The sequence below is a fragment of the Ostrinia furnacalis genome, unplaced genomic scaffold (genome assembly GCF_004193835.3).
Source record: "Ostrinia furnacalis isolate ACB-3 unplaced genomic scaffold, ASM419383v2 OfSCF4782, whole genome shotgun sequence".
NCBI classification, from domain to species: Eukaryota; Metazoa; Arthropoda; class Insecta; order Lepidoptera; family Crambidae; genus Ostrinia; species Ostrinia furnacalis.
This window is the reverse complement of record NW_021135021.1, coordinates 98555-217335: the sequence shown is the minus strand read 5'-3', so window position 1 is coordinate 217335 and position 118781 is coordinate 98555. Positions and strand designations below refer to the sequence as shown.

Here is a 118781-nt window from a genome sequence, read left to right as displayed (position 1 = left end):
TTAAGTCACTCTGTATGTCCGTCATAAAAGAATATAACGGCTATAAAGCATCTTTGCAACAATTGTTAATGTGCCCATAAAACTTTATTACAGCGACTGATTTCGGACGCTCCGCTTTCGTTTCAAATATGTTATCAGGGCTGAGGATGACCTTTGATCCTAAAAATATTATCCTGCTCTTTCTTATGGTTCCTTAAGAAAGAACAGACAACCTTAGATGTTGAATAGGCCAGTTCCCTAAAAAAATTTTTTTATAAAATATTGAACACGTATATTTTTAATTGTCAGTCAAACAAATAATTACAAAGTTATAGTGCGTTGAAGTTTTGCGCGACGTCACAAAGTGCTGCACTTTTACGCACTCACTGACGTCACGGGCCTTTTCTTTAGAACTTTGGTACGCTTTATCTCTTTACATTTTCATTAGTTTTAAAAAGTGAAAAAATACGTGTCGAGTATTTTTTCTAAGCTAACTGACGGACTAATTAAAACTCTTGCTTTTTTATCCAGGAAACATCGGTATCCTTCCGTTTGGCCAAATTACTTTTCGCCAAATTTCACTTCGCAAACAACTTATCGCCAAAGTTTCATTTCCCAAATAAACTTTTAGCAACTGTACTTTTCGCAAATAATTCATTTGTTCAAATTNCGAGGCGGACTGAATTTGAACGATTCGTGCGCGGCGATTTATAGTAGTTTTCAAATACTCATAGAAAAAAAACTACAATGAATTATTTTAAATTTCAAAGTAAATATTTTAGATAAGATATTCTTCTATTATATTAAGTTATTTTTGTGTTGAATAAAGGAAGAATATTGGTGAAAAAATCACTTTGATTTTTGGGTATTTCACGTTCTTTTAATTTGTGATTTCTTATTGTAAAATGCTTAAATCTTAAAATTTTCTCAGATAACTATTTGCCCAAGGATCTATGCTATAGGATATAATTGTTTGTTAAATCGTTTTCACAGTATTTTTTATAAAAATTTCAGCTTGTAAACTGACGCTAAAGTGGAAATTTACAAAACCTGTGTGGACTTATCTTGATAGAATTCTTAAATGCTAAACAAATAGCAATATTTTCTCAATTAACTATTTAGACGACGAAATTGCCTAACTATTTATGCCTATAACATATTTGTAGTATTACTGGTTAATGATTGTAACGAGTTGAAAAAGTACTGTTTTTGCGCCAAACGGCGTAAACGCTCTTAAAGACAAAAAAGATATTTTGGACTATTATGTCTGTAGGTACTCTGTGGTTTGGGTGCATAATGTAATTTCCTTTGCCTTAAAAAAAGTAAATGTCAAGATGACTGTTGCACCAAAAATGAAATTGAAATTGATTGAAAATTGATTTTGGTAGATGTTGTGTTGAGTTATGTGTAGTTTTATGCAATTTAACGATAAGAACGACAATGGTAAAAGGTAATGGGGGCAAATTTTTTCCCTCAAGGAAAAAGATGAATTGGTTAATCTTACTTGCCCACAAGGATACTGTACGAGCAAGTCAGCATCGACCGCGACCTACAACATGCTAACCGACTGGCCCATGAACCCTGAACGAACGTGCACCGTAGGCACTCTACACCGACGGCACATTGGACTGGACACATTGAATTGTGTACATTAAGTAAATCTTGTTATATAGCAATAGCATAACAGTAATAAACCAGATATCAACCGTCCGCGTTGTGTTTCATTTCCCCCACTGAGGCCAAGAAAGCCTTAGTGCAGTCTTCCTTCCTATCAAACCTTTCTTTAAATCTAATTAAAAGGTATTGTTAGGGCTCTAGGGACTACAAACGAAGCCAGAAATGATTATAGCTTGGTTATGAGTAACCAATACCTACTACCTATACCGCATGTAATCTTGTCTCATTCTATAATATATGGCCGCCTGAATAAACTTGAGTGAAAAAGTGTTTCCACTGTCTCAATTGCATCAAGGTTAGGTTAGGTTAGAACAGTGACCCTTAATGCGCGAAGGCGAGCGAAGCGTGCCGCGGCAGCGGCCGCCGAGCGCTAGAATCATCTCTATTGTTAATGAATCGTTTGGAAATTTCGATAAAAAGAATGAAATATGAAAATTTATTTAGAAAAAAAAATATATTAACTACCCACTAAACAAAATAATAACCACAAGCTAATTTGTATTCTATTCTATGCACCAATCAAATTGTTTTGTAAATAGTTTATCGTGAAATATTTTTGCCAAATGAAACATTTGGCAAAACATACTTTGCCAAACAATAATTTGCTAAACAATAATATGCCAAAAATGACATTTGCGAATTAAAAGTTTGCAATAAGTTGTTTTGCCAAATGAGAATTTGCCAAATGAAAATTTGCGAAATGTTGTTTGCGATGTGATAATTTGGGAAACGTTTTTTGGCCAAACATTAGTAATCCGGAAACATCCCTATTGTACCGGAATCAACTCTATCGAATTTGTTAGGCTTTACAAAAGAGGTATAACGGGTTACTCTTCTGCCAAAAGCTTTCTTGACTGTTAACGATCACTGTTATTCGACCATTAATTTTGGCAAAACGATGTGATAGCTTTATATCGATTTTATTACTTTAGATTAGATATATTAGTCTATAAATGCTTACTAATAACTTGGTTAGTAATCTACTATATAAAAATAAGTCGGGTTTTCCTCCCTGACGCTATAACTCCAGAACGCACGAACCGATTTCCACGGTTTTGCATTCGTTGGAAAGGTCTCGGGCTCCGTGAGGTTTATAGCAAAGAAAATTCGGGAAAAGGGGGTAAAACGGGATCCACGCGTACGAAGTCGCGGGCGGCCGCTAGTCATTTATAGTCTTCAGTAGGTAAACCTATTAATTTTTTCCCTAGTTCAGTAGACCGATTCATTTGATTGACTTTAAAGCGATGTAGAGATTCGTATCTTTTACAGTTTTTGTGATAAGTATCATTTTCTTTAAAAAAAAATCTTTAAAACACGTTAGTCGTCACGCACACCATGCTTCAGCGGGCCGAATCCACAAAAAGTAATATATCGGTGTTAGTTTTTGCTTTTGTCCGCTGTAACCGATACATGTAGTTTTACCCGTTGTATTCAGCTTTTTTCTCCATATACGGTCATAAGAATGTAATTAAGTATCGTTTTCTCTGCCAGTGATAAAACAATGATTAAATCGTACTTGATTTACAGTATCATAGCATTTATCAATTAATGAAAGTATGAAAGAATCGTAGTGACAGACAGTACATTACTTATGCTGGTGGTAAGTGCCATGTTGATTTTAGTTAAATCGTTGCATTTCTCATTTTCTTATGCTTTGTATTTGTAGTTTCAGAAAGTATTTAACGGCTGGGTTGCACCATCTTAATTTAATTTTAACAAACTTCAAAAATCCGTTAAACTTCCATGCAAAACGCACCGGTTATTATTATAGTTACCGTTAAAGTTAGGGGGTGCAACTCAGCCAAGTTATCTAATATTTTGATCAACTTTGAGCCAAATGATTTGATTCAGATGTTTAATTTGAAAATGATAAGAATAAACCAACAAATCTGTGTGTTTTTATGGTTAGTATAAATGAGTATTAAAATAATAAGCTTAGCTATACATGCAGTATTAAAAAATTCTAAAAAATATTTTGCTGCAAAACATTTGAATTTTACAAAGTAACTTCGAGAAAAATGTTAAAATAAATTCATAACTTGGCACCCCTACAAGTTGCAGACTAGTTTACGGCTGCGGCGTTGCTTGCATAATAACGTCGCTCCTATTCGGATACGTTTCATGGATTGCTACTTGTATAATGTTATTGTTTTCGTAATTAAAAGCTACAGTTGAAAATTAATATACATGTAGTATGAAAGCCAGCATAGTAACTTGAACACTCTGGCAGCTTTATGTACCTTTAGGTGACGTGTTTCGAATTGTACTTTCGCATTTATAAATGTAATTATACTTATTTAAGGATTTTGGCATTTAAGGTGCTTGTCCCGAGATAAGATTTTAAGACTTGAATAAATCGACTGCCTCAGGTGGGAATTTAAACCATACCCGAGTGACTGCACAGAGCTTAAAATCCACTTGATTATTTAGATAGACTTACCAATGTATTTTTTTTTGTGTCGGGAAATGCTTTGCGCGTACCCTCTGGCTGATGGGGACAGTCAGTCAGTGGTTATGTGGGACTCTCCCCGCCGGAAGAGCGAGGGCTACCCACTAAAACCCGACGGTGTCCTCCGGGGCCATTGATACGAAGCCGCTCTTGGGCGAGCCCCTCCGGCTTCGAGGGAAACAGGGTTCCCCTCGGGTCATCCGCTAAAAACTTACCAATGTCTGAGCCAGGGTGGTGCAGCTGTAAAACTTATTAAGTAATTGAATAAACCCTGTGGTACTTTTAAGGTGTCATGAAAAAAATCTCAAAACCATTTCATTTCAATCCATTAAACGCATCATCTATTTCGTAGAGTTCCCAATAAATTCTACCGTTCGCTTAATATGCATCGGGCCACACCACAATACCCGCAGACTAATCAGAAGCCGCTGTAAATGTCCCATTAGTGTGGCATTACCCCAAGCAGGGCATACAGGGCGTAAATCAAGCATTGACCCAGTTGGCCCGGGACCAACAGGGCACGCGCGTGCAAAAATTAACAAGTCCTACGTTAAACTTTAACGGTATGATGCTTTGATCTAGGATTGTGTTTTTAATATTAAGGTCTTTTAAAAGTTTAATTATACATATGTAGTAAAAAACGTTTTTCCCAACTAGTCAAAAAATCCCATTAAATTGCACCAGACTTTGTTTTCATGACTTCCCAACAGTTGACACATTAAAGTACCGTAAATAATAAGGACATATAAAGAAATTTCGTTAAGACCAAGTGTAAAAAAAACATTTTCGCCAACATCACAAGTCTTTTCTCTATGGAAATTTGTTTCGTCTGGTCATCTTGTGATCTTCTTTCTTTCCCCATTAAAATTGAATCTTTGTTAGCCCCATAGCCTATATGCTTTTATTTGTTTAAGCTTCGTGGAACTTGAAATATTGGGCATATCCGCGACCTATTTGGCCGGCGACCAACGGATCGCAAAAACGCGCCAAAAATGAACATGTCCGACGAAAAAAAGCCAAACTTTTTTGTGATACTCAAAAGATGAAGGTTACAGTAGTACTAGATAACTAATCTCGATATGCTAGCACTGTTCTTCTTTGATACACAACAACACTGAGGTCTGTCTGCTGTACGGGTATTACAAGACAACAACGCTCTAAACTCGATGCAATTTAAAGTCTTATAATCTGTCCTGTGATTGATCTTAATATTGTAATTCAACCAAGGAGAAGGTTTAAGATATGAGCCTATAAGACACTCAACGAAACAATAAGTTTCTGAATCAAAACTAGCTGTAGGGTTAAAAATATGAGCCTACTCTCCCCATTTGAACTGTGGCAATAACGAAAGCAATGTTCATTTTTTTTTATTGATGGCCAGATATGAAACGATGCAGTAGTGAAACTGCGCGGTTATCGGCAGCTACAAATTGCTGAAACACTGAAGTTAAAATATTAAGCACTAGCGGTCGCCCACGACTTCGTACGCGTGGATCCCGTTTTACCCCCTTAGGGTGGAGTTTCGTAAAATCCTTTCTTAGCGGATGCCTACGTCATAACATCTACCTGCATGCCAAATTTCAGCCCGATCCGTCCAGTGGTTTAAGCTGTGCGTTGAATGCGTTGATAGATCACTATGTCAGTCAGGCAGTCAGTCAGTCAGTCACCTTTGTGAGTTATACTGGATCCAGCAAAACTGGATCGCTGTGGGAACGAGCCCTTATTGTTGAAATTAGTGTGCCTTTTGTTCTTAGAATGATAAATTGGGTAGATCGAATTATGGATTTCCGCAAAGTAACGCCTGATACTATTAATTATGATAAATTGAGGTACCTAGTCTTAGAATAAATGATGCCTGGATAAACAACATTTTAGGTCCCGAACTTTCTGGAATTCCTGGGAACCATCCAACTAGTTCAAATGTCATTATACGGTATCGTATACTTACTTAACTCATTCCGAACTCTGAACGACAATTTTAGTTAGTTTTTCCACGTAAACCAACTGAAAGTTACTTCCAATTTAGGAATACGGGAAATAGCCTAGATCAGGGGTGGCGAACCTTTACGTATAACGTGCCACTTTCTAAGAAAATGATTGATGCTTAAAAAATACCTAATGCTATGAGGGGTAGGACGGGCCTCCCACTAGGTGGACGGACGATCTGGTGAAGGTCGCGGGAAGAGCCTGGATGCGGGCAGCGCAACACCGGTCGTTATGGAAATCCTTGCGGGAGACCTTTGTCCAGCAGTGGACGTCATTTGGCTGAAACGAACGAACGAACGATGAGGGGTATCGTACAAGAGACGGTAATGTCGGGTGACATGACCTTACTTCACAGAGGTGCTACTCTAGTGATTAAAAATTATGATAGTCTTCCAACCCATTCAACGATCACCAGTTAACGACATTGTCTTAGCCATTGCGCCAACTGATGAGGACAAATACGATAGCCCTCATTCAAAACACTTTATATACTAAGTATTTTGTTTCGTAATGAATTTTGTGATTGGTCGCGTGCCATTGATGGCACGCGTTCCTTTGGTTGACCATCCCTGGCCTAGATGTCGTTGTAGCGTCGTTGAAAATGTTGTAGTAGGGCGATTTTGTGCTTAGTCCAAATTGCCCGGCGTTTGCCTGATGGCCGCCGATTTGGTAAATAATCGCTGTTTGTTTTTGTTACGGTGGTATTTGAGTGGAAAATTGATATCGTTCTGGATTACTCGTAGTTTATATTTATTTTTAACTTTAGCAGCGCAAAGTTTACTATTCACTTTTATAACTACGTAGTAGTAGATTATACTCGGAATCAAACCATTCGTGTGATAATAAGATTTTCAATACATTAGGTATCTTCCTTATCAAATTTAATATAGTCCATGTAACAAAATCAATAAAGATGTACTTAAGTTCAAATTGGAATCTCATGTGGTAATTTATTTATTTATTTATAGTCTGTATTGAAAAAGACATTTTTATAATGACTATAAAGATACAAAGTTGATAAACATTGTAGAAATCCTTTTTACAAACTCGAAGACAGTTGGCTTTGCAGAGAATTAATGACATCTTGCAGCGGAGTTCCTTTAAGAACTAAACTAATGCACTAGTGACTGTGGCATAAGATAGGAACGTTCAGAAAATCCATGTGCTAGTGGTTACTACAATGGTACTGACAGAATTTGACGAGACTACATTTTTATAGGGAACAAATAATAAAGTTTCATCAAAATCTGCTCAGATTAAAAATCCGTCAGTAGGATAATGTCTGCACCTGATCTTTTATAGTTAGTAAAAATTTTTTTCCAATGCTATTGGCATATAGTGTAGATAAATATTTTTTCATACATATGTATTTTGTGTATCATTAAGTTAAACACTGTGGTATATTATGTTGTACCTAATATTCACTTTTTTGCAACTGAAATATACACTACAATCTTACTTATACTAAGAAGACTAAGAGCTCGTGAACGCCAGACCTACGTCATTATAAAAAAGCTGAAAGTTTGTCAGCGTATGCTCCCATTATAGGATAGAATGTTGGTGAATCATGAAGTTTGGGTCATCGTGGCTTTGGCAGCTATGCGTGGTGTGGCGTTCACTAGCTCTTAGTCTATTAGTACTGCATCTACTTTGTGCGGTTGTCCCACTGTATTTGCTTCCATTATGGTATCCAGCAGTCTAGACTTAGATCTGTATCGCTGAAATAAGCTAAAAGGAGAGCTTATCCTGCCATTCATTGGTACATCCAGCTTGTTAGCTCAGGGAGGATACGGTTGTTCCGAACTTGCTCCGTTAGATATAAAAATTTTATTTTGTGGGTGTTTAGAGAAACTTTGTATTGCTTTAGTTAACAGACTCATGCCCGTATTCACAAACACTACTATGAGGTCTCATAGTGCTCGTGGATGCACAGGGTGACACACGAACCAATCACAGAGCTCTATTTCAACGCTGTGCGTTCGATTTCTCGCATCGTTTGTGAATACGGGCGTCAAAGAAAGATACCTAGAAATTCGAATTTAGTCTAAATATTTGATAACGTTCGCAACCAACATAAAATTAAATATGTTTTTTAACACAGCGAGGAAGCTTTTCCCTGCATCTCACTACTTACCCACTTGGGTTCCATTCATCATCATTTCAGCCATAGGACGTCCACTGCTGAACATAGGCCTCCCCTAATGCTTTCCACGTTGATCGATCGATTGGTAGCGGCCTGCGTCCAGCGCTTCCCTGCTACCTTTACGATTTCGTCGGTCCACCTTGTAGATGGATTCTATTCCCAAATTCCCAATAGAGGCAGTTGATTTCCTTAAGTTGAAATTCACGCTTGAAATAAAATATTTTTAGTGCTAAAATCCTTTTCTTTACTTCGCTGTTGACTAGAGTTGTCTGTGGTGCTCAACGTCATCAATCATCGTTAAAGAGTCTTTAGGACCTAGAAAGGTCGCCTGGACACATCCCAACTACATTATTTAGTTCTCTTTGGAGCCGTAATCAAAATGGCGACTGTTTTACAAAATGGCGTTTTATAAAGACATTGAACCCTCATTCTTCATTATTAAAAAGCTTTGAGTATTTTTTAAAAGTATTTTTTTAATAGTACCTTTAATACCCCTCGTTTTAATCAAAATGGCGACTGTTTTACAAAATGGCGTAGTTTATAGTCATTCAAACCTTAATTTTTCATTATTAAAAAGCTTTGAGTATTTTTTAAAAGTTTTTTTTTAATAGTCCCTCGTTTTAAGCTATGCTGGTGTTACGAGTAGATTCACCACAATAGTCGAGCGTTGCGGGGTTTGAACTAGCGTTTCTCGAATCTCGAGTCACCCAGTCCGACACCTTCACCGTTCGGCTATCGTGGTTATTAAGTTGCCTCAAAATTATGCATGCTAAAAAAATATTTTATGTATAGCTTTGTAACAATTGTATTTATTCTTCTTCTTCTTTTCGTGTCGACAACAAACCTACACAGTGTCAGCTCGAAACTCCGCCACAAGAGTGGCGTTGTCAGTAGCACTCATCAAATCCTACTGAGTGCAGTTGCTTGGGCACTCAGGGCACGACATCAGGTGCTTCATCGACTGGGGAACAAAACCGCACCTGCACTTAATTGTATTTATTGTAATTTAACCTTTCTAATAAAGCAAATTCCATCAAAGGCAAATCAGTGTAAAAGCGTATTATTGTGTATTTAAAAATGTAATGTAACATGAATCAGAATTATTCCATTACCTTTAAAAGGGTATTTTTGAGGAATACCTTTCAATACACGTGCCATTTCCCACTGGGTCGGCGGACGCGATCGTTTCATACGCTTTGACAGTCGTATTTAATACAGACAAGATTTTTATGAATTTTGTATGAATAATTCTTTTAATCAACGGACGTTCTATGGGATATGGGAAGAATCGTCTCATATCATGCTTCTATGGTGGTTAATGAACTACGTGACTTCAGTAGTTAATTTTCTTTTTAACTTAGTGTTTGGACATTTTTTTCTTAACTGGTCTAGGCTATATTTAACAGCTCTTTGCTTATGCTATCTCATACTAAAATACCAGTGCAAATTAAGCACGTTATTTAAAAAAATACGTATTATCAACTCTATTGCAATCAGCATAGGCATCTGACACACACCTGGGCATATTCAACGTAGTACGTAAAATAGCTAGTACGGAACTAGTACGGCACCTGCTCCGTATCACATGGATTAGATGAGATGCATTGCTTGTGTCACGCGTCCTGTGGGACCTGGCTACATTGTACCAAAACTAGGAAGACAATGTTTTGAGGCAGATTGTAGGGTCAAGTTATCTTGAAAACTTGTTATGCAGTGAATTATAATGTTAGCCCAACAGAAATGTTAACAAAATTAAATAGGAAATGCATACCAGAAAGCTAGGTAGATACCATGTCATAAAAAATATGGTATTTGCCGATACATAGGTCAGACCTATGCTTTCTGATAGCTAAAGCTTTCTTTTCTGACCTTAGCTTTATGTTGCAAAAGAGCTTTAAAGATACCAGAATATTTTGCATCATATACCCCCTAGAGTAGATATTGCCACTTATTTCAAGTGCAGGTGAAAAGTTACGTAACAGTCACAAAATATTTCAATATTGTCGCAAAATTGTCTCTAAAGCCATAGGTCCATAGGTGAACAGTATATTGTCTTCTGGGATTCGGGATAATATTGCACTAGATAATGTACACTGTCGATAGTGCTCTGAAATACATAGTGTACAAACATAATATCGGTAGTAGGTACAGTCAGCATCAAATAGTTCTTGACACCCAAAGTGGCCAAAAAGTTGATAACACTACCTTATTCCAACTATAAAAAAGAACTTTTTGCCTACTTTGGGTGTTAAGAACTACCTATTTGACGCTAACTGTACCTACTTAAGGTGAGGTGTGAGGTTTCTAGCATAGAGAAGCTGGAGGTTAGGGCTATTAAATGAATTGTCACAGTAACTAATACGACTTCAAATCAAGATAAACACTGTAGCATCTTATGTTAATTATAATAAGTGCAGTTTTGATAGTTTATGCTTTTTAAAACTAAGTACGTCCATTACTTTGGTCTTCTGCCGAGTGACCTCCTTCTACCTAGTTTATACCATAATGAGATCCCTACTGTATGTAATTTCTTGAGTAACGTGTTATTAGTATTCCTAGCTTTGGTATTTCATACATACTTGTGTAGAGGTGTTGAATTGTATGGATGTAGAGCGCTTAAAAGTAAATTATTTTCTACGAATAGGCTTTTAAAGCACTCATGCCTACGCTACGACAGTCAAACTACTCGTAGCTGAGCTTCAGACGCGATTAACTTTCGCCTAACATAAAAAACTCCGGGCCCTTAAAAGTAGGTAAAGATAATATCAGATTTGTGTACAAGAAAAATATTTAAGCAGAATTTCTTCCACTCAAGAGCCTCTGTCGATAGTCCGCTCGCCACCGGTGTAACATTCTAGACACGCGCGGCGTGCAGCGCCTACCAACAGCCTCCGCAGTTTTAAAACAAGCCCAAATTCAGCAATCGCTTTTTATCTAGCGTATTTATGGGTGGACTTTTCGATGTAAAAAGATTGTCGATTTTATGATGATGTCGATACTTGCTAGGAAAACATCATAACTCATTTTGGGCACAAATGTCGATTTTATAATCACGTCGACACTACAAGGACAAACTCAGTTTTGGGCACTTTTCAGGAGAGCGTGACAAAGTTTTTCAAAATTCTCACTAAATCATTATAAATCCTAAAGCTAATCTGTCCTGAAAAAATAAGTTAAGTCCTATGATTAAAATTAAAGTAACTATTCGACAGTTACTTTGGCAATGGTTGAAACTTGCCTATGCATGTTTCAGTCAGTTGTTTGTTTGCTATTAATGTTATTAAACACTGCACTATTATGAGCACTACTCTTTATAATAATCGTCCATCCGTTCGAATGTCTGTCGTAACCAATACTGATCACTTACTCTACTGAGAAAAAAAACCATCAAATAACTAAAGCTCCGGCGCCCTCTACAAATCGTCCGCCGTCAGAGTTATATTTTCTCCTGAAAAAGAAAACACCTAGGGCATACTTTAGAAAGAAATGTAGAGCTTTTACAGTAATAATACATACAGGAGAGAGAGCTAGTGATCCCTTCTGACTTCGTTCGTATTCTAATACAGAATTAAAATGTGTACGTTTATGTGAGGTGTCTTTGGGACGTCTTGGTGGGATAATAAAAAATCATGAGATACCTTTTAGGCAAAAACATCAAAAAATAAATAAAATACCAGTTTCAGCAATACTTATACCGTGCCAGACTTCAGGTACTTATAGTTTTCTTTTTTGAATTGTGCAGACTATTTTTTATTATGAGTTCTAATTTGGACTAACTTGCTTTAACCGTAACTATAACAATAACCGATGTTATCTGTATGGAGTTTGACAGATTTTTGACGTTTGTTAAAGATAAAGTAAGATGTTGTAGCTTAGTCTAGATCGAACCAACGCCACCTGGAGTAATAGGCGGATTTTCAATCACAAAAGAACAGTAACACAAATATATTTGTTGCAAGACCTACATCAATAATACGATATATCATCGGACCGACACCTATACCCAACAAATCGTCTTCCATCTGAAATACACTCCACACCAGACTAAATAAAATTTGCCAAAATCACTCTTATTACAACCCCATAAGATGCTACAGCATGATGTGCCACTGTTGGTACATTTCGTTCCGGAGTAAATGTATTGCCTGCGAAGCGAAGGTACCTAGGGCATGCTTACGCAAGAAATATTAGTGCTATAAGCCGGCGAATATTCGTTGTAAATCGATCTTTGAAAGCTCACCGAGGTTCCATTATTTCAGGATGAAATTGAACTTTATTAACAACAGCTAAGTGCAAGCTGAGGGCGCCATATCCTCACACACACACACAGTACACACACACACTTAATTTTTTAATTAACTTGCATAAAAAAATCTGTTTTAAGTACATAACCGTTTCTAGTTCACTATTATCCTTAGCGCATTTACCATATGACAAGCAAATAAATAAACAGTAACGCTCCTATAGAACTCTTTACACAATTGGCAAAAAAATTAGAAATAAAATAGTTTACCAATTCTACTAAATAAAGGCAGTAAATTTCGCCATCACCGGACTTGGCCACAATATATTTTCTCAAGTACTTGCATGTATACGTATTTATGTGCGCCGAACTTACAGCAACAGATAAATTATTTGCGTAGTTTTCCGCATTGCCACAATAGGTATTGTTTAATGCCTTTACATTGGCCGATATTTTTTCGGTCACGATAACTTTAACATCCTTAAAAAACTGATAACTACGAGAAAAGATACGCATACCCAGCTCTCATTTCAAAAATTGTGAGAAATAATTATTCGTAACATCTAAAAACCGATAACTACAGTTTCAAAAGTCACCTTGGCATCTGTGNGATGGCCGCAGGAACATCACTATACATGGACTCCCAGCAATAAAGTACGGTAATGCCTCGTACAGATTTTATCGGCAAAAATTATGGAACTTGATAGGTTTTAGACCATGCCACGCACTAAAACGTCCGGAAGTTGTAATAGTATTATAGAATAAACGTTAAAAGACTTATTTATTTAATTTTTCAATGCTTAAGTGTCCATTAGAATGAAAGGGTGCTTAATGTATTAAAAAAAATAGAAAATAATTATGATGGGTTAATGTTTTTGGGCGGTTTTTTAGGCGGTTTCTGACAATGTCCTTTCAAGCGTCTAACTTAAGCAATTTAGATTTTTCATACAAAAGGATTTTCCCGCTAATTCCCGTTCCCGTGGGAATTCCAAAGTATACTATAACCTGCCCAGGAGTATGAAGAAAAATTGTACCATGTTTCGTTAAAATCCGTCGAGTAGTTTTTATTTCTATAAGGAACATACAGACAGAGACAAAAATTTTACTGATTGCATTTTTGGCATCAGTATCGATCACATCACCCCCTGATAGTTATTTTGAAAATATATTTCATGTACAGAATTGACCTCTCTACAGATTTATTATAAGTATAGATAATTAAATTATTAATTGCTTACTGTAGTTGAATCAACTCTACTAATTAATTAACAGACTAATAGACATGTTCAATAGATGGAGGTAATATTTACTAGCATTATTATAATGTGAGCCTGTAATGAAGAGGAAGGAATTTGCCTTGAAGCCATAACATGTTGGTGTTAAATAGGAAAAGATACCTACACAGATGTGTTTATTGTGATGTAGCATTGTTAGGTACAATCAACCCTATTTTCGAAAATTCTTACTTTAGTGCAAGTTAAAGATTTTGATTTTACAGAACATTGACATTTTTTTTTAATTATTCCCCCTCTCGTGAGTTGATATTTTTTTCAAGAGTAAAGTTCTCTCCTCCCCATCCGTCAGACCGCGTGGGGAATGTAGGCCAAATCCTCAATTTGCCTCTGGTAAGTTAGGCGGTTATCACACTGCGCCGCGCTCCGCCGCGGTACGCGGGACGACAGATTTAATCATTGTATGCAAGTACCTCAGTTTGTATAGAAAACACGCGCGGCACTACACACTGACAACGCGTCTGCGCGCGGGATTTTTTTATACGAAATCACGCGCTCCGCGGCGGAGCGCGGCCTTGACAACCTTGATGACCGCCTTAGAGGGGGTCGTGCTCCTGCAGTGGAAACAAAATAACCTGATGATGATCCTCTCACAAAAACAATATCGACTCAAAACTGGTATCTACGAATCATCAGGCAAACTTTCAAACCACTGTACAGGGGCTTATAGCATTCCCCGATAATAAACGGTGAAATTATTCACTAACTATTCTCACGAGCGCAAAGGTTGATTTTAATAATTCGCTACATGAAGTGTCGCCAATTTGCGTCGAAAATTATCAGATATATCGGGAATTGATCCACTTCAAACATTGACCGTGTTTGCTCACTGGACCACAGAATATGAGGTAAAATTACCAATAGTTGTTCGTCCGTGTTTTTACAAAACGAGATTTACTCAGATCTATACCATGAATGGTTTCATCACGAGATGTTTAGGGTTTTAGCGTTTATTTGATTTCATATTGTAACCCTTTTATAAAACGTTTTTATTTAGCTTGCCTTATTGTTTTTTTTTTCTATTGTTGATGAATGAATGAACTAAAATACTATAGCGTTGAAGATTACTGGAAAATGGCCTGTTAATCTACTGTATTCGATTATACTACGTCTAGCCGAGCTTTATTATTCACGTGGCGTAAAGTGATCGCCTGTCGCCGAGGATAGCTTTTTCACGCTTATATCCACTCGCGAATTTATTGCCATCGTTATAATTCAATATTGATAAGGTTTTATTTTACAAAAGAATGTGTATCGTTAAGGTAACTAGTAAACAAATAAGGTGATAGCTTTTAGGCTTATTTTGCACGATATTTATTTTTTATTGATCAAGTCCTAGATAAAAATTACTAAACTTGAAAATAATGAATTAAACATCACCATCTCCTCATTAAATCAAAAAGTTCCAAAGATGTAGTTCTCTCATTGTTCGAGCTTTCACTAGAAAGGCCAATTTTCTAAACAACCTTCACAAAGAGCCATAATGGCTGCAATAAGAAAGCTTATTTTTGTCCAGAAGCTGGAGTAAAGCATTAAACAAGTACAAGTATCTTAATTACACCTTCTAAGTAACATTGCCCCAGTCCACTGGTTCTCAAAGTGTTCTTAACTATGTTACTAAAGCAATTACTAAGACGTACCTACAAGTAAGTTCTTTGTTCTTGATTAAAATATAATTACATTCATTCATTCATTGTCAGCTTAACGTATTTAGTTTGACAATGTAAAGTAGGAATGGCAGTGTTGGGTGAGGAGTGATAATACTTCTATGTTTTTTCCCATCGATCTTTAAGAGTATAAATAATTAGTGATCTGGTTTACATTTTAGTGGCAGATTTTTTTTCATGATACTGGTATAGATGAACTACATCCCACCAAACACAATGACAGTGGGGCGCCACCATCGTTCAACTTTAAAGTTTCTAACGTGTCAAAAATCGGGACCAGCGATCCGGATCCCTCTGTCAATATCACGGGTGGGACAATTCGTTGTAGTTCATCTTTATCAGGGGTGTGCGCGGAACAGAACAAAAACATACCAATTATAATTAAGAAAAAAAATCGCTCTAAAGAACAAGTTTAAGAAAAACAAACGAGTATTAATAAACTACGTTATGACCCAAAAGGTTTGGGAAACACATTTGCGGTCCTCTCTTATTACAAGGCCCGGTGGTCGTTCGGCGTCTTCAGCACTAAGCCTTCATATCCCTGCGTCCCGGTTACTCCACAAACTGTTCCCAACACGTGTTGGTTGGATTTAAAACGCCTGTCAGTGAAACTGGGAAAGCTAAGACGGGACTCGGCTAAAAGCTTTAGGATTAGTACTTACAATTGTTAGACCTACGACTCGAGATTAGAAACGAAACAAGTTTGTAAATTGCGTATATTACCTACCATGAGTATTTTCATCCGTATTAATATTATAAATTGCGAAAGCAGCTCTGTCTATTACTTATTCAAGATTAAGCCGGCTGGATCGGTTTAACTATAGTTAGTGTAATATTGATATACCTAGTTCATAAGACTATACGAAGGACAGAAAGTCTTTATTCCGAAAATCAGGTCTTCATAGGTCAAGTGTCTCAAGATTTTGTGATTAGGAAGTGAATGAATAATAAGTGATCTTCATCTATACTAATAATAAATAGGTATTTGTGTTATATTTGAAAATCTACTCACTTCTCTTCAATAGGCGTAGTAACCGAGCAGGCCAGGATCACAGCTCGGTCCTCGGGTGCAGCCTTCAGCTCCCTGTAGAAGACATGGTGCCAGACCCTCTCCATGTTGTCCCAGTGGACTATCCTGCCGTTCACGACTGGTCGGCTCAGTTCTAGGTCTTCTATCTTTGCTACTGCTTCATCGCCTGAAAGTATTTATTTAATTCATTGAGCTATCACAGTTTCCCTGCATGATCGAATCAGAAATGAGAAGATCCGCAGGAGAACCAAAGTGACCGGCATAGCCCGCAGAATCGCTAAAATCAAATGGTAGTGGGCGCGGCACATAGCTCGCAGAGCTGTTGGCTACTGGGGCAGAAAATTTAAAATTTTGTGATTTATTTATTAAAGACGCAAAACAGATTACAATTAAGATTTCACAAATTTGAATGATCAAACGAACTTACCAAGTGAAGTTCGATCTAAATTATCCTGTTTTCGCCGAAGAGATTTATTTTACCATGTAGTACCCCTGTACGACAACCCAATCCGCACACAATATTCAGCGTAGTAGTATTAAAAAACAAAAGAGCGGGCAACCCCACCCCTACCACGCTGTGGGCTCGGTGTCCGAGCGGTCTCATTATATTTAGAGAAGAGATGACATTGACGTTTACCTCCAGGGAAGAAGATATAGAAATCTTCGGGTTGGGAGGGACCTTAAATCTCTTCGGCGAAAACAGGATAATTTAGATCGAACTTCACTTGGTAAGTTCGTTTGATCATTCAAGTACAGTCGCGGAATGAAAAGGTTCGTCACCTTAGTGTCGGTTTTCGCTTGCACTAGGTACTGTAAGAGTCAAACCTGCCAACATAACCGTGCAAGAAACATTGCTGCTAACATTTAAATAAATATGACGTTTGCTAACGAATAAGGTTTTGCTTGTTTATTTTTCTATCCCATCAGTGCAATGTTACAAAATGTAGTTTTTTTTATTTAATAGATAATGGCAGGTTGAACCAACAAGAAGGTTTTAGTTTATCAATCATAATAATCTTCTTGACAAGTTAAATCGTCAAACAACTTTGATCTGAATAATTTTGAACTTTACTGACGAACAGTTACTTAAAGATTATTTTCGTTTTAGGAATTCGTTGAAGGAATCAATTTGAAAACTGACGAATCTTTTCATTCCGTGACTGTACTTACCTGTGGGTAGTTACTAGTTACAGATGGAGGGTTCTTGTAAATATTAATGTTAGTAGTAATTACGCTTCTAGTTGGTAGTGTACACTGCTACAAAATAACTTTGCTTTTTTTGCATTAATTGTTGGTAAGACAACGAAGACCTACGAACCCAGTAGTACACGCATCTAGGAAACTTTAATAGCACAGTATTATGTAGTCGGTAGAGTCCATAATATTTTTGAACATGCTTCATTTTATTAATTTTTACGACAAAAGTTCCAACTTCCAATAATATTATCACTAAACCACGAACTTTTGCCGTGTACCTACTTAACTCTCCAAAGCGTTTAATCTGCGTCACTGCCTAGTTACTTTGGTACTTAGGCCCAGTTTCCACTAAAACTAAGCGGAGAGGTGTAGAAATAACTCTCCGCTTTGTTGGAAATCGGGCCTTACGCCACAAACTAGCCGCGTGACTACCAACTGTCTTGCTAATCTTGCTATCCAGACTTCTGGTACCACTATACTTTACGTCTGACACTGCTTGAAACCTACAGACCACATAATGTGGTCTGTGTTGAAACCATACCAGCCTTATGCCACAAACTGGCCGTGTGACTCCCAATTGGCACGTCTAAGGGCCTTGCCACACTGGCGGATTGCAAGCGGTTTCAAAGCGGAGCGGCGACGCGGCGAAGACGCCGCGGATGCACAACGTTTCCGCCACGCAGCGTCGCCGCTACGTTTTGAAAACGTTTGCAATCTGCCAGTGTGGCAGCTCTCTAACACTGCTTGATCTACCTACGTCTGACACTGCTTGGTTACGAAGAAAGGCGCCGTCTGCGAGGCGGGTGACGCCAGCGAGGAGCAGTCCAGCGAGTCGGACGCCAGCGAGCAGAGCTCGTGCAGCGCGCGCAGCGACGAGGACGCGCCGCGACGCGTCGTGCCGCATCAGCGACCGCATAGCCACCCCACGAACAAGTAAGATACTTCTTCTTCTTATGTAGGTACTTTTTCCTAATTCATTTGTGCTGACCAGTCCCCCTCTCGGGGTAAGATAAATAGTTCAAAAGTAGGTAGGGAGACCGAGATATTTTGAAACAAAAGGTGAGTTGAAAACACCGCCGAATCTTCAGAACTTAAAACCGTTACCGAGCTGGCAACGTCACAGTACCGGTCGCCAGTTCACGTTTGTGATTCAAGGCACCTTTAAGTTTACCTTGCTTTACGTGAACTTGTATTGTAGGTTGAACAACAGATTGGCCATGATGGTGTCACGTTCAGCTCATCCGGCAGAATTATTTTTTTCGATATCGTCGATACTAATTTACATTCGCACGACTATCCTTAAAACTCCTAAGACCCCATGTGTCCCCAGAAGAGTCCGCGTGGTGGGCCGCGTGTGGGTGTCGTCAATACCTACTAATTTACATTCGCACGACTGTCCCTAAAACTCCTAAGACCCCATGTGTCCCCAGAAGAGTCCGCGTGTGGGTGTCGTCAATACCTACTAATTTACATTCGCACGACTATCCTTAAAACTCCTAAGACCCCATGTGTCCCCAGAAGAGTGCGCGTGGTGGGCCGCGTGTGGGTGGCGTCGCTGTCGGCGCGCAGCAACCAGGACCAGCAGCGTCGGTTCGAGGAGCGCGCGGCGCGGCAGATGCGAGCAGCACTCGCTCGCCGCGCAGCGCTTACACCCAGCAAGGCTAAAGCACCGGCAGGTGTGTGTGGTTGTAGCTTTAACAGCAGTAGACGCCGACAGACGCTATTATCAGTCAGCAGACAGTTTTGATATCGTCAGTCGACATTTGCACTCTTGTCAGCGGAGAGGACAGTTGCGCTCTCCTTAGTTGACAGTTGCACTATCACAGATATAGATATTATATCTGTGTGCACTATCGTCAGCTGACAGGTGTACTATCATCAGCTGTCAGTTGCGCTATTGTCAGTCGTCAGTTGCACTCTTGTTAGAGGATGGTTGGCCTCTCGTCAGCTGACGGTTGCTTTATCGTCAGCCGAAAGTTGCACTATAGATGACCCACGCTGAACTGTCCCACCAAACTCAATGACAGGGGGGCGCTACCATCTTTCAACTATATGGTTTCCAACATAGCAAAAATCGGAACCAGCGATCCGGTATTGACGGTGGCGCCCCACTGTCAATGTCATGGATAGGACAGTTCAGTATTTTGGAACTATAATGTCAGCAGACAGTTGCACTATAGTCAGTCGACAGTTGCGCTATAGTCAGCTGACAGTTGTGCTAAAGTCAACTGACAGTTGCTCTATCGTCAGCTGACAGTTGCTCTATCGTCAGCTGACAGTTGCATTCTCGTCAGCGGACAGTTGCGCTCTCGTCAACGTTTGGTTGCGCTCTCTTCAACGTTTGGTTGCACTATCGTCGTCTGTGCTCACGACAATCAGCAGACAGTTTCATTTTTGTTCTCATGTTTTGATGATTATTCAGGTGGCGTATACGCGAAATTGGAGGCAGAATGGCGCGAGCGCCACGGCCAACGACCTCGCAACGCGGTATCCGCGCGGCCGCGCCAACCGGCTAACAAATACAAATGAAAACTTCACCTACCCTACAATTAGTCAAAACTTTCGCAAGTATGCTCACTTTTTACCTACCCGCAAGAATAGTAAGGCTCACAATGCAAGGTACTATTTGTACAAATGTATGCAAGTTGTTTTGTATATTATCGTTGTTTTTTTGTAAATTAAATGTAGTGTGTAATGTTCATGATTGTTTTATTTATAGCCTGACCAGGAACATAAAAACCCTGGCATAGAGGCGCTTCAATTGCATTTGATAGTGCAACACTGAGTACAGTCCTACATGTGTTAAATTAATAGGCTAAATTTATGTATCAGGATTCAGGATTACGGGCTAATTTGATATTTTCATAAATTAACGAAAAATATTATTAAAGGTAACCTGGTTTAAATAAATTAAATGAAACCATCAATCGAGCTAGTAGGATTTATTTTATTATTCATCAATAATCAAATTCAGAACTTGAATATTCAACTGCAATGTCTGCTCATGAACGCTTCAAACTCGATACTTCTTTCCCAATTCCATAAAATTCAAAACTTAGAAAGTGACAAAAAACATTAAAATAAGTAGTTGAAACAGACTACAGCTAATTTTCATAGTGGACTGTACTATACGATAAACATGTCAGTCAATTTGACAACCTTTGTCGGAAACATTATTCAATGAAAATATTGTCCGAACCCTTAGTATTTCTCTTCGACAAATACATTAACACTTCGTGAACCACTTTTCTTTCACGACTATAAAAATATTTTAGCAATTTAATTCACAAAATCAATTGCAAACATTTAAAATAAAGTTTGTTTACACTTTGACAACAATAGACTGACATGCAAGGTGACATGTCAATGACGTTTTCAGTTACTGTTGCCATTAAAAGAAATTAGTACCATTAGTTTTCCGCAACATGGCGAGGGTTTTTATGTTCCTGGTCAGGCTTTATAACCATGGAAAAACTGTTGCTGCTAATTAGCGCCACCTCGCGGGAACAATAATTGCGCTCACCAATCAGCGCCACTAGCGAGTAAGTGATCTTATTCTACGGTGGCGCCATCTGGTGCTCCATTTGGGCGCTCATCAGATGGCGCCACTGTCTTATTACTAGCGAGTGACAGGAACTTTCTCTACAGAGGCGCCAACTGGCGAAGCATTCGATAGTCCTCATCATAAAGTTATGCAGTCTGGATTATCTATCAGGCGCCAACTGTTCGCATGTTCGTTCGTTCGTTTCAGCCAAATGACGTCCACTGCTGGACAAAGGCCTCCAAAGTTTTCCACAATGCACGGTCCTGCGCTGCCCGCATCCAGGCTCTTCCCGCGACCTTTACGAGATCGTCGATCCACCTAGTAGGGGTAGTAGTAGGGGTGCGAAGAACGCATTGTATGTCCTCACAATGTAAAGCCAAATTTGGATTATCTAAAGACAAATAAAAGGCGCTTGGTAGTTTATAGGTTATTTATTGTTCTTAGCCTAGAAGCGCAGTCTGTGCGGGTACTGGCTGGAGCGCAGCCCGAAGGCGGCGCGTAGGTAGCCACGCAACACCTTCTTGTCGGCGCGCGCGCCCACCGCCTTGATCACCGCCTCGTCCACCAGCTTCTGGTCGGTCTTGCGCTGCTCTGATGGAACGTATTTCTGGAATGGATGATAGTTGATTAGTTTAGTTACAGAAAAAGGAGATCTTTTTTGACTGTCGTGAGCTTTTTTTTAGGACTCAGTTGAGATGTGGGACATCAGTGTATTGTTCTCGCAGGCGTTTTGACGTAACAAAAACATCGCAAAACTCGGTATTTTCGAAAAAATAGCAATACCTTTGCTTCTGTCTGCAACGAGTGTACACACCAATATGACATTATCGTTGGGACAGCATTGATAATAATCTTCAAAATTGATGCTGGGGCCTAACTAAACATCTATTCCTACCACTGGCTGATTATGCAGTTGTAACATAGCAGAGCCATGTAGATCAGTACTAATACGACTCCTTTAGATGCTGAAGAAAAGGTTCTCAAGAATAGTCATTCTGGCTCCAGGAACAGCATTTTTTTTTGCTGTAAGCCTTATTACTCCGCGTGTTAGTGGTTCTCCAAGTAATTTATTTCTTTAGTAGCACATCTTATTACACATTATTAGTAGGACCACTGCAAATTTTATCTAGGGTTCTATCAGGGAGGATTAAGCAGTAGGACCGCGGACAATGACAATGACATTTTACGAACTCTACTAATATTATAAATGCGAAAGTTTAGATATCTATTTTGATGGACGTTTGTTACTCATTCATGCAAAAACTACTGAACGGATTTTGATGAAACTATGTATTATTCTTTATAACCCAGAATAACATAATTATAGGCTATAATTTATAACGATCTGTGACAAACTAATTTTCACGCGGGTGAAGCTGCGGTCAAAAGTTAGTAGGTCACACAAATACTAGACTAGTTGTAATGTGACATGCAACAAACAATTCGAATTTGAACAAGCATATCAAAATAGGTAACACACCTCTTTCTTGGTGGCGAAGATGTCTTCTCCCTGCTTCCGCTTGACGCTGCGCTTGGTGCTCCGCTTGTTCTTCTTGAAGTAGGCGTCGTCGAGGTGCGCCGGCAGCCGGAAGGCGCCGAGGTCCAGCTTGGTGGACGTGCCGATGACGTAGCGCTGGGGAATGCGCCTGAGCGGGCACGAGTTGAACTAAGGAGGAGATAAAAGAGTAAAAGACCGTTTAATAACATTGAAATTAATGATTTGGCATATCGATCACTGTTAGCCACATTTGTGAGAAAGCTTAGGCGATTAACACACGCGGGACGACAGATTTAATCATTGTATACAAGTACCTTTGTTTTTATAGAAAACACACAACACACTGACAACGCGTCTGCGCGCGGGATTCTTTGTAGCCACGCGGACCGCGGCGGAGTGTGATAATCGTCTTAACGTACGGAGGAGCAGGCCCAGATCTGAGTCTCGTCCGGAGCAGCATTGTACTGCGTATTAGGTCCCTACGATATGTAACCCCGTGCTACGCAACGGAGCGCGATGCAGTGTGATAATTGTCTCGTGTCTCGTTAACGATATTTGAAACCTTTCAACCTCTTCCCGTCGCGAAAGAGCTCATTATAATATGCTCCCGTCACCCCCCAGTCTTGGCTTTACAAGCCACTGTATAGATACAATCACCATGATTAACTAAAATAAATAAAAATTCATTTATTTCCAAAAAATAACTGGTGGTGGTAGTGAAGGTTTTTTCTCGAATCTCACAGTTGTCTCCCCACTTATAGCAAATGACGAAGCATAGGTGTTTTAATGACTTAGTTCAAATAACCTACCTTGTTTTTGCAGAGTAGTCAGTCATAAATATTTATGGCATGGTACATGATGTAGGTATGTAACGTGTTCTTCTCTACGCGACGTTTAGGAGAGAGGGTTAGTTTCTCACACACCACGAAGAGTCCCATGACGAGCAGATACCCGTATGTCCAGTTTAGCAGCAGTTAGATTTCTAATTTTGTGTATATCTAGACTCTTACCGCGAAGGGCCCGGTAACGAGCAGCAGGCCACTGGGCAGGGCTCCGAGCAGCACGACGCGCTTGCCGGCGTGGCGGCCGGCCAGCAGCACGCAGACTGTCCCAGTAGGTCACTAGGGGCCACAAAGCAGGCACTCACCGCGAAGGGCCCGGTGACGAGCAGCAGGCCACTGGGCAGGGCTCCGAGCAGCACGACGCGCTTGCCGGCGTGGCGGCCGGCCAGCAGCACGCAGACTGTCCCGGGAGTCAGGTTGGGCCGGATGTGGCGCGCGTGCTTGCGGAAAGTCTTGTGGTGCGGCCTGGTGCGGATCCTGGAGATTTGAAGGGTTAAGTTATTGAGTCAGTAGTAGGAAGATCACGCACAATGGCCCGATCAAGACTAAGTGCAACTCGATTGCTCTGAAACTAACTAAAAGTCACTAGATTGTTGATGTTGAGTTATCATTCTCCAGCCTGGTGCGGATTCTGAAGAAGCAGAGTTGACGAGTTATTAATCTAGCTTTGCCTTAATACTTGATTCCCTAAGCAATCCACACCTTGTGTATTTTCCAGAATTCATCCCCTAAAATAATCCAGTTTTACATAAGATAGGGCATAGGGCACAGGCAATACTTGCAGGATATACTCATACATGTCTAGTAGAAAATAGATGTAAATGATCAAAGGATCAATATTTTCAGGCACAACTTCTTGAAATAAACCTAATATATTTAGAAGAAAAATAAAATATGCATAAAGGACCATGGCCAATGATATAAATCCAACCAGGATCATTTACATAAAATTGCTGATTGCTGAACATAAATCTTCATAGTTTTAAGTACAGCTTGACCTCTGGTTTTTCATAATCATGAGTTCCCATACCATGTGCTGTGGCTAAATAACTACCATACCATTCATAAAACAGATTGCTTGCCTATAAGAACTAGTACATATTTATTGTTTGAAAACTACCAAAGTTTACATCAATCAGCACTTGACAAATTTAGGATACCACAAGCAGGAAACTTTAATGCTACTGATTTTGTTCATTAACTATTTTGTTACTCACTTGTCCTGTGTGGGGTAGAAAGACCTCCTGCGGCCCAGGAGCACTGTGCGTGTCCCTCCGTTCTTCTCTCCGCCAATCTGCTTCACCGCAACGGTGGGCTTCTTGGGTTTCTCAGCCTTGGGGTTCTTCTTGCCGACGAACTTGTACTTGGCCTGAAATTAAACAATATTGGTGTTTATTGAAAAGTACTTGTACTTGGCCTGAAATTAAACAATATTGGTGTTTATTGAAAAGTATTGGTGATTCATTCATAAGACACATCACTAATAAAAGGTTGTGTATGTTGACTACTTAGTTTAATTAAAAAACCATTTTCACACTTTACAGTCACTTAAAATTAAGCATAGTTTGTAGTAATTGGACATGGTAAAGGTCCTTTCTAAGTCACCAATGCCACAAACAATTTATCAATAAGATTTATTCATCTGATTTGTTCTGAGATAAGATTTCTGGAATAAATTTCAGCCATAGGACATCCTCTGCTGAACATAGGCCTTCCCCAATGATTTCCTTAATGACTGGTTGGGAATATTTTTGACCAATATAAAAGCAAACAAAACTACACTTTCTAGATATAGTTTCAACAGGCATGCATTATACACTTACTTACTTACATAATATTAGAAGTATGCATCTCAGATTTGACCTTAATTTCCATTTACATTCCAAGGAATGAATGGTATAGTAAAAACTTCAGAATGTAAGGATTAATGCAAACTATTCCTAAACTATCACTTCAGTAAATTGAATGAACTTGGAATTAGTTAGTCTCCTTCCTAAAATGTCAACTCTTTAATGAAGTTGTTATCAGTGGCAGTAGTAACCACCACCTCAAAAATTTAGAGGTTGTTTATCCATGAGGTAAAACTTTCAAACAAAACAATGCAGAATCAAACTGAACTTGACCTCAATAGACACTTTATTTAGTGAATTAATCGAAGAAATAGGACGTGTATGGTAATGCATGATGACTTACCTTCTTGTGGAACATCTTCGACTTGGAGAAGCGAACTACTCCATTGCCCAGGTCATAATTCCTAGGCCTGCTCACTTTAGCCTTCTTGACTCCGCCCGCGGGCGCCGCAGCGGGCTTGGCCGCCGCCTTCGGCTGTGGTGGAGCCATAGTTTATCTGCGCAAACCAAACACAACCATCAACACGAATCACTTGCCACCTGACTTCGAGGTTAGGTTAGAATATGACAGATGCTCTTTTGGAGATTTTAGTAGAGGCCCGGTTTTATTATGCACTGGAATGATTTAACACTAGTAACTAGCCAGTGGCACGTGTACTATTTAGTTAGAAACACAGTATTCACAAGAATCACAATCACTGAACCAAACGTCAAACTTTTAAAACTTATATTTTCCGGGTGGTACATCGGAAATATAAAACGAAATATCTTTTGGGGAAAATGGAGCACCGGATCCTTACAATAATTTACACAAATCCTTTTATTTCAAGCGTATTACATTGGATTTATTTTGAATAAAAACAACATCAACTCACACTCTAACCGGGATCAAGAAAAAAGAATTTTTCATAGAGTTGACAAGTTGTCTATGGTTAAATAGTGTTGCCTTGCTGAATCTTGAGCTCAATGCTGAGCTCAATCCGTAGTTCCGTACATGTCACATCAATAATAAATCATTGATTGGTCATGGAAAAACTGCAGCAACTTTCATTATTTTGAGAATGAGATACAAAATATACGAAAAATTATTGTTTTTAGATTTTTTAAAAATATTTTATTGATAATATAGTTTTGTCTATGGTACTTGAAATTTCGTAATTGAGAACGAGATCAAAACCGTATGTCATCTGCCAGTAAACTGTCAATGTCAGTGCCAAAAAAAATCAGTGCTGAAAAATGGCTTCTCTGAGGAGCCCGTCTTCGCCGTCCGACGGTTATAAAAGGTTTAGTGACGAATTTACATCTACCAGCGTCAACAATTACGGCTCAAACGTGACAAGTAAACGAGAAGCTATGATTATTCTATGCACTGTAGCAGCCAAGTATATGTACGCTTTTGTTGTATTAACAATACATTTCGTAATTCATTTAACATTTTGTTTTAATTTATCACCTGTCTTACATTAACTCATGATCAATGCTCTTATAAATCGATATAGATGTCTTCTAATGCCTTAATTGTGCAAATGACGCATAGCGTGAGTCATAGGTAGGGATTTGCTAACCTACCCATAATAATAAACAAAACAGTTATGCTGAACGACCCCGATTTTCTCCGCGGCTCAACACCGTAATGTTAAAGGCTTTTGTAGTGAACTCTTACCTTTGCATGAGCTAGATCGGCATGCTTACGATAGTTGCACACTAATAGTAATTTAAGGCATTATTAATTGCTGTAAATGAAGCTTCAATTTGACTATTCCAAACTGTACTTTATACCAGTGTTGAAACAATTGCCGTGACCATTATTGCGATTTAAATGTAGTGCAATTGTTTAGAAACCGCTTTTGATGTTATTTTTCCTCTTTTCCAGTGTATGAGTACCTAATTTATTTTCTTTCAATATCAGTGATTACAATGGGTGTAGAATGTTCCATGTTCATGACTTAATTACTTAGCTTTCCTGTGTTTTATGGTAGTAAATATATGTCATAGGACACCAAGAGCTTTAATAAAAAGGATTTTAATTTTTTGCTTTCAAAAAAATGAAGAGCCTTTAAAATAATAAATAAAATAGCTTCTCTGTGACCAAGTCATAACAACTTTTAACTTCAAGAATCTTTAATAATCTTTATTTACATACCTACCTACTTACAGAAATTAAAATTATTAGAAATCCATCTTAGCATATACACCTGCAAGTTAAGTAGGTACCTACTCAACAATAAAAAGATGAGTAATTTCACACATTTTTCTTTAGGCTTTTCAAGTAGGTATCCATGCAGTAATGTCATACAGAAGATAATGATGTCATAGCTCTAAATTAAACTTATTTGCTAATTGAGGGTTCCTCCCTTATAATATTTTTTTGACTACACTAAAATATTGGATCAGTAGGTAATACTTATCTTAGACAATGTTATAAGGAAAAAGATATGCTCAGACTAAATAAAATCGCAAGAACTGTACTAATTTACATATCCTTCTGTAAATCTTGTATGTTAATTAGATGCAGTCCTTACACAAAGAAAATTCAAATAGGTAAAGTTAGTCACTATCTTTCTTCATAAACACGCCTGAGAGAGCATGTCTGTACCTACAGTATCTATTTACTTCCTTATCATTTATCAATAAGCATGACAGGTCTTATCAGGCAGGGTTTGTCAACAATTTTATTGTGTTTATTAANTTTATTAGATGAATCTAAACTTTATTAGAAAAAATTAAAGTTCCTAATAATACTTATTTTAATATTTTTTTAAAGTAGGTCAGTTGCAGACGTTGCAGTAGCATTCATTTAAATAATGATGTCCCTCGATTTTTTTTATGTTATGTTATCAAACACGGAATTTGTAAACCACAAATAGAAAGCTGAAGCGACGCATCAATGCCTTATTTTGTAAGCGGAAATACCTATATTATTTACGAAATCATGACAAAAGTAAATTGTGAAAGGTCAAAATGACCTTGTTATAGATGTCGCAGTGGTGGGCGGATGAATCGCCTTATACGCAACGTTTCAGGTTCGGTTCATGGTCAGTCAGCTACTAAGACAATTTAGGAAAGTAATTTTATGGGATCCTGATTCCAAAACAATCTGTTGTCTGGGCTGGTCATAAAGATGTTCGAAACGCAACGAAAGCAACCGCTAAATTGGCGGATTTATGCTATTTGGCATTGTCTACCAATGCACAGTTGTTCATTTCGCAACATCAAGACCATGACGATCATTGTGCATAATTAATTACACTGTTCTTAAATGTTGCGGACATCTGAATGGTCCCAATCTATTATCATCTCCATTGATTCATGAAATCTAAAGTTAGTCATGTTTGAGTGAAGTAAAGAATATGTTTGTATTTTCTGTTACTTTCAAATAACCTTTGGGAGTGATTAAAATTGTGTAAAATGTCAAAAATCGTGTATATGTCGGACAAGGTGTTTTACTCGCTAAAAGAACAATGGTACAAGGTGAAATCATGTGAGTTGAATCAGATCATAACTTCCGGCAGGATTTGTGAATGATAGGCGTGGTAATTGGTATAACTCTACCTAACTAGAGCTCATAGTAATGGATAGTAGTTACTACCAGTTCTGGGAGGTAGGAAATCGGTTGGTACCACTTTAAATATCAGTCCAGTCTGTCCAGTACAAGGTCTCAGCTTAAGGATCAGATATAAGAGGGATAGAACGTGGGACCTCGTTTATCGCGAAACGTTAACCACCACGCCTACCTCGTATGGCTCATGCATGCGACTCATCATTCACCATTTTGAGAACCGCTTAACTTTGAAACCTCAAGGTCAAGACAGAAAGTTGATATAATACAAATAAAAGTATCTAATAAGTAAGTAGCAAAAATCTGTACGAAGCTAGGATTGTGTAATTTTATTGGCAACAATAAAATTACGACATTACGAGTACCTACTTATTCATGCGTGGACCGTAAAATATTGAGCATAAAGTTGAAAATTGGTTTTGGGCTTAACGAATAGGTACACGGCATGTTGCGCTGTCTAAAAAATCTATCGACGTACAAAAAATCTTTATGGGTATGAATATAAAGTTTGAAATTGAACCGAAAGTTCAGTGATGATTATGTGCAATGAATTGCACGGCGTACAAGGTCAGGCTGGTCTGGTTAGATTATCTTAATTAGTGCAGTCCTTACGATTAACCGTAGATGTACTACAAACATTATCTCTAGATATGAATGAATAGCTATAAACGAACCGTGAATCATAATAAATTAATTATTCTATCATAATAAGGTAAGGTAAGGTATAGTAAGTAGTTAGGTAAGTACTAATTCGTAACTTTTTCGGCAGGTATGATTTTAAAAATAATCAGAAGTAAATTGTTGAGATTGAAATCAACGGCTTACGGAAACAGAATACTTAATGCGTAGTATGAATTATATTAATTGGACATTTTAATTACATTGAAGTTCGTTTATAGAACGTTCTTCTAACATTTAAGGCGATAGGTGAGGCAAAACTGCAAAATAGACCTCTCTTTGAATCCCTACTCCTCCTAAATGGATGATCCAAACAAGAAAAAAAAATATGTGTGAGATGTATAATATCTTAAACTAAAAAATTGTTGTTCGTTTTNTTCCGATATTTCACCATACTCCATGTACGTTACGGAAACTAACTGACCATATTTTTAATTTTTGTAGGACCTGCAATCTATCTAAAGTTAGAGAAAATATTTGTTTTAACAATGAACAAGAGTTTACCCATCTAGCTGATAGAGTTTACTCTATTTGCATACAAAATTGCAAACAGGTAAATATTAATATCAGTTATGGACCCGTTCAACCCTTTACGATCTAATGAAGGACTGTACAAAGTAGTAAGTAGGTACATTTTAGAACTTTTTGTAATCGTAAGATGCGCGATGGACTGACACGAAGCTGTAAATGAATTAAATGAACAAAAAAGATTTTCTAATCATCTTACTATGACTTCGCAAGATACCTACGTTTAGATCTTAGATCGTACAACTAAATCAATTTACGAAGCAAACTTGTCTGAACCATTTATACGGGTTGCCTGACCTACTTACTTACTTATTCAACGTTACATGTCTCGATAATCAATCTCTATTTTCGAATTGCCTTTTAGATCGTTCTGACGTAAGGTTGTAATTTGGTGACGTCATGAAGGCACGGGTTGTGAGCCAGGGATGATATGGACGTAACCGAAACCGATTCAAAAGTTTCGGATAAAGCGGAATCTAAAACTTCATACTTGTCTGGCATCCCCTGGCACTATCTGATATCCCCGCGTGTTTTACCTTTATCATGGGTACCATCATAGTTCATAAAGTGGCTATGTGGCAAATTATTGTCCGAAACTTTCCGATAATCCGCAATGAATCCGTAACCGAAACCGGTATATTATCCTATCTAATATCCGTAACCGTATCCATAACCGAAACTATCCATAACATCTCTGGTGTGAATTGTCTTGCCATTTCACTGAGGGGTGGTAGTGATGTAACACGACTAGGGGTAACTATTACCTAATCTGTGGGCACGTAACAGTGTAAACTGTTTAGTAAGTGTATGGCATCTCGTAAACCTTTTATAAAGGGGTGACATTGTTGCTCTAAGTGGAAATCGTCTTAGTAAAGTGCTAGGACTAGGTACTTACATTTTCTTAATTATTTGACATTAATATTATTGAATCCTGTAATTTTTGCACGTCTGCGAGCAGACTAAACACATGATCCTATTTAATATTGTCACCCTGTATTACTGTGTTTTTGGCAAATAAACGTTTTGAATTTGAATTTGAATTTACAGTAGGCCTAAGATGCACGCCGCGATAAGCGGTTATCACGCCATTTTATCGATTTTTCCCATACATTTTGGCGTCGATAAAGTTATCACGTCGCGCATCTTAGGCCTGCTGGGCTTATTACCTTATCATTTCGTCGTACAACAAGTTACAGTACTGTTAAAGATCAGAAGATTGAATAAAGTTAGTAAGTTAGTCTGAGGGAAAGTAATTTTGTTAATGAACTTGTAACTAAATTAATCAAAAGAAATTAGGAGGATAGTTTAATCTTCTTAGCCCTAGCCTGAAACGCTAGAAATAATTGTCCTATTTTCCTTGTTATTGTAGGAGAAGTACAATGATTCAATTACGCCCGTATTAACAAACATTACTAAGAGGTCTCACAGTGCGCGTGGACGAACAGGGTGACACATGAACCAATCACAGAGCTCTATATTCAACGCTGTGCGTTCGATTTGCTGCTTCACATAAGCAAGCATCTAAATACATTTAGATACATTACTTAGTTTAGTCACAGAATAACACGGACGCTCAGTTATGGATCGGAAAAGTCAGTTCTCAAGGCATTTGACCTGAAAACTATCATTCATAACATAGATACAAAAGTACCCATGTTACTTTGATGCTAAAATCATCATCCCCTTCTAATCCAGCTACCAAGCCAGAGTCAAAATTTTTGTCTGTTTGTAAAAGTCGGCCAAATACTTACTAGATTAGTGTACAAATCCCTTTTGACCTACTTTTCGCTGTAAATGGGTTATCTGAGACACATTACATCACACATTTATGGCCGCGACTGCCCCATGGCGTAGTGACGGTGGGTCGCCTTGAAAGCCGCGGGTTCGATTCTTTGTTGAGTCAGTTTGGTCTACAGCTGAGAGTAATAGCAATGCTGCGTTAGGCGAGTTCCATGTAACAACATTTACGTAGTTTATTAACCTACTAGCTGACCCGGCGAACTTTGTTCCGCCTTAATGGAAATAAANTACTTCTTTCCCAATTCCATAAAATTCAACACTTAGAAAGTGAAAAAAAATTTAAAATGTGTTTTTAAATGGTAGTTGAAACAAACCACAGCTAATTTTCATAGTGGACTGTACTATACGATAAACATGTCAGTCAATTTGACAACCTTTGTCGGAAACATTATTCAATGAAAATATTGTCCGAACCCTTAGTGTTTCTCTTCGACAAATACTTGAACACATTGTGAACCACTTTTCTTTCACGACTATAAAAAAGATTTTAGCAATTTAATTCACAAAATCAATTGCGCACATTAAAATAAAGTTTGTTTACACTTTGACAGCAATAGACTGACATGCAAGGTGACATGTCAATGAAGTTTTCAGTTACTGTTGCCATTAAAAGAAATTAGTACCATTAGTTTTCCGCAACATGGCGAGGGTTTTTATGTTCCTGGTCGGGCTATAGTGGCGTTATCTCGACTCACAGTATTCGTATTCGTACTTGACATGTAACTCATATAAAAATGTCGCTCAATCCGTGTTTATCTATTTTAGTTGAAATGGAACGCAAAAATCTAAAATCTTATTTTTCTCTCGATTTCACCAAAAAATAATAACGGTGATCAAAAATATTTTATTCAACGTTGACCGATATTTGACCAATATTTTGAATACCTGCACTNTACGATTTTTAAAACCCTGGAGTTTGCAATTAAATAGATTTTAATATGACTGGAACAGTGGAAATATTCCATTCCCGATACTTTTAGTGCAGCCCTCGTAGAAGAGAGACGAAACATGGATCTGCAGTCGTCTGAAGATGCTACTCAGTATCGGCGTCTTAACAGATAGATCTCTAAGTCTTTTGACTCGCGACCTACGAATATACCTACTCGTAATACAGACGATTGAGCATAACAAGGGCTCTAAGGTGTTCGTAAGAGATCAGTCTGTCTGTTGGCCAAAGCCAACTGACCAAGCTGAAGACCGAGAATAGCGTCGGGGCCTGAGATATTGAAAGAGGTTGAGAAGTTCTACGGACAATTATACACGACTGTGTTCACACCTGTTACAAATCTAGCCGAAGACCCAAGAGCTAGAATGACCCGACACAATACCTAAGATATCCCGAACGCCAGTCTACACGAGCTTGGAATAGCTCTGGAACAGCTGATAAACAACAAGGCCCCGGGTGATGATAGAATTACGGCTCAGCTTTTGAACGGCAAAGCAGGTGTAATGTCGATGCCAAAGGCTCTTTGGAAGCTGTTATATTCCGTCATCCTCGAGGGAATAACTCCTACGGCACGGCACAGAAGTGTGGTGATACTCTTCTTTAAAAAACGGTGATAAAAAAGGTTTGAAGGGTTATAGTAATAAGGATAATAAGGAAGGGTAATAAGGCTTCAACAAGGGTTGAAGAATTATAGACCCATCTAACTTCTGAACCATGTCTACAAGCTGTTTTCGAGTAATTATGAAACGTCTAGCTCGCCGACTCGACGCCTTCCAGCCTCCTGATCAAGTTGGTTTCCAGCCTGGCTGACAGGCTTTAGTGTCTTAGATCACATACATACGCTGCGGCAGATTATACAGAAGACCGAGGAGTATAATCAGCTACTTTGCCTGGCGTTTGTGGATTATGAGAAAGCCTTCGATTGGATTGAAACCTGGGCAGTTTTTTACGCCGTTTATGTCCTGCTTCTTGTAATTGTGCACATAAAAATTCATCACCTGAACTCGGAATACTTCAAGAATCAATTCCTTCTCCATCAATAGTGGATTTCACTTGTATAGCTTCCTAAAAGAATTAAAATACAGTTTGAAACACCGCCTAAGTATGAAAAAAAAAAATTGTAAACACCGCTTAAGTAAATGAAGATATTTTCTATTATGATTTCCTTATATATTAATACGCGTAAATCATTAAAAAATACATTATTATATAGCTTACCTCTTAATCTTCTATTAAAACTTCTTTCATAGACCTTTTCGCGATAAAACTCACTTAAAAATATAAAAATTACGGAGCGCGAAGGAACTTTACGAGAAATGTATGGCAGACTAACGACTTGAGCGGTGTTGCGAGGCAAACCGACTTGCGCGGTGTCACTAAAATTCAAATTACAGCTTCTTATTGGCTGAAATCTATAACATGTGACCAATGGTTAGACGCGCGATGAGCAGATCTATCCAATGGCATTAAAATGTCAAAACCGCCAAAAATCGACTTAAGCGGTGTTGTTAGCTAAGGGACGATATACACCTGCAAGTTAAGTAGGTACCTACTCAACAATAAAAAGATGAGTAATTTAACACATTTGTCTTTAGGCTTTTCAAGTAGGTATCCATGCAGTAATACAGAAGATAATGATGTCATAGCTCTAAATTAAACTTATTTGCTAATGAGGATCAGTACTGTTGTAGAAAATTCAATAAAACTAGTATCTACGTTAATCTTTAAGACATAAGAAAGATATATCTTTTTGAATTATCCAAATCGGACCATTACTTACGAAGATATTAAGTAATAAACATAGGCCGTTTTTGCCGCTAAAAGTCAACGTACGCAGGACCGCGTGACGTCATTATATCCGAATCGAGCGCAGCCGGCGTACTATTGGGATGGAAAATATTTTTTTCCAGCTAAACTATCCGTTTTAGAAAAAAACTTTTAATAACATTTATTCATCAGATTNTTTCTATTGTGTTTTAAGGAATATTTTAATTGCAATTAACTTTGTAATCAAAGGTCATTAGCAAATTCTGTTACTTAGCTAGCTTAGCTTGGAGAGTAGGTACAGGCCTTCGCATTTTTAAGGATTTCTACCTAGTTCGTATTTGTTTATAAAATGGCAGCATGAATTATTTTCTGTTACTGTAGAATATGTGATCATCGCTCCAGAAAATCTAAAGCAGAGCTACCTACCTATAATATTATGGACTAGCGGCCGCCCGCCACTTCGTACGCGTGGATCCCGTTTTACCCCCTTCATCTATCTTACTACGCGGTTTAGATTTTTTCATACAAATGTTTTTCCCCGCTAACTCCTGTTCCCGTGGAAATTTTGCAATTTCCTGTTGTAACTAAGCTTTAAGTTTACTAAGGTACCTGCATGGCAAATTTCAAGCGTCTAACTTAAGCGGTTTAGATTTTTCATACAAAAGGATTTTCCCGCTAATTCCCGTTTCCGTGGGAATTCCTAAGTATACTATAACCTGCCCAGGAGTATGAAGAATAATTGTACCAAGTTTCGTTAAAATCCGTCGAGTAGTTTTTGTTTCTATAAGGAACATGGGTATTTCGCCAAAAATGGTCAATTTTTCCTAAGGATGATGGGCACAAATGTATGGAANCTTGTGTTGGAAAATAACTGAAAAAGAAGTGAAAAAAGTAATGTATTTTTCTAATTCAATCCATTCTTACTCCTATAAAATGTATGAAACTTGTGTCTGCTTTCTTCTTCAACTAATAGATAATTTTATTGGCTATCTCATGATATAAAATATTTGCCTATTAATGTTAAGCTACCCACGCTTTCATTTGTTTTTTAAAGAAGAGGTGTAAACTAAAAATTAAAAACTTAAATCGATGTAATTTTTCGAGAAATGGGTCAGGCCCCAAATTTGAAGTATTTTTATCGATAAAATTGTCCCTAGATTTTGCCCTTAAAGTTTGATCACTACAAGCCCGGACACACTGTATATGTATAATAGATTAACTTTAGTCCGTGGCTTCGCCCGCTTCCCGTTTTTCGCGTGAATATTATATTTTATTTGTGATAGATATGACATAGATACTTTTTTTTTGTGGTACAAAAATAAGAAAAGAAAAAAATACACAATAATTGGAACAATTTAGGCTGTCTTAATCGCTATGAAGCAATTTCTTCCAGACAAATTAGGACAGGCTAGATAGTAGTAGGTAAATAAAAAATGCTTTATGTTCAATGTTGCCTTATCATTAATCAATATTGTGTCACAGTTAAATTAGCATCCACGGGGATGGTAGCGAATGCAATCCAAATGTTTACGTAGTGATAAGGTAGGCAGAACTTACGCGGCACATCAAGCTCCAATGCACATGTCTTATGTTGTTGTAATAGAGGCGACTTTGCCACAAAAAAGTATTCATCTCACATACCCCACTGTTTTGATTATGATAAGGATTAGTACGGTCAGGAAAAACCTCGTTAAAATAAAATAAATAATTGTCTCTACATTCAAGAAGGCCGTATTTTATTTCTATTGTGTTTTAAGGAATATTTTAATTGCAATTAACTTTGTAATCAAAGGTCATTAGCAAATTCTGTTACTTAGCTAGCTTAGCTTGGAGAGTACGGGCCATCGCATTTTTTTAAAAGATTTCTACTTAGTTCGTATTTATTTATAAAATGGCAGCATGAATTATTTTCTGTTAGTGTAGAATATGTGATCATCGCTCCAGAATATAAACTAAAGCAGAGCTACCTATAATAAAATAATAAGGATATTTTCTTATGGCAGTCTTTGTTTTGCTATCTCTACCTTTTCTTAATTATCTTGTCCCATATTTCGTGTAAATTGTCGCGGTATCTCGCGTTTTTTTACTATCAGTGTCATACAAGCCAAGATGAGTGCTACTCGAGAATTTCTTGATGCTGCATTGCATAGAGTGAAGAGGGTCTTTCCAGAGAGAGTTTATTCGACAGTAACTAAATTTTTGGGTATGTTTCTTTAAAACGTTGTTTCTTTACCTAAAAACCTACCCACGTGATGTGAAAACTATTGACACACTGAATCTAGAATTAACCGATTGAGTCCCAGGATGGCATTAATTATGTCATAACAATTGATTATCTAAGTATTGTGTCTAGATTCGCGGAGCTTTAAGGATTAAGCTGAGTTTTGGCGAATACGTCATACTCATTCGATTACCTCTATTTTATTACCTTTCCCCGTCCATTCTGACGCACACTAGCAATGCACGTTGATGACTTGTATTTCAAACTCAGTCTCTTCAAGGAAATTACTTACTGATGGATCAGAACTTATAACTAACTATACATTACCTACTTAGTTCATTCATATTTTTTCATTAAGGATTAGTTAAGTAGTTTCGTTTGTATTTAGTTATCTCGCACATGTAAGTTATTATATTTTTTCTTTGGCACGCATCTGCGCAGGCTTACTAAAGAAGCCCATGTCATGCTGTCTGTTTTGACTGTTACTTACTTATCTACTGTGCTATTAGTTTAGTCGATGGGTTTTCTATTCAATAACTACCTCAGCTATTAGTCTATGTATATTAATCACATAAACATACACATGCTTTGTCCTACCAGATAATGTAAAAAAAAAACTAATCTGCAAAACGTGTGCAGCGTAGGTACACTAACTTGAGTTCTCCAAAATTAATTAGTTAAATAAAGTACCTACTTACTTATACTCGTAATTCTTGTAAATAATTTACGTCCTTCACAATAAGGGGCCATCCATAAAGTACGTCACACGAATTTCATGATTTTTTGACCCCTCCCCCGTCCTTGTCACAGGTGGTCACATTTCTGAGACCCCCCCTCCCTAGTGTGACGTCACATGTTTTGCAATTTCACATCGAAAAAATATTAAATTAACAAAAAAATAGCAACAAATAGAAACAATAAAATCACGCGCGAGGTACGGTGCATTTGGCGGCATTATAGGCCAGTAGAATTAAGATTTCAAATCTCAAATAATTCCTACAAAAGATTTTATTGATTTAATGGCTTCATTGGTTGCCCATTAAAACTCTCCTAGGTTTTCGACTTCGACGGAGTTGTGCTTAAGTGGTGGGGGTATTTTTTAGTTTAATTTATATTTCAAATTACGCGCTTAGTAAGTACCTCTAGAAATGTGATGTCACGAAACTTAGGACCCCTCCCACCCCTTGTCACACCATGTCACACTTTGTCGACCCCCTCCCCCCCTCTTTACGTGTGACGTACTTTATGGATGACCCCTAAACTCACTGATCCATCGAGGCGTTAATACATAATGTATAATTTCCTTCAAGCTTAATTTATGTATTCCGCGATTTGTTACGAGCTCGTACGATGCGGGCAATTAACCGAATTAGACATGTGAAGAAATGCTAGATGAAGAATCAGATGAGCAAAGATATGCCCTTTTATTTAAAAATAAGATGATATTCGTATTTATTATTTTCAAAAGTTTAAAACCACCCATCAGCACCTATACGGAAGGCTTTAGAGAGAAATTTTCATCTGGATATTGATGTACTCACGCGGAAACTAATTTAATTAAATCTATTTTTAAAGTAATTTCAGACTGTTGTATTTAAAATTAGGTCGAGCTCTTTTTAATTTGATTCAAACGGGCAATTTGTGTTGTACCACAGAATAATAATAAGTACTACGGTTGTACACACATGACTGTGTTTATCAACCAAACAAATGAGCGATGACTTTGTGGAGAGTGTCAACATGTAATTGAAACAGTTGACTGAGACGGAGTGGTCAATTTAATTACCTAAATATGATCATAGACTAATAGAATTGAATATTTAATTTTCGATGTTGGTCCCACGTCCCACCTATTACAAAATTGCAATTTGAGCACCGACAGAATCACCTTTTTCGGGTCTAGGGGTTTTCTTTACATGCTGTGTTTGGATATTTTCCGCTTGGTCTCTGACTTTTTGGCCACTTTAGGCCTTCGGTGCCTTCGGCAACACCATGCTAATAATAATATCATAACGTCATAACCACGTGTTCTCACTTAATCCGGTCAATCCTCTAGTATTATCAACTCATTAACCGTAACAGTTAACAGTTGTTACCTGTTTAGTTTAGCAGAACCACTCGGAATGCGCACATGTTCTGCTTATTGTGAAATAAAATCTGTAATCTTAATTTGCGAACAAAGAAAAAAATAAGTGCTTCTGCCTAAAATTAGGATAGTGTTTATTGTTCAATTTAACTGTCAAACAGTGTTAAAAAATCTTGAAAATCGGACTTAATTAAGGTTTATAAACTCGATCACAGCTAATTGTGATTTTTTTCTGTGTTTCTGACTTTGTAATTAGTTACTTATTTCAATTGGTGAACACACGTCATTAAAATTAAAATAACTGTGTCGTCTATTTTGTGTAGTGTTCCAATGATAAATAAAAATAGTTTTCTTTTTCGTCTAATTTTAGATTTTACTTTACCGAACTGAAAAGTGGCTTTGTGCTATAGATAGTTTAGTAGCTCTGCGTGCGTGTAGAAAAGTGCTGTCGTTTTGCTCTAAGATACTGAATAACGTATTCTCTACTGATATTTTAAATTCATATCGCATATTTTTGAAAGTCTAATCAAGCAGGTTGATTTTAGTTTGTTTAATAACGTAATTGAAGTAGGTAATAAATATTTGAGAAAATCCAATAAGTAGAGTGTTAGAGTGCTAAGTGTAAAGTGTTCTTTTTTTTTATTATAATGGGGGACAAGGACGTCATTGTTATGGAAAAGCCCCCAGGTATGTATTGTTGGTTTCTCTAGAATAGCATTAGATTAACATTGTTATTGTAATAAACCTAGATATGAGATTGTTATTGAAATTAATTTTATGCGTTGGTGAAGGCTGAAATACATTAACCACACAGTTAAAGTACCCGCATAATACTGAATTCAATGGAATGATTTATTATATTATTAGATATTAAAATATGTATGTAATGTATGATAGCTTGTTTCTATAAAAAATTGGCATTTATTTAGGTACTTACTGAAGAGTTCACGCATGCGGAATTCCTGATAAAACTACANAAATACCCACATACAGACAGACAGACAAAAAATTTACTGATTGCATTTTTGGCATCAGTATCGATCACTATCACCCCTGATAGTTATTTTGAAAATATATTTCATGTACAGAATTGACCTCTCTACAGATTTATTATAAGTAACTATAGATAATTTCTTATGGCAGTCTTTGTTTTGCTATTTCTACCTTTTCTTAATTATCTTGTCCCATATTTCGTGTAAATTGTCGCGGTATTTCGCGTTTTTTTTACTATCAGTGTCATACAAGCCAAGATGAGTGCTACTCGAGAATTTCTTGATGCTGCACTGCATAGAGTGAAGAGGGTCTTTCCAGAGAGAGTTTGTTCGACAGTGACTAAGTTTTTGGGTACGTTTTTATGTTGTTTAAACTATCACACAATCTAGCTTTGGCATATTATTATGTACACATACTTGCTTCTACTAAACATGAGTAGGTACACTTTAGGGATGTTATGGATATGTAGTTTCGGTTATGGATACGGTTATGGATATTGAAATAATATTATACCGGTTTGGGTTATTTTTTTTATTTCGGATATCCGAAAGTTTCGGTTACGGTTACGGATATTTGTGCTAAGTATAGAATGCAATATAGTGTAGATTCCAATAGTGATCCAATACAATTTAATTCCTTACGAATAGAATGGGTACAGAAGAGATTTCTTTGGCATCTGTCACCTTCTTTTGGTCTCAAAAAAGCTTTATTCTTTTGGGAAAAAACTCATGTACCTACTTGAAAATTAAATCAGCAGAGGGACTTGCTCGACTCTACCTACCTCCGAAACTATCCGAAACCTTTGAATCGGTTATGGTTACGGTTACAGATATTTTTTTATTTCGGATATCCGAAAGTTTCGGTTACGGTTACGGATATCCATAACATCCCTGGTACACTTATTTCACTCATGTTTAGTTTAGAACACTCAAAGCTCTGAAGCTTTCCCAATAAATTTTCATAGATGGCCATGCATATTGTAGTTACCTAGAATTGTAAGTATTCAATGAGCACATTGAGCACCTATCATTTCGTATCACTCGTAATCTCTATCATTTCAACCGATTAAAAAAACTGAAATTCAGCAGGATCAGAACTAATTAGTTATACCTATGTTATTGGGGGAGGCCTATGTTCAGCAGTGGACGTCATGTGGCTGAAATGATGATGATGTTTGTATTCAATAAGGATTACCTACTTAAATAGTTTCGTTTTATATATTTATTTAGTTATCTCGCATGTGTAAGTTATTATATTTTTTCTTTGGCACGCATCTGCGCAGGCTTACTAAAGAAGCCCATAGTCATGCTGTCTGTATTGACTGTTACTTTCTACTGTGCTATTAGTTTAGTCGATGGGTTTTCTATTCAATAACTAACTCAGCTATTAGTCTATGTATGATAAATCACATAAACATTCACATGCTTTGTCCTACCAGAGAATGTAAAAAAACTAGTCTGTAAAACGTGGGCCTCAAGCTGCTCGATAAGTTCTCCAAAATTAATTATAAATAAATAATGAAATAAATATCCTTGGACATTTTACACTGCGCCGCCATCAGCCCCAATCTAAGCAAAGCTTGTTCTATTGGTACTAAACAAATAAATAGTTAAATAAAGTACCTATTATTGTTACTCGTAATTTTCGTAAATAATGTATGTCCTTCACAATAAACTCACTGATCCATCGAGGCGTTAATACATAATGTATCATTTCCTTCAAGCTTAATTTATGTATTCCGCGATTTGAGGCCGACGCTTTATGAACGCGTATTGTTACGATTACGAGCTCGTACGATGCGGGCAATTAAACGAATTAGACATAATATTGTGAAGAAATGGCTAGATGAAGAATCAGATGAGCAAAGATGCCCTTTTATTTTAAAACTAGCTGTGCCCGCGACTTCGTACGCGTGAAACCCCGTTTTCGCAACATTTTTCATTTTTGCTCTGCACCTAATACTCGTAGCGTGATGGTTCGTAGCCTATAGCCTTCCTCATTAAATGGGCTATCTAACACTGAAAGAATTTTTCAAATCGGACCGGTATTAGCGCGTACAAGTAAACAAACAAACAAACTCTTCAGCTTTATAATATTAGTATAGATAGATGATATTCGTATTTATTATTTTTAAAAGTTTAAAACCACCCATCAGCACCTACGTAAAGCTTTAGAGCAATTTTCATCTAGATATTGATGTACTCACGCGGAAAGTAATTTAATTAAATCTATTTTTAAAGTAATTTCAGATTATTTTTGTATCTAAAAATAGGTCGAGCACTTTTTTCATTTGTTTCAAACGGGCAATTTGTGTTTTACACACATGTCTGTGTTTACCAACCAAACAAATGAGCGATGATTTTGTGGACAGTGTCAACATGTAATTGAAACAGTTGACTGAGACGGAGTGGTCAATTTAATTACCTAAATATGAATAAGTAGACTAAGTATAGAATTGATTTTCGATGTTGGTCCCACGTCCCACCTATTACAAAATTGCAATATGAGCACCGACAGAATCACCTTTTTTGGGTCTAGGGGTTTTTATTACATGCTGTGTTTGGATATTTTCCACCTATGGTCACTGACTTTTTGGCCACTTTAGGCCTTCGGCGACATCATGCTAATAATAATATCATAACGTCATAACCACGTGTTCTCACTTAATCCGGTCGATACTCTAGTAAATATCAACTCATTAACCGTAACGGTTAACAGTTGTTATCTGTTTAGTTTAGCAGAACCACTCGGAATGCGCACATGTTCGGCTTATTGTGAAATCTTTAATCTTAATTTGCGGACAAAGAAAAAAATAAGTGCTTCTGCCTCAAATTAGGATAGTGTTTATTGTTCAAATTAACAGTCAAACAGTGTTAAAAATCTTGAAAATCGGACTTAATTATGGTTTACAAACTCGATCACACCTAATTGTGATTTTTTCTGTGTTTCTGACTTTGTAATTAGTTACTTATTTCAATTGACGAACATACGTCATTAATTAAAAAAATCTGTGTCGTGTATTTTGTGTAGTGTTCCATTAATAAAGAAATTTTCTTGTTCGCGTAATTTTAGATTTTACTTTACCGAACTGAAAAGTGTGTTTGTGCTATCTATAGATAGTTTAGCCACAGTTTAGCTCTGCGTGCAGAAAAGTGTTGTCGTTATGCTCTAAGATACTAAATAACTAACATATTCTCTACTGATATTTTTGATTCATATCGTATGTTTTTGAAAGCCAAATCAAGCAGGTTGATTTTAGTTTGTTTGTTAACGTAATTGAAGTACTAAATTGGAAAAAATCCAATAAAGTGTTAAAGTAGAGTGCTAAGTGTAAAGTGGTTGTTTTTTTAATTACAATGGGGGAAAAGGACGTCATTATTATGGAAAAGACCCCAGGTATGTATTGTTGGTTTCTCTAGAATAGCATTAGATTAACATTGTTATTGTAATAAACCTAGATATGAGATTGTTATTGAAATTAATTTTATGCGTTGGTGAAGGCTGAAATACATTAACCACACAGTTAAAGTACCCGCATAATACTGAATTCAATGGAATGATTTATTATATTATTAGATATTAAAATATGTATGTAATGTATGATAGCTTGTTTCTATAAAAAATTGGCATTTATTTAGGTACTTACTGAAGAGTTCACGCATGCGGAATTCCTGATAAAACTACACTACACCACTCACGCACGTTAAAGAACAAAACTGATAAAAATGGCTTTCCCGCAAACAAGTCTCCGAAATAGGGTAGCTGGCAATGTCGACATCATTAGTCAATTGACATACTTTTTATGAGCTATCAAAACAAAACGCAACCCTAAATCTATATTTTTTTTCAATGCTAATTAAAATTAATTAGCAAAACATTGAAAACTATAATTAAGTATACCGATTTCAGGGTTTTAAGTATTTTCTAAAGTAGGTAAGTAGTTAGTTGTCTTGGAATATTTTTATTAAATAACGTAAATACAAAAGCGAACTTATTTCCCTACCTACTTACTTACATATTATAAAATTAAATTTTGTTAGTGTAGTAAACTCTCACCTTAACCCTTAAGTTGCCTGCCCTTTGGGACAGTTTCATAATAAACCATAACCGTTTTTCAAAATGTTTTGGTTCATTATACCAAATGCTCATTTGACTGCTCACGTCACTTCCTCATTGTCTATGCTTGCCCCAGACACCCGGACGGGCACAGATGGCGCCGGCGACGCGGGCGCCCTCGACATGGGCAGCCGGTCGTCGCTGCACACCGGCCTGCACATGTCAGAAGACGAGCACTGGGAGATGAACTACCATGAAGCAGCTATCTATTTGGAGGTGAGCCTTCATCATTTGAGCATCGTAAATAAACAGTTTACTGGCTAAAGAAAATTGTGCGAAAAAGCTCCCCAACTCAGCATAAGCCGTGACGTGAAATTGTGTGTGTATTTGTGCCACGACGTAAATTTTTAGGAAGGACCTTTCCATTTCAGTTCAGTAGGCCGTCCACTCCTGGACAAGAATCGCCACAAATCTTTACTTAAACGGACCGATTAAGGCATGACAGACGTCGATGGTGATGTCTGACAATGGGTTTGTGACCAGGGTGATTGAAGCCTGCAGTCATCATGTTTAAGCACGTCGCCTCTGTTTTGATACTAAATGATTTGACAACGACCGTCACCAAATAATTAACAAGCTATTAAAACTACAAAACTTAACCCATTTAGCCCTACCGTACCCTATGTGGTACGGTATCTTTTTGAAAATATTTCGAAGTACCAAATTGTTGTTAATTTGTAAAAATGATTATGACAGTAAGCTTAAAGTGAATATTTTACATAAAAATATTTAAAAATATGTTTTAACAAGTGGTTTCGGAAATATTTATGAAATTCCTCGATAGAAAACAAAATAAATATTTACAATGTTTTCAAGAAGGTATAATTTCTTATTATTTATGGTAAATTTGGTTATTTATCAATTTTATTTTAAAAATAGAGTAGACAATGGATATCACGACTACAAAAAAAATATTATTGATATTATTTTTATACGGTTTATTCCAGACTATAATAGATGTACCGTATAAGGTACAGTAGGTCTATGCATGAGCAAATCATGCAATTTAAATTTTATTTTTTTATTATTTTTATTTGTTTTAGGCTATTGATGCTTCACTATATTGCCACAACTCATGAAAAATTTGATAATTTCAGTAAACATAAAGCAATCTTGGTACTTTTCTACTGCTGTCTTGTCAGATGACCGCTAATGATGATCAGACTGACGAAGATTTAGACGATAAAGATAGTGTCAATGTAAATAACAACCCTCAGAGTTTTCTTTGATGAATTTGCTAAATTTCCATCGTCGTGTTGCTAAATGCGATAATGGATAGCACTAAACGTAACAAATCAGAAGAAGCCAGGTCTTCTTCAGCTATCGTCACTAACTTCGGAGAAGGTAGGAAAAAAGAACCAAATGTGGTTAGTATCACAGAAAACGTCTTACAAGATATGCCACGTGTGATACTAGTGATTATGTGATTTTATTTTTATTTTATATCATACAAAAATTAATAAAAATCTTCTTTGAACAACGACTATGTTTTGCTTGCTTATAGACCTACTGTACCCTATATGGTACGGGCTCCCCACGGCCCCCTATTTATGGATTATTTTTTTAAATATTTTATTCGTGATTTTTAGGCTTCCCTTTGTAAGTTTTTGCTGAAAAATCAATTTTTATTTACAAAAATAATTATCGGTCTAAATGGGTTAATAAAACCTCTTTCCTTCCAGGAAGGTCAAAACAATGAAAAATTCGACTCCCACCCGTCGAGCCCTGAAGAGCTGCCGGCGTACCTTCGCGTCCACAACCCCTGGTACCACGGGCTGGACTTGATGGCTTCGCTGATACTCATCCTGCTGGCCTTCACCGAGGTCCCGGCCGTGCATGCCTTCGGGGTGAGAACAAACTGAACAAGTTCTAGTTCTAGAATAGGTACAGCTACGTTCATTCAGGGTGAACCTCCGTTTTCCCGCCATAGCGACCTGAGACCAGACTAGACTCAACTCTGAAAGGGTTCAACACCGTATTGCCTTTCGCGAACTTAGCCTCGCTCATTTTCCGGGTTGATCTTGATAAGTATGCTACGTTCTTTAGTTGGTGAAGTTGGTGCAAAGCCTTATTCCAAGAAAAAAGAGTGAGCTGACTATAAAAAAATACAGATGCTCAATATTCTTCGTAGTCATATTGTTGAATTAGTCCAATTTTAATGACGACATTTAGCAGGACTAATTATAAACACAATTGAAAACGCCAGGCGAACTTGTGCAGAATCAAAATAAAGTGCTAGTTTATTTCCCAAATACTCGTAGGTACCTACTAGGTTCAATATGAGCGGATGTTATTGCAGTAGGTATCCTTTTTTAAATAACGCGCTATCAATTAAATTTCAAGCAGATACCTACTTACCTAATAGCTGGTTATTTCAGACAATCGATCAAGTATTTCGGCCAGCGTATGCGCAACTACTGCAATTATTAGCTAATAGATTGACCAAGATACTGATAGAGGCAAGGATATTGATAATGAGCATTAATTAGCTACTTGAATCATTTTTTATAATAGCTGTAAGTGCAATAAGGATGAAAGCGCCCTGAAATACAGAGAAACAACTAATTGATAATTACGCACAGATGCTTAACATGACGTTCTAGTTGAATTTTGTCCACTTTTCGAAGTAAGATGAGCTAAAATATGTAAATCTTGTGACTAAATTGTTCTTTTTTTGGTCTAGCCTAGTTGGTTATTTTTTACTGCTTTTACATTCCAGCTTCCAGTATGGGCACACGGCACGATAGAGCTGCTAGCACTCTCCGTGATAGGCATCGAGCTGCATCTGAAACTCAAGTGGATAGGGTGGAGCACGATACTCAAACATAAAAGAACTATGATTAAGGTATGTATAAATTATCTTAACTTTAGACTTATATGAACAGTAAAGAGCTATTCAAAAGTACGTATGACATTATTACCAACTCTCGTTCCCACTGCTTCAAGTCCTGTGTTGTACTCGTCGCCAAGAAGTCGATAGGTACACAGATTCGAACTATTTTGTTAAGACTCAAACGATAGTTAAATCCTAATAAATATGAGTTTCGTGGTGAGAGAGTCCTTTAATTCGTGTTTATTGTTTTTCTTTCAACGTTTTAGCTTTGGTTTGTTATCGACTGCTTGATTAATACCAAGTAAATGTTTCTTCCAGGGCATAACTCTCTTCATCATGGTGCTAGAAGCAGTGGTGGTGGTGTGTCGACAGTCGTCCCACTTCCGAGTGACGCGAGCGCTTCGTCCCATCTTCCTCGTAGACACACGGCACTGCGGCGGCGTGAGACGGTTTATACGGCAGATATTGCAGTCGTTGCCGCCTATTATTGATATGTTAGGTAATTCGATCATTGCTAATTAAATGAAGAAAGCTGTTGCGGTAAAGAATTCAAAAACTAGAATAATGTTTCACACTGATGAATATGAATATGTCATCAAAGTACATTAAGGATTCTAAAAATTGTCGTTTTTTATGTTAATATAAATTACACCACACGTCCTACTTTTGGGCATTTATCAAGCCATTCGATATGTAAATTGTATGAATTCATGATCCTCGCGTTGCATTTGGCGTGATTCCTAACGTCATGTACGAATATACGAGACTTGACAGTAGGCTTTAGTAAGATCAAGTTCATTGTATTTTTTTCTGTTTGTGTAATAATGTAAAAACCTTAACTTATTTTACTCTTTTTCAGGTTTATTGATGTTCTTCGTGGCAACGTATTCGTTGCTGGGCTATTATTTATTTTCGGAGCACGTAGATAATGGACATTTCAAAACCATCAGTGATTCATTTGTCAGTATGTTCGTCTTGCTGACTACTGCCAAGTAAGTGCAGACGCTGTCCAATTTTTTTAAAAATTTAATTTGTATTATCAGATCGTATCAGATGCTGTAATAATGGTGGTCTTTACTTGCAGTTTCCCAGATGTGATGATGCCTTCGTATGCTAAGTCGAAGTGGTACGCTTTGTTCTTCATCTTGTATATTATCACAGTCCTCTATGTTCTTATGAATTTGGTGAGTATTGCTTGACATAATTATTAATAACGTTTATATTTTGTATGAAAGATTGCTTCTCCTTTCCCCACTAGCGAAAACTGTCAGACGGGTTCACCAGAAGCTAGTTACTACACAATAAACTCCTTCAGACAATTCTTGATCAATATCAGGAATGCTGGACTTGCATTAAGTGCGGCGAAGGCGTTTCTTGTTTTCAAAATTTGCCTAGCAATATAGCGTCAGGCTTAAAATGGTGCATGGCTCACAGATGCTGGCCGAATGTGTTTTTATTTTCGAAATCTGGCTACCAATTAAGCGTCAATTTTAAATGCACAAATTTTAGCTTTCAACTTTTATCTCAAGCACATAAGGCTCTAATCGTCTGCTTTGCAGATGTTGGCGGTGGTTTACGAGACATTCACGCGTATCGAGCGCGAGAAGTGCCGCGCGTTGCTCCTGCACCGGCGCCGCGCCGCTCGCCACGCCTTCCGCCTGCTGGTGTCGCGCCGCGCGCCGCTCGCCGTGCGCCTGCGACACTTCGCCGGCCTCATGAGGCACTATGCGCCGCACTACTGTGAGTACCGGCGCCAAGTGTGCGAGACACCGGCGCCGCGCCGCTCGCCGTGCGCCTGCGACACTTCGCCGGCCTCATGAGGCACTATGCGCCGCACTACTGTGAGTACCGGCGCCAAGTGTGCGAGACACCGGCGCCGCGCCGCTCGCCGTGCGCCTGCGACACTTCGCCGGCCTCATGAGGCACTATGCGCCGCACTACTGTGAGTACCGGCGCCAAGTGTGCGAGACACCGGCGCCGCGCCGCTCGCCGTGCGCCTGCGACACTTCGCCGGCCTCATGAGGCACTATGCGCCGCACTACTGTGAGTACCGGCGCCAAGTGTGCGAGACACCGGCGCCGCGCCGCTCGCCGTGCGCCTGCGACACTTCGCCGGCCTCATGAGGCACTATGCGCCGCACTACTGTGAGTACCGGCGCCAAGTGTGCGAGACACCGGCGCCGCGCCGCTCGCCGTGCGCCTGCGACACTTCGCCGGCCTCATGAGGCACTATGCGCCGCACTACTGTGAGTACCGGCGCCAAGTGTGCGAGACACCGGCGCCGCGCCGCTCGCCGTGCGCCTGCGACACTTCGCCGGCCTCATGAGGCACTATGCGCCGCACTACTGTGAGTACCGGCGCCAAGTGTGCGAGACACCGGCGCCGCGCCGCTCGCCGTGCGCCTGCGACACTTCGCCGGCCTCATGAGGCACTATGCGCCGCACTACTGTGAGTACCGGCGCCAAGTGTGCGAGACACCGGCGCCGCGCCGCTCGCCGTGCGCCTGCGACACTTCGCCGGCCTCATGAGGCACTATGCGCCGCACTACTGTGAGTACCGGCGCCAAGTGTGCGAGACACCGGCGCCGCGCCGCTCGCCGTGCGCCTGCGACACTTCGCCGGCCTCATGAGGCACTATGCGCCGCACTACTGTGAGTACCGGCGCCAAGTGTGCGAGACACCGGCGCCGCGCCGCTCGCCGTGCGCCTGCGACACTTCGCCGGCCTCATGAGGCACTATGCGCCGCACTACTGTGAGTACCGGCGCCAAGTGTGCGAGACACCGGCGCCGCGCCGCTCGCCGTGCGCCTGCGACACTTCGCCGGCCTCATGAGGCACTATGCGCCGCACTACTGTGAGTACCGGCGCCAAGTGTGCGAGGCACCGGCGCCGCGCCGCTCGCCGTGCGCCTGCGACACTTCGCCGGCCTCATGAGGCACTATGCGCCGCACTACTGTGAGTACCGGCGCCAAGTGTGCGAGGCACCGGCGCCGCGCCGCTCGCCACGCCTTCCGCCTGCTGGTCTCGCGCCGCGCGCCGCTAACGGGCGTGAGCTCGTATCGTAAGTGAATCAGCATCGACTCGGTTACGGCTAGGTGGCGCTAAGCTCGTGGCTCGCTAACTGCTAATTTAATTACTTTGAAGACGAGCTCGCGGACGACGAGCCGTAAACGCGGNAGGCACAGAATAATAATAAGTACTACGTACAGAAGTTTTACTTCGCGAAGGTATTTAAAAAAATGTATGCTCAATGACATAAACAATATGGTGTAATTTAGCCTGTCTCAAGAGTCAAGCACCATTTTGTTGACAAACGTCAGTGATCGGCACTGCGCCGAAGCTACAGGACTGACTTCGGTAAAATGATGTGACGTAAGGGTGCCAAACTGCGGAAAATGGCGGAGGAAATACATGATTTAGCATGAATTATCATGAATAATCATCATCATCAACAGCCCTTTACAGTCCACTGCTGGACTATGAGCCTCCTCCACTATAGTGGAGGGTTTTGCCATAATCTCCACGCTTGGCAGGCGGGTTGGAGATCGCAGTTTAAAAGATTGATGTTTTATCAGAGAGCGCTGCTGCCCATTCTCTGTTTGATGTGTAGTCCCTAAGTCGCCTCTTACGACACCCGCGGGAAGAGTAGGGGTTGGTGACAAATGTATTCTACTCTGCCGTCACCACACGGCTTAATGCATGAATAATATTAACTACTTATTTACCTCTCAGTGTCTTGAGGCAACTTAAAAAAGTACATTCTGTGTTTTTATTATTATTTAGGCATTTAAATACTGCCCAGTATTTAGTACACCATTTTCTTTATTTTCTTCCATCATACACAAGAATACGCGTGCATGAGTCAATGTTCGCTCGTATGTGAGGCCTTGTCGAATAGTATCCTGTAGGTGGGCCATCGTGCGTGTTTTGTTTTCGATGTAAACTCGCGGAGATGAACAGGCCTGGTACAGGCGCCAAGTGTGCGAAACACCGGCGCCGCGCCGCTCGCCGTGCGCCTGCGACACTTTGCCGGCCTCATGAGGCACTATGCGCCGCACTACTGTGAGTACCGGCGCCAGTAGTGGCTCCACTTGAGTACAGGCGCCAAGTGTATGAGACACCGGCGCCGCGCCGCTCGCCGTGCGCCTGCGACACTTCGCCGGCCTCATGAGGCACTATGCGCCGCACTACTGTGAGTACCGGCGCCAAGTGTGCGAGGCACCGGCGCCGCGCCGCTCGCCGTGCGCCTGCGACACTTCGCCGGCCTCATGAGGCACTATGCGCCGCACTACTGTGAGTACCGGCGCCAAGTGTGCGAGGCACCGGCGCCGCGCCGCTCGCCGTGCGCCTGCGACACTTCGCCGGCCTCATGAGGCACTATGCGCCGCACTACTGTGAGTACCGGCGCCAAGTGTGCGAGGCACCGGCGCCGCGCCGCTCGCCGTGCGCCTGCGACACTTCGCCGGCCTCATGAGGCACTATGCGCCGCACTACTGTGAGTACCGGCGCCAAGTGTGCGAGGCACCGGCGCCGCGCCGCTCGCCGTGCGCCTGCGACACTTCGCCGGCCTCATGAGGCACTATGCGCCGCACTACTGTGAGTACCGGCGCCAAGTGTGCGAGGCACCGGCGCCGCGCCGCTCGCCGTGCGCCTGCGACACTTCGCCGGCCTCATGAGGCACTATGCGCCGCACTACTGTGAGTACCGGCGCCAAGTGTGCGAGGCACCGGCGCCGCGCCGCTCGCCGTGCGCCTGCGACACTTCGCCGGCCTCATGAGGCACTATGCGCCGCACTACTGTGAGTACCGGCGCCAAGTGTGCGAGGCACCGGCGCCGCGCCGCTCGCCGTGCGCCTGCGACACTTCGCCGGCCTCATGAGGCACTATGCGCCGCACTACTGTGAGTACCGGCGCCAAGTGTGCGAGGCACCGGCGCCGCGCCGCTCGCCGTGCGCCTGCGACACTTCGCCGGCCTCATGAGGCACTATGCGCCGCACTACTGTGAGTACCGGCGCCAAGTGTGCGAGGCACCGGCGCCGCGCCGCTCGCCACGCCTTCCGCCTGCTGGTCTCGCGCCGCGCGCCGCTAACGGGCGTGAGCTCGTATCGTAAGTGAATCAGCATCGACTCGGTTACGGCTAGGTGGCGCTAAGCTCGTGGCTCGCTAACTGCTAATTTAATTACTTTGAAGACGAGCTCGCGGACGACGAGCCGTAAACGCGGGGTCGACGAACCGTAAGGAATTTGTCTACTAAAAACCTCAATTATTGGTGGTATAAAGTACCCTACATTCGCTATTTATCATTTACATTTCATCTGAACAACCGATCTCACAATACTCTCTTTCCACAGCCGGCCTGGACGTGTACCTGATGTTCAAGCAGCTCAACCAATCGGGCACCGGCGGGCTCTCGCGAGCCGAATTCGCCAACTTGTACGAAGTGTTCGCGCTGCGCTGGCGCGGGCAGGCGGCGCGCGCGCCCTGGTACGCCACGTCGCCGCTCGAACCCGCCGGACGCGCCGCCGCCGCCGCTGTTAGATGGCCATACTTCGAATACTTGATCTGTGAGTTTTATGCTTTGATTCAAATACATAGAATAAACCTATTCCACAGAATAAGTAATAGTACAAAGTTACCTCTACAACGCCTCGCCGCTCGAGTTAGACAGCCCTACTTCGAATACCTGATCTGTAAGTATATTCTTCTTAGTCGTTTCGTTCTTGGCAGAGCGGTTATGGTCACGTTGAGGCGTCCACGTTGGTTGTAGAGGCAGATAAAGCTCTCCACACGATCTCCCGCTATCTCTCCTTGTTGGCAGACTGTGGTTTCCTACTGCGGATTTCCCTTGATCCGTGCAGCGCATAGGTGACCTGCCACGCGATCGGGTTCCTTCAACTTTTCTCTGAACGACCAGTCACTCATGGAGTTGTCATCCCGCCTTATGACATGTCCAAAGTGTTGCAATATGCGCGACATACGCTGCGTGATGCCGAGCTCCTGGAGTATGGACACATTGGCTCGGAACGGTGAGTTAGTTGCATTGATTCAATATAATAACCCTGTACGAGGTGTTCGCTCTGCGCTGGCGCGGGCAGGCAGCACGCGCGCCGTGGTACGTCGTAAGGTGGCCCTACTTTGAATACTTGATCTGTGAGTGTATTCTTTTTAGTCGTTTCGCTTTTGCCAGCGGCTGAGACGTCCACGTTGGTTTTAGAGACAGATACATTTCTCCGCACTATCTCCTGCCATCTCTCCCTGTTGGCAGACTACCTGTCTGGCCCTCGCTACCACCATTTCGAAACACCATGTTGGCTGGTGCTAAGATGAACTGGCGGAAGAAACCCAGTTACCTTTATGCCTCTTATTTATTACAGCGATTTCTGAATTTTAACAAGTGTCGCTTCATCGCTGTTCGCTTCGTAACTCTTGTCTTGGCAAATGTGGAATAGGACACCCACCAGCTCGATAGTGACAAGAAATACTACATAACAGGCAATAAAACAAACTGCTGTATGTCGTTGCAGACGCCCTAATCATCGGCAATGGCGTGTCTATGGTGTTGCGGGTGTGTGAAGCGGCCGGCAACCTGCAGGACAGCGCGCGGCTACTCTGTGCCTCATGGGACACATGGCTGTTCTTGTCACGTAAGTTTTTTTTATTAATATTTAATCAAATAAGTAAATATCATTGGACATTTTACACTGCGCCGCTAGTCCCAAACTAAGCAAAGCTTGTACTATGGGTACTAGGCAATGGATATAAACATACTTAAATACTTTTTTTTTGTAAATACATACATACTTATTTATATGTACAAAGAAAACACCCAGACCCTTCACAAGCGGTCTAACGCAAATAAGGCCGTTATGGTCTTTTAAGGGTTCTGTATTTTTGTCGAGACATGCTTTGGCCAATGAGGACGACCAGTTTTCAGCTCTACCCTCCAGAAGAACGGGACCTACTCACTAAAACTCGACGGTGTTCTCCGAGCACCATAAAACGGAGCCGCGAGTTATTATCCTAACTTGGACATTCGTCCATAGCTTCGTCTCAGGATACGGCCCGCTCTGGAGCGAGCTACTCCGGCTTCGAAGGGTCTTCCAATCCCCTCTTCTTTTTATAGAGGATTCTCCTCGTGGCCATGTAAAAGGTGCTCTTGTAGTGGAGACTAAATGACCTTATGATGATTACTTTGTGTTCTCCAGTGTTCCTGGTTGAGGCAGGACTACGGATGGCAGCATCAGGACTGACTGCGTACTTGGAAAGCGGCTGGAACGTTTTCGACCTTAGTGTGACGCTGCTAGCACTGGTGGGCGCTGTCATGCTGACTGTAGCGCCTGGACTCTTCATCGTGGTCATATTCAGGCCGCTTAGGTGAGTGAAACAGGTCTTTAACCTAATCTTACTTTACTTCGATTAACTTCGACCAACTTCGCGAGTAGCGGGGGTACTTACTAGGATTGTTCGAAAAGTAATGAGTCTTGGGTATTTCTAGCCATCATAAAAATCTGAAAAAAATTGAGTACGTCACTTAATTCTTCATTAGACCCTGGTGAAAAATCATTGAAGTTCACCATTCCGTTTAAGAATTTTCACCTGAACACGACCAGTCGGATGATTTTCTTGACTCTCCAAAAAGGCCTATAAAAAGGACACCGCCTCGACAATTTCCTCAAATATCAGGTCCCTGAACTACTTTTTCAATCGAAAAAAGAGCTATTAATGTAGCTGAGAGTCAGATTTAAAGATTGAGTATGGGTTTTTGGGCATTTTAAAACGCTATTTTTTCTGCCACCGCAACTTCAGGGTTGTGTATGGGCACAGAAAGGACAAGGACTTTTCGACTGATCGTGTTCAAGTGAATCTAATTCTTAAACGGAATGGTGAACTTAAATGATTTTACCAGATTCTTGTGAAGAATTAAGCTACCTACCCATTTTATGTTTTTGTGATGGCTAGAAATATCCCATCATTATTATTTGAACACCCCTCGCATTGGAGAATCTTTAAAATGTATTTATTCCTCAGACTGATGCGCCTGTACAAGCTGAAGAAGCGCTACCGCGACGTGTTCGGAACTCTAGTCCTGCTGTCGCCGCTCATGTCGTCTGCTGGCTGCGTGATGCTGGTGGTGTACTACTTCTTCGCCATCATCGGCATGGAGCTGTTCTCGCAGTACAACCTGCGGAACTGCTGCGCGTGAGTACTCACAAGAGAAAGGGAGAGAGAGAGAGGGGGAGGGAGAGAGAGAGAGAGAGAGAGAGGGAGGGCGGGAGAGTGAGAAGGGGAGAGAAGGAGGTATGGAGAGATAGAGGGGGAGAGAGAGTGTGGGAGGGAGTTAGAGAGAGAGAGATATCAATTATCGCCTATTTTTTGAAATAATCTGTTTCATCTAGAAAAATGTATGGTACAGTCAGCGTCAAATAGTAGGAATAAGGTTGTGTTGTCAACTTTTTGGCCACTTTGGGTGTCACGAACTATTTGACCTGCAGGCCTACTACGAAAATCGAAATACGCAATTGCGGACGAAACGGAACACGAAACGATGATCGTCCGTTTGGCCTACTACCACAGAATAATTATAAGTGCTCTACCAAACACTTTTATATTAAGAGCCATTTCACAAAAAAGTTCCGCGCGAATTTAGGTAAAAGCTGTCAACGCAACGTCAAAAGAGTAAAAAGAACGCTGAAATGGACAAAAAAATCTTGAGCCGTGACCGTATTAAGACTTGATTTAAGTTATTAATTTTAAGGTAGAATGAGGTATTCAAACTTGATTAATTAATTTAAATTTTTAATAGAGTTTATTAAGTCTTTTATATTTCGATTCATAATGAAACACGAATAGGTATAATATGTAAAATATATATTAAGTACAAAATAAAGACAGTCACATAGTGAAAAATAAATCTGCCCCCTTACAGCTCCATCATCGGACCCTGGATACGAATAATGAAACACGAATAGGTATAATATGTAAAATATATTAAGTACAAAATAAAGACAGTCACATAGTGAAAAAAAAAGAATATAAGTAGTGTTTGGTGTATGAATCAAGGAAAAACTAAAATATTTGGGGGCACGGTAGTGCAACCGCCAAGTCGAGTAAAATTTTTCAATTTCGGTCCAGTTTTCTAGATACATAACTGCTGTCTACAAAATACAAAAAGAAATGAGATTTGGGGGCACGGTAGTGCAACCGCCAAGTCGAGTAAAATTTTTCAATTTCGGTCCAGTTTTCTAGGTACATAACTGCTGTCTACAAAATACAAAAATGACATGAAAACACGTGTATATTAAATTATTTAGTGCGATGGCCAAGTCAATATATTTATGTAAAACGTTAAAGATTTCCTGGCCTGGACTTGGTATTACATGGATCTCACAACTTTTTACCGTAGAACAACTGAGTTGCGAGACTTGGTTTTTTGACAAGTATTGTTTTTGATGGGATGAACTTATGTTCGGAATAAGAATTCTGTGTGTTGGTCGCAGGTGTTCTACCTGTTCACGATGGTGGTGCTGACGATCGTGGTGGCCAGCGTGCTGGAGGCCTTCCGCTTCCGCATCCAGTACAAGCGCAGCACCACCAAGAGGGACGGTGAGTACCATCACTCCTTTATCTGGGAGCCGATCAAGAAAGACAATTCCATGCCAAATGTCAATTTAAGGGGATATTTTTTTACTTCGTAACAGGCCTCCTAAATTTGTGTAGACCAAATCCTTAATTGGCTCTGGTAAATTAGCTAAGATTGGTTTCTGCAGTAGAGACCAATGACCAACTTCTTGCGTGTATTTCGCGGCACGGTGTCTGTAAGTCATAAGTGCCACTTGTGGTCTAAACTGAATAAATATTTTTGATTTTGATTGTGATTTTGTATGTCTGGCATAAAAGTCCGTGAACAATTTTGAAAAGTTAACTTTAACACAATCCGTTATAAATCGTTATTTTTATTGATTAACCGGATATGTTAATCTTAATACTGTTGAAATTAATTCCAGAGGAGAAGTTACTCCACGAGGAGGTACACACGAGCTGGGAAGAGGCTCAGAGACTGGGTGCCAGCGGGGACTTGGCTGAAGAACTGAGGCCGTACTTACCGCCTGGGGTGAGGCTTCAAACTCTCTCGTATATACAGCCCCCCTAAACAAGTGGCATTATGTGACAGTTGTAATTTAGAAAACCCATCTCAGAGCGAGGTAACTTCATAAAGAAAATGCAAGAGCGAAGGCATTTTGAAATAAAAATTCTGACGACTTAAATTGTCACTTGTCTAGGTGGGTTGGCACTTTTCTAGATAGGTATTTGCCTTACCGTTATTTCAGGACAACATTATTGGCTGGAGTTAAGAATGGCTGAAAAAGCTATATCATGGTACAGATACTAATAATAGACCCCGCATAATTTACGTCATCCAGCAAAGTAATAGATTTCACATGGCTGAATTGCCAAACTACTTGGACGTGGAAATTACCTACCTTTAGTGTATCAGAACTTGTGTTTCTTTAATGAAAAGACCGATAGTTAGCGAGATAAGCATTTATTATTCGGGTTCTTACACAGACACATCTTGTTCGTACATAGCCGGAAGAGGGAAGAAGCGTTCTACCGGAAACAGTTAACTTTTTAATATTTAATACACTTCCAAAGATAATATAATCCTAACACTCCCTCTCAATTACAAGTTAGGCTTTAACTTTTAATTGCAAAACAAAATAATTTTTATCTACTAATAAAAACTTCTAATAACAATATTCCACTTATGTTTTAGTATGGCAACATTAAAAAAAGAATTTGACATTTCAGAAACTGACATTAATGACAACTAGTGACACATGCAACTCACTTCACACTGTTCTATTAATGTAAACAAAACTTTAAATGAAATCACTACAAAACTAATAACTTCTCACGAAAATAACTGAACTTGATATTACACAGTGATTTAGTCAAAATATCTGACGTATTTTCGTTTGTACTTACATATTTGACACTTACAATATTATTACAAACTATGTCTTTCACGAAATGAAATTTAATGTCTATGTGCTTCGAATGTCGAGTGTTTTCACTGTTCATCACCATTTTAATCGCACTTTGATTGTCCACATATAACACTGCATCACTTTTGTCTTGAAAATCGATTGCAAGTCCCCTCACAAATAATAGCTCGCTCACAGTCATAGCGGCGGCGACATACTCTGCTTCCGCAGTTGAAAGGGCGACAGCTTGCTGTTTCCTGGATGACCATGATATAGGATTTCCTCTGTGATAAATGACCATGCCACTGACACTTTTTCTGTCAGATTTATTACTGGCCCAGTCTGCATCTGAAAAGGCTGAAATAGAATAAGTGTTAGTGTTATCTTCTTTCTTCATATAGGTAAGTTCTCTGTTTTCAGTTCCCTTTAGGTAACGCAGTATCCTCTTTGCTGCATTCCACAAGCTTCTTGTTGGCTTGTCAAGATAGTTTTCAACCGACTTCAAAAAAGGAGGAGGTTCTCAATTCGACCCGTATGTTTTTTTTTTCTATGTTTGTTACGCGATAACTCCGCCAATTATGAACCGATTTGAAAAAATCTTTTTTCGGCGTATAGGTAATACTTCAAGGGTGGTCCCATTTAAATTTAATAATAGAAAAAACAACCCCCCAAGGGTGGAAAATTGGGGATGAACTTTTTTATACGCAATATTTTTAATTTTTAGTTTTTTTTTGTGTTCACGCATTTGAAGTCGGTTTTATTTTTTTTAAAAGTTAATTATGTTATGTTCAGTCGGAGGTGACGTTCATCGGGTCGCGGCCGCGGACGAAAGAGGTCCTGCAGCGGAGGATGTACCAGGCCGACATACAGAAGTGGCTCGCCGAGGAAGACGAAAATGAGGGTAGGTGTAATACTGAGAACTTACCTTTCCATTTACTGTCCTTTTTTTACCGCGTTAGTTGATTCATATGTCTCTTCGCATACCTACTTTTTGAGAGAACCTTGAGGTTGACGTTGCACTAGACTGTTTCATTTGCCCACACTCATGCACGATCACCGACACTTTTATTGGTAAAGATTATTTTTATGTAATAATGGAACAAAACTGCCGAACACATGATGCTTAATAATATAAAAATATCTCGTCAAGAAGCCAAAGCACACATTTTTTTAAATGAAACGCAATCGCCCACGTGATTCTTCACTTTCTCACCAAGAAGCCTAAAATAAGTACCTACACAGATGCCAACAATACAACAAAAAAGAAAAAGAAGTACCAACTACCATTTTTTAAAAATGGAACATGACTGTCAAAGTGACGTTTCTCTTTCCCGCCAAAAGCATAACCTTCACTTTCCCGCCAAAACAAAAAACCTTTACCTTGTCTATGGCCAGGAGTGCCGCCGTCCACGACGCTGACGTCGAGCGAGGACCCGCTGGCGCCGCCGCTGGTGGGCGCGGCCAACGAGCAGCGCGTGGCCGTCCGCGGCGGGTACCAATTGTAGAGGTGGGAGGATATAATGGAATAAATATTATTTGGAGGGCAGCAGATGATGATTGAAAGGTTGTGTTGCGTAAATTCACTTTATTGCCTGTCGCCTGTCAGCACAGTTTAAATTAAATACAGCACAAATGGAAACCACTCGGAGTCAGAGCTGCTACAGGCGCGCGCGATGCTGCGCAAATACAGACGGCCACAAGACCGAACGAACGAATGATGCATTATGCATTTTATTGTTGGAACCCAACATTATTTACTAGGTTTATTAGGTCATTCTCTACTCCACTGCAGTAATCAAATAAACTTTGAAATACCCCGATGCCGGTAGTGTCAGTCTATTGATCCATTATTATCATCATCATTATTAAGAAGTCATTTCGTCTCCACTGTCATTTCGTCTCCTACCAGAGGAAAATGGAGGATTTGGTCTACAGTAGGTACACACTGTAGGTACACAATCCAAGCAGGCCCATATTCACGGACAGTCGGGGTAGATCTATTCAGTCATTTCAGACGATAAATCTAGAACTTATATTACATAGATTAATCTATCTATAATTCTGTAAAAGCAAAGGTCACTGACTGATTCACTCATTCATCACGAAATCTCAGAAACTACAAGTGCTAGGAGTCTCAATTTTTGTATGAGGGTTCCTTTTAGAACGTAGGTGCTCACTGAGACGGGATTTTGCAAAATTCAATCTCTAAGGGGGTAAACCGGGGTCCACGCGTACGTAGTCGCAGGCGGCTGCTTAGTCGTCAATATTTGTAGGCCAAATCTTCCATTTGCTTCTGATAAAGTAATTTATAGAGTCGTTTAGAGAGGACTCTTGCAGCTGTACCTACTAAATCTGGCAGTGGTGACTAAATGAGTTGATGATATTATCGATATGATATGTCTATGTTTATCGATATTAAACCAAGTTTCAATCTAGGTGGATACTAGCGGCGCTGCGGCAGCGGGCGCTCCTCATATGGGACACTCTGGAGGCGCTGTGACTCCGCGCGCTAGCTCTGTGCGCGCGCCTGCGCAACTTCTTTAGTCGATAATCGAATCGACACAGAACTGTACAAGTGTCATTCTGTACGAATGTGTCAAGGTCTTTAGGGCCAGTAGAGGTTTATAGACTAAGAGCTGGTGAACGCCAGACCTACGTCATTTTATAAAAGCTGAAAGTTTGTCAGCGTATGCTCCCAGTTGGTGGATCATGAAGTTTGGGTCATCGTGGCTTTGGCAGCTATCTTAAAAAAACTGTCTGGCAAGGAGTTGGAACTGTCAAATGTATCTGGCTGATGTGGAAACAACTTTACACAACAACGCCGTTCACTAGCTCAGTCTATTATTTTTGGGAGTTCTTGTCCGAATCTTTGTTGGACTTGAAATTGCTGATTGGTTTTTTGTTTGGTTTACGATAGCTATTTAAATCTGGATGTATACCAATGAACGTTAGTAGTAGACTTGAAATGTGGATTTTAGATGTAAGTTTTATGAATGACAGCAGCCATATTGCAAAAAAAGTACATTAAAAAATTGCAATTATACTGAATTAACAACTCTTAACAATTTCTAATTGACCTGCAAATATTTAATACAGTTAAAATAACTTAAATCTTGTAAATTCTTAATAAAAACAAAATGAAGAGTGCATGAATGTATGAAAAATAATGCGAAATATTCTAACACCTGTGATATGAGATCAATGTTTGACCAATTGCGTGTAAAATAATAAATTATTATTTTTAATATTTATTTAATCTTTGTTAGTGAGTTAAGCGTTATGTTATTTAAGTCTTGGTTGTTGTGTACCAAAGGGTTTTTAGATGAAGAATATACCATTCATTATTTTGTAATTTTAAGAGTCTCCTACGACCTAAAGTGTGTTGTACTTACATACACAGTCTAAATATTTGACTTTAGTATCAAAATAATTAATTCCCTATAATGCAGCTTATGACCGGTTAGTCGATTTTAAGATACATATGAAACGAAATGGTTCATAACAAAATGTGAAATGAAAAATGATATAATAATATTTAGCTTAACCTAAGAGCACACGTAAAAAAGGGAAGAACTAAGTATAAGAAATACTGTTCCACAAATAGGTAGTTTTCCATTAAATAGATTTGATTATTATGTGTAAGAGACTCTTAATAATTTAACATCTGAATGTATGTATACCTACTTTCCCAGTAAATATGTCTATTGAATTACAATAATGTGCAACTAATATTCTAAATCGCTTATAGAAAAGCTTGTAGTGATAAGACATTTTTCGAATAAGAAGGAGATTATGAGATTATCAATAAGATCAAAAATAAAAAAGTGTACATTTTGGTGGACTGAACAACACTGACCAATACAAAGTTCAATGAAACTCACCACCCCCAATGGTTTTTGAACTGTCTGTCTTTAGTCTAAGGTTCAAAATTATTTGATGCTAGTGATTGTACTAAACGGTAGTGGGAGGGGTGACAAGCAAGCGTCTGATTGGTCATGTCACGTGACTAGACGTCATTACGTCATGAGGTATAAATATTATGTATGTTTTATTATGTTTAGTTTAATATTAGATCAAAAACAGGTACCGATATTAATACCATAAAGATATTTAAACTATGTAGCTTATGAAACAAATCTGAATGTAGTATATTTCATGAAGTCTCGTAAATATTAAAATAATTATGTGTGAAATAAAAATAAACAGATTTTAAAATTAAAGACTAGCAGCGCCACAGTTAATTGACTTCTTTTGTGAAGTTAGATTCGAATTTTACGGCGAATATTATTTAATTTTGTTAATAGATCGTTCTTTTTAAGTTATCACTAGGAAGTAAAGTAGTCAATGTGATAGTTCATGGACCATTTAGAATGTTATGTAATGTGCGACTCAAAAATTAATCATCCCGTTTCTTTTCGAAAAAATTGTTTCTCCATGATAATGATTTTTTGATATTTTTAGAAGTTTTGTAAAGCTTTTGAGTTTTCGTAAGACATTTTTGCCATTACGATAGAAATGTTAATCTACCGTCACTGTCATTGTTTGAAAAAGAGGCTGACAAGAGCTAAGTTACTAGCGCCATAATCGGATTTTCAAGTTTCATCTAATGGGCCACTTCTGCGAAGGTTGTACCCATTTATATTACAACGCGGTCGAGTTAACTGCGCATCTGACTGTGACGTCACATCGACGCTCTGGTACGGGCGAACGCCAGGTGTGCGGGTAAGTGGAAGGAAGAGTCGCATTCCAGCGAGGTACGCAGTTCGCTCGAGTTACGGCCTGTCATAAAACCTGTAGGGTAGGGCCTGTAGTCAAAAAGAAAACAAATATGTTAGAATTAGACATTCCTTACGCTTTAATATTTTCCTTCATTGGTTTACCTACTTTATTTAAAACATATAAATTAAAATCCATAGGTGGCGCTAGTCAGCTCAAGTCTGCCTCTCATAGCCACTTAAATAAAAACAAATCTAAGATATAAATTTATGAAAATGCATGTGCGCCAATTTCATTTAGAAAACCATTCATTTATGAAGTAAATGAAAAAAATAATTCTCAATCATTTATGAAAAAAATAATTCTCAATCATTTAGGTATTCGATGGTGCTTACGCTTGTAGGTATGTAAAATTGGATAGATATAAAAGGACACTAGGGTAATAAAAATGAGGTTTCTGCCTCCGTTATAGACTAGGCATAGATGTGATTCAACTTGTCTATAGTTCCGTGATCCAAAAGTATTCATAATAAATAAGAATTAAAATTAAAATAAATTATTTAGATTTTATATCAATTTATTTGGCAGCTTATTTTGCGTGCGGCTTTTAGAGACGATTTTAAGTTTTAATATTTATATGTAAAAATAAGAGAATTTATACATTCTAGTTTTTCAAATAAGTTAATCATTGTTATTAAACGCAATACTGTGTTACACATTTCATTTTTTTATTATGATGTTAACTTGTACCCTTATTAATAGCTATAATTAATATTTCATTTTCCAACTTGTTAAAAATGTAATAATTTTGCAATTTTCATTTATTAACGTTAGTATATTTTCCATTTTATCAAGTTTAAAACTTTAAGAAAATGCTTTATTTTGTGTTGTCTTCCATGGTTGTGTAGAAATATTTTATTTAAATCTAATTATTTAATGTAGTAACGATTAATCGTATTAATTTTTGATTTGACATTTTATGATAATTTATTTTCACTCGGTCACGTTGTTGATACGCAAGTTAGTAAAATAATAACGTGTTATTAAAATAACTTATTTGTGTAATAAATGCACTTTTTAATAAGAACTTGCTTTTATTTGTTATCATTATGTAGTTATGTACCTACTCCACTCATTAATTCTTCATTATTTATATTAATTGGGTTTTGATTACAGAAGTATTCAGTCAAAGGCTTTTAATTAAGTATGTTACTAGAAAAACGGTTCAGTATAAAAAATGTGTTACATCGCGGGCACGACTAAAACGCTTTCAAATTCAATCAGTCTCTTTAGCTATAGTCTGGTCTGTGAGCACGTAGAATTTTGTCCAATGACCCCAAGCTACCCATCCTTATCGCTCGCGCGTAATTATGTTGCTGTCGCGACTGTGCGAGGGGCGCTCGCAGTGAGTGTGCGAGCGCGACAGCAAAACAGCAGACCAGACTATAACATCGAAGGTTGGGAGCAGTGGTTATCTTTCAAAAGAAACAAGTCACATTCAAAATAGAAGATTTATTCAGTTTTATTGTTACCTCAAGTAGTCTTTCATAATTTAACAAATTCTACAATCGATTAGCACCCATTATCCTAATTGTGAGCGCGGAAATTGCATAAATACATATAAACTCAATTATCTACTTAGAGCTAGGCGTTTATCAGTTTCGTTTTTACACAACAAATTGTACAACCCGCTAAAACGCTGTTACCGTGATAACGGTTCTCTGTCGCAGTCGCACATGCCAGCATCTCGTTTGAGCGAGAGAGATGGACATATCCGAACATGTCCTGCAGAAGTATTTTTAATATTCGATACCGCGGGTACTTATACGCCCGTATTATAAAACGACGCTAAAAATTAGATTCAAACTTAAGCTCAGTCTAATATTGGTTTGTGGTCATTTCTCATCTGCCCCCGAAGGGGGGGAATATGGGAATTTTCTCATTTCATCTTCACACAAAAATATGTTTTTAAGTTGGATGTTTATTACCACATTTGGATGAATATCGGTAGGATCTTAGCACTAGCTAACATATTTGTATTTTATAACGCAGAGTAACATTTCTTTAAATGTATTTGAGGAGTGATCCTTCCGTTTCAACTACATTTGCGTATACTGTGTAGATTTGTATTCGTCGTTTCATAATAAAGGCTATGGAATTACAATCGCATGCAGGGCATTTGGAATGGTTTTAACAACTAACGATAGAATTAAACAGGGAAATAAAAGATCAAACAGATCATTTACTTGTACTACAGTCCGCACAAGTTAATTTTATATTTATTGATAATGCAAAATGGTCTACATAAATTAAAAATTGAATAAATTGATTGAATTAAGTATAATTAATTTGTTTGTTAAAAGTCTGGATTTTTATTTGTAGTTAATAAATATTGGCATGAATCCACTTTCTCACTTTCTGTTTATATTTTTGCTGTAAAATGCTATTTTTACCGATTGCTTATTGAAATCCATTTAATATGCAGTGTTTAAATAACACTACAATAAATATTTATTGATTTCGATAAGATAAATGCTCAAAATGAACACATTTTATTAAAAAATCCATTGAATTTATAAAATAATATGAAGAAAAACCTTTTTAGCAATGTTTGCATTAAAAAGTATAATACATGCAAATAAAATTGTACACAATAATGATCTTCTATTGAAAATACAATTAAAAACCAAATCATTTAGTTCAACATAAATACGAGGTTTGATGAATATCATATCAAAGTACGAGTAGAACCAAGATTCGAACTTACTTAACTTCTAAAACATTTCTCAATTCTCATTCTCAACGCGTGGAATGATCTCCTATCAAGTAGACAAGGATAGCACGTCTTTTTATTTACTATTTGGAGTTCGCACTTCATCAATTATTCATACAAGCATTTCATTACGACCCGTATGTATAGATGGTTCAAAAGGGCTTCAATTTTTGGTAAATTGTATAAATATGTGCCAGGCATACTGAGTTTTCACGATTTCGGAGTCAAGAAGTGTGATTATTTGTGATAATAAACATGATTATTTCATCTTCAATATACACAATTCGTTAATAACTTTATAAAGAGCAACGGTATCAACTATACTTTATCAATGTAATAGAAAATCAAAAAACACTCATAAAATCGACGCCATTTTGAACCGAAAGAAACATTATACTAATAAATAAATAATATAAACAAAAAACAATCGCATATGTACTCTCTAAAATTATAACTAACGTACATAAAATTATATTTAGCTAGACGTTTATCAATAGAATTAAGTTAGGGTGGAAGTAAATCATCCTTTGTCCTCCAGTGGACGTTTTTCGGCTGAAACGAACGAAGTCATAGGAGGGTTTTCCTGACCATTGATACGGAGTGAGGCGGGGTAGAGAGAGATAATAATGCGAATACTGTGTGTTAGTCACCGTGCCCGATTTTCCCCGTTTCTCCGCAACGAGTTTAAAAATTAATACGCAAATCTCTACTTCACTCAAATCGGATTTCTGTCCTTTCTTAAAAAAAGAAAATTTTGATACAATTTCATAATTTAATACTTTATTCAAGGCTCAATGTAGCAATTTATTAGAATCAATTTATTTAGAGCCGATTTCAAATAAAACACGTTCACATACATAAATACTTAAGAATTGTAAAAGTGGGGGATTATGGGAATTCCCATATTCCCCTGGTCAATATTTATACCCGTGGGGACAATAGCAAAGCCAAACATTTAGCTCAATTCGAAAGCAAACAGTGGTTTTTGTCGTACAGTCAGGTACAAAAAGATGTATTCATATCCAAAAAATGTCTTATTCAAATAACAAAATTTTGTATCTGGCTGTACAGTCACATGGCAATAATTAATACTACATATAATAACATTTAACAATGATAGAGCTTCAACATCTATACATGCATAATTATGTATTTGCTACACAACTTTGTGTCATACAAAACAAATCAGCATTTTTTGTCAACAACACTTATACAGCTTTTAAAAAGGAAGCTTCATTTACACACAAATGTTGGAAAGTTAAATATAAACATTTTACTACGAACAATAAATTGTAATACGAATTCATTACGAACACCAGTCCAGTTATGTACTTTGAAACACTTTTTTCACTTAAAATTTTCACCTTCACCAACTTAACGAGTTCCAAAACAGAATAGTTTTTATCACAAATATTTATAACACATTGACACTTTCACTCTCAGTCTTAAAATGTCCGAATTCAGGTGGACATTGCATTCATTTTCAGTTTTTTTTCACATCCATTGGATATTCATGCAACTTTCAAGACATATCCCATTTTTAATACACATACACCATTAAAACAGGGTGCAGTGTTTCCGTAACATCCTTTGTACCGCGAGCTTTTTGGCGTAACGCTCATTGGTTTAGTTTATTTCAGAGATACTCAGAAATATCTTTCCAGAATTTTTAACAGCATATCTATAGCTGTCTTTGGTAAAGCACGATTCAGTACACCACTAAATCTTAACGCTCTAAGGTTTTAGAGTCCCAAATGTCTCATAATTTTTATTAAATTCCCTGTAGAGTTTCATTTGCCCCCGGGTGAATTCCCATCCGCCCCCGCTAGGAGTCCTTGAGGCGTTTGTGAGGGGGCGCGGGTCACATCTCTAGCGAGACGCCGGCGCCGCCTAGACGTGTCTCGGTGACGCGGAAGCCGAGTTCTAGCAGCTGCCCTGAGAGCGAGTCCACGGTGCTACGGGGGGTGGACGGTGGGATAAGCACCATTGCGTAACTGGAATGAGAAGAAAAGAAATATTAATGCATAAAATATGCGCCAGAGAATTATTAAATTAAGGACTTACGCTAAAACTTGCGGGTGGGCACTTCTAAATGCACGTTCGCAGCATGCATTCACCCCCCGCAGTTTTGAGACAATAAGGCCATACATTGTCGATAATATTATATCATCATCATTTCAGCCATAGAACGTCCACTGCTGAACATAGGCCTCCTTCAATGATTTTTATAATGACCGTTTGGTAGCGGCTTGCATCCAGCGCCTCCCTGCTACCTTTATAAGGTCGTCGATGCACCTTGTAGGTGGATGTCCTACGCTGCTTTTCGGATTTTTGCTTTTGAAGATTATATTGTGGCTTGCGTAATTAAGAAGAAGTCCTGTAAACTTTCACGCATTGTTACTTCTAAATAAATATAGTCTTATCTTACCCGCCGCCGCCAGCGCCGGTGAGCTTGCAGGCGAGGCCGCGCGCTCGTGCCGCCGCCCGGATGGTCTCGAGCGCGGGGTGCGACACGCCCAGCGCGCCCAGAAGCCAGTGGTTCATGTCCCAAAGCTCCTGGAAGCACATTATGTCGGCCGTTTGGTGTAGTGATTCAGAACGGACTACTATGCCGAGAGGACCCGGGTTAGATTCCCGGCCGGGCAGAATGAAATGATAAATTTTAATTTCTCCTGACGGGTCTGGGTGTTACTATGTATAATAAATGTATGTATTTACAAAAACAAAAGTATGTTCATATCCGTTGTCTAGTACCTATAGTACATGCTTTGCTTAGTTTGGGATTGGGACTAGAGGCGCAGTGTAAAATGTCCAAGGATATTTATTTATTATTTATTATCGTCGTGAGTCCATTGGAAACCACGCTTGACACCAGGGGTTCAATTACCAACAGCAATTAGATATTTACAAGTTATTTAAAACCAAGGAACCAGTAACTAAAGTACTCCACAAAGCATTATTTTTTCATCCAATCGCTGTCGCTGCCAGATATCTTGTTAACGTGATCGGTTCATTGAAATGCGTAAAGTCAAAAACAGTTCAAAATGGTTTGACACACAAACGCGTCAAAACATGAAATAGAATCCTAAAACCACCCACCATGAACCTCATCGTTAAAAATAAATTCGGGGGAAAATGCAACATTTTCTTCCCATCTTTCTCCAGTCACAATCGGAGGAAGATGGCACAAAAATTCCCATATTCCCCCCCTTTAGAGGAAGCTTGTCGGGGGAAGATAGGACTTCCCAGACTTTTCAAGTAAAATGAGACTAACAAATAATAAATACAACTTACTGCTAAATGCTGGTATTCAGCCTCCGAGTCTATCTCGCATTTGCCACTAGTGAGTTTAACCAAAACCTGAAACAAACATCGGAGATATTAGTTTACAGAAATGTTAATCTTATTTGAATCATTGCACAAGTATTTCTAAATATACAATAACTGACTTTCATAGTGATCTATCAACGCACAGCCCAAACCACTGGACGGATCGGGCTGAAATTTGGCATGCAGGTAGATGTTATGACGTAGGCATCCGCTAAGAAAGGATTTTACGAAACTCCACCCCTAAGGGGGTAAAACGGGATCCACGCGTACGAAGTCGCGGGCGGCCGCTAGTTTTATCATAAGTCAATTCAAGTTTTGATACCTAACTTCAATGAGCTTGATTGAATCTAGTATTTTTATTATTATACGTACATAATAGGAATTGAAAAAAATGAATAAGTATATCTATTAATTTTCAAAAAAGTAGTAAATTGTATTAAGATGAATTAACCTTATTAATTTAAACACAACGAACACTTTTCTTTTTATGAATTAATAATAATAATTAGAAGTTTTTAATAGGTTTAATAGGTAATGTATAGGTTATTATATTAATTAAAAATAAGTGCCTTTTGGTGTCCGCATAATATAGTTATTATTAGTCATTCTTGAATAATGAAACTCATCTCCCAGGATACTAGCTCAGAACCTAAGAAAGGAAGGCAAGAACGTATCGAGCCCTCCCCAACTTTTGGAAGAAGATTCCAGGGTACGCGTCTCCCGAAGAAGACAGAAGAAGTTTCCTACGTTTGTTGCATAACCTTCTATTGAGCTCAGCACCTAGAAATAGATCCCGGGTCACCCTGGTGTCCACGAGCAGTATGGACAGGTTCCTCTTAGTGTATAGCCTGCTGTTCTAACTCAAGACCTAGGAAAAGAGCCCAAGAGCTAAGAAAACTGACCCTTACTATCGAAGAAGACAGAAGAAGTTTCCTACGTTTGCTGCATAACCTTCTACTGCGCTGAGGACCTAGGAAACGAGCTCAAGAACTTAGAAGACCAAGCCTATGTATGTCGGCTTGTACAGCGCCCCTAGCGGGAAACGTCCAAAAACTAAAATTTTCATACCTTTTTTAAACGCGCTCACTCACACTCAGTATAGACAAGTTCCTCTTAGTGTATAGCCTGCTGTTCTAACTCAAGACCTAGGAAAAGAGCCCAAGAACTAAGAAAACTGACCCTTACCCATCGAAGAAGACAGAAGAAGTTTCCTACGTTTGTTGCATAACCTTCTATTGAGCTCAGCAGCAGGACCTAGAAATGGAGCCCAAGAACTTAGAAGACCAAGCCTTACCCATCAGAAGAGAAAAAAGATAGTGCTTACCTGTGTGGCAGTATTAGCGACGTGGTCACACGCCTCCAGGATGTGATCAACCGCGGCCATGTTCCTCTGGCGGACTGAAGCGACCTTCATGACCAGGGTGCGCGTCTCCCGGGTCACCCTGGTGTCCAGGGCAGTATGGACAGGTTCCCCTTGCAGCATAATCTACTGTTCTAACTCAGGATCTAAGAAAAGAGCCCAAGAACTAAGATAACTGAGGACCTAGTGTGAGTTTACATCAAACGCGCTCACCAGTAAGCACGGCAAAAAATGACATTAAATGTATGACGGCTTGTACAGCGCCCCTAGCGGGAAACGTTCACAAACTAAAATTTTCATACCTTTTTTTAAACGCGCTCACTCACACTCAGCCCACTGATCCTTCCCCATCGAAGAAGTTTCCTACGTTTGCTGCATAACCTTCTACTGCGTTGAGGACCTAGGAAAGGAGCCTAAGAACTTAGAAAACAGACCCTTACATATCGAAAAAGACAGAAGAAGATTTCTACCTGTGTGGCAGTGTTAGCGACATGGTCACACGCCTCCAGGATGTGATCAACGGCGGCCATGTTCCTCTGGCGGACTGAAGCGACCTTCATGACCAGGGTACGCGTCTCCCGGGTCACCCTGGTGTCCACGAGCAGTATCCGAAGGTTGAGCCGGGCGTCGATGGCCCTGGGCTTGGTGCCCTTCTTGAAGGAGACGAGGGAGCCGAAGGTGCATATTGCGTTGTCGATCCCTGGAATTCAAGGTGAATTATGAGCCTCTTTGTATATTTGTTTCAAACTTTTTACACATAAAACATTCCGACAAATGCCGAATTCAATGCCTACTTCAACTTTTTGTCTTATGTTTAGTAACTTTTTGAGGGCACCACCGTTTATGAGCTGTCATGGCGTAGTTAAGCTTCAACCACACCAACGCATGCGACCAAAGGAAACTTGGACTTGACACATTATTCTTCTGCGAAACCACATGTCAAGACTTTCAAGTGTCTCTTGCTGGAGCAAAGGTCGAGCGTCCAACCGTAAACCTTGAACCAGTTTCAGAATTTATTAACTTTTGGTTAAAGGCCATTTACAATGATCTGACAGAATGTCAAATATTAAAATTCACTAACAGGGCCAGTAGCGGCGTAAGGGGAGGGCGGTGGGGGCGGTCCGCCCCGGGTGCCAAGCATCAGGGGGTGACACAAGTCGCGCAGATTAGTACTCACTGACTCATCTGCATGGCAAATCTGCGGTCTATGTCATGATACGGGGGGTGCGATTATCTTTCAATCTTCGAAACGGTAGGTAACCCCAAAATCCGGGGGGGTACCANGGGGGGGGGGTGATCGCCCCGGGTGCCAACCCATGCTACGCCGCCACTGAACAGGGCCAGCTCACGCAGTCGTAGAATTAGCAGTCCGTTTACTATTTACTTAGTATACTTGCTCTTAATAATTTTACCAATGTCCATAGGGCTTAGTGTGAGTTTACATCAACGTCCTTACTAGTGAGCGCGTAAAAAATGACATTAAATGTATGACGGATGAAACTCACACTAAGCCCTCTGAGAGCTGAGTGTGAGTTTACATTAAAAGTCCTCACTAGTGAGCGCGTAAAAAAATTACATTAAATGTATGACGGATGAAACTCACACTAAGCCCCCTGAGAGCTGAGTGTGAGTTTACATTAAAAGTCCTCACTAGTGAGCGCGTTAAAACAAATATATGAAGATTTTAGTTCTTGAAAGTTTCCGATAGGGTCGCTGTACAATCCGTCATCGCGTCATATAGACGACCCACGCTGAACTGTCCCACCAAACTCTATGACAGGGGGGCGCTACCATCGTTCAACTAATATGGTTTCAAACATGGAAAAAATCTGAACCAGCGATCCGGTATTGACGGTGGCGCCCCTCTGTCAATGTCATGCATAGGACAGTTCAGTATTTTGGAACTATACACTGAATGTCACTTTTTTACGCAGTCGACATCGAATGCCTTTGACGTAAACTCACACTACCGCCCCCAGAAGATGTACCTTCAGCCTTAGTGACTATACGATTACATTTGTTAGAGATGGACAAACATAACACATTATTATGTACCAAACCTACGCATGCGGAACCACGGGCAAGGGCTACGCCATAAAAATATTTGCGGGCACATTACGTAGTTCAACAAACAATGCTTAGCAAAGCCTACGTGTTTCGGTTACGATGGTTCAATGTTACGTTGCATAAGCCATGGCGTTATGTCACCGGCTGGTTATAGTTAATAGTGCTGCGCGAGTGTCGATATTTTGAGACCTTGAAAATTGGTATCAATAGCCTATTAGGCTAAATGACAAAATTTCAACTATTTGTCCGTCATACAGATATTAGAAAATATTAGACTCATATTTTTTATTTTCTTTCATAATTAAATAATAACAGTGCCACATCGAGTTGAAATGGCGCGATACGTCACGCTTGAATAGAATTTTTACTCAAAAGTGACGTCACGCGACATTTCAACTCAATATAATACTGTAATTATTCGATTATGGAAAAAAATAAAAAATATGAGTCTAATATTTTCTAACTATCTGTCTGACGGACTAAATAGAATTTCGATTTCATTACTCAGTCATCATCCCTATTGCATATCCAAGCTGATGCTATTCATGTTTGTATCACCTATTCGTTTCGTGAACGCCGGTTCCACACGTTGGTAACTATAGAATTGGTGGTTGGCACCAACGTTGGGACAAGATATTTTCTAAATCCACAAGTTTGACGAATGTCGTTGGGACCAACATTGCACGCGGCATGTTGAAGGAAGGGCGTTGTGACCAACATTGGGGTCAACGTGTGAGACCTCCTGCCCTGCCGAAGACTTTTTGTACCTCGGATTCATATTTATATGAGCAGTCAAAACACAATTCTCGCATTGATTTCGAATAGGAACAGGAATCTCGGACATCACTTTGCAAACTCAATTAATTAACTATTTATTAAAGAAAGTATTCGACTTTTTATTTTACTATTCAATTATTATAAAATAAAACAGCTATAACACGTTAATGGTATTGCCGACTATCATGCATTACTGCTATTAATTAATATATCGACAGGTTTAGTGTTCTCGATAAAAAACAACACTAAAACTAACTGTAAGTGGTGTAAACCTATTACTGGCCAATGACTGGACCTAATATCTTTTAATCGATACGTTCGTTCGTTTCAGCCGAAAGACGTCCACTGCTGGACAAAGGCCTCCCCCAAGGATTTCCACAAAGACCGGTCCTGCGCCGCTTGCATCCAGGCACTTCCCGCGACCTTCACCAGATCGTCGGTCCACCTAGTGGGAGGCCTGCCCACGCTACGTCTTCCAGCTCGTGGTCGCCACTCAAGAACTTTTCTGCCCCAGCGGCCGATACATGCGTTATCAATCGATAAGAACTCAGGAATGGAAACCTACAAGTTTTCTAATGAGTCTTAAGTCATCATAAACAATTAAATTGAAATATAAAAGCAATTAACAAAAATTATACTTAGGCATTTAAAAATACGAAATAATTGTGCCAGTCTGTCTGTATACATTTTAAATAACTATCCAAGAGCTAATGAAAAAAAAAACAGAATAAAATTAATTATAAAGACTACTAAGAAAATTTATTTAAAATGACCATTTACATATTATCATCGACCATCTATATATGTATATAAAAGAAAGTCGTGTTAGTTACTCCACTTATAACTCAAGAACGGCTGAACCGATTTAGCTGAAAATAGTCAGGGAGGTAGTTTAGAGCCAGGAGAAGGACATAGGACATAGATTTTTATCCCGTTCGAAATAAAAAAAAAGTCTGCTTATTTATTGCCATTAAGGCGGAACAAAGTTCGCCGGGTCAGCTAGTTATTTATAATCGATTCAGATATTTTTTAGAGGCTCAGGTTATTATATCACGTAGAGTGTAGTAATACTAATAAAGTATATTCAAGTACAGAAAACAATTAAAATTATTGGATTATGTAATTAAAATTTATAAATTCGAAATAACAAAATGCCGATAAAGTGCGTGCAAATGCCTCATCATTAGTAAACACAATAATATTTAAGTACGAGTTTTACTATAAAGTATTACATGCCAATACTGCTCGTATATGAGTATATTAGGAATATAGATGTAGGCTGAAGAATAAAATAGAACGAATCCTAGAAAGTTTACTTCTAACATATTTGTACGTTTTTGAGTTATTTTTACTATTTTTTTTATTTCTCTGTATTTTTTTTATTTATTGACGCAAGTGTCACAACTTTCATTATCCAAAACATAAACAGTTAAATTGTTAACAAAAAAAGAAACTGATAAAAATATGATTATAAGTAGTAGGAAAAAAAATAGTAAAAAAATTCCACCTGTGTGACATTTGTGTTAACATTTATTTATTGTCTCAACTAAAATAATATTTCTCCTTTAAATTCGGAACCTTCACTTTGTCAATTGCAAGATAACTTAAAATCGTCGTTTTAAAAGGTTTCCTACATCAACAAATGTGTATTAATTCATACTTAATTACATAGATGACACAGTTCTGCCGATGAGTTGTTGAATAGGAAAAAGTTTTTATTGTTACTTTCCGATTATTATTCCATTTTTCGCACCTCAATATTAGAGACAGATCAAGAAATATTGCCAAATTGGTCTCGCCAGGGTCATCTTTTGCATTGAGAGACTCATCTTTATTTATTTAGATTATTATTACTGTCTAAATATGCATAGAGGAGCTAAAAGTGTGGCTAATATCTTTTACCTTATTTTAATCTTAACTTTTTAATTCACTATAGAGAAAAGAGAATACACTAAGGCTGAGTTGCACCAACTTCTATTTTGTGACACCACTATAAATCGTAATGTGGCATGCAATAAACGTTTTGAATTTAAACTTACTTTTTAACCGTAACTGTAACAATGACCGGTGTTTTTTGTATGGAGTTTGACAGATATTTGACGTTTGTTAAAGCTAAAGTAAGGTTCAACTCAGCCTAAGGCAAGGGTGAATAGGCACTTTCTAGACATATCAACCGCCCGCAAAAAACCGATCCGTTTTAATTTGCCGAGTGAACACACCTGTGATCCTGCAAAATTATATTGCCGCAGGAAAGGGCACTATGGGCTTGATCCCATTGAGACATCCCGTTTATTGCAGGATTCCTTTTAGTAATATACGTGTTTTAGTCACTAGCTTTCCGCCCGCGGCTTCGCCCGCGTGGAAATTTGTCTGTCACAGAAAAACTTTATCGCGCGCGTCCCTGTTTCAAAAACCGAGATAAAAACTATCCTATGTCCTTTCCCGGGACTCAAACTATCTCTATGCCAAATTTAATTAAAATCGGTTCAGTGGTTTAGGCGTGAAAGCGTGACAGACAGACAGACAAGAAAGAGTTACTTTCGCATTTATAATATTAGTATAGATTGGGGGAGGCCTATGTTCAGCAGTGGACGTCCTATGGCTGAAACGATGATAATGAATATAACCTTCACATCGCACGAACATGACGTTAGCAGTGTCCCGCAAATAACCGATCCGTTCGATTGGCCGTGTGACCATTTGGGATCCTCCTGCATTACTGAATCCCGCAAAACTGGAATGCCGTGGGAAGGGGCCCACAAAGATTGAGAACCGCTGTCCGATGGCACAGACAGCATGTCATTATTTTGTATACAACCGCCGAGTAAATGAAATTGACCTCTGCTGCATTCGTGTCAAGGCTGCGCCGCGGCTTCAATGCCCGTTCGAATTCGTATGCGTAAGTAATTTATGTATTGGTTATGTGCTTAGTAAATACATAATTACATTTTAGAAACTACATACATCGTAGTTGCTGGTCTCATCATCATTTCAGCCAGTGCTGAACATAGGCCTCCACTTCTACATCGCCCGGTTGGTAGCGGCCTGCATCCAGCGCCTTCCTGCTACCTTTATTAGGTCGTCAGTCCACTTTGTGGGTGGACGTCGCACGTTTCACGTGGTTTCGTTGTAGTAGGTAATATTAAAAGACGATGAGCCAATAACGAACAAACAACAGTGCTTATTTTAGTAACATTCATCCCTCAACCCGAGGGATTCGAAACCGCTACCAAAAGTAGTTTCAATCAGAATTTCGTCATTTTAGAGAAGTTTTAAAATGTTATTGATCTTTGTCACAAGAAATTTAAAAGCATCATAAAAACTTCTTACCCCTTTCAGACCTGAAAATTTTTTTCTACAAAATTTATGTTTTCTCGGATTTTATGTAACATTTGGTCCATAAGGAAGACAAGAAAAATAATATAAAAATTTTTCGACTTTCCAATTTTTCAGAAAAGTGCCCGCACTANTATTTTAGCAATTTAATTCACAAAATCAATTGCACACATTTAAAATAAAGTTTGTTTACACTTTGACAACAATAGACTGACATGCAAGGTGACATGTCAATGAAGTTTTCAGTTACTGTTGCCATTAAAAGAAATTAGTACCATTAGTTTTCCGCAACATGGCGAGGGTTTTTATGTTCCTGGTCAGGCTATAATAAGAAGTTCAATTATTTTCTGATGTTTCATGCTTTTTAATATAATAATGTTTATTTATCAAATAAAACATTTTCATTTTCAATTCATTTTTAATTTTCAATGTAAGTAATAAAAAGACGTGACTACTATTTTTATTATTTTAATTAAAAATAAGTGCTTTTTGATGTTCGCGAATTATGAAGCTCATGTCCTAGGATACTAGCTCAGGACCTAGGAAAGGAAGGCAAGAACTTATTGAGCGCTCCCCAACTTTTGGGAGACGATAGAAGGAGATTCTTCCTGTGTGACTGCCTTAGTGATGTGGATGTGGTTGCCCTTTGGTGCATAACCTTCTGATGCGCTCAGGACCTAGGAAAGGAGCCCAATAACTTAGAAGACTGACCCTTTCCCATCAAAAGATACAAAAGAAGATGCCTACCTGTATGGCACTATTAGTGACGTGGACATGGTTCCCCTTTTGTTGCATAACCTTATACTGTGTTCAGAACCTAGGAAAGGAGCCCTATAACTTAGAAAACTGACCCTTTCCCATCAGAAGAGACGATGCGCGATTGTCCAGAGCAGTATGGATGGATCACCGGTTCCTTTGTGTATAAAGTTATCCCTAACCCAAAGAATAAAGTGAGAGAAGATGCCTACCTGTGTGGCAGTGTTAGCGACGTGGTCACACGCCTCCAGGATGTGATCGACGGCCGCCATGTTCCTCTGGCGGACTGAAGCGACCTTCATGACCAGGGTGCGCGTCTCCCGGGTCACCCTGGTGTCCAGAGCAGTATAGACAAGTTCCCCTTGCAGCATAATCTACTGTTCTAACTCAGGATTTAAGAAAAGAGCCCAAGAACTAAGATAACTGAGGACCTGGTGTGAGTTTACATCAAACGCGCTCACCAGTAAGCACGGCAAAAAATGACATTAAATGTATGACGGCTTGTACAGCGCCCCTAGCGGGAAACGTTCAAAAACTAAAATTTTCATACCTTTTTTTAAACGCGCTCACTCACACTCAGCCCACTGATCCTTTCCCATCGAAGAAGTTTCTTACGTTTGCTGCATAACCTTCTACTGCGTTGAGGACCTAGGAAAGGAGCCTAAGAACTTAGAAAACAGACCCTTACATATCGAAAAAGACAGAAGAAGATTTCTACCTGTGTGGCAGTGTTAGCGACATGGTCACACGCCTCCAGGATGTGATCAACGGCGGCCATGTTCCTCTGGCGGACTGAAGCGACCTTCATGACCAGGGTACGCGTCTCTCGAGTCACCCTGGTGTCCACGAGCAGTATCCGAAGGTTGAGCCGCGCGTCGATGGCCCTGGGCTTGGTGCCCTTCTTGAAGGAGACGAGGGAGCCGAAGGTGCATATTGCGTTGTCGATCCCTGGAATTCAAGGTTAATTATGAGCCTCTTATTTGTTTCTAACTTTTTACAAATAAAATACAAACGCCGAATTCAATGCCTACTTCAACTTTTTGTCTTATGTTTACTAACTTTTTGAGGGCACTACCGATTATGAGCTGTCATAGCGTAGTTAAGCTTCATCCACACCAACGCCTGCATATCACCATCGCCGGCGCGATCAAAGGCCAATGACAGGTCGCGCGACCTATGACAGTTCACGCGATCTGTCATTGGCCTTTGATCGCGCCGTAATCGCGCAGGCGATGGCGATCTGCAAGCGTTGGTGTGGTTGAAGCTTTATTGTTGAAACTTGGACTTGACACATTATTTTGCTGTGAGACCACATGTCAAGACTTTCAAGTGTCTCTTGCTGAAGCAAAAGGTCGAGTGTCCAACGGTAAACCTTGAACCAGTTTCAGAATTTATCAACTTTTGGTTAAAAGGCCATCCATAATGATCTGACAGAATGTCAGATATTAAAATTCACTAACAGGGCCAGTTCACGCAGTTTTACAATTAGCAGTTCGTGTACAATTTACCTAGTTTACTTGCTCTTTATAATTTTATCAACGTCCAGGGCTTAGTGTGATTTTACATCAAACGTCCTCACTAGTGAGCGCGTTAAAAAAAATGAAGATTTTAGTTCTTGAAAGTTTCCGATAGGGGCGCTGTACAATCCGTCATCGCGTCATATAGACGACCCACGCTGAACTGTCCCACCAAACTCAATGACAGGGGGGCGCTACCATCGTTCAACTATATGGTTTCAAACATGGCAAAAATCTGAACCAGCGATCCGGTATTGACGGTGGCGCCCCTCTGTCAATGTCATGCATAGGACAGTTCAGTATTTTGGAACTATACACTGAATGTCACTTTTTTACGCAGTCGACATCGATGCCTTTGACGTAATCTCACACTACGCCCCCAGAAGATGCCTGTTCACTCGTACCTTCAGCCTGGGTTGACTTTACGATTACATTTGTTAGAGATGGTCAAACATAACACATTATGTACAGTCGACAGCACATCAAGCTATACATTTTCGTTGCAAAGTCGCCCCTATCGCAACTACGTAAGATACCACAGTGTTTACGTTGACGTGCTGTTGACCGTACCAAAACCTACGCATGCGGAACCACGGGCAAGGGCTGCGCCATAAAAATATTTGCTAGCACATTACGTAGTTCAACAAACAATGCTTAGCAAAGCCTACGTGTTTCGGTTACGATGGTTCAATGTTACATTGCATAAGCCATGGCGTTATGTCACCGGCTGGTTATCGTTAATAGTGCTACGCGAGTGTCGATGTTCTGAGACCTTGAAAATTGGTAACTATGGCGATATAATTGCATCTCCAAGCTGATGCTATTCATGTTTGTATCACCTATTCGTTTCATGAGTATTCCACACGTTTGGTTCCAACGTTGCGTTTTGGTTACGTTGGTCCCAAAACACCACTTGAACTACGTGTGGATCTAGAAAATACTCGTAGTATTGGTGGTTGGCACCAACGTTGGGACTAGATATTTTCTACATCCACACTTTTGAGGAAGGGACGTTGGGACCAACATTGGGAGCAACGTGTGGGACCTGCCCTGTGGAACTTTTGTACCTCCAATTCATATTTTTATGAACAGACAAAACACAATTCTCGCATTGATTTCGAATAGGAACAGGAATCTCGGACATCACTTTGCAAACTCAATTAATTAATAACTATTTATTAAAGAAAGTATTCGACTTTTTATTTTACTATTCAATTATTATAAAATAAAACAGCTATAACACGTTAATGGTATTGCCGACTATCATGCATTACTGCTATTAATTAATATATCGACAGGTTTAGTGTTATCGATAAAAAACAACACTACAACTAACTGTAAGTAGTGTAAACCTATTACTGGCCAATGACTGGACCTAATACCTTTTAATCGATACATGCGTTAGCAATCGGTAAGAATTTAGGAATGGAAACCTACAAGTTTGGTAATGAGTCTTAAGTCATCATAAACAATTAAATTGAAATATAAAAGCAATTAACAAAAGTTATACTTAGGTATTTTAAAATACGAAATAATTGTGCCAGTCTGTCTGTATACATTTTAAATAACTATCCAAGAGCTAATGAAAAAAAAATCAGTATAAAATTAATTATAAAGACTACTAAGAAAATTTATTTAAAATGACCATTTATATATTTATTATCATCGACCATTATTTATAATCGATTCAGATATTTTTTTAGAGCATATTCAAGTACAGAAAACAATTAATTATTGGATTATGTAATTAAAACTTATATTTTCGAACAAAATGCCGACAAAGTGCGTGCAAGTGTCTCATTAGTAAACACAATAATATTTACGAGTTTTATTATAGAGTACTAGCTTTCCGCCCGCGGCTTCGCCCGCGTGGAATTTTGTCTGTCACAGAAAAACTTTATCGCGCGCGTCCCTGTTTCAAAAACCGGGATAAAAACTATCCTATGTTCTTTCCCGGGACTCAAACTATCTCTATGCCAAATTTCATCAAAATCGGTTTCGAGGTTTAAGCGGGAAAGCGTAACAGACAGACAGACAGACAGAGTTACTTTCGCATTTATAATATTAGTTGGGATTACATGCCAATACTGCTCGTATATGAGTATATCTTCACTAATATTATAAAGAGGAAAACTTTGTTTGTTTGATTGGTTGTAATGAATAGGCTCAAAAACTACTGGACCGTTTTTAAAAATTCTTTCACCATTCGAAAGCTACATTATCCACGAGTAACATAGGCTAAATTTTATTTTGGAAAAAAATAGGGTTCCGTAAAATATGTAGATAATGTAGTCCACGCGCGCGAAGCCGCGGGCGGGAAGCTATTTAGGAATATAGGTAGGCTGAAGAATAATAGAAAAAAGTTATTCTAACATATAAAGTTACTTATAACATATTTGTACGTTTTTGAGTTATTTTTACATTTTTTTTATTTCTCTGATGTTTTTTTTTATTTACTGACGCAAGTTTCACAACTTTTATTATCCATAACATAAACAGTTGAATTGTTAACGAAAAAAGAAACCGACAAAAATATGATTATAAGTCTAGGAAAAAAATATTTTAAAAAATCCACAAGTCACAAGTTGGGACAAGGCTGGGACATTTGTGTCAACATTTATTTATTGTCTCAACTAAAATAATATTTCTCCTTTAAATTCGGAACATTTCACTTTTCGATTGCAAGATAACTTAAAATAGTCGTTTTAAAAGGTTTCCTGCATCAACAAATGTGTATTAATTCATACTTAATTACATAGATGACACAGTTCTGCCGATGAGTTGTTGAATAGGAAAAAGTTTTTATTGTTACTTCCTGACTATTAAATTTTTCTTTCGTAAGAACATTTTTCGCACCTCAATATTAGAGACAGATCAAGAAATATTGCCAAATCGGTCCAGCCAAGGTCATCTTTTGCATTGAGAGACTCATCTTTATTTATTTAGATTATTATTTCTGTCTAAAATACGCATAGAGGTGCTAAAAGTGTGGCTAATATCTTTTACCTTATTTTAATCTTAACTTTTTAATTCACTATAGAGAAAAGAGAATACACTAAGGCTGAGAAGCACCAACTTCTATTTTGTAACATCACTATAAATTGTAATGTGACATGCAATAAACGTTTTGAATTTGAACTTACTTTAACCGTAACTTTTTGTATGTAGTTTGACAGATATTTGACATTTTGTTAAAGCTAAACTAAGATGGTGCAAGTCAGCCTAAGGCAAGGGCGAACAGGCACTTTCTAGACTTATCAACCTCCCGCAAAAAACCGATCCGTTTTAATTTGCCGAGTGAACACACCTGTGATCCTGCAAAATTATATTGCCGCAGGAAAAGGTACTATTTATTGCAGGATTCCTTTTAGTAATATACGTGTTTTATTATAATCATATAAGTCACTAGCTTTCCGCCCGCGGCTTCGCCCGCGTGGAATTTTGTCTGTCACAGCAAAACTTTATCGCGCGCGTCCCTGTTTCAAAAACTGGGATAAAAACTACCCTATGTCCTTTCCCGGAACTCAAACTATCTCTATGCCAAATTTCATTAAAATCGGCTCAGTGGTTTAGGCGTGAAAGCGTGACAGACAGACAGACTGAGTTACTTTCGCATTTATAATATTATAGTATATAGTATAGATTGGGGAGGCCTATGTTCAGCAGTGGACGTCCTATGGCTGAAACGATGATGATGAATATAACCTTCACATCGCACGAACATGACGTTAGTAGTGTCCCGCAAATAGCCGATCCGTTCGATTTGGCGTGTGACCATTTGGGATCCTCCTGCATTACTGAATCCCGCAAAACTAGAATGCCGTGGGAAGGGGCCCACAAAGATTGAGAACCGCTGTTCGACGGCACAGACAGCATGTCATTATTTTGTATACAACCGCCGAGTAAATGAAATTGACCTCTACTGCATTCGTGTCAAGGCTGCGCCGCGGCTTCAATGCCCGTTCGAATTCGTATGCGTAAATTATTTATGTATTGGTTATGTGCTTAATAAATACATAATTACATTTTAGAAACTACATACATCGTAGTTGCTGGTCTCATCATCATTTCAGCCAGTGCTGAACATAGGCCTCCACTTCTACATCGCCCGGTTGGTAGCGGCCTGCATCCAGCGCCTTCCTGCTACCTTTATTAGGTCGTCGGTTCACTTTGTAGGTGGACGTCGCACGTTTCACGTGGTTTCGTTGTAGTAGATAATATTAAAAGACAATGGGCCAATGACGAACAAACAACACTGCTTATTTTAGTAACATTCCCTACCCGAGGGATTCGATACCGCTACCAAAAGTAGTTTCAATCAGAATTTCGTCATTTTAGAGAAGTTTTAAAATGTTATTGATCTTTGTCACAAGAAATAAAAAGCAGCATAAAAACTTCCCTACATACTGTACACAACACAATGATGTATATAGGTACCTACACCTACTAAGTGCATTTTTTCACACAGTTAAAGATTTGTATTGTTTCAGTTCGCGACGGGACTTAGGGGGTTAAAGGGGGTTAATACCTACGCCTTTCTTAGGTACATGGGACTATCTACTCTCCCATAGATATAGTATGGGGACTATGACGTCATGAAGTCGCATTAATTTAATGGTTGTTAGATACGAAAATACAACTTAGAGACCTTCGATTTCCGAAGGTATAATTATGTCAGGGTGTGGACAATTATTTTTCCTTTCAATGGTGCTACCACATCACATACAACATAATGATAAAATACTGGCATGAAAACTAATAAAACTCATTTTATTTTTGCATGCAGGCTTTTAAAAAACCGACTCCAAAAAACCTACACTAAAACGTAGAAAAATAATTACTAATTACCTACTTATTTATTAGGACGAATTATTAATATTTATGTAGGTATACCATGATTGATACTTCTGGAGTCGGTGCCAAGATTATGAAACATGTAAAGTTTGCCTGCACCGACTCCAAAAGTATCAATCATNAAAGAGTTAAATTTAAAAATGACTACTATTTGAATTAAATATCCAAAAAAACAATACGCACGAGCGTGCCGTTTTTTCCGTTTAAAAATGAATTTAAACCGAACTGCTACGATAGTGCGCATTAAATTGAAGTTAGTTTTAAGTAAGCAATACTATAAATTATTTTAATGGTTTTTCATTTATTTATTAGAATACAATATTTACTTTATAATTTATAACATTTTAAAAACAATACTAGGAAAATACTATTTTTTTATATATGTACCTCTCCGGGAGTTCGCGCCTAAAAATTCTGACATCTTTCACAATCGCTGTCCGGCGACCAACAGCCCGCAAGAGTTTCCTATATTTTTTATTAAAAGTATCATAATACGCACGATCGCCGTGTATCGATTTCGTTCCGAAAAACAAAATTTTGCCAAGCAAATTTTTATTTTAAGTCAATGCGCACGCTTATTTAAGTAAGGTCTGAAAGGGATACTGTACACAACACAATGATGCATACCTAGACCTACGAAGTGCATTTTTTCACACAGTTAAAGATTTGTATTGTTTCAGTTCGCGACGGGACTTGAGGGGTTAAAGGGGGTTAATACCTACGCCTGTCTTAGGTACATGGGACTATCTACTCTCCCATAGATATAGTATGGGGGCTATGACGTCTTTATGTCGCAAACTCAATTAAATTAATGGTTGTTACGTACGAAAATACAACTTATAGACCTTCGATTTCCGAAGGTATAATTATGTCAGGGTTTGGACAATTATTTTCCCTTTTAATGGTGCTACCATCACATACAACATTATTATGATAAAATATTGGCATGAAAACTCATTTTATTTTTGCATGCAGGCTTTTAAAAAGCACTTTTACACGTCCCAGTATTAACCCTACCACTGCTTTGGGAAAATAAATGGGCCAGTGCTGGAAAGAAGCGCAAGTAGCGCATATTATGAAGTTAGAAAACGAAATATGAAGTAAGGTTCATTTTTAAAAGCTCTTTATAAACATTTATTTATTTTATTTATTTATTTATTTATTTATTTATTAAAGACATTGAACTAATTTTAACTAACAAGTTAATATATTCGGCATACGAAACATTATTGGCATTGGGCTGTTAGCACTTTACGACAAATATGGCAAATGTTTGCTTAAAGCAAAAAAAAACATAGCACTGTAAATATGTATGTACAAACAGACTACATTTTTGGAGCAAATTCGTATTTATTACAAGTACATAAGGTGTCACGGTGTATAGCTTGATCTGCCATTGGCATACGCGAAATGCTTATCAGTTGTGCCTATCTGGTCTTGCTTTAGTGTTTTTTCAAGATTATCCGAGCATTCTTAAAACTAACCAGTAATAAGTAGCTACCGTGTAAGTAGTATAGTCATAAATGTTTATTGCATCATGTTGGTAGTAACATCAGTAGTTTAAATGTCGTATTTACTCTAGATAGGATAGTTTTATGTTTTTCTGCTTAATTTCGTTGCGGGTCCAATGACAGTTTAACTTCCCCCGGGACAAACTTGACCTTCACTGGTTGGGTTTTTATGGCGGTCAAGCTGTAGATCCTGGCTACACAGGAGTTGCAGCGGTGGAAACGAGAGGTGGGAATAGTCCCGATTAGTTAGGATAGTTTTTTACAACTTATACTTATCAAGTAGTCTGTATAATACACCCGTATTCACAAACATTACTATGCGGTCTCATAGTGCGCATGGACGCACAAGGTCCTTCATAGACAATACTGAGTGGCGGAGTGACACACGAACCAACCACAGAGCTTTATTCAACGCTGTGCGTTCGACTTCGCATGGAGTTGCTGCTTCACTTAAGCAAGCATCGTTTGTGAATACGGGTGTAACGTTAAGAGTAGGCGCACACCGTTGATTTTTCGTCGGCCGATAGTTTAGGCGGGCAGTTGATCAGTATGGGCATGTATGGGAGTGCGCACACTACGCCGATTCGATTTGGCCGATTCTTCATACAAATTAAAATAGGGCACAACTATCGGCCAACTAAAAATCAACGGTGTGCGCCTACTCTAAAACTACGATAACAAATAAAGGAAACTCACCAGAAGGCGTTTCGTGCATGATCTTCTCACAGTTATAAGCCCACTCCGAAATGGTCTCCTTCTCAGTCATCGTGAAGTCCTCATCATAGAACGCATCGTAGTTGGTGGAACTCTTCAGTTTGAGGAGCTGTATGAGGGCACCCGCCAGGCAGACAGCAAAGGACGCTGAACTACCAGTTCCTGCACCAATTGTTAGCTCGGAGCCCATAGAGATGTCCATGGACTTCACGGGCATGTTCGTGCTTCCGAATATTCCAGAAAACATGTATAAAAAGCTTCGTAAGGAGTTCTTTTGGTTGCTCGGGAGCGTGTCGAAGTTAGGCTTGATGATGTGGAGGAATTCCTCGACTCGTTTTAAGTGGAGGTCATGGTCGAGTTTGTCTGGTAGCCGCCAAGAGAACTTCCCAGTGATGCCTGGGAGGAGACGCGGGCAGAAGAGAGCCTTCACGGTGGGGGCTAGTGGGATCACCTCCTGGAGGTCCACGCTTGGCATGTGGATGTACACGGCGGGGTCCTTCACTGTGTTGATCTCCTGAAAAGTTATTGCAAATTAGTATTTTTTTATTTAAGAAAAATTAATTAAAGGTATATTTTTGTGTGAGGATTTTGGGAAATTCGTTCCCAAAAGCCCCCACTGTTTTTTGAATTTTCCTAATGATTGTTAAGGAATGTGGATGAATTCTCTCAGCAGTTTTATTTTTAGAAAATGTGTATTAATCTTTAGTAAATACATTTAGTAAATAAATACACTGTAGTAGTAGGTACATTATTTTAGAAATAAGTTAACAATGAAAATCCGTTCAGAAAATAAAAGGTACCTACGGTAGTTAAAAGAGACATGCAAATGCAAATAGGTATACACTTTTTTTTTGTAATCTTGTAAACAATATTACTTTAAATTTGTAATTAGTTTTTTATAAATGTTGTGTAGGCATCGTTTAAAAAATATGGCATTTTAAACATCGAATACTTAAGAACAATGTTCTTCAGTAATATACCTATTATTTAAATTGAAATGATGAAAGTGTGAGCGTTGTAAATAATGCCCAACAACTTTACATTCACAGTGCGGATTTTGGTTTGACAGACGATCTATTACAGGCCCGACGTTTTAAATGCAAGCCTGTGCATGGCGTGCTGGCATGTTAAACAGTGACTTATATAATTTAAGTACATATCCAGTTTGAGTGCAATGTGTTAAGTATTGTTTCATTGTTAACTGATAGTTAAAAGCCATAAAAATCACACGACAGTTTTCCTGTTACAAAAATTACATAATATTGAGGGCCCAGATAAATATTATTTGACTGTGTATAAATAAATGGTTGCAATAGCCACACCAATTTAATTACACCCAAACAACAGAGCTTGGCTTGTACCTGCTATTGTAATTGGATATCGCGTAAACACGAACCTATATCGATGACTAACCAAATTAAAAATTTGCTTGATATATTGTAAACAACATTTTAATTATGGAACTAAGTAGTGCAGTGCTGTGGTGGCCACTGGGAAAACTTAGTGCCATTTGCTCGGTTTTTTTTCCACTTCGATGATAAATAAGATTATGGTGCTTCGACGCTGCCAGTATCTTGTTGCTACTTAATAATTGGGATTTTAAATATTTTGAATAGTGGTAAAAGGTTCAATACATATTTAAATAGCCCAAGCAGCAAAACCTCGAACATCAATATGAATGTTGGCTTACGACGAGTGCAAATGCATTTCCGATAATGTCACGCTCGCCGGCGCACACGCACTGCACTGCACAAGCAAGCGTTGCGTTTGCTAGTCTAAGGCTTCTTACAAACGACAGCCGCGAAAATGCAGATTGAATGCCGTTCTATGCATTAACGACCAAACCAACTTTGAGCCCCAAGCCCTTAGCCAAAAGAGGCTGACAAAGGTGACCGAGTTTCTTCCGCCACTTCTCAGCAACAGCCCATATGTAGTCCCGAAGTGATGGAATGGCAAGCTATATTTGGGACGTGTACAAGTGCCCTGGAAAGGGCCTAAGAACTGAATAACTGATTTGAACCTGAACATGATGAGATCAAAACTTGTCTTTCGGAACCTCAATGTTAAAAATTTAGGGCTTCTATATTCTATCTCTCTCCTGCGTTTTGAGCGACCGCTCCTCTCGCTCTACCCCAGAGTAGTTCTAAAGACAGTATACTTCACTGCAATTCATTCGTTTTAGCCAAATGATGTCCACTGCTGGACAAAGTCGACTGCAGTTGCACCAATTAAAACTGTGCAGTTAACCTGCTATGTCCAGAAAGAACTCCACACAGACTCCAAGACGGTTGTGCAGTCAGTTTGAAGTTTTCTATAGCCACAACTGCTTTGCCACTTTTGTAAATCTTTAGAGTTTTCTATAGCCACAACTGAAAATTTGCAACTTTTGTAAATAAAGATTTTATTCTATTCTTCTTCTTTCCAGCCCGACTGTAAAGGCCCTAACCCATTAAGCGCTTGTACGATTTGTCAATGAGTGGTTCTACTAGTAATATTTGCCCAAACACAACAGCAATTACTTATCGTGTACATGACTGTATAGTCGACAGCACCTCGGACTATATTTTTTGTAAATAATACCAGAGTACCTAATCTATTACTTACCTACTGTACAACTTACATAAGATAATATAAAGGTTTAAGGTAATGTGCCGTCATCAGTACGTCATATCAAACGTATTATTTACTTGCTTATGAAGTAAATTCTTTAAATAAAACACCTATTTTCCTTTCCTAAATAACATTATTTTACAAGAATATACTGGTCAATAATGTAGAGTGCAAAAATCAAATATCCTTTTTGAAAATTTAATTGAATTTAATTCCCTTTTTTTTTAATGTTTGCTTACAGATAACAGGTATGTGCATTGTACAGAAATAAAAGGGTGTATCCTTTATCACAAAAAGTTTTTTTTTGAGCCAGCCCCATGTATGTGATCCATAAAAAAAGAAAAACATTAAAAACACGAAAAAACCTTAGAACCACCGACCAAAGCCTCTCCCTCAGTGTTTAGAGTAAGTGTCCTGTGTTAGCAAATAAATGAAAAACCTTACCTTGATCACGATGGAACTCCTCATGCCCAAACTAACGGCTATGGCGGTCTTCCCATAGACCACGGCATGCTCCCCATGCAGGATCACCTTCCCCGGCGCCGACACACTCACGGTATACAAATTATCCATCCCGTTGAACATTTTGGTATAGGATTGAAGAAAAACTACGGAGGTACTATATCATTTTATAATGGTTTCTACAATTTTACGACTGCGACTTCCATTGCTCGACCGTCAGGGTTTTCTGTGTGAACGCGTGGATGGTTTTCAGTTCTTCCTGAAGCACTGAGTTCACCAGTCTGGAAGAGAATAATTTATATTACTCCATGGCATTGTTATGGTAATGTATGGAAATGGGACCGTCAAGCGCGAGTTTGTTCCGTGTAATCGGTTCGACATACGCGATTTTTGGCTGTATGCTCTTTTTGGTTCGATTATGTGGAAAATCACAATTTACGTACAATCGACAAAATATCAGACAATTATACATTATTTGTTACAAAATAGCACCTATTACAATTCCTTAAGACGTCAGCGTTTGAGCTTATGTGATGTCGTACATTGACTGTACTTACGACTTCATTCACTTTACAGTTTGTAACGAATTGAAATAAAAACAAAAGAAGATAACGTTTAAACCAAGTCTGATCATGTGGCAAGAGATTAATTTCGGCATTTGAGAACATATAGGACGTAAAAAATAAATGCAAGGGGTCCTTATATCATTTTCTCTATATTCTGAGCAAAGTCACACTTTGACATTGGGTCCGACGCAGACTGTGCAGCACTTCGCAATATGCGTACTTTTTTATACAAATGTAAGGACTGAAGAGTTTGTTTCTATATTTGTATGGAAAAGTGCGCATTTAGCGAAGTGCACATTCTGCGTCAGACCCGAGACAAATATTACGGCAAATGCAAATAAAAATAAAAGCTAACCGTGTTTTTAATAGGGATAATGTAAGAGTATAAGGACGTTTCAAAATCTTAAGTAACCCTACTCAAGATGATCAATGTGCGCAATCCTGCGCTCGCGCCTATATCGGTAACAAATACAATAGGTTTTCCCTAAACAGATAAAATCTTCGCTCAATAGTGATGTAAATATTACCTTTTATGTTGAGATGATCCCAAAATACTATTTAAATGAGCCTGTCGACGCAATTTATTAATTTATGGGGTCGTTTTTTGCAATTTTCTCATAGACGTAAGTATGCATAAGAGGAACATGAATAAAACATGCACTGCAAAGTTTTACATACAATCAAAGAAAACGGTAGATTTTTTTGATGTCTTACGTCATCATCAGATATACCTACTTTATCGACGTCAAAAATTATGGACAAAATCTATAAAATGGCGTGATAACCGCTTATCGCAGCGCGCATCCTAGGCCTACAGGACAGATTTAATCAAAATCTGATCAGCTATTTTTTTGTAATATCTGTAATAATTTATAATGATATTTTCAATGGCCTTAAAATGACATAAGTCGTAAAACCAGTAAGACTTCGTCGTCAAACTAGGTTATTCAATATATCTCAAGACAAAGATGTAGAGCTATAATGGTCTACGCGTACGTGCTTAATGGCTCATAGGCTCTAACGCAGTACAAAAGACATTATTGTCATAATTGATAAAGATACCCAGGCAAAAGAAGGAAACTACACTTAACATCAAATAAACCGCACCTTCCGCGACGCGAACTTTAAGATTTTCTTCTGACACAATCATGGTACCCCAACAATATTGGTGTTATTTGAAAGCCCAATAAATATCCTTAAAGAAAAATACATTTCATTTCTAAATAAATGATTAACACATACCATAAATGTGACTTGAAAATAGACCTCACTTTGGGCTCACCTCTGGGATCAATCAGACCAATTTTTATGGTTATAAAACCAAATAAAGATCTCACGTGTCCTCTTTAACAGATGGATAGCGATTAATCCCAACTTAACAGTTTTATAGTCATAAAAAATGGCTATAGCGTAACTACCTATTTTTTGAAGAAGTGACTCGGGATCCTTGTAAAGACACATTTTTGGGGTAAAAACCTTTCCTTTAATGAAATGAAGTTTAGAACTAGGCTTTCAAATGGTACCAATGTTGGTGGGAAGTGGGGATGCATACGTTTGATAAGTGCTTGTCGCGGGAGGTGCGATTTATTTGATGCCGAGTGTATAATAAATCTAATAAATAAGCTTAAATACAGTTAAAATTCCCTAGATAATGAGATTCAATTGAATTAATTTCACTCTAAAAAGTAAGAAAGAAAGTAGGTACATCATCAGAAAAAACACGTGCCCCAATGGAGACTAAATGCCCTCATGATGTCATGATGATGATGATGATGTGGATGATGATGACATGACACACGATATTTTATTCGTATTAAGGCCTAAGGCATAGTTGAGTCAGTTAATTGAATTCGTGGACGAATAGGAATTAGGTATTAATGAGAATCGGAGAAAGTGACAAATCAAATGTTAATTTATTGATTAGAACTAAACACAGAAATGTCACACTGACGTTTGACGTACGAGTGACGTGTGTACTAGCACGCGACGTGGAGAAGGTAGGATTCTACACATTGACGCCGAAGAAGCCGACACGTTAGCGTCATTATTTGAAAGAATGTCGCGATGACGTCTCATAATTATTTTTTAAATTAAGATAGCACCTAGTCCTAAGACAAAATATTTATGTAAACCTTAAATCAATAAATATACGAGCTCGAAGGGCGTAAGTAGCTGGTTTTTTAAAATAAATTAATTCCCAGTTGCCCCCAGTGGAGGCGACTCTGAAGGGGGCAAATGGGAATAAACAAGCTACGAGTAAACGAGGAAAGCCTACCTAAAGTAACTAACCTATCCCGGTTTCCAGCTATGTGTGACATTGAAGGGTACATACAGGGTGGAATTTTGTAATGCCACCAGTCACCACAGAAGGGTTCTCTTTCTTTAAAAATAATAAAGGAATGTTTTACTTATTTGATTAAAAATTTTTCTTTCACTAAAATTTTCTATCTACAGTAACTTCCCTTCAGGTGGCATTACAAAATTCCATCCTGTAGAGATGGGGTATTATGGTGTACCTGTGTCGGGCAAGAAGCGGCTTTCCCTGGAACTTGTCTGACACAACGAGCACTGAGAACTTGGCGCCACACCCGTCGCTCTCATCTGTCACCTCCTGTGGACAAAGAAATGACCAAATTGAGACACCAATCTTCTAAGAGAACTGCTTTTCTTTAAGAGATTATGACCATAAGTTTGGTATACAGGCTATTTATAAAACAATGTAAAGTATAGAAGAAAAACTAAAGCTTCAACCACACCAACGAGCAGCCGATTTCCGAGCCAGTCATGCTGATTCAAGCTTATGATAGGGTAAATTCACCAATGACAAACATGAATCTATTTCTGAGGAAATAATCAAACACTTGTAAAGTTAATATGTACTTGAAATTAGTGCAATTATACTGGGTTATTTGTAAAATACCAGAACCTTCATGTTTGTCATTGGTGAATTCACCCAATCATAAGCTTGAATCAGCGTGACCCGCTGCGCAGGATCAACGAGTAACTTTATGGAAAAGTTTAATCGTCAATCAATCACAAATCACGATGTTCCTGTGGAGATCTTTATATCATCGAGATATGCAACTGGCACGGTTAAGATATATTTGACAGTTTATAAAATCAGTAAGGGCCATTCCAGCCCCCCTAGAGTCTAGACAAGTTGCAAATCCAATCGCTTTGCTTCTTGTCTATGGGTCTGCTGGCTTAAATCTTTGGCGGTTTAACAGTCTTTCATGAGTACTAACTAGCCCGGCAATACGTACCACATGTTTCAATGGGCCAAACTATAGTCACGCACGCTTGCACACCGGCGCACGCAGCGTCAAATTGTGGAGCAAGAAACCAATGAAGGATCATTTTGCATGTATTGAAGCAAACGTAGAAACTAAGTGAACTATTTCAACTTATATGTAACATCTTTAAGTACCATAGATTCTGATTCAAGTACCCGTAAGTACCCACGCAAGTTGGATGCAGAATTTTCGGTAGGTACATTTGGTTCTGGCATTTCTAGCTCTTTTCAACATGCGCGATAGAGTTAATTTCTAATTTAGAGATTACTCACTCAGCCGTGATTTTGGATCAATCTTTGAATCTTATTGGCCAATTTATGGTATTTGGTCTAATTCTATGGATACTATACCAAAAAATTACGAATACATGTGACTGTTAATACTGATCTACATTGTTGTATGTATGGCTCGTGAAACTTTATATTGTGGCATCTTATGGTTGTAGTAAATAAGTCCTATCGTTCGTTCGCTCGTTTCAGCCAAATGACGTCCACTGCTGGACAAAGGCCTCCCCCAAGGCTTTCCACAATTAACGGTCCTGCACTACCCGTATCCAGGATCATCCCGCGACCTTTACTAGATCATCGGTCCACCTAGTAGGAGGCCTACCTACGCTACGTCTTCCAGCCCGTGGTCGCCACTCGAGATCCTTTCTGCCCCAACGGCCATCGTCTCTACGAGCTATGTGCCCCGCCCACTACCAAAATAAGTCCTTTAACGTATCAAAAATGTATGAGTTTGATTTTATATTTGCAAACCATCTACATAATACAACTTAGCAACAATGGCAAGTAAAACACTTGACTATTAACATAACTCCTTAATGAGTCACTTTACTTAAACTGAGTTGCACCACTTATCTTTGACCGTAACTTTAACGATAACCGGTGTTTTGTGTATGGAGCTTGACAGATTTTTGACGTTTGTCAAAGCTAATGTAAGATGGTGCAACCCAGCCTTATTGTTTTTATTTGTTACCAAAATGTTCGTAGCTATGTTTAACATTAATTTCTTTTAATAGCAACGTATCAAAAATATTAAAAACGTCGTAATAAGTTGGTTATTTATTATTTTGATAAGTTTAATAAAAATAACGGAGTTTTAAGGTAACAAACAATGTACAGTCGACATCGCATTACACTCTACATTTTTATTGCAATAAAAAAGCAGTTACATCGACGTAAGATGCTACAATAGCTCGAAGTGCTATCGTCTGCATAAAAAATACAACAAAATTGAGAACCTCCTCATTTTTGCAGTCGGTTAATAAAATCACCCCCGTAATTGGGTAAAATCGCATATCGCGGACGCGACCCAGATCGGCGCGCGCGCATCCTTGAGAGCGGTCGCGCGGCAACAACTCAGGGTTGGCACACGCCTGTTTAATTAAACTATTTTATTTATAACCGACTTCAATTTCCTTTTAAAAAGAGTTTCATTAAATATAATATATGTTCGCCTGATTTTAAATAACAACAGTTTTCCCAACAATTCCTTTAGAAATTTTAATAACATCAAACACACTTCACATCTATTTTGTTTTTAAAGAACCGTTTAACAAGTACGAGTAATCCCTAGTCATAGTTTAAATGATCATCTTCATTTCTTAATTCTTCAAGTAAATGCTTTAAAATACAGACAATATGCGCAGTTTGGAAAACTAGTCAACTGTCTGGTTCGGTTCGACTTCGTACATTATCAAAAGTCTGTAACAGAATTCATAAATTGACTGATGAATCATATTTAAGAACATCTGGCAAATGTCACTCGTCGAATGCAGACACAGATAAATAAATTCGATTTCCTATAGCTAGGGTCTTTTAGTAGACTGGTAGAAGTCCCCTACCTAAAAATCACACTTCTCTTCTCTTCACACTACATGTGCGAGAAACCACCCCCTCTAAAGAAAATTCAGGAATCCCCTTGCTCCGGCGTTTTTGGGTGCAGTTTATTTCGCTGCGTGTAGCGATTTGGGAATACACTGTCAAAAATGCAACTTTGTCTAGCCACTCTAGTTCAACTTGGAAAGTCGGAACTATTCCCAACTCTCGTTCCCACCGCTGCAACTCCTAGCCAGGATCTACAGCTTGACCGCCAATGAAAACCCAACCAGTGAAGGTCAAGTTTATCCCGGGGGAAAGTTAAACTGTCATTGGACCCGTAACGAAATTAATCAGAAGAACCAGAGTAAATACAAATGAGTAGTAAATTCGGGGCAACTCACCGCTAATCCACGCTAAATTTTGTCAGTGTGTGCGTGCGCGCCGCATACGTATTGGCGCGCTCACATACAAACCGCGCTCGGTGGGTTTCTACGAAGATGACCTACTCATTTGTATTTGCTCTGGAAGAACATAGGAGTTCGAAGAAGGAGCCAGCCCTATCCATTGTTGTCAATTCGATCCAATTCGGGCACAATCGATCAAAGTCATGGACGATTGTCTGCCGCTCCAGATATCGAGTCGGCCATTGTGAACTGTGCCGTAACATGAGTAATCTTGTTAGGTGCCGTTTAGAGATGGAACATAATATCCTAATATTATAAATGCGAAAGTTTAGATGTCTAGATGTTTGTTACTCTTTCACGCAAAAACTACTGAAAGGACTATGATGAAACTTTACAGTATTATTGTTTATATCCCAGAATATCATATAGCAGAGGTGGCCAACCGGTCGATCGCGACTTTTAGTCCAGTCGATCGTGGCAAGGCAAAAAATAAATACTACATGATTGTGTACTAAACTATGCTGTTTCATTTAAGATTTCAAGAAGTATGTAAGTGGTAGATCACCCAGGGTTTCGTTAGTAAACAGTAGATCTTATGTCTAATCAAGTTGGCCACCCCTGACATATAGGCTATAATTTACGACGATCTGTGAGAAACTGAATTTACGCGGATGAAGCCGCGAGCAACAGCTAGTTTATTATAAGTTTTGCATATATGAGCTGTACAACCTGGCAACACAGGAGTCACTGAAATTGAACTGAAATTCCAGAAATCAAACTAACAGACTTAACCATGAATGATGACTTAGTAACGGATTTACTGATAAATAATAATCAATAAACCATGTATTATTATACTAAAAGAAAGATATTCATCACCAAAAAGGACGAAAAGAAGAAAAGAAAGGACAATAAGTTAAGGAATAAGACAACACTCAGCATCACAGCATCGTTTTTAGCTGAGCTGAGAGAGACAGACCTACAGTAATGAATGATGACCACGACACTACATAGTTTTCAGTATGTCCAAATATTTCGTAAACGCCCATAGTTCAAGTATGATGTTCGTGTTGCCTCACTAATATTTGGCTCCCGTGGGATTCCAATGGGCAACAAAATAAAAATAATTATATTTTTTACTGACGTCATATCACTAATGAGAACCTATATGTATTTCATTACCGTGACGTAATGGTTTAGCAACAAAACAAGCATCCCGTGACGCAAAGAAATCGATCGTCAGTTCACCGGACACGATTTGGCGTTTCCATTTTAATAATAACTTTAGTTTAATTAATTCCGAATCCGAAACACGTTACATAGTTAACAAAGTTGTACAGTAATTTGTTTGTGCGTACGCGCATTCAATTTTGTTGTTAACAGCACGTTTAATTAAGTAAATAACATTAGATTAATTATTTTATTTGTGTGTGCTGTCGAAATTGTAATTAATTACAAATAAATAGGATGTAATCAGAAAATTGTAATTTAATCTTGTTCACAGACTTAATTCACTGTTATAGTTGCACTAAGGATTGAAGAACCAAGATTTTAAGTACATATTTTGTATCCTAAGATTGCTACTGAATGCTAAGGGTGCGGTCAGCCTCTTATTTTGGAAAGATTTATTATCCAGTTAAAAGATATCTGACGATCGTAAAATCAGCCCTCATAGAAATAACACATGGTATTTTTGCCCGTCAAAAAATGTAAGGGGACTTTTACGCTACGCTCTTATCTTTTGAACCTTCCCAGTGTTGTAGTGCTTCGAGACAAACAAATATGGGAAGCACTGATAAGAGGCTCCGAAACAAAGATAAGTAAGTGTTTACCTGTTCTTAGCGGGATAGTCTATGGTCCATTAAGTCCAAGTTAAAATTAGACAAATACCTATGACTACTAGACTAAGGCTGAGTTGTACCACCTAACTTTAACCTAACTGTAACTATGACGATAACCGGTGCTTTTTGTATGGAGTTTGAAAGATTTTTGACGTAAGATGGTGCAACCCAGCCTAAGAGCTAGTGAACGCCAGTCCTACGTCATTTTATAAGAGCTGAAAGTTTGTCAGCGTATGTTCCCAAACCCAATATAGTTGCATAGGTTAGAATGTTGGTGCATCATGAAGTTTGGGTCAACGTGGCTTTGGCAGCTACCCTCAAAAGTTAGGCAGGCAAGGAGTTGGAACTGTCAAAATTGACTGGCTGATGTGGAAACAACTTCTCATCATTGGCCAAATACTACACAAAAATCAGCTTTTATGGTACAACGTTTCATGACTTTCAGAGTTGTACATTATAATTCGAAGGTTGTACAAGTCAGTGAACTACAGAAGAGTTACTACCAAACGCATCCAAGGCGGCGCACGCGCACGCAAGGTGAACCGCTATTTCCAATACTCAAGGGCTAAAATAAATTATTATGTAAATCATACAACAAGCTCGGTGGTCAAAGCAGTCGGTAAGAAAGGTCGAAGATTCAATTCCCATCTGAGACAATAGGGATGATGACTGGGTAATGAAATTGAAATTCTATTTAGTCCGTCAGACAGATAATAAAAAAAATTGGATACATATATTTTTTTTTTCATAAACGAATAATTACAGTAAGTATTATATTGAGTTGAAATGTCGCATGCGTGACGTAACGCGCCATTTCAACTCGATGTTATTATTTAATTATGAAAGAAAATAAAAAATATGAGTCTAATGTTTTCTAATTATCTGTCTGACGGGCAAATAATTGAAATTTTGTCATCTAGCCTATTCTGGTTTTTCCAAGTTCAACCAACTTCAAAAAAAGGAGGAGGCTCTATGTTCGACTGGTATTTTTTTAACCTTGCAATAAAATACGTAATCCAACTGTGAAATTAAAAAAATACGCAGTCCTTATAACAATACTTGTTTTAATCCAAGCAGCTACTCAGCCTACGGAAGGATTCTTGATTTTACTTTAATTACAAATTCCGTTTAAGTATTGCACTTCCTTTTAACTTTATTTTAACGGCATTGAAATACTACAAAGGGCACAGATAGGATCCTTTCAAGTAACTCTTTCCGTGTTCCGAAACACGATTTTGCCTTATAAGACTTGCAGGCAGTGACATTTTCTTTTTTTAATGACATTAAAATGGTCAGGATTAATCCATAAAGGTCGTACTTCATGTTTTTCTTCGTCTGTTAACGTAGGACAAGACCTTCCACGCTTTTTGAAAGTGGCATCAAAAAAGCCAAAGGATTAATTTCCATACTTCCTTAATCTTTTTGGTAGTTTTTCAACGTAGATAGGTCAGGATTAATTCCCAAAAAGGTCGCAGATACTTCATTTTTTTCTTCGAAATAAGACCTTCATCCACGATTGTTTATAAAAGTGGCATCCTAAAGGCTAAAGAATTAAATTCCAAAGAAGTTTCGAAATCTTTTAGGTAGTTTTTTAACCTAGGATAAGGCGCCTGTTTCCATACATTGATAACGAAAACAATTTTAAGAGAGAGTTATCGAATCAATGACAGCTATTTTAGTTTTGAGAAAGATCCAGCAGTGGACTGAAGTCTCCCCCCTTGATAAGGTTCTTCGAATATTTCGCTCTATTGGTATTATTGGTAAACATTGAAACAGTGGTGGATTTGGTTAAGATTGAGATGATCAGAACTAAAATATGTAGTTCGTGTCTCCACATCTAGTATGTAATAATAACTTAATTGATAAAATACCACAATCTGCTTCATTATTAGGTATTCCCTGCAAAGGTTTAACTAGATAAACATAAACAAAAGAAAAACCAGGCGAACTATGTTTTCGAAAATAGAGACAAATTAAGATAATGCACCTAAAACCCTGTTAGTTAATGTATACTGCTAATGTCTTTGTTTTTCTGTTGGTGTACTTTTACATACTTACACAAATTTTATTAAGAGGATAGATTTGTTTAATTTTGTTTGTATTGAATAGGCTCCGAAACTACTGGATCGAATTGCAAAATTTTTCACCATTATTTCTGATGAATGGACATAGGCTGTATGAAGTCTGCCGGATCAGCTAGTCAATAAATTAATACTTATAAGATAACCTTAATTACTCAAAATTAATCTGGTGTCTCTTTTAGAAATTTCAGAAGCACTCATTGAGCCGTACTACGTAACTCAAGCGAGTACTACAACCGCACATGCCTATTTTAGAAACAAGTCTGCCGATTCAAGTTTTTATACTATTGTAACGGTTACTACGACCTACATATCTATCAAGTATGATAGCGAACTCATGGTTATACAATTTGGGACGATGAAAAATTTGAGAGAAAGTGAAAGAAAGTTTGTACGCGAAAACCATGATACTGGTCTGAGGTCAAATGAAACTGAAACTTATGTTATATGATAGAATCCTTGAGTAAAATGTTGAAGACTTCAAAATGTAGAGTTGAATAATAATTGAAAGATGATTGATCTGTGATAAAAATGTGCCTACATAAGTATCTAAGAATAATATCAAACACAATCCCAAGAAAGATAACAATTTCTATTTCATTTCAAGAACAATGTGTGAATGCATTGTTATCACAAAAACATTAGCAGTAAAAACTAAAAGTGCAAAAACTAACCTGATATGGAGTTGAAAATGTTTGTACTAATAAAAACAAAACCGTAGGTACACTGCACACACAGTCACTGAGTTAAACACGTTTTTATTAGCAAAAACTTTTTTGTTTCAAAAAGTTTGAATATATCCGCGAGATATTTATTATCTGTGGCGCGATCGAAATGGGCGGCTGGCTCGGACGAGGGCAAGCGCGCCAACTGACTCCGACTCGGACATTCGCTTTGGAAATACAAACGGAAGATGGCTATGTTCATTGTTGTTTTACGTGTACTTACATCATCACGACGACGTCGTAGAAGAAATTTGGCCTATGTCACTTCATTAGTCATCGCTTTAAACAAATTACAATGGCTTTCGAAGAAATGCATTGCGGCTCGAGTAAATGATGAAGATTTAAAAGTGGCGGTCCAGGAAAGTTACTAATGCAAGCATGCTTGATGTAAATATTGATGGATTCCGATTTTCCTCTCAACGTCACAGTTGTAGCGCAAGAGTAGCAATGCACAAATAGCATTTTATTTATTCAACTGCATTACTTTGTTTCATTGGACTTATTAGGGGTAGAGTCGTAGAGATAATAATAGCAGACATTGGCAATGATTTTGGTTGAAAAGATAAAACTACATAACTGAAGCAGCTCTATCCACGTAGAGATTCTAAAACAATATAAAGTGATAAGAACTGATAACCTACATTTTTTAAAAAAGCATACTTTACATTTTCGATCCTTGAAATATTTTAAGCCAGTTACCGAAAGTTTCACGGCTATCTTATCTGTAATCCAATGTCATGCTGTTTCGCTCTCTTTGAACTGTCAAGATCAGCGATGCAACAACTTTTTTACTTAGATATGTATGCTGAAGACATTTTTATTTGTATTTTTGAATCTACGTGGTGGGGGTCATTGATGATATTGTGTCAGTAGCATCTGTTCATTGGGAACAGAAGACTTATAAATATTTATTAGCACACACCATTAGCCTAAATGTTGTCTGTTATAACTTAAATTCTGCTAGAATCGCGAAGTTTTGAATTAGGTTGATCATTCCTAAAGATCCAGTGATCAACTCTACGGAAACAATCCCGCAATCAAGCCAGAGGTAATATCCAAAACCATTGTTCTATTTCATCCCAAGCACTAATGTAGATATGTCAACATGGTCTGTCGAAACGATTGCGGCTGCGTCCTTCTTGTCTAGTTTCCCAACACACTTGACGACAGTGAGGTATGGGACAACCATCTTGTTTAGAGATATTATTATTTTCACGTTCCATGAATTTAATTACATTGAAGACTTGGGTTTTCACTTCTAAATCCGTATTTATAAGAGACCGAATAAAGCATTGTTTTAAAATAGTGACAAAAAATTGAATAATTTTCTGCCAAATGTGGGACTGGGAAAGGAAAGGCAAATTAGTAATAAAGAATTTTAATAAACATTAAACACTGAACTACCACACTATCGAATACGTAAGCAACTAGAGACACATACTTACCAGTGTAGAACAAAGGAGATAAACTATCTAAAGATTTAATAAATTGTTCAACAGAATTTACCTATGTTACTGATAATACTAATTAACTTCTCTCAGACTCACCATATACTCAAAATTTCTTATCTTAATGGGAATCCTTCAATTTGCTCGCTTAAACGATTGTGCAAATATAATAATGGCCTTTTCTACACATTATTTAACTAAGAAACAAACATTCAAGTAACAGTCAAGTAAATAAAGTGGAGGTGACAAAAGTTAACTCAATCACTGGGTTGAGAAACATAGCTAGAAATATTTAAACTCAAATAGATATTTAAAAGGTTTAAAGTATGAACAATAAGACACTTTTGTGACATCACAAACGCAGTGCCATAAGTTATCGGAGATTTTGAGAATCGACTGTGGGAAAAACCAAACAATATTTTGACTGAAAAACGCATATAATGGCAACAAAGACATTTTATTTAAATACTTTAAAGTAAATGCTCAAAAGTTATGTTAGTTGAATGTTTTAAGTAACCCATTTGCATTATAAGTCAAGTACAGATAACGGCACACCAAGCTAAACACTGTAGCATCTTAAATATAGTTATATTAAGGATGAATTTACAACAAAAATGCATAACCTAATGTGCTGTCATCTATACTTAAATAAAACATCTGTCTAAGTGGACTCCTATCAATGCAAGTGGTGCATTACAATGCAGAAGGCGCTGCAGAATGACGGCATCGTCACTTCAATGGAATAGCAAGTAACGTTTTGATTTTAGCACCACTTCTTACCATTTTTCCTTGATTTGTGGATAATAATAACGAATTTTGTATCCGTCTCAAGCACGATCAACAGTCTGATGTAGATGGTTTATTTTGTACTTATATGTAATTTTTTCCAATGTCTGTTATGATATCATAAGTGTTTGATTTTTTGCCCTACAATGGCACTTCAAAACAAAGAATTGGCAAGTGCAGAGAAGAATTGCCGTAAAACTCAGACTCACCACTGCTGTCACTTTAAAAATAGAGAAAGCATCAATATATGTTTTAAGAATGTTGCTGTTTATTTCCTTAATAAATAAATACGAGTAACAAAAGGATAATTGCGGGATCTCTATTCTCTACACTACATAATACAATTTAAGATTCATGGCCAATATGTTCTGCACATTTTCATTACATTATTATGGTCAAAGTTCAACAAAAAAATATTATTTTAGGCGGATTCTGAATCCGATGATGCCAAAAATAATATCTGGGAAAATCCGGAACAACTGGTCAGCAGATGTGATATTAATTTGGTATTCATTATAAAAGGAAAATGACACAATGCGGTCTAGCTGGTTACATGACTTCTATCTAGCACAATAAAATTGAAGACAGTGGGGTCTTCTAAGAATATTTATTCGCCGAGCGAGACAAGGTACTGTACTGTAGTATTGATCTATACATACTATCTATACTAATATTATAAATGCGAAAGTAACTCTGTCTGTCTTGCTTTCACGCCCAAACCACTGAAGCAATTTTGATGAAATTTGGCATAGGAGTCCCGGGAAAGGACATAGGATAGTTTTTATCCCGGTTTTTGAAACAGGGACGCGCGCGATATAGTTTTTCTGTGACAGACAAAATTCCACGCGGGCGAAGCCGCGGGCGGAAAGCTAGTGTTGTCATAAATTCAGTGCAGTTTATTTCACCAGCGCAGCTACGACTATGTGTATATGAGCTGGATCTAGTTCATAGTTAAATTGTGTTCCGGCAGTTAGAGGTAAGATAGCCAGTTCCTCTGTGGTTGAGGATTCCGGGCGAAGCTCGATTCCACTTTCGGCCTGATCATCACTTACCATCAGGTGAGATACAGGCCAAGAGCTTCCCCGTTGGGGATAAAAAGACGCAGGGAGGCAAATGGGTCCCTTTTTATTGAAAGAATGGATTCATAGATTGACTACAAGTATACAGGGTGGAAACGTTAGAGCTCTTACACACGAGCAGCACATTGACGACAGCAAAGGCGACCGCAGTCGCCGTCACTTGTCGGCAGCTAGCCGTCGACGTGCCCGCAGCAAGCTGTCGATACGTCGACGTCTGCCGTCGACGAGTCGACAGCTTGCTGCGACGACCGTGTCGGCGTACGTCTTTGTACAGGAGCCAGCCAGTTGAAAATTAATTTCATTGAAGAAACACTGTTNAAGTGGTGCATTACAATACAGAAGGCGCTGCAGAATGACGGCATCGTCACTTCAATGGAATAGCAAGTAACGTTTTGATTTTAGCACCACCTCTTACCATTTTTCCTTGATTTGTGGATAATAATAACGAATTTTGTATCCGTCTCATGCACGATCAACAGTCTGATGTAGATGGATTATTTTTTGTTAAGTTGGTCTTATTATGTATTTTTTTCCAATGTCTGTTAGTGTTTGATGGAACTCCACTCCGAAACAAAGAATTGGCAAGTGCTGAGAAGAAGCGCTGTAAAAACTCAGACACTGCTGTCAGTTTAAAAATAGAGAAAGAATAAATACGAGTAACAGAAGGATAATAGGTAATTGCGGGATCTCTATTCTCTACATAATACAGTTCTTTAATTGTAATTGGATCTTTATCCATCATCATCTCAGCCATAGGACGTCCACTGCTGAACATAGGCCTCCCCCAATGCTTTCCATGTTTTCTGCCAATAATTTCAATATTATTATGGTCAAAGTTCAACAAAAAAATATAATTTTAGGCGGATCCTGAATCCGATGATGCCAAAAATATCTGGAAAAATCCGGAACAACTAGTCAGCAGCTGTGATATTAATTTATTATTCATTATAAAAGGAAAATGACACAATGCGGTCTAGCTGGTTACATGACTTCTAGCACAATAGAATTGAAGACAGTGGGGTCTTCTAATACTATTTATTCACCTAGCGAGACAAGGTACTGTACTGTAGTATTGATGTTATCATAAATTCAGTGCAGTTTATTTCACCAGCGCAGCTACGACTATGTGTATATGAGCTGGATCTAGTTCATAGTTAAATTGTGTTCCGGCAGTTAGAGGTAAGATAGCCAGTTCCTCTGTGGTTGAGGATTCCGGGTGAAGCTCGCTTCCACCTTCGGCCTTACCATCAGGTGAGATACAGGCCAAGAGCTTCCAGGGATCAAAAATGGGTCCCTTTTTCTTGAAAGAATGGATTCATAGATTGGTCTGGGACTACAAGTATATAGGTTACGATGCGAATATGTGTGCGTTGCAGTACGGAGTTTCATACAAAGAATACTGACCGCCTCGAGTTGATACGGTTACGATCCGTTTCCGGGTTGATAAGTGTGCTTCGTCCTGGAATCCTATTGATGAAATTTAGGAGTAACCCGGTTTTCTTTTAGTTAAGGCATAGTTTAGTTTGAACCTACTTCACCTACAATTGTTATGCCCCAGTCTACGACTATTCCAAAGTGTACGTTTGTCGCTCGGTCGTTTACATACAAAAATCAAACATCCTCATGTAAATCATTCGTTGTTACGGAAAAACCTTCAACAGTCAAATAAATCGACACGGCATAATTTCTGCAATAATAAACTATAAATATGTATATCAATAGATATAGATAGAGCTAGGCGAATTTATGTATTTGGCTAGACACATTTCCTGATGCTTTGCTACACCTACATCCTAATTAATTAATTAAGTAGTTTTTATCTTATTTGTGTCTTTAAGGCTGGGTTGCACCATCTTATTTTAACAAACGTCAAAAATCTGTCAAACTCCATACAAAATACACCGGTTATCGTTGTAGTAACGGTTAAAGTTAGATGTTGCAACTCGGCCTAAGAAACATGAGTGCCATTTGATCGTAAGTTGCTATCGCAGAGGACGGAGCACATTGCTGGTTCTCCAAAAACTGATTCACATGACTTCTGAAGAAACACGTGTTTTATGTTTTTACAGAGGTCATATTGACGACCTTTCAACGAGTACAAAATCTAAAAGAGACATTTTTTTAGCCAACAATATACTAAAGCAAAATTTGGTGCCTGTATGCGTGTTTTACACTTGTGAATTCAAGATATTTAAACAATCATAACTCAATGGTTGCATAATGGTTAGTAGAGGAAATCAAAACATTGTTACAAACCGCAATTAAAATATGGAGTAAGGCAGGAAGCCTTACTTTTTCCTCCATTATTCAGTTCAGTTTGCCTAGAGTGAATGACAAATGACAAACAAATCTATAAAGAAAGATTCCTTTAAAAATGATATATGTATACTACAAACAACCAACTAACTGTCTTTCCCGAAGACTATAATCCGGGCCTTTTTAAGGCGCGAGTTAAAAAGTTTTTAAAGAGAGAGTATTACTATCTGGTCAGGTGGGGATTCTTGGATGGCTTAAACATGGAGTGCAGGTGCGGTTTTGTTCCCCTGTCGATGAAGCACCTGATGTCATGCCCTGAGTGCCCAAGCAACTCCACTCAGGAGGATTTTATGAGTGCTACTGACAACGCCACTCTTGTGGCGGAGTTTTAAGCTGACACTGTGTAGGTTTGTTGTCGACACGAAAAGAAGAAGGCGAGAGTGAATAGGCAGATATGTACCATCCTAGACTGCATCTCACTTAACATCAGGTGCGATTGCGGTCAAATACCTGCCTTGTTATCCATAAAAAAACACTGACTAATAATCGGAGTAAACCAAGACATCAAAGGTGCTACCAAACGCGACGTTTTTCGAAAAACCTTTCCCAAAAATTAACTCTTAAAGTTACAAAATCAAATTAGCAAAGGTATTTCATTGTTAACATCAGTTGATGTATCTAACTGTTTTCCCAACTCAATCAACATCATGCGCGAGCGCTCAATGCCAAAACTACTTTTTAACAAACTTCAAAAGAGGTTCTCAAATTGATGTAGTTTTTTTTTAATGCTCAGCTGGCTTAAAAATATTACACTAATTGGAATTTTATTAATATCAAAATTTATTTAACCGTAGAAAGATTATAAAAGTTAGTATGCTAGCTCTGTAGTGGAATAAACTATCAGCATAATTATCAGTTACGAGTATCACAGTTAAAATTATGAATACTTGGCCGGTTAGTGACAAAGTTATAAAAAAATTACACAACACAACCGCAGGTGGGCATACCATCAAGAAATCCCATAGAAGAATCTATTTTAGAATAATTAACAAAGAATTCGTATATTTTTATACTTGAAATACCCGAGATGCTCAGATATCCGGTTTGTAATTTCAACAGCACAGTAGCTCTAGCACGAAAAACTTGCGTCTTCGAAACGTTTGCGTATTCCACAAAATTCCATACCAGAGGGCTGAGTGTGAGTTTTCATCAAACGCGCTCACTAGTGCGTCAAAAAATGACATTAAATGTATGACGGATTGTACAGCGCCCCTAGCGGGAAACGTTCAAAAACTAAAATTTTCATACATTTTTTAAACTCACACTCAGCCTACAGCCTTCGTATTCAACGGTAACGTGACAATCTCAATTGTCAAAATAAGTTTCGTGCTACCATTTGTCATACTAAGTTCACTTTACGTCACGTTCACAAGGAGCGCTGTTTCCATACTAATCTTTTGTTTTGTCTAAATCTTTTGATGGCGTTTCGAATACGCAAACGATTCGAAGTCCAAAGTTTTTCGTGCTAGAGGTGTCTTGCTAATAATTATGATAGTTGATTTTATTTATTTTGGTAACATGGTGCGTACCTACATTTCTACATATTTTATATTAATCGGCTGATTATGATAATAATTTGGTGATTATAAATTCAAGTCATTTGACCTAAGGTTAAAGGCCCTACATTAGTATGTATGCCAAATACATAAATTCCCAAATATAGCTTGCCCTGCAAGTATAACACCACTTCGGGACAACATACGAGACTATTCCCACCTCTCGTTTCCACCGCTGCAACTCCTGTGTAGCCAGGATCTACAGCTTGACCGCCATAAAAACCCAACCAGTGAAGGTCAAGTTTGTCCCGGGGGAAAGTTTTTTTTTATTTTTATGTGACATGAGGCAAACGAGCAGACGGATCACCTGATGGTAAGTGATTACCGTCGCCCATAGACACCCGCAGACCCAGGGGCGTTACAGGTGCCTTGCCGGCCTTTAAGTTAAACTGTCATTGAACCCGCAACGAAATTTATCAGAAGAACATAGGAGTTCGAAATTAAGGTTCGACTTCCATCCTACAAAGCGGATGACAGGTGACAAACAAAGGTTTCATTTAATAACCTTTAAGAAAGGACAACATATCGGCTGATGCTGAGAAGTAGCGTAACTCAGAAACACAGAATTGTATTTCGACAGCTCATTGTAATTGACTCATGGTGTTAACTACCTTTTTTGACAGTCATTCCCGTAATAAAACCGCACACTGCTACATTTAGTCATAAATAATACTACACACACGTTTGTAATTCTACAGTAACACCTTGTGTATGACAGAAGTTTTAGAAAGAAAGGAAAAATAAATCTACAGGGTGTTAGGTAAATAGGTATATGAGCCGACACTAGCCCATGTTAACATGGTCATATAAATGGTATGGTGAAGTCAGAAATTTGATATCATCATTTGAATTTTTTTAATTTTCATACAAAATAAATTTTATAAAATCCGATTTGTATGAAAATTAAAATAATTAAAATGAAAATATCAATTTTCTGACTTCACCATACCATTTATATGACCATGTTAACATGGGCTAGTGCCGGCTCATATACCCATTTACCTAACACCCTGTATATCTATAAAAGCGAAAGGTCACTCATTGACTGACTCACTCACCACGAAATCTCAGAAACTACAAGTGGAGTCTCAAATTTTGCATGGGGGTTCCTCTTAGAACGTAGGTGCTCACTAAGACGGGATTTTGCAAAATTCAACCCTTAAGGAGGTAAAACGGGATCCACGCGTACGAAGTCGCGGGCGGCCGCTAGTCTATATATATAAAAATGAAACCCGTTTTCCGTTGTCACGACATAACATGAAAACGGCTTGACCGATTTGGCTGATTTTTTTTTGTAGTTTTCTAATACTCTGTACAAGGTTTTTACGGAAAAAAATATAAAGAAAATCTCTACGCTAAGGCGGTACGAAGTTCGCCGGGTCAGCTAGTAAATAAATAAAAATCATCTACCGTGAGAACATTGTGGTTGGTATTAGCACGTGCTAGAACAAGAAGCGGCCTGTTGGTTAAGAAATCAATTAGTCATTTGTATTCACTAATGTTAAAAATCATGACTCGGTGTGTGGTTACGCTATTTACAATAATGCCAATATTATTTAAAATGCTTCTTAGAATATTGAGTAATGTACTATTATAAAATTTATGTTTTCAAGGTTTGCTGGTTTTTCAATGCAGATTCCCACAGCGCGTTCGTTTTATAGGTCCGTTTAGTATTTTACTCGGTGGTTAATTTTAGTCTTATTCGGTGATGTGTGCATCTTTATGAGTGCATATCATCTTACATTTCGGATTCTCTACTGTCTAGTAGATAAATCCAGTAGATCTTCAATAGCTTTGATAGCCTATAATGGCGACGCATGTATTGAATAAAAACTGATTCGAAACCTCTGACTTTTACTTTGATTTGGCTGATGATGCACTTAAAGAAGCCATCCCCTCTCACAATCAGGTTTGTTTAAGTGTGGAATTACAATCACTGTTGCTAAATATTGGTACAAAACAGACAAAGTCCCGGGCAACCGCATGTCTTCAACAATAACATTTCAAGTGCAACGCATTTTGATTCAAGCCAGTTTATTAGCGGCAACACTCGTCGGCGTCCTTGCGACGGTGTTGCCACTTATTACGGTTACGAATGTCAAGACACTTGCACTTTGCACGTCAATCTGCCGTCAATATTGTCGGCAATGTATTAAAGCTTGTTTTTCACCAACGCGGATACGAGGCGAGAGGAGACGAGATAGTTAAAGGTTTCTTTTGTCACTGTTTACCCCAATAAAATAAAAAATAATTATTAAAAAGGCTTTCAGAAAGTTTCACATTTCACAGGAGAGCAGTGGAACGGGAGTCTTCTCCGCATCTTCGCCCCATTTTGGTGGAAATAACCTGCCCGCTGTGTCACTCGTCTAGCCTTCACTTTGGTGGAAAACCGCCCCCATTGAGCGCAATCTACGTGTGTTGCTTTTTAAAAAAAAGTGTGCTCTATTGTTTCGAATAGTTATTGCAAACACTAGTTTAACTTTTAGGGTCAGAGTTCGTCAACACGCGTTTAGTCTAACATCAATTCGCAGAAAGCAGTTTCTTTTTTTTTTATGTTAATATTTAAGGATTTGCTACACCGGATGCGTCAAGTTTGACAACTTTGTCGGTCTATAAACATTTTGTATTATGCGACCTGTCACCTGACCGTGCGGGCACGATCAAGGAACGCAAACCACACCGCACTGCACTGCAGACAGAATTGTCTTTGCATGACGGCTTCATCTTTCTTGGACCGCTGACCGCTTGCTCTGGCCGACAATCCTGCTAATCCTACTAATATTATAAATGCGAAAGTAAATCTGTCTGTCTTGCTTTCACGCCTAAACCACTGAACCGATTTTGATGAAATTTGGCATAGAGATAGTTTGAGTCCCGGGAAAGGACATAGGATAGTTTTTATCCCGGTTTTTGAAACAGGGACGCGCGCGCTATTGATTTTCTGTGACAGACAAAATTACCGAAGCCGCGGGCGGAAAGCTAGTGTTGTTCATAAATGGATACGGGTTGCGTTCACTTTGACTTGACCGCGCAGGCACAAAGGTGTGGCAAATCCTTTTAAGGATGCTGACTTTTTTAAATGACAGACCGTCGTTATAGTCAAAATAACTCCTCTCCTCTCTCAAGTAAAGTTCTGAACCTGAGACCTTTTGGTAGTTTACCATGATTCAGACATTTCCAAATATGGCCGACTGGAAGAACCGAGGTCGGCTGGTTTATTTTCAAAGCCAATAAGAAAGTTGCGTGTGGCATGCAAAAGTTGTTTATTTATTGGTCGACTTCGACAGCAACCCGAAATGCAACAGCTGTTTTGTTTGTGTTAATGCCAGAAAGATATAATTAAATGGCGCCAAAATGGTCACGAGTAATTCCATTAGGTGCATGTAGTAGGTACGTAACTTACAACTTTGACTACATTGCAAAGCATAAATGAGTTGTGTGGTTGTGTGGCTTTAAAAACACAGTCGTGTCCAAAAAAAGAAACTTTCAGTTAAAAAATCCAGTTCCATTCAAAAACTTGGAATTTCTAAGTCTCTACATCAAAAGTTCTTATCTATAAAAGTCAGACTATCTATGTCTTCCTAAGTGCAATCTGTCCTCATAAGTGCTTAATCAAAATAGGTTTAACAATTTTGGTATAAAAACGTAATGAAACTATTAGAATTATAAAAATAGTAATGATAAGTGAACTTTTGAAACATTGCAGAAGTAAAATAATTACACATAGAAACACTTCTCCAAGGTCAAGTTATTGTGCAAAATCTGGTTTCCCAACTAGGGAATGCAAAACCGGTTAATCGGAAACCGAAAAATCGGAAAAACCGCCCTTTTTCGACGAATTCTAAAACCGGTTTTAAAAATCGAAACCCGGATTTAAATCGGTTTTTCTATCTGTATACACTTAACAAATTCCATAAATAAGCAATATCATTTTATTATAATATAACCTGGGTATTTTGATATTTGACGAATATTTGGTTATTTTACAATAACTTGGCAACATTGTCACTTGGTTACTCCGCCGTTTACCTTTGAACGGGGAATCCCCGATAATTATTTAAGACTCGTACCGCCCGCGCGCGCCACCTGACATGACCCACCCCGCGATTCAGATAGTTGATGATTATTGCAGTGAATAATTAACCTATGTGTGAGTGAATTGAACAGTTTTTATTTCTGAATTGTTTTGAACATTGAATCTCATTTATTTGCGATATCTGCAGAAGCTTATTACTGTAATACTTAGTGTATTGAAATTTGACAGAAATACCCCCTAACGTTCACAAATAAAGCTTTTTACATTTTATTCTACTTTTTAATTTAAGATATTGCTTATATCAATCGTAATAGTAAACAAATACGTTTTTGATGTAGGTACATTACGTACATGGTGGTAATTAACAAAATACTAAACCGACAGAGTAGGTAATGAATTTTAAAAACGTATTCGTTGAATTATTACGTACAATGGAGATAAACTACCATCCCTTGAGTTAAATTTAGCTTATTCATTATTCATTATGTGCCAATAATGCCTAATGAATAAGCTAAATTTATCAAAACTGTTATAACCCTCTCTTAAATAATGTAATTTAACACAAAACGGACAGGACGTAACAAATCGCTGTATGTAACTACTAGTTGATTGAAAAAAAAAATAGAACGATAATAACCGATTAAAAACCGAAAACCGGTTTTTTTTCTTGGAAACCGAAAAAAAAATCGGTTTTTGATAAACTTTCGGTTTTGCATACCCTATTCCCAACCCTCAAGGTCGTCTCCATGGTAATCGGTGCAGGCGCATCTAATCAGAGTTGTAACGGAAATACAATTTGTTTTAAACAAAAGACGGTACAGCAATTTCAAATAAAGAATGCCTATGTCACACGATCTGTCAAACACGTTAAGGTGAGTATAGACTAGACTATTAGAGCATACTTTGTAACAAAACAACGAGCCGCTCTATTAAATGTTCTAGCACAGGTTCTAGTGTCAGTGTCTCTCACGAATCAAACGTCGTACATAATACCTGTATTGTACCTACTATTCGTAAGAACGTTACATTACAATGCTCAAGTCTATACTCACCTTAACGTGTAGGTTAACAAAAGGACTTGAGAGAAACGCTGGCATTTCAGATTTCAATTCGTTTCAGCCAAATATTGTCCACTGCTGGATCAAGGATTCCCCCAACTTGATTTCCAAAAACGATTTCCACTACCTGGTCCTTGCTGCTCGCATCCAGGATCTTCCCGTGACGGGATTTCGATTCGTTCGTTCGTCTCAGCCAAATGACGTCCACTGCTGGACAAAGGCCTCCTCCAAGGTTTTCCACAATGCACGGTCCTGCGCTGCCCGCATCCAGGCTCTTCCCGCGACCTTAACCAAATCGTCGGTCCGCCTAGTAGGAGGCCTGCCCACGCAGCGTGGGCCACGCTACGTCTTCTTGCCCGTGGTCGCCACTCGAGAACTTTCTTGCCCCAACGGCCGTTGGATTTCGATTATTACAATTAAATTTCGATTATAAGCAAATATAACATCGATAATTCACATTAACTTCTGCCAGTGAAATATGAATACGGAATTTAGTTTGTTCCGGTTAGTCTTGAGATCTTGAGGTATTCGCGTCGCATTATGAAATATTAGCCACTACCTGCATAGTAATTCTGCCAAGGTTAATTGACGACTTTAATGCGACCATAACACCAATCTCTTAGTTTTACTGCGTCGTTTTAAGGCGATAGGTGAGGCAAAACTGCAAAATAGACCTCTCTTTGAATCCCTACTCCTCCTAAATGGATGATCCAAACAAGAAAAAAAAATATGTGTGAGATGTATAATATCTTAAACTAAAAAATTGTTGTTCGTTTTTTTTGTTACAACTATTAGTTTTGACAGAAAAAATTCTTAACTTTCTTCTAATTTCACCAAAGAAATTTCCTACTCCTCCTAAACGGCTGAAGCGATTTTAATTATTCTTTCACCAAATGATAGAAAATTTAATTATCTAAAAAATTGTTGTTCATTTTTTTTCAAAAATAATGTATTACGTGTCATACATTCAAAATACCCTGTAATTTCCACACGCGGGCCGCGCGAATGCGGGAGCTCAGTCTTTCACTAGCGTTCGCACGGGGAGGCTGTGTCGCACATCGGCACGCTCCGCTTCTTTGTTTTTCTATAAAGAATTTATAGCGCAGATGGTACACTCGGTACTCATAGTAGTTCGGCGGCTGAATGAAAGTGATCTAAGTACTTACTGCGTCATTTTAAATATGTATAGGTATTATAAAATGTTTAAGATAATTTAAATACATAGGTATACAAGATGCTGATTATCTATTTTTCTAGATTTATTTGTCTGATTATCTATTTATTCTAGATTTATTATATACTTCGAGATATACATAGGTATTTTTTTATTATGTATTAGTAGGTAATAATAATAAAACAACGCACTTAGGTATAGGAAATCACAAGACAACAAAAAATACCTACAAAAAATGTCTCTCAATCCGTGTTTATTTATTTTAGTTGAAATGGAACGCAAAAATCTAAAATCTTATTTTTCTCTCGATTTTACCAAAAAATAATAACGGAGAAAGTAAAGTCTTAAATTGTATTCGATGATCAAAAATATTTTATTCAATGTTGACCGATATTTGACCAATATTTTGAATACCTGCACAGACAGACATTTACATTTAGGTAGGTACTCGTACACACACTTAAAAACTGTTTAGAAGCTCACTTAGACACACGAATATCGTCAGCCTAACTTTCAAACTGCTCAGGTATGTCCCTTTTTGCAAACTTTACAGTAGGAAATAACTGTTTATTTTTCATAGTTATGGTACTAATTAAAGTATAATGATGTCTAATTGAAATATAATCATTCATCGCAATTTTTTTCGATCTGCGTAAATTAAAATCGAGTTAACATTCCCGTAGGCAGTTATGTTAGAATTGGCAGCGCTTCGCATCTGTATTCTGAGCGCACTTTGGTATCGGGCAGAAGCGCGGGCGCGCGGCGTGAGGCGCGTTGTCTCGCTCTAATGCTCAAGGTCGTTCGGCCATGTAATCGCCTTAAAGGAGGCAGTTGTGATGTATTTTATGTAAGTAAAGAAACCAACTGGATTACGATATCAGCAGCATTTGGGTAATATTATTGTGAATATTGTGATGAGGGCAATCATCATAGAAGACTTTTTTGTCTGAGAAAAAATGCATTAAATTGCAATTGGAACAGGACACCAAGACAGAAGGAGAAGGCATAGGGCCACTAAAAAGAATTTGGAACAGGTCACCAAGTCAGAAGGACAAGGCCTCAGATCATAGAAGGGAATAGATGTGAAACGGGGGCGTGGCGCGTGTCTCCGCGATATGCCCAGAAACGAACATCGGCCGCGTAGCNTTCGATGTTTGGGAAGTAATGGGTTAACGTGTAGGTTGAGAACTTGAGTGAGAAGCTGGCATTTCAGAAATCGATTCGTTACAGCCAAATGTCGTCTACTGCTGGATAAAGGATTTGGACTTGGATTTCCACTACAACTTGTCCTCGCTGCTCGCATCCAGGATCGTCCCGCGACGGGATTTCGATTATTAAAAAAAATCAATTTCTATTATAAGCAAATTATAAAAAAAAAATCGATATTTACTTATTAACTTCTGCCAGTTACAATTATTGAAATATGAATATGGAATTTAGATCGATCCGGTTAGTCTTAAAATCTTGAGGTATTCGCGTCGCATTATGAAATATTAGCCACTACCTGCATAGTAATTCTGCCAAGGTTAATTGACGACTTTAATGCGACCATAACACCAATCTCTTAGTTTTACTGCGTCATTTTAAAGGAGGCAGTTGTGATGTATTTTTATGTAAGTAAAGAAACCAACTGGATTACGATATCAGCGGCATTTGGGTAATATTATTGTGATGAGAACAATCTTTTTTGTCTGGGAAAAATGCATTAAATTGCAATTGGAACAGGACAGTTCAGGACACCAAGTCAGAAGGACAAGGCATACCCACTAAAAAGACCCCGGTACTCCGTCATTCGCCATAAGTGGGAAGGAGGAACTGTTGAATTTCGGACAATGGGGATGTTGCCTGGGTCAAAAAGCAAGAGTTTTAATTAGTCCGTCAGTTAACTTATCAAAAAATACTCTACACGTATTTTTCACTTTTTCAAACTAATGAAAATTTAAAGAGATAAAGCGCCCCAAAGTTCATAAGAAGAGGCCCGTGACGTCAACGCTTGCTTAAAAATGCCGCACGTTGTGACGTCGNTATTCTCTTTCTATGATCTGAGGACAAGGCATACCCACTAAAAAGACCCCGGTACTCCGTCATTCGCCATAAGTGGGAAGGAGGAACTGTTGAATTTCGGACAATTCATCATAGAAGACCCTGCCAGCTGCCAGCTCGGCTAAGATGCGCTCCGTGATAAAATATTATCGTCGATTTTAGACGACAAATGTATGGGCTTATCAGGTAAATTCGATAAAAGCTTATCGCGGCACAAATCCTAGGCATACAGAACTCAATGTACGGACAGTAAAAGCCCAAAAACTGACTCAACTTTTAAATAGTTTCCAACACATACTTAAGGCTTCTTCGAACGATAACAGCCGATTGTTATTAGCCTAAATGTGCCGATACTTAGAATAAATCCGACTCGTCCTATTGTTCCAGTTCTTGCAACAATGGTTTAATTTCGAATGCACGGCGCGCATGCGTGACGACGACGCCTAAACGGCTGCGCGTTGGGAAACTACAAGGAATTTTGGTCCTTTGACAGCACGATGACTGTCTGATGGATGGTTTCGCGTTCGTTTGGGGGTGACATCATTGATAGAATATTTTGGTATAGCAGCGCCGCTGTGAGACTTGTAGGTTACTTTCAAATTAGTCTTACGCCCGTTTTCACCATCAATCCCTAAATTTCAAATGACCCATATGGAAACATAACAGGATTTTTTTTTCATAGGGGTCACTTAAAAATTTGGGATTGATGGTGAAAACGGGTACAAGTCAACTAAGCTTTTTTCTTGTAGTTTGAAACTGGTCAAACTGGTCGCGTCATGTGTGGTCTCTCAACGGACGCTATGGCAGAAACTTAGATGCAACAAAAGTAACTAGATGTTGCAGTTTGGTTGCAGTTGCGTTTCACCGTGTATTCTGGGCCTTAGAGGCCACTAACTGAGTGGCACTGAATCTGAGTTTAAATTTTGAGCTATTGCCTATACAGAAAAAGCAATAAATAAATTATATTCTATTCTATACCTTGCCTTGGTCGGTCCAGCGCATAGGTGATAAGGTGACCTGCCACGCGGGTTCCTTCGACTTTTCCTTGACAGTGGGAGACGACGTATGTGACTGCACCAGACAGTCTGCCAACAGAGAGATGGCGGGAGACCGTGCGGAGTGTTGTATCCGCCTCAACAACCGATGTGAACAACGCATCAACGTGACCACGACCGCTCTGCCAAAGGCGAAACGAATAAGAAGATACCTTGCCTAGTACTTATATAGTGATTTGTTCCCGTCAGCATCTGCCGCAGCAGAAAATAGTAGCAAGTATTTTCTAGACAACATTTTAATTAGAAATAACAGACTATTAATTTTCATAATTGATTTGTCGTGTTCTTAACGTGATAATTAACGACACGTGCAATAGCTTGTAAGATAAAATTATATTTATTTTTATTACTTGCAAACAGTACTATATAAATTAGAACTGAACAACTGAAGCACGGTAATATTGAAGCAATCTTGTATTCTAATTGTTATTTTAATTACTTATACAATTCCATTTTGAATAAGATCTTAACTTGATAGAGTACCTGCCTATTTAATGCCCATAGAGGCAAAGATGCCAACAGGACCATTTGATTGTTGAAGGTATAATAAATATTATGAACTAAGCTGTCCGTCATCGTCAGGATGTAATCTCATGACATTTTGACAGGATGAGCATTTCACGCTAAAATGAAATAAAATTCAAGTAAAAGGGGTGGCCTGGGCAATGGGCATGCCTCCTACTAGGTGGACCGACGAACTGGTAAAGGTCGCGGGAAGAGCCTGGATGCAGGCAGCGCAGGACCGTTCATTGTGGAAAGCCTTGGGTGGGGGAGGCCTTTGTCCAGCGGTGGGCGTCATTTGGCTGAAACGAAAAGGGGTTGAAGAATCCAAGAAACTTGCTTTATTAGGATTTTTTGCTTTATGTTCGATTATGGAAAGTAATTAATACCTACAGAACATGGTCTTCAGTCTTGTTTGTAATACTCGTTACTGATTGTGAAATCATACGTGTTATGTGACTCAGTACTTAAAAGAAGAATGGAAACCCATCTAATTGTACAAATAGCCTAGCCAATTTGAGTCCTGAATCAGACCTGATCATTTGAATCAATCGGGAATACCGATCTCATAAAGTTTCAGGAACGGAATCAATAATCCAATTCTGTTACAGGAAAACTCAAGCTGTGTTCAAAGTCATTGGTGATGCAAAGAAGTTTATCTTCAGACGAGGAGATACAGTTTAAAATATATTTGGGTTAACATTTCAGCTTGAGTGATGGGTACAGGCTGTTTATTTTAATTAGATTAATGAATAATAATTTTATTAAAAATAATAATTAAGGTTGACATATAAATGGCTTTAACGTAGAAAATACTAATGGACTTTGGACGCCTTCGACTTCGTTTGCTTGTTAAATCTCAATTTAATCAAAATTATACGTGAGTATACATCTTACTGTGAACTTTCATCATTATCCTTCAACAATTTTGGGATGAAAAATAAAGAAATGAGAGCCGAATGAACGGCCACCCGCAAATCACTAATATTATTGTAATAATAAGATGTTGATAAGATAAATAAGTGTTATTTCATAGCAGAGACATCTACCATCGATAATTGTATCGATGCTTGATCATCTCTAGTCCTATTTTTGTTGAATAGGCCATGTGTACCCGTGACGTCTTTATTATTATGAGTCACCAGATCTTAACGCTTGGAAAAACCCCTGTTACTGAAACTGGCGATATTTCTCAGTATCTATGACGCAATGACCCGAAATGGCACCACATTGTTTAGTTTGCTACATCTGCATACTGTGTCTATGTTCTAGGAAAGCTCCTTTGTTTTAAGGAACAGGAAAACGGAATATTATCTTCCGTTACCTACTGAATAACTAGGTGATAGGTTTCAGTGGTATATCTTCTTTCATACGTCATACTGAAGGCTGTAGGAATCTGAGTCTGAAGCACCTAAAAATATTGATTCCAGTTAATTATTTACATAATTTAAATTCTAATCCCNCACAAGAGTGGCGTTGTCAGTAGCACTGTTGTCAAATGTTTTTTTGTTTTTCCTTCAGGTGCTTAAATCACCAGGCTATTGTGTGCGCATACTCTGGAGTATTCTACCATTCTAGTCTACTCCCGCTACCATATGGAACTCCGCTAAAACTCGTGAGGGCGCCAACACTTGCTTTTGTATCGAAAATTAGTATGAGCAGCTGCGCACGCGGTTGCCCGTTGCAGGCTCTATGCAACCACACTATTAAACCGTGGTCCCTAAGCATGAGATGGGAAACTGCACTCTCTTGAATTCTCTTGAATTTGAGGGTGTTAGGGGAATCCTAGGAATGCAAACAGACTTTCCAATGGANTTTCGCAGTTATTAAATAATCTCTGGGTGTTGCTTAAGATAGTAATTCATGCTTCCAAAATCTTAGAAATTCGCACGAAAATGTGAAATGGCTCTTAAGTATTACTGCTGGAAAACGAACTTTGGACCTGAGCATTACTAGTACTGAGAAAACATTCAGTGCTATAATAATTAATCTCAAATAAAACCCACATCCATATCTTTTTTCTTTTCTTTTTTCAGCCAAATGACGTCCACTGCTGGACAAAGGCCTCCCCCAAGGTTTTCCACAATTAACGGTCCTGCGCTGCCCGCATCCAGGCTCTTCCCGCGACCTTTACCAGATCGTCGGTCCACATAGTAGGAGGCCTGCCCACGCTACGTCTTCCAGCCCGTGGTCGCCACTCGAGAACTTTCCTGCCCCAACGGCCATCGTCTCTACGAGCTATGTGCCCCGCCCACTGCCACTTGATTTTAGCAATTCTGCGAGCTATGTCGGTTACTTTGGTTCTCCT

The 118781-nt window shown here is 38.6% G+C and overlaps 4 protein-coding genes across 5 annotated transcripts; 2 read left to right on the top strand and 2 right to left on the bottom strand.

Annotated features, from left to right (window-relative positions):
• Positions 1-18180: 18180 nt before the first annotated feature.
• LOC114360001 (uncharacterized) lies at positions 18181-20331 on the top strand. The gene is made up of 4 exons (XM_028314550.1): positions 18181-18243; positions 18445-18596; positions 19182-19339; positions 20086-20331. Exons 1-4 carry the CDS (start codon positions 18181-18183, stop codon positions 20190-20192), a joined length of 480 nt encoding a protein of 159 aa, XP_028170351.1. The 3' UTR covers positions 20193-20331.
• Positions 20332-21622: 1291 nt separating this feature from the next.
• Positions 21623-26365, bottom strand: RpL6 (ribosomal protein L6). Of its 2 annotated transcripts, none has more exons than XM_028314555.1 (6): positions 26273-26365; positions 25741-25894; positions 24765-24916; positions 23853-24024; positions 22688-22873; positions 21623-21814 (listed from the first exon to the last, which is right to left on the bottom strand). In XM_028314555.1, the coding sequence occupies exons 2-6, from the start codon at positions 25885-25887 to the stop codon at positions 21653-21655; spliced, it is 819 nt and encodes a 272-aa protein (XP_028170356.1). In that variant the 5' UTR covers positions 25888-25894; positions 26273-26365; the 3' UTR covers positions 21623-21652. The 2 variants fall into 2 exon arrangements, with proteins under 2 accessions (XP_028170356.1, XP_028170357.1); XM_028314556.1 differs by having other exon boundaries at positions 26198-26290.
• Positions 26366-26621: 256 nt separating this feature from the next.
• LOC114360000 (two pore calcium channel protein 1) lies at positions 26622-60848 on the top strand. The gene is made up of 17 exons (XM_028314549.1): positions 26622-26736; positions 44168-44307; positions 45774-45938; positions 46811-46936; positions 47243-47423; positions 47784-47916; positions 48009-48108; positions 48484-48664; positions 52272-52484; positions 53445-53564; positions 54126-54294; positions 54949-55117; positions 56418-56523; positions 56925-57031; positions 58698-58806; positions 59301-59412; positions 60342-60848. Exons 1-16 carry the CDS (start codon positions 26634-26636, stop codon positions 59408-59410), a joined length of 2232 nt encoding a protein of 743 aa, XP_028170350.1. The 5' UTR covers positions 26622-26633; the 3' UTR covers positions 59411-59412; positions 60342-60848.
• A 3270-nt stretch (positions 60849-64118) lies between these two features.
• Positions 64119-99582, bottom strand: Mk (mevalonate kinase). The gene is made up of 9 exons (XM_028314545.1): positions 99371-99582; positions 91771-91865; positions 88671-88969; positions 85599-86130; positions 77856-77968; positions 77233-77349; positions 68689-68754; positions 67823-67950; positions 64119-67388 (listed from the first exon to the last, which is right to left on the bottom strand). Exons 3-9 carry the CDS (start codon positions 88809-88811, stop codon positions 67256-67258), a joined length of 1230 nt encoding a protein of 409 aa, XP_028170346.1. The 5' UTR covers positions 88812-88969; positions 91771-91865; positions 99371-99582; the 3' UTR covers positions 64119-67255.
• Between the last annotated feature and the right edge of the window lie 19199 nt (positions 99583-118781).

Bases quoted from the DNA above. Each gene is read 5' to 3' on its own strand.
- LOC114360000 (XM_028314549.1), top strand. From the start codon at position 26,634: ATGGCTTCTCTGAGGAGCCCGTCTTCGCCGTCCGACGGTTATAAAAGG. The intron at 48,665-52,271 runs GTGAGTACCGGC...CTCTTTCCACAG, and splicing joins GCACTATGCGCCGCACTACT to CCGGCCTGGACGTGTACCTG. The intron at 53,565-54,125 runs GTAAGTTTTTTT...TGTGTTCTCCAG, and splicing joins CACATGGCTGTTCTTGTCAC to TGTTCCTGGTTGAGGCAGGA.
- RpL6 (XM_028314555.1), bottom strand. From the start codon at position 25,887: ATGGCTCCACCACAGCCGAAGGCGGCGGCCAAGCCCGCTGCGGCGCCC. The intron at 24,917-25,740 runs GTAAGTCATCAT...GTTTAATTTCAG, and splicing joins CGAAGATGTTCCACAAGAAG to GCCAAGTACAAGTTCGTCGG. The intron at 21,815-22,687 runs GTGTGTTACCTA...CATCCATTCCAG, and splicing joins TCTTCGCCACCAAGAAAGAG to AAATACGTTCCATCAGAGCA.
- Mk (XM_028314545.1), bottom strand. From the start codon at position 88,811: ATGTTCAACGGGATGGATAATTTGTATACCGTGAGTGTGTCGGCGCCG. The intron at 68,755-77,232 runs GTAGGCATCTTC...TGTTTGTTTCAG, and splicing joins TCGCTAACACTGCCACACAG to GTTTTGGTTAAACTCACTAG. The intron at 67,951-68,688 runs GTAAGTTGTATT...ATGTGCTTCCAG, and splicing joins CTGAATACCAGCATTTAGCA to GAGCTTTGGGACATGAACCA.
- LOC114360001 (XM_028314550.1), top strand. From the start codon at position 18,181: ATGTGGTCTGTGTTGAAACCATACCAGCCTTATGCCACAAACTGGCCG. The intron at 18,244-18,444 runs GCACGTCTAAGG...TTGGTTACGAAG, and splicing joins GGCCGTGTGACTCCCAATTG to AAAGGCGCCGTCTGCGAGGC. The intron at 18,597-19,181 runs GTAAGATACTTC...ATGTGTCCCCAG, and splicing joins CATAGCCACCCCACGAACAA to AAGAGTGCGCGTGGTGGGCC.